The sequence below is a fragment of the Mobula hypostoma genome, chromosome 10 (assembly GCF_963921235.1).
Source record: "Mobula hypostoma chromosome 10, sMobHyp1.1, whole genome shotgun sequence".
In the NCBI taxonomy this organism is placed as follows: Eukaryota; Metazoa; Chordata; class Chondrichthyes; order Myliobatiformes; family Myliobatidae; genus Mobula; species Mobula hypostoma.
Window position 1 is genome coordinate 30,396,248 of NC_086106.1, and position 106,759 is coordinate 30,503,006.

At 47.1% G+C, this 106,759-nt stretch overlaps 2 protein-coding genes and 1 pseudogene across 3 annotated transcripts; 1 reads left to right on the forward strand and 2 right to left on the reverse strand.

Moving 5' to 3' along the window:
• Positions 1–13,772: 13,772 nt before the first annotated feature.
• Positions 13,773–31,197, reverse strand: LOC134352795 (zinc finger protein OZF-like). Of its 2 annotated transcripts, XM_063060266.1 has the most exons (3): positions 31,136–31,186; positions 19,962–20,208; positions 13,773–15,805 (listed from the first exon to the last, which is right to left on the reverse strand). In XM_063060266.1, exon 3 carries the CDS (start codon positions 15,377–15,379, stop codon positions 13,988–13,990), a length of 1,392 nt encoding a protein of 463 aa, XP_062916336.1. In that variant the 5' UTR covers positions 15,380–15,805; positions 19,962–20,208; positions 31,136–31,186; the 3' UTR covers positions 13,773–13,987. The 2 variants fall into 2 exon arrangements, with proteins under 2 accessions (XP_062916336.1, XP_062916338.1); XM_063060268.1 differs by lacking the exon at positions 19,962–20,208 and having other exon boundaries at positions 31,136–31,197.
• LOC134352810 (zinc finger protein 239-like) lies at positions 26,418–31,163 on the reverse strand (annotated as a pseudogene).
• Positions 31,198–51,757: 20,560 nt separating the features above from the next.
• LOC134352476 (zinc finger protein 850-like) lies at positions 51,758–86,218 on the forward strand. The gene is made up of 4 exons (XM_063059754.1): positions 51,758–52,369; positions 55,715–57,530; positions 84,110–84,259; positions 84,499–86,218. Exons 2-4 carry the CDS (start codon positions 56,487–56,489, stop codon positions 86,182–86,184), a joined length of 2,880 nt encoding a protein of 959 aa, XP_062915824.1. The 5' UTR covers positions 51,758–52,369; positions 55,715–56,486; the 3' UTR covers positions 86,185–86,218.
• Positions 86,219–106,759: the final 20,541 nt, after the last annotated feature.

Here is a 106,759-nt window from a genome sequence, read left to right on the forward strand (position 1 = left end):
TCATCAACACGGTTGCCCCCAGGGCTGCGTGCTGAGCCCATTGCTGTATTCTCTCTGCTCATACCTAACTGTACAGCCAAACACCCAAGTAATCACAGGGTCAAGTTCACTGAAGACATGGCGGTGGTGGGGCTCGTCACCAAGGCTGATGAGACGGCCTACAGACAAGACGTGGAAGAGCTCGATGCTCGGTGTCAGGAAAATAACTTCTTCCTCAATGTTCGCAGGACGAAGATTAGAATAGATTCAACTTTATTGTCATTGTGCCGAGTACAGATACAAAGCCAATGAAATGCAGTTAGCATCTGACCAGAAAAGCAAAGAATAGTGTTATTTACAAAAATAACTGCGAATAAGAAGTGCTACAGCAACAAATATAAAAGTACTGAGACAGTACAATATGGGTGCAATACTGCTTAGATTAGATTAGATTATGAGGACACGCAGTCCTCTTTTATTGTCATTCAGTAATGCACGCATTAAGAAATGATACAATGTTTTTCCAGAATGATATCACAGAAACACATGACAAACCAAGACTGAAAAACTGACAAAAACCACATAATTATAACATATAGTTACAACAGTGCAAAGCAATATCGTAATTTGATAAAAACAGATCATGGGCACGGTAAAAGTCTCAAAGTCTCTGGAAAGTCCCATCATCTCACGCAGACGGTGAACCTCCAGCGCCGCCAACTTGCCGACGCAGCATCCGGGAAGCATCGGATCACAGTCTGACTCTGAGTCCGTCCGAAAACTCCCAGCCTCCGACCAGCTCTCCGACACCGAACACCGAGCACCATCTCTGCCGGGCGCTTCGACCCCAGCCCCGGCAACAGGCAATAGGCAAAGCCAAGGATTTGGGGCCTCCCCTTCCGGAGATTCTCGATCGCACAGTAGCAGCGGCAGCGAAGCAGGCATTTCAGAAGTTTCTCCAAATGTTCCTCCGTGCTTCTTCGCGTCTGTCTCTATCAAATCAGGATTGTGCACGACATCCTACTTCACAGATATGATATCATGATACATGCTTAGCGCTGTGATGTGAGGTTCAGCAGGGTCACAGCCTCAGGGAAGAAGCTCTCCCTGTGCCTGCTGGTGCGGGAGATGGTTATCAGCTTCAGGAAAACTTGCACCACTCACAGCCCTCTACATCTGTGACACAGCAGTGGAAACTACGATCAGTTTCAAACTCCCTGGGAGTGCACACCTCACACAACCTCTCATGGTCCCAAAACACAAGGAAAGCTCACCAGCGCCTCTACTTTCTGAGAAGACTGAAGAGAGCTGGGCTATGCATACCTTTATTCATGTCATTCTACAGATGCGCACTGCAGAGCATCTGAAAAGTTGCATCACTGCACGGTGTGAGACCGCACTGCACCATACAGGACGGCTCTACAACGGGTGGTCAAAACTGCTCAAGGCATTACTGCCCCAAGCCTACCCTCCATCAGGGTCATATATACAGAAAAGTCCCAGTCCCAGTCACGTCATGAAGGATCCCCCCCCCCACCCCGCTCATGGACTGTTTCTCCCACTCCCATAAGAGAGGCTACTTGGCATCTACCCCAGGACCACCAGACTCAAAAGGTTACGTTCCCCAAGCAGTAAGGCTGATCAACACCTCCACCCACTAACCCTCCCCTCCACACCCCCAACCACTACTATTTTATCATTTCCTATCAGTCACCAGTCCCTAGCATGACAGCGACTATTCTTCATTAGGAGTTTGAAGAGATTTGGCATGTCAACAAATACACTCAAAAACTTCTATAGTTGTACGGTGGACAGCATTCTGACAGGCTACATCACTATCTGGTATGGAGGGGCTACTGCACAGGACCGAAAGAAGCTGCAGAGGGTTATAAATCTAGTGAGCTCCATCTTGAGCATTAGCCTACAAAGTACCTAGGACATCTTCAAAGAACGGTGTCTCAGAAAGGCAGCGTTCATTATTAAGGACCTCCAGCACCCAGGGCATGCCCTTTTCTCACTGTTACCATCAGGAAGGAGATACAGAAGCCTGAAGACACACACTCACTGATTCAGGAACAGCTTCTTCCCCTCTACCATCCGATTCCTAAATGGGCATTGAACCCATGAACACTACCTCACTTTTTAATATGTATTATTTCTATATTTTTCATGATTTTCAATTTATTCAATATACGTATACTGTAATTGATTTACTCATTTATTTACTATTATTATTTTCTTCTTCTTCTATATTATGTATTGCATTGAACTGCTGCTGCTAAATTAACAATTTTCACAACACATGCCGGTGATAATAAACCTGTTTCTGATTCTGATTATGGATATACAACCAATCTATGTATATAAATGAGCTACATATTTATATTTATTGTTTTTTTACTATTATTACTATGCTCTTTATCTTATTGTTTTAATGCTGCATCTGATCCCGATTAACAACTAATTTGTTGTCCTTTATGCATTTATCGAAAGGACAGATAAAGGGGGTGATGTGGCTTTGTTGGTAAGAAATGAAATCAAATCCTTAGAAAGAGGAGATATGGGATTGGAAGATGTTATCCTGTGGGGGCATGCCGTATTCTGATTGTCGAAAGTCACTCCGTTGTGATTGGTTAGTTTAGAGCTGCGTGGGGTCTAGTTTCAAATACAGTATAAAAGCATCGATTAGTCTTACGAGACCATGGATCTGCGCTTGGAAAGTCTTCACTCTCCAGGGCGCAGGCCTGGGCAAGGTTGTATGGAAGACCAGCAGTTGCCTATGCTGTAAGTCTCCCTTCTCCATGCCACCGATGTTGTCCAAGGGAAGGGCATTAGGACCCATACAGCTTGGCACCAGTGTCATTGCAGAGCAATGTGTGGTTAAGTGTCTTGCTCAAGGACACAACACGTTCCCTTGACTGGGGCTCGAACTCACAACCTTCAGGTCGCCAGTCCAATGCCTTAACCACTTGGCCATGTGCTCACACAGTTTCAAATAAACTGGGTATATAAAATTGAGGAGGAAGGGACATTCCCTCTTCTTCCTTTATTTAAGGCAACGATGCACAAGACATGAACTCTGAACTGAGTGTGTTTGTTGAATAGTCAGCTTTGTATTGTCTGTAACTTGGGAAACATGAATGCTTGGTTGAATTGTAAATAAATCATTAATAAACCTTTTCAAAGTCAGTGCATTTCCTGTCTCACTTGCCAGACCCGTGAACCTGATTCAACATTACAGATGTAGAATCCCTGAGGGTAGATTTAAGAGACTGCAAGGATGAAAATACCCTGATGGGAGTTACATACAGGTCTCTGAACAGTAGCCCAGATGTGGGCTACAAATTACAATGGGAGATAGAAAAGGCACATCAAAAGGCTAATGTTACAATAATCACTGGGGATTTCAATATGCAGATATATGTGGAAAAACAGGTTTGTCCTGGATCTCAAGAGAGATAATTTGAATAATGCCTAAAAGATGTCTTTTAGGAGTGTTACGAAATTGTAACGTTTTAGAAACGAACCAGCAGCAAGAGATTTCACACTGAGTCAGGTTTTAATGGTAAAACAACTATCTTCATTAGTATCTGCTCATAATATAGTAACTTAACGAGATAAATAAAAGTTAACAGTGTTATGTGTATATATGTGTAACTATCAAGCTTAGGGATAGTTACTTAAGTCTTAAGATGGCAAATTAGTAAGGTTCAGTAATCCACGGAACAAAATGATGAAGAGAGATTTTTGTAATCCACGCTGTAATGTAGCGAAAAGGTAAGTACGAAGTATTTCACAGGTTCCACGTCAGGTAAACAAAGTAATAGTCGCCGAAGATCTTGTCTGTAGAATCCGTCCACATACAAATTATCACCAAAGGTGACCTGTCACAGAAATATTGTCTTCGAGTGGTTACCACACAACATACCCAGACAAGGGTTAACACCATTGGTCCCACAGGATATCTCCAAAATCCACTCCTATGGATTATACGAAGTGACAGCTTCACATTCGTTGTGCCCAGCATTGTCGATTAACCCAATGTTTTGGGTAATGGGAAAGCTTTAGACTTCACCCATTCTGGAGCAACTCGCCCCGGCAGTTCGTAGTTCCAAGTCTTGCGAAGACTGCGAGATTAACTGTTTTCTCTCTCTCTCTCTCTCTCTCTCTCTCTCTCTCTCCGCCTGTGTTTTTAATCTGCACAGACCGCGACAGCCTGTGACTGACGTCATAGTCCCGCCTCCCTTAGGCGCTCTTAAAGAAACAATTTCAGTAAACGACCGCAGGCTCGTAACAAGAGCAGCTTGTAGTTGAGCCCACTGGGGGATCAGCTATTCTCGATTCACTGCTGGGTAATGAACTGGATATGATTACGGAGCTTGAGGTAAAGGAACCCTGAGAAGTCGGAGATCATATGATAGAATTCACCCTGCAGTTTCAAATGGAGAAGTTAAAGTCAGATCTATCAGTATTGCAGTGAAGTAAAGGGAATTATAGAGGCATGAGAGAGGAGCTGGTCAAATTTGAATGGAAGGGGATGCCAGCAGGGACGAAGATGGACCATCAATGGCTGGAGTCTCTGGGAGTAATTCAGAAGGCACAGGGGAGACACACGCCAAAAAAGAAGTATTCTAAAGGCAGGATGACACCACCATAGCTGACAAGGGAAGTCAAAGCTAACAGAAAAACTAAAGAGAGGTCACATAATAGATCAAAAATTAGTGGGATGTTGGAGGACTGGGAAACTTTAAAAAACAATAGAAGGCAACTAAAAAAGCCAAATGGAAGGAAAAGATGTCAAGGATACCAAATGTTTTTAAAGATACATAAAGAGTAAAAGAGGTGAAAGTGGATATTGGACTGTGGAAAATAATGCTGGAGGGGTACTAATGGCGGACTAGGAAATAGAGGATGAAATGAATAAGTATGTTGCATCACTCTTCATTGTCGAAGACATCAGCAATATGCCAAAGTCTGAAGAGTGCTGGGGGGCAGAAACCGAAAGTGCTGAAGGTAGATTAGTCACTTGGACCAGATGGAGAGCCATCCTGTATGTTGTAGGGGTTCGAAAGAGGTAGCTGAAGAGATTGTTGAGGCATTAGTAATTATCTTTCAAGAATCACGAGATTCTGCAATCCTGGAATATTGCAAGTGTCACTCCACTCTTCTAGAAGGAAGGGAGGCAGAAGAAAGGAAATAATAGGCCAGTTAGCCTGAGTTCAGTGGTTGGGAAGAAAGTTGAAGTCAATTGTTAAGGAAGTGTTTTAGGGGTAATTGGAGGGACGTGATAAAATAGGCCAAAGTAAGCATGGTTTCTTTAAGGAAAGATCTTGCCTGAAAAATCTGTTGAAATTCTTTAAAGCAACATCAAGCGGGGTAGACAAAGGTGAATCAGTGGATGTTGTTTACTTGGATTGTCCAAAGGTCTTTGACAAGGCACTGCACTGGAGGCTGCTTAACAAGTTAAGGGCCCATGGTATTTCGGGAAAGATACTAGCATAGATAGAGTACTGGCTGGTTCATAGGAGGCAAAGAATAAAGGGAGTCTTTTCTGATTGGCTGTTGGTAATTAGTTTTATTCTGCAGTGGTCAGTGTTGGGACCGTTTCTGTTTAGGTTGAATGTCAATAATTTGTATGATGGAATTGATAGCTTTGCAGCCAATATGAAGATAGGTGGGAGAACAGGTAGTGCCGAGGAAGCAGGGAGTCTGCAGAAGGATTTAGACAGATTGAGAGAATGGGCAAAGAAGTGGCAGAAGGAATAAAATCACAGACTATCTTTAAATGGCGGGAAAAGTCCCAGGTGCAAAGTCCTCATGCAGGATTCCCTAAAGAATAATTTGCAGGTTGAGTTGGTGGTGAGGAAGGCAAATGCAACGTTCATAATAATTTCAAGAGAACTGGAATATAAAAGCAAGCATGTAATTTTGAGTCTTTATAAGGCACTAGGGAGGAGTCATGGAGTATTGTGAGCAGGTGTAGGGCCCCCTTATTTAAGAAGGATGTGCTGAGATTGGATAGGCTTCAGAGAAGGTCCACAAGAATGGTTCCAGGAATGAAAAGCTTAGCATATGAGGAGTAATTGATGACCCTGCATCTTTACTATCTGGAATTCAGAAGAACGGGATGCGGGGAATCGAATGTTGGAAGGCCTCCACAGAGTGGAGTTGGAGAGGATGTTTTCTATGATGGGAGAGTCTAGGACCAGAGGACACAGCCTCCGAACAGACAGACATATATTTAGAATGGAGATGATAAGTGATTTCTTTCACCAGAGGGTGGTGAACCTGTGGAATTCATTGCCGTAGATGACTGCGGAGGCTTGGTCATTGGGTATATTTAAGGCGGAGGTTGGAAGGTTCTTGATTAGTCAGGGTATGAAAGGATACGGGGAAAAGGCAGGACACTGGGTCTGAGAACGAAATGGATCAGCCATGATGAAATGGTGGAGCAGACTCGATGGGCCAAATGGCCCAATTCTGCTCCTATGTCTTATGGTCTTACAAGAAATTATATTCAAGTATCTAATATATTTTAGATATGTTAGTTTAGTTCATCCAGCTGGGATGACCGTTCACCTGTTTTGACTGGGGGAAGGGATTCACTCACTTACCCCAGCTGCAATCACATCAGTGAGTTCACACTGGCGAGCGGCCCTCCTGCATTTGACAGCGGTCAGTGGACTGGGGGTGTAGGGGGTGAGAGGAGATGGGTGAAAGTGAATGAGGAGAGTGACTGGGAAATGGTCGGGGCGGAGGTGGTGAGGGGAGACAATATGGAATGTGGAGGTTGAGGGGTAGTGGTGAAGGGTGTTGGGTTGAGAGCAGGGGAAAGGTGAGGATAGAAGTTGAGAATGAAGGGTTGAAGGGAGAGAGTGGGGGTGGACGGTAATGGGAGGGTTGACAGAAGTGTGAGGGAGGGGAGATGGTGGTAGATCAGGAAGGGAGTCTCCTTTGCTTGGATCTTTGGAAACAGTTCTATTCCTATCTTTAATATCTCTTTTTTTCCCTTTTCAGGGTTCTTTTGAAGACCCTGACCTGGAGTTACACGCTGACTTCAGTTCTTCGTGGGAATGGGCCCCGCTCTCAGGGCCTCACGACCGGCGATTTTTTGATATGTCAGGGACGCGGACTAGAAGACCAGCGCACCTTCAGGGTGTCACATTTTTGTAGCTCTGGAGGTGGGCGGACTCGAGGTCAGTGCTGCATGCCAAAAACTGGTGTGTCGTGGGGGACAGAAGATCGAAAGCAGCAAGCTGGCTGCTGGCTATTTGCCCAGAGACCCGAGATCTTTGGGCACAGAGCTCGGAAAAAAGCAACACAACAGACTTTTAACACCATAAATCAGCGAGTTGTTTGTTTTGTCTCCCCTCTTGCTGTGAAAGGGAGACACCTCTTTTTCCCTTATTAGGGACAGAGAGAGAGAGAGAGAGAGAGCCTGTGGTATGTCAAATTACCGGGTGAACGAGTAATCTATGGGGTACTGCAAGTCTGTGTCTTTATTGATGCTTTGGTGCACGCTTGAGTGCTCGGTGAGGGGAGCCGATGCTTTTTTGCTGGTGGGGGAGAGGGGGACGTCGCTTTGCTCAGAGCTGGGGGGGGGCTTTGGGGTTCTTACATTTAACTATCATTCATTCTTTGGGGCACTCCTCTGTTTTCGTGGATGTTTGTGAAGAAAAAGAATTTCAGGATATATATTGTATACATTTCTCTGACTTTAAATGTACCTATTGAAACCTATTGAGTCAGTGATGGAGAGGAAAGGGTTGACAGGGTGGAAAGGGGAGACAGCTGAGGGGGGGGGAGTTGGAAGGGTTGTTATGGAAAGGCGGAGGAGAGGATGAGAGGGGAGGAATGGAGGAGGTGTAGTGGAGATGATGGAAGGACAAGGGAGTGGGTGAGGGGTGGGGAAGGTTGGAGGTTCAGTACGGGGAGGGTATGGAGAGCTGGTGTGGGCTATGTCGGTGGCAGCTGGGGAAGGGGAGGGGTGGATGAGCGGACAGCTGGTCAGTGATGGAAGTGGATGTAGAGGGGAATAGGGAGAGGGTAAGAATACGGGAAACGGTGGAGGATAGGAGGGTATTGATGGGAGCATAGGGTGGGTAGTTGTTGAGGGGAGGGACAGTGGAGGGGTGGGGTTAATGAAACAGTAGTAGGGGAGATGGCAAAGGTTGGGGAGAGTGGAAAGAAAATGATGGGGGGAAGGGAAATGTTGGGAGGGAAGTTAGTGAGGATTGAGGAGGGGGAGAAAGTAGAGGGGTGATAGAGGGTAAGTGCCTTGAAAGGGTGGTGGAAGGGACAGAGAGAGGGTTGGAGCGATGATGAAGGTAAAAGGAATAGCAGACTAGGAGGAGGAGTTGGGGGAAGTGGATAGTGGGGGGGGGGTGGGATGGAGAATGTGGGAGGGAACTGGACAGAGGGTGGGGGTGCATCTCCGTGCCACTGTTACTGAGCTGGACTCAACCAGCAGCTGACCCCTCAGTCTGGACCTGTACAGATGTAGAAAAGGTTCAGATGCTATTGTGGGAGGTGGTGTTGGGGAGACACCAGGCTGTGTGAGAGGGACGCACACAGTGAGTGATTGATATTGGGATGAAGAGAGGGGAATGCAGTGAGAGAGAGAGTAAGAGAGTGTGAGAGGGAGAGGGAGGAGAGGTTCGGAAACTCAGGTTAGACTCTGCGTGTGTGAGGTCTACATGCTCTGCCGGTGACCCCATGGATATCCTTGGGTGTTCCAGTTCCCTCCCACCTTCCTGACACGTGTGGGTCGGTGGGTTAATCATCCACTCTGAATTGAAGGGTACCGGGCTTCCTAATGTCGGTGTGAGAGACCCCGTCCTCTACAGCAGCCAGCTTTGGAGTGATGGGGGAAGGACTCAGGTAGAACTGACTGGAACACTTTCCACCACACCCCCGATCAATATTCTGGGTGGGAGGGGGCGGGACCTGTAAGACTGTAGAACCAGGCCATTCGGCTCCTCCCACGCTGGTTGCTGGTGCTCAGACGGACCTCTCCTGTCCCACTCAACTCCAACGTTCATCCCGGACCCCATGAACCCTCCCCCAGTCCCCGACCTGGGGCTGGACTTTGGGAAGCGGGTAGTTGAGAGGATGACAGTCGAGTGAAAGAAGACCAAAATACATCAGTCAGGCAGTATCTGTGGAGAGAGGGGTACGGGTGAGGGAGTAGACACGAGGTTTGAAGACAGAGCCCCGTCCATTCCCAGAGACACGCTTAACAGCGCAATTGTTACCCTTTAAACTCCACGCTGCAGAATTTGCTCACTATGCGAAGTGCGCAGGCGTCGAGAACTGGTGCTCCTGGAAAGCGCGCATGCGCTCACAGACAAAAGATCCCGGGGGAGCCGGGGCTTCGTCAGCTCCGGAGTCCGCGCCCCGACCCAGGGGCAACTACTGCGAGCTCTGTGGCCCCGTACACTCAACCGGTCCCGGTCCCTCACCATCCGCACCCGGGCTGCGGGGAATTTTCTGCTCAGAACGAAAGTGCCGCTGCTAATGTGCACGTTGCATCAGCTCCCCTCTGCCAAATGGCACCAAATCCAGTGAGTTTTCCTGTGGGGGTTCAGCAGCCAATCTGACCAACACAGCCAGCAGACACTGTCAGGTCAGATATCGGAAGCGCTGCCCCTCCGGCATTGTGAAAGACCCCTCCCATCCTTCCCACAACCTCTTCCGCCTTCTGCCGACAGGGAGACAACGCCGCAGCACAAGAACCACAATTGTCAGGCTGGGGAACGGCACTGTCAGACTTCTCAACACCTTGCTGGCATGTAACCCTGTCTGAAAGCCCTGCCGTCTCACCCACTCACAAACACACAGTCATGGTGCTATTGCTGTTGTTTCACACATTTATACGACTGCTTGTTTTACCATCATAGTGTCAGTAACATCACACTGTCTTACATGAACATGGGCTTCGCACTTGATATCAACCTGTCACTCATCAGGCCCTGTCAATCAGGGACACGTGATCTGTGCTGGGTGGTAACTACATGTGTGCGACTATACATACTGGCCGTACTGTGTTTAGCTGCATCTGTGTACGGCTGAATGACGATCAACTTGAACCTCAAGTCAAATTCAACACCCAGATGTAGAAATAAAACAGAAATACGAGAAAATCTGCAGATGCTGAAAATCCAAAGCAACACACACAAAATGCTGGAGGAACTCAGCAGGCCAGGCAGCATCTATGGAAAAGAGTAAACGGTCCATGTTTCGGGCTGAGACCCTTCTGGGGGGCGGGTGGGGGGGAGATGCCTGAATTAAAAGATGGGGGTGGGGGAATAAACTGGCTGGAAGGTGATTGGTGAAGCCAAGTGTGTGGGAAAGGTCAAGGGCTGGAGAAGATAGAATGAGGCAGCAGAGAAACGTGAACCATAGGAGGAAAAGGAGGAGGAAGTAATTCGCAGGTTTGATGAAGTGAAAGGTCTGAATGGGGAATTGGGCGGGGGGTATATTCACCGGAAGGAGAAATCAATATTCATACCATCAGGTTGCAGGGCACCCAGACAGAATATAAGCTGTTGCTCCTCCACCCTGAGGGTGGCCTCATCTTGGCACAAGAGGAGGCCATGGATTGACATGTTGGAATGGGAATTAAAATGTTTGGCCATGGGGAAGTCCTGCCTCTGGCAGGTGGTGTGGAGGTGCTCAACGAAGCAGTCCCCCAATTTACAACGGTCTCACCAGTGCAGAGGAGGCCACTTCAGGAGCACCGGACACAACAGACGACCCCAGCAGATTCACAGGTGAAGCATTGCCTCACCTGGAAGGCCTGTCTGTGGCCCTAACTGCAGGTGAGGGAGGATCGACAGTTGTCCCAGTTAGGCCACTTGCAGGGTTAAGTGCCTGGACAAGATTCATGGTGAGGGACAAATGATCGAGGGAATCAGAGAGAGAGAGTGATTCCTGTGGAAAGTGAAGTTGGTAGGGGGAAGTAAAGATATGTTTAGTGGTAGGATCCCTTTGGAGATGGCGGAAGTTGCAGAAGTTAATGTGTTGGATGCAGAGGGTTATTTCTCAACCCCATTCTTCTGCCTTCTTCCCATAACCTTTTACATGCTGAATTATCCCAGAACCTTTCAACCTCCATTTTGAATTCACGCAATGACCTGGCCTTCACAACCACCTATGGCAATGAATTCTACAGATTCACCACCCTCTTGCTAAAGAAATTCCTCCTCATCTCCATTCTAAATGGGCTTCTCTGTATTCTGAGGCTGTGCCCTGTGGTCCTAGACACCCCCACCATAGGAAACATCCTCTCCAAAACCATCCTATCTAGACCTTGCAACATTTGACAGGTTTCAGTGAGATCCCCTCCTTCCCTCCATTCTTCTAAATTCCAGTCAGTGAGGCCCAGAGCCATCAATCATTCCTCCTACAGTAAGCCCTTTATTCTCAGAATCATTCTCATGAACTTCCTCTGAACCCTCTCCAATTTCAGCACATCCTTTCTAAGGGCTAAAAATGCTCACAGTACTCCAAGTGAGGCCTCACCAGTGCCTTATAAAATCTCAACATTACATCCTTGCTTTTATGTTCTATTCCTCTCAAAATTAATGCCAACATTGCACTTGCATCCCTCAGCACAGACTCAACCTGAAAGTAACCTTCAGCAAATCCTACGAGGTCTCACTTTGCACCTCGGATTTTTGAACTTGCTCCCCGTTTAGAAAATAGTCTGCTCTTCTACTCCTTCTACCACAATGCATGACCACACACTTCCCAACACTGTATTCCATCTGCCACTTCTTTGCACCTTCTCCAAGTTCTTCTGAGACTCCCTGCTTTCTCAACACTACCTGCCCCTCCATCTACCTTGGTACTGTCAGCAAACATGGCCACAAAGCCATCATCTACATCACTGACATACAATGTAAAACGCAGTCCCGAAACAGACTCCTGTGGAACACCACTAGTCACCAGCAGCCAGGCAGAAAAGGCTCCCTTTATTCCCACTCTTAGCCTCCTGCCAATCAGCCACTGTTCAGGGGTTTCCTATAGCACCATTTGCTCTCATCTTGTCAAGTACTGTCATGAGCTGCACCTTGTCAAATGCCTTCTGAAAAGCCAAGTACACAACATCACCAATTATTCATCGTCTGTCCTGCTTGTTACTTCCTTATAGAACTTCAACAGGTTTGTTAGGCAAAGCTGCTCCTTACAGAAAGCATGCTGACTTTGGCCTGTTTTATCATGTGCTTCCAAGTACCCTGAAAACACATCCTTAAAAATCCACTCCAACATCTTCCCAACCAATAAGGTCAGATTACCGGCCTATAGTTTCCTTTCTTCTGCCTCCCTCCCTCCTTGAAGAGTGGAGTGACATTGGCAATTTTTCAGTCCCCTAGAACATTCCCAGAATCTAGTGATTCCTGAAAGATCATTACTGATGTCTCCACAGTCTCTTCAGCCACCTCTTTCAGAACTCTGGGGTGTAGTCCCTCTGGTCCAGGTGACTGACTTACCTTCAGATATTTCAGTTTCCCAAGCACCCAGTAATAGCAACTGCACTCTCTTCTGCCCCCTGACTCTCTCGAACCTCTGATATACTGCTGGTGTCTTAAACAGTGAAGAGTGATGCAAAATACTATCCAGTTCATCCACTATTCCCTTGTCCCTCGTTACTACCTCCAGCATCATTTCCAAGCTGTCCAATATCTACTCTCGCCTCTCTTACTCTCTCCCTACATTGATAGACACACACACGTGTCCGCTACCCTCTTGATATTGTTGGCTCAGTTACCTTCATATTTCATTATTTCCCCCCTTATGGCTTTTTACTTGCTGTCGCATTTGGTTTCCAAATCCTCTAACTTCCCACTGATTTTTACTCTATTATATGCCCTCTCCTTTGTTTTGAATATTGTATTTGCCTTCTCTTGTTAGCCACAGTTGCATCATCCTGCTTTTAAAATGCTACTTCTCCTCTGGACTTGATGAGGTGAGATAGTGGTGAGAAGACAGCTTGGCTCGGCGGGGGGGGGGGTGTTGGGGGCCAGGTCCTTGATGATGGATGCTGCCCCTTTTAGTGGCATGTAAATGTGCCCAGTGGTGGGAGGGCATTGCCTGCGAGGGACTGGGCCACGTCCACCACTCTCAGTAGAGTTTTTTGTTCTTTCTAAAGGATGCTCTCACATCGGACTTGGATATTGAAATCTCAGAGCCTTTGGGAGTAGGGTGACGTGGAACAAACACTGTCAGAGATGAGCTGGGGTGCGTCGACTCCCAATGGAAATTTAGTGTGCTGTAAATTCACTAAGTGCCCAAGACAGTTTAAAATTGCACTGACGATTTTGTCACAGATAAGACCACATGATATAGGAGCAGAATTAGGACATCTGGCCCATTGGGTCTGCTCCAACATTCAATCATGGATGATCCTTTTTTTTTTCTCCTCCTCAACCCGTTCCCGGCCTTCTCCCCGTAACCTTTGATGCCATGTCCAATCAAGAACCTATCAATCTCTGCCTTAAATATGCCCAATGACCTGGTCTCCACAGCTGCATGTGGCAACAAATTCCACAAATTCACCACCCTCTGGCTAAAGAAACCTCTCTGCATCCCTGCTTTGTAAGAACACCCCGTATCCTGAGGCTGTGCCCTCTTGTCCTAGACTCTCCCACCATGGGAAACATCCTTTCCACACCTTGTTTGTCTAGTCCTTTCAACATTCGAAAGGATTCAATGAGATTCCCCCCTCATCCTTCTGAATTCCAGCGGCACAGACCCAGAGCCATCAAACATTCCTCATATGATAATCTTTTTATTCCTGGAATCATCATTGTGAACCTCCTCTGGACCCTCTCCAGAATATTAAACTTCAGTCTCATTAAAGACTCGCAATAGCAGAACAACCCCCTCCCGGGGTGATCGGGGTTCAGTCCTTGGTGAAACTGCGGAATCGGACAACAAGAGGAATACACGGACTTGTAACCAGATCCAGCAACTGCGATGGTTATGAATACAACACAGAGATAATTTAAACGTTTTCATCACTCTGAGCTGACTGCTTTTCAGCAGGTGGAATGACTGAGTAAATCTCTTTGCTCACACTGGTGTGAACCCTCTCCTTGTTGTGCACTTGCTGATGCCTCAGAAGCTGGGTTGACTGAGTGAAAGCCTTCCCACACTGAGAGCAGATGAATGGTCTCTCCCCGGTGTGAACTCGCTGGTGTTTCTGCAGGTTGGATTGATGAATATATGCCTTCCCACATTCAGAACAGATGAATGGCCTCTCCCCGGTGTGAACACGCTGGTGTTTTTGCAGGTTGGACGAATGGATGAATCCCTTCCCACACTCAGAGCAGGTGAATGGCTTTTCCCCGGTGTGAACACACTGGTGTGCCAGTAGCTCGGATGATTTAATGTATCCCTTCCCACACACGGTGCAAGTGAACAGCCTCTCCCCAGTGTGAACTCGCTGATGTATCATCAAGTGAGATGACTGATTGAATCCCTTCCCACACACAGAGCAAATGAACGGTCTCTCCCCAGTGTGAACTCGCTGGTGTCTGATCAGGTGGGATGAATGAGTGAATCCCTTCCCACATTCAGAGCAGGTGAACGGCCTCTCCCCGGTGTGAACACGCTGGTGTGCCAGTAGTTCTGATGACTGAATGTATCCCTTCCCACACATGGTGCAAGTGAATGGCCTCTCCCCAGAGTGAACTCGCTGGTGTATCATCAGGTGGGATGACTGATTGAATCCCTTCCCACACACAGAGCAAATGAATGGTCTCTCGCCGGTGTGAATTCGTTGGTGTCTCATGACGTGGGATGAATGAGTGAATCCCTTCCCACACACAGAGCAGGTGAACGGCCTTTCCCCGGTGTGAACCCGCTGATGTGACTGCAAGTTGGATGACTCAGTAAATCCCTTCCCACACTCAGAGCAGGTGAATGGCCTCTCTACAGTGTGAACTCGCCTGTGTTTCCGTAGTTGGGATGAACGAATGAATCCCTTCCCACACACGGAACATGTGAAAGGCCTGTCCCCGGAGTGAATTTTCTGATGTGTCCTCAGGTTGGACAACTGAATGAATTCCTTCCCACAGTCGGAGCAGGTGAACGGTCTATCTGTGGCGTGAACTCGCTGATGTATCTTCAGGCTGGATGACTGAGTATATCCCCTCCCACACACAGAGCAAATGAATCGCCTCTCCCCAGTGTGAACTCGCTGGTGTGTCTGCAGGTGGGACGAGTGAGTAAATCCCTTCCCACACATGGAGCAGGTAAACGGCCTCTCACCAGAGTGAACCCGCTGGTGTGTCCGTAGGTGGGATGACCGAGTGAATCCTTTTCCACACTCGGAGCAGGTGAATGATTTCTCTCTGCTTTGAGCTCTCTGGCAATTCATCAGGTCAGACGACATAGTGAACCCCTCCCACACTTCAAGGTGTTGAGTGCCTGGTCTCTGGTGAAGATACTCTGGAGAGTTCTCAGAGCCCTGGATCCAACGTGTTTCAATGAGAAGTTAAAACAGACAACTTCATTTTAGACACAAAGCAGACGCACGTTTCCAACTGGGATGAGATATGCCTTCTTTTCCAAGGATCAACAATGAATATGTTGTTAATTTACAAGGATTGACTCCAGGTCGGTTCATCCAAATCTCACCATAGGTTGAACACGTGTTCAGATTCCCCTTGCTGTGACTGGTGTGCTGTCTTCTCAAACATATCCTCCTTCACGTTCAAAAACTGATTTCATTCAAGTGCTGGTGATCCGACTGACACAGCAGATCTGGCATGTTGTTGTGTCTGAGATACCCGCACACAAATCCCTTTTCTTTTGTTTCCTGTAAAAAGAAGTTTACAAAAGACATCATTGGGTGTAGGTTAGCATTTGAAATGAGATAATTGTACTCTCTATAGTCAGCTCATTGTTAGAGTGAGGCTCAAAACAAGGTGCACAGAAAATTCATCATCTTCTAACTGGGCACGTGTCAAACATCCAATTCTCTGACTATCTTTGGGGGTTTCTAAATATGTGGCAATTTTTTGATGCAAATACTTCCAGTCACTTTTTCCACAGAACAGATGTGTTCAAAGTCATTAAGTATTCAGACAGAATAGAAAAGTGGCAGAATATCCAAAAGCAGTGATAAAAGTGTTTTTTTTCTCCCTCTCTGCACAGCACTAACCAACTTTTTATTTCCCATCAGACCTAGTACCTTCTTTTAGACAACATTCCCAACTATTTACTAAATCTCTGGACATCAGCCGGTTGAAGACATGGACCCTGATGTCAATGTTCCATCGTGTTCCATTTGTCAGGATATCGCTTACTATACTGGTTTGAAAGGTTCATTTGAGGCTCTTAATGTGAGATTAACGTAGTATCCAAGACATCTACAAGGAAAGGTGGCACCTATTATTAAGGACCCCCATCACCCAGGATATGCCCTCTTCTCATTGTTGCCATCAGGAAGGTGGTACAAATGTCTGAAGACACACACTCAGCGATTCAGGAACAGCTTCTTCCCTTTTGCCATCCGATTTTGAAATGGACATTGAGCCCATGAACACTACCCCACTGTTTTATTATTGGTTTTTGCACTACGCTTTTTAAAAGTTAACTATTTACTATACACATATATACTTACTGCAATTTACTTTTTAAAAATTTTCTATATTATCATGTATTTCATTGCACTATAACCATATAACAATTACAGCATGGAAACAGGCCATCTCGGCCCTTCTAGTCCATGCTGAACTCTTACTCTCACCTAGTCCCACCGACCCGCCTCAGCCCATAACCCTCCATTCCTTTCCTGTCCATATACCTATCCAATTTAACTTTAAATGACAACATCGAACCTGCCTCAACCACTTCTGCTGGAAGCTCGTTCCACACAGCTACCACTCTCTGAGTAAAGAAGTTCCCCCTCATGTTACCCCTAAACTTTTGCCCTTTAACTCTCAGCTTATGTCCTTTTGTTTGAATCTCCCCCACTCTCAATGGAAAAAGCTTATCCACGTCAACTCTATCTATCCCCCTCATAATTTTAAATACCTCTATCAAGTCCCCCCTCAATCTTCTAAGCTCCAAAGAATAAAGACCCAACTTGTTCAACCTTTCTCTGTAACTTAGGAGATGAAACCCAGGTAACGTTCTAGTAAATCTTATCTGTACTCTCTCTATTTTGTTGACATCTTTCCTATAATTCGGTGACCAGAACAGTACACAATACTCCAAATTTAGCCTTACCAATGCCTTGTACAATTTCAACATTACATCCCAACTCCTATACTCAATGCTCTGATTTTATAAAGGCCAGCATACCTAAAGCTTTCTTCACCACCCTATCCACATGAGATTCCACCTTTGGGGAACTATGCACCATTATTCTTAGATCCCTCTGTTCTACAGCATTCTTCAATGCCCTACCATTTACCATGTATGTCCTACTTTGATTAGTCCTACCAAAATGTAGCACCTCACATTTATCAGCATTAAACTCCATCTGCCATCTTTCAGCCCACTCTTCTAACTGGCCCAAATCTCTCTGCAAGCTTTGAAAACCTACTTCATTATCCACAACTCCACCTATCTTAGTATCATCTGCAAACTTACTAATCCAATTTACCAACCCATCATCCAGATCATTAATACATATGACAAACAACATTGGACCCAGTACAGATCCCTGAGGCACACCACTAGTCACCGGCCTCCAATCTGACGAACAGTTATCCACCACTACTCTCTGGCATATCCCATCCAGCCACTGCTGAATCCATTTTATTACTTCAATATTAATACCTAACAATTGAACATTCCTAACTAACCTTCTGTGTGGAACCTTGTCAAAGGCCTTACTAAAGTCCATATAGACAATATCCACTGCTTTACCCTCGTCAACTTTCCTAGTAACCTCTTCAAAAAATTCATTAAGATTTGTCAAACATGAACTTCCACGCACAAATCCATGTTGACTGTTCCTAATCAGACCCTGTCTATCCAGATAATTATATATACCATATCTAAGAATACTTTCCATCAATTTACCCACCACTGACATCAAACTCACAGGCCGATGATTGCTAGGTTTACTCTTAGAACCCTTTTTAAACAATGGAACAACATGAGCGATACGTCAATCCTCCGGCACCATCTCCGTTTCTAAAGACATTTGAAATATTTCTGTCAGAGCCCCTGCTATTTCTACACTAACTTCCCTCAAGGTCCTATGGAATATCCTGTCAGGACCCGGAGACTTATCTACTTTTATATTCCTTAAAAGCCCCTGTACTTCCTCTTCTTTAATCATCATACTTTCCATAACTACCCTACTTGTTTCCCTTATCTTACACAATTCAATATCCTTCTCCTCAGTGAATACCGAAGAAAAGAAATTGTTCAAAATCTCCCCCATCTCTTTTGGCTCTGCACATAGCCATCCACTCTGATTCTCTAAGGGACCAAGTTTATCCCTCACTATCCTTTTGCTATTAATATAACTGTAGAAACCCTTGGGATTTATTTTCACTTTACTTGCAAAGCAACCTCATATCTTCTTTTAGCTTTTCTAATTTCTTTCTTAAGATTCTTTTTACATTCTTTATATTCCTCGAGCACCTCACTTACTCCAAGCTGCCCATATTTATTGTAGATCTCTCTCTTTTTCCGAACCAAGTTTCCAATATCCCTTGAAAACCATGGCTCTCTCAAACTTTTAACCTTTCCTTTCAACCTAACAGGAACATAAAGATTCTGTACCCTCAAAATTTCACCTTTAAATGACCTCCATTTCTCTATTACATCCTTCCCATAAAACAAATTGTCCCAATCCACTCCTTCTAAATCCTCTCACATCTCCTCAAAGTTAGCCTTTCTCCAATCAAAAATCTCAACCCTGGGTCCAGTCCTATCCTTCTCCATAATTATATTGAAACTAATGGCATTAAACACATAACTCTGTCACCTGACCTATCTCATTCCCTAACAGGAGATCCAACACTGCCCTGTCTCTAGTTGGTACCTCTATGTATTGCTGCAAAAAACTATCTTGCACGTATTTTACAAACTCCAAACCATCCAGCCCCTTTACAGAATGGGTTTCCCAGTCTATGTGTGGAAAATTAAAATCTCCCACAATCACAACCTTGTGCTTACTACAAATATCTGCTATCTCCTTACAAATTTGCTCCTCCAATTCTTGTTCCCCATTAGGTGGTCTATAATACACCCCTATGCGTTACTACACCTTTCCCATTCCTCAATTCCACCCAAATAGCCTCTCTAGACGAGCCCTCTAATCCATCCTGCCAAAGCACGCTGTAATATTTTCTCTGACAAGCAATGCAACACCTTCCCCTCTTGCCCCTCCAATTCTATCACACCTGAAGGAACGAAATCCAGGAATACTTAGTTGCCAATCACACCCCTCCTGCAACCATGTTTCACTAATAGTTACAACATCATATTTCCAGGTATCAATCCATGCTGCCGCTAAGTTAACAAATTTCACGACCTATGCCGGTGATATTAAACGCGATTCTGATGAACTCGGATGTATATGATTGAGCCCCAAATGCGTGGATTTAGATAGCTGAAGTTCAGCAGTATGTAAGATGTCCTCCCTCTCCCATTCCGCCCACCTGCGCACCCAAACATGACCTGCGATCGGGGCAGAGTCTTGCATGGCGGCTCCTTTACCCAGGACAGCCCAGAGCCCAGAAACCGCTCCGCCCGTCCCCGTCCCCGTCCCTGCGATACGCATGCGCTACAGAGATGGCGCCAGCACCTTCGCCCATCAGCAGAAACCACCCCCACCCCCCTCCGCCTCTCCCGGGGCCCCATTTCGTACTGTGAGGGGAAAATAACAGGGACTGTCCCAGTGTGAGGAGCCGCGGTGGGTCCGGAGTTCACAGTGATTGTCCCGGGGTGGGGCTGAGGGTTACGCGGACCCCGCTACTGATGAAAACCCGCTCGGAGCCCATTCCTACCTGCTGCCAATCCTTGGAAGCCTATTGTCCACTGGGCGCATGCGCGCTTCTGGGACTCCGCCCTGTGACTCTTTGCGCCTGCGCACTAGAATCACAGCCGGCGCTTTCTGCAGCGCGGAGATTTCTGGGTAAGGCTGGTGCCATTGGAAACATCTATCATCGACTCCCGCGGCCGCCCGCAAAAGACTTGAGCTGCTAACGTGCGGGACTATTTGGAAGCACTGTAGGTTCGGGTAATCAGGAGGATCTGGAAAAGGAACCAGAAACGGAGATTGGGGGAGAGTACGGATTGACGGAAGGAGGTTGGAATGAAGTCCGTAAAACGGAAAAAGACACATAATATTGGAGTGATTTCTACTGATGGAGAGGAAGAGGGGAGTTTTCTAAATAAAGGAAGACTCTAAGGTATTGTTTAAATTTGACCCGGTTCAACCCTCTTCCATCAATCTGACTAAGTTAACGAGAGAGTTGAAATCTGCTATAGGGGATTTAGATTATGCTCGTACTTCGGTAAGTTGGAAAGTGTTAAGCGTTTGTAACATTTAAAAAATGTGAGAAGGCATTACGTTTGAAGACCTTGCTTGTTAAAAAAAATTATGAAAATAGCGGTACTGGGTTCAGGTGTAGATTTCAATAGAGCAGGTTCAATCTCATTTATTGAGAAGTAAGGTTAAGGAGGTAGAGAGATTGAAAGTATTTAGAAATGGGAAAAGGTGGATAGTTTATCTGTATTGATTTATTTTGTTGAGGTGAAACTCCCTGATAATGTTACCTTGAGGTAATTATAGTGTACAAGCTTATATTCAATCTCCACTTAGTTATTCTAAATGCAAAGATGTGCAGTATGTCGTGGGAAACTAAGGTGTAGTAAGTGTGTGTGTGTGGGGGGGGGAGGGGGGCCGGTGGCATCAGTATGAAGTGTCAAGTTAAACTGATGTAATTGTGGAGGAGAAGAAAGTGCAGCTTACAGCGGATGTGGAGTGTTTAAGAAGGCAACTGCAGTTGAACAGGTTAAAGTACAGTTGAGTGTGTCTTATGCAGAGCCTTGCAAAAGTATTGTTGATAAAGTATTACCGTTTTGAGACCAGACTGTGAAGTCAGTGGATATATGTCAACATCAGAGTTCATTTAATTTACTTGTGGATAACATGAGGTTTGTGATGTTTGTAACAGATGTGGTGAATTGTACTGCTCAGGAATAAGGTCGTACTGAGAAAACTTAAATTATGAAAGTTGCAGAAAAGTTTTTTGGTTTAACTGGTGTTACGTGGGAAGCTTTGAATGACCCTCTGATGGGTAGGGTATCTGTATTTCAGTCTTCTTGTGAAGGTAAGTAATGGGATTTAGAATACTGCAGTGGAAGTCTGATTTCCAATGGACAAGATTAACTTCTGGAGCTGTAACTGGAGAGGTGACAGGAACTGCAAGTGAGGCAAGAAGTGAGTGGGAGATGGAGAATGGTGACAGAAGCAGGGAGGAGGATAACGCCTGGCAGGTAGTCAAAGGACATAGGAGAAAGCAGGAACATAGAGAAGGGAGCAAACTTGGTAATGGCAAGGAATGGTGTGATATTGGAAAGAAGAGGCAACAGAAATTTAAGATATTGATGGAGCTTGACTCTGCTCTCTTAATCCAATTCAGTTAATTTCTGATCTTAAAAAAAAGCGCTGGGGATAGAGTTGGTGCTCATCCACTTCGAGGTGGGAAGATGCTGGTGATATGTAATGATGTTACACGAAGGGATAGAGCCTTGGCTTTGAAATCCGTTGGTGGTAGGAGTGTAGTTATGTCACTGTTTATGGAAAGACAGTGGAGTGATATCGGAAGTTGCTCTTGTCTAGGTTTTCAATGGACCAGATAAGAGAATTTGAAAGTTGAAAACGTGATGGAAGCAAAAAGGTTTTAAAAAAAAGTTTCAGGATGGAGTAGGTAGAGATAGTCTCTCAGTTATGGTTAAGTTTGATGGTATTTCATTGCCAATTAGAGTGTCGTTAGGTTTTATGAATTATGGAGTCCAGGTGTATGTACTGCCTGAGACGTTTTAATTGTAGAAAGTTGGACCTGTAGCTGCTGTGTGCCATGGGAAGAAACGGTGCAGTAGGTGTGGTGGTGAACATGACTACGGAGACTGTGGTGAGCTGAAATGTTGTCATTGTGGATGGGAGGCTGGTGCTGCATATGGAGGCCGCGTAGTGGTTAAAGTTCAGCGGGTGAGCCTGCAGTCTGCTATGTCGTATGCTGAAGCCTTGCAGAGGGTCAAGGAAATTGATAAGGGTGAGAGGCTTGTAAGCTGAACCCCAGTCCAACAAGAAATTGTTTGTCTGGCTCACCCATTTATTACTCATAAATCTTTGAAGGGAGATAAGATAAGATTTGTGGTTTTTATGGCTGCAGATAAATTTCTTGGCATTGCAGGATTGTTGTTAGAGATAGTAAGTGAGGTGTTACAGGGTGGAGCTCTCAGTTAACAGTCTCTTGCCCATTGGTGCCCACTATTTTACAGTGGAATGCCAAGAGTCTGACTGTGAGTAAAAAAATTAGTGAGGTTGTGTCCATGGGTTAATTGTCCATTCAGAAATTGAATAGCAGAGGGGAAAAAGCTGTTCCTAAATCATTGAGTGTGTGCCTTCAGGCTTCTGTACCTCCTTTCTGATGGTACTGATGGTAACATTAAGAACTGGGTAGTTGGGGTCCTTAAGGATGTGTAAACGCAACTTTGCTGGATTAAATAATGACAGCACAAGAAGATCGTTACTTATCTTTTCACCCGTTTATTCCTTCAAGCTCAGCCGGCGAGTGAACTTAGACCCGACATCAGGGAGAGAAATGTTCTCATCTCCCCAGCGGTGCAGCAAGTTCACTGCCCAATGTCAGAATTGTCAGAAGTTATAAGGCCACCGATACAAAAGAACAATCAATTTGATAACCATTCCGGTCAAGTCAATGGATTATTGATACAGAGAACAATCAGTCTGATAACTATTCCGGCCAAGTCAATGGACTATTGATACAAATGAACAATGAATTTGATAGACACTCCAGCCACCTTAATTAAAGTAAGGAATGTCCTACCTGGTTTGCAGGAGCCACAACATAATTACAAAGATAAGTCAAATTTGTGTTTTAATTAAGAAAGCAATGTTCTGTCTAATTTCCATCAGGTACTGCTTTTTGTCAAAATCAAAAGGTGTGAAAAGCCCAGAGACATCTTATGTGGATCTGGACGAACCTTAACCCTTATCTTGCTCCAAAGAAAGCAGCTGTGAGACATTATTCAAACACACTGCAGTCACAGACATAGTCAGTACCGAATCCATTGTTTACAGGGATCTGAGAATCCCCTATTCCCTTAAACTTTATCAGATAGATGGCACTTTTCTGAGGCACCGCTCCTTAAAGATATCCTGGATACTACAGAGGCTAGTGCTCATGATGGAGCTGACTAATTCAATAACTCTCTGCAACTTACTTTGATCCTGTGCGGTAGCGCCACACCACCCCATACCAGACACTGATACAGCCTGTCTGAGTGCTCTCCACAGAATATCTGCAGAAATTTTCAAGTGTTTTAGGTGACAAATGAAATTTCCTCAAACTCCAAATGAACTATAGTTGCTGTCCTGCCTTTTATAATAGCTGCATCAATATATTAGGATGAGACTCGGTTAAAGACTCATTTGGATTTCGCTTTACAGGGAGATGATGTATTATGAGGGAATGGGATTCAGGTGCTGAGGGGTGTGTGACTACTTGTATCAAACATGGGATAGGGTGTAGGGCAGGCAGTGGGCAAGCCTTATGAGTTTGTGGTGGTAGAAATATGGGAGAAATGTGGGAAAATAGAGGTAATTATTTTATAATCCCTGTGATAAATTCATCTCTGTAGTGTTGGAAACTGTTGGGAGTCATAGGACTCAGACGCTGGTTTGGTGTGCTGATTTTACTGAACCCAGTACATTGTGGGGTAGCAGTACAACCAATGCTAGTGTTGGAGCATTTTTTGGATAGTAACTCCTTGGTGTAATTTCGCAAAGATCAATATCTGTTATTGATCTGATACTATTACTGGTATTGCAGAGTGGGATATTTATGACGTCCTGACGAAGGGTCTCAGCCTGAAACGTCGACTGCACCTCTTCCTACAGATGCTGCCTGGCCTGCTGCTTTCACCAGCAACTTTGATGTGTGTTGCTTGAATTTCCAGCATCTGCAGAATTCCTGTTGAGAACATTTACCTAGGGTGGATTTGACTCTTCAGGAGAGACTGTCAGAACGTGCCTGGAATGTATCTGAAGAGGGACTGATGACTCTATATATACATCATCAATATTATGGAGTGGTTCTAGTGTTCACAGATGGCTTTGATGACCCAGTGTCTCATAACACCAGTGCAACAGTCTATGTCCCAAAATTTCAGATGTCAATTAGAAAAACCTTACCTAATAAACTTTCAGTTTATGCTATTGAAATGGTGGCAATCCTTCTTGCATTGCCGTGGATAAGAGTACATACAGCCTAAATGGGTTATTATCTGTTCTGATTCCGTCTCCGTGTTGTGTAGTCTAAAGCTGGGTCTGTCCAATAGTTGTCCAGATGTTTTGTTGGAAGTTAGACAAACATTATTACATCTGCAGTATTTCGGAGTGTATCTGCTTTCAGTGGATCCCAGCTCACGTGGGGGTGGAAGGAAGTGAGTAGTCAGCAGGCTGGCTAAACAGTCTGTGACGGTCTGTGTTGTTGACGTTGATATTCCTCTAACTAACGGCAGGCAAAGTTTTAATTAAGGACCATGTTCTCTCGATATGGCAGAGACTGTGGGACACACAATTGCAGGGGAGATACTTGTATGGAATTCAGAAAAAAGGTTACAGTATTTCACTTTGGAGGTGAGGAGAGGAGGGCCAGTAGGGAGGAAGTTATAATTACTCAGCTTAGGCTTGGCCATACTGGTTTAAATGCCACTTGGTAAACATAGTTCAGGTGATTGTAGACAGTGTCATCTTCCAGACACAGTACAGTCTCACGAATTATTAGAATGTCGGCCATCTGAGTGGGAGAGAAGTAGACTCGGGAAAGCAATATTGTTACTTTGGATAATTTGGTAGGGTGCGGGCAAGAAGAACGAGAGAAGCATAAGCAAGTATTGAAATTCTTGAAGCTTGCTGGGTTGTTTAATACAGTTTATAGCAACCGATTTGGGTGTTTATATATTCCTTTATTTAGTTAGTACACTCGACAACAAAGATTTTGCTTCTGAATACTTGTGGGTGTATCATGGATTTTCATGATAGTTACCCACCCCAACTCTCTGCTTTCCACAGGGATCGTTAACTCCGAGATTCCCTTGTCCATTCGTCCCTCCCTGCTAATCTCCCTCCTGACACAAATGCCTGCAAGCGACAGAAATGCTGCACCTTCCCACTCACCTCCATTCAAGGCGCCAGACAGACCTTTCAGGAGAGGCAGGACTTCACCTGCAAATCTGTTGGGGTCATCTATTGTATCCAGAGGTCCCGATGCATCCCCCTCTACATTGGTGAGACCTGGTGTAATTGGGAGGACCACTTTGAAAGCGGAACTTCCTAGTAGCTAACCATTTTAATTCCTATTCCCATTTCCACATGTCGCTCCACTTTTGCCATGATGTGGCCACTCTCAGAGTGGAGGAGCAACACCTCATATTCCTTCCAGGTAGCCTCCAACCTGATGACATGAACATCCATTTCTCCTTCCGGTAATTTTGTTTCCCTTCTCCCTTCTATTCCCCACTCTGACCTTTCACCTTCTTCTTCAGCCCTTTACCTTTCTCACCTACCTGGCTTCACCTTTCACCTTCTGGCTAGTCCTCCATCCCCTCCCCCTATCTTTTTATTCTGGCACCTTCCCCCTTGCGTTCCAGTCCTGAAGAAAGATCTGGATCTGAAACTTCGACTGTTCATTCATTTCCTTAGAAGCTGCCTGACCTGCTGAGTTCCTCCAGCAATTTGTGTGTGTTACTCTGGATTTCAAGCATCTGCAGAATCTCTTGTGTTTGTAACAACTCAGTAGTGTGAGACACAGGGAAGCAGTGAAAATTACCCATAACGTTGGAAAGAGCAGGGAATACAGAGATTAACAGCCAGTGTCACTCTTCCTCGGCTCAGAGGTTTGAGGGACAAGGAATAGCTGTGACATAACTCCAGTGAGCTCATTGTCTATTTCAGTCTGCAGAAAGTCATGCAGCAAATTCAAGGGAAAACTCTTCACCTACAGTGGTGACCAGCTGGAGCCTGTCACCACAGGGAGGAGCATGAGTTGAACCTGAGGGATGGGTTTACTAGGATTGGTGTGGAATAGAAACACTGGCAGGGACCAGCTGGGCTGACTGGCCTCAGCACCATACATTGTGTTGCATAGACAGTGAGAACCTGTGACACAGGATTTTAAATACTGTAAAAATGTTTTAATGGTCAGAGATCAGCAACACTAAAGTCCAGTCTAGACAAAGACTAACGACAGTGGAAGGAACCCCAACAATGCCCAGAGACTAGGGTTCAGTCCTGAGTGTGATAAGCAGCTACAATAACTGCAGAATCTGGCACAACAATCGGTCATGAACTTACAGCTGGACTCAGCAGCTGTGATGATGAAACATACAGCATGCAGCTTATTTTTTTTCTGCAGTGTTAATTCATTGATTAAATTTCTTTGCACACACAGGACAGGAGTATACAGTCTGCTTAGTGTGAACACCCTGGTGTCTCATCAGTTGGGATGAGATCGTGAATCCTTTCCCAAACACAGAGCAGGTAAATGGACTCTCCCAAGTGTGAGTTTGCTGATATGTGAATTCTCTGGTGCATCAGTAGGTCGGTTGACTGAATGAATCCCTTCCCACACAGCAGGTGAATGGTCTTTAGACACTGTGAGCTCGCTGGTGCCTCAGAAGCTCACAGGACTGAAAGAATCCCTTCTCCCTCACATGGATCGGGTGAAAGGTTCTTCTTCATGTGAACTCCCTGGTGCCTCATCAGATGGGATGGATGAGTGAATCCCTTCCCACACTCGGAGCAGATGAACAGCCTCTCTCCAGTGTGAACTTGCTGGTGCCTCATCAGCTGGAAAGACTGAGTAAATTCCTTCCCACACTCGGAACAAGTGTATGTCCTCTCCAGGGTGTGAGCTTGCTGGTGTACTTGCAGGTCGGATGACTCAGTAAATCCCTTCCCACACTGAAAGCAGGTGAAAGGCGTCTCCCTGGTGTGAACCCGCTGGTGTGCCTGCAAGTGCGACGACTGAATGAATCACTTCCAACACACAGAGCAGGTAAAAGGTCTCTCCCCTGTGTGAACCCGCTGGTGTCTCATTAGCAGAGAAGATGTAATGAATCCCTTCCCACATGTGGAGCAGGTGAATGGCCTCTCCCCGGTGTGAACACGGTGGTGTATTCGAAGGTCAGAAGAATCAATGAATCCCTTCCCGCACTGGGAGCAGATGAATGGCCTCTCCGTGGTGTGAACTAGCTGGTGCCTTATGAGTTTCAATGACTGAGTGAATCCCTTTCCACACTCAGAGCAGGTGAATGATTTCTCCCTGCTTTGAAGCCTCTGGCATCTCATCAGATCAGATGACATAGTAGATCCCTCCCAAGCTTCAAGCAGTTGAGCGTCTGATGTATGGTGAGGACGTGCTGGAGTGTTCACAAGGCCAATGGTTTCAATGAGATGTTGAAACAGAAAACTTCGTTTTAGACAGAAAGCAGATGCACATTTCCAGCTGGGAAGAGATGCATCTTTTCCAAGGACCGACAACTGATGGATTGATATCTGCTCACTCCTTCAATAAATTGAAGACAATTTACAAGATTTATTTCCAGAATGTTCATCCAAATCTCACCCCTATACTAAACATGCATTCCGGTTCTTGCTGTGACTGCTGTGTTCTCTTCTCAAGCACCTCATCCTCCTCCACATTCAGAGATCAGAGGCATTCAAGTGCTGAGGAATTCATAGACACAGAACTGTGATGTGTTTGAGATTGCCGTACACAAATCCTTTTGCCTTTTCTACCCTGTAATAAGTTTATAAAAGACAGCAATGTGTGAAGGACAGCATGTCAGATGAAATCATTTCAGTCTTTAGAGTGAGCTCTGATCACACTATTACAGAGAAGTTCAACCCAAGTAAGAAGAACGTCATCTCATCTTTAACTGTGCATGGCTCAGGAATCCAGACTCGGCATTAACTCCTCTGTTTTTGTGTCGGTATCAGAATGGGTGATTTCCGCCCAGTATTCTGACTGTGGCTTGGCTCAGTTTGCCTCTCTCCATTAGGAGAGAAGATAGAACAGTATAGTACAGTACGGGCCCTTTGGCCCACAATATTGTGCCGACTGCTAAACCTTCTCCAAGATTAATCTAACCCTTCCATTCCCCAGAGCCCTCTATTTTCCTTTCACTTGCATGCCGAGCTAAGTTTATTAAATGTCTGTAATGTATCTGCCTCTACCCCCTCCCCGCCACCGCATTTATGTACTCATCACTCTGAGTAAATAAAACCTACTTCTGAAGCCCTCCCCCATACTTTATTCCAATCACCTTAAAATTATGCCCTCTCGTATTAGCCATTGCCACCCGAGGGGAAAATGTGCTGATTGTCCACTCGATCTAAGCTGCTTCTCATTTTACAGACCTGTGTCAAGCCATGCCTCATCCTCCTTTGCGCCAAGGAGAAAAGTTCCAACTCACTCAAACTTTTCTCATAAGACACAGTGTCTAATCTAAACAGCATCCCGGTGAATTTTCTCTACACTTTCTCTGAAGCTTCCACGTCTATTGCAGAATGAAGCAACCAAGACTGAATGTGCAGTAGATTTGTGGTGTGCTTGGTGTCACTTGTTATCCAGGACAGAGGTGTTTGATATCATTATTTATTCAGGAAGAATAGCAGAAAAAATGGCCTCAGTGCCATAGGATCCAGAACCAGACGACACTGAACGAAGAATATTTACTGAAGAACCAAATGTGAGTCAACGATTTTGTTCGGCGAGGGGGAAAGGACCCTGATGGGTGTTATACACAGGCCTCTGACCAGTAGCCAGGATGTGGGGTACAAATTACAATCACAGATAGAAAAGGCATGTAAAAAGGGACAAGGTTAGGGGGATCTTGATGTCTGGGCAGCCCAGAATCTCCATATTTATCGCCCAGGTCTGCGCCACGGACGGGCGCATCCATTGTCTACCTGGACAGATGGAGCCATGATGATGATGGTCATGGGGGATTTCAATATGCAGATAGATTGGGAAAATCAGGTTGGTGCTGGATCCCCAGAAAAAGAATTTGTAGAATGTCAATGAGATGGCCTTTTGGAGCTGCTTGTGGTTGAGCCCACGAGGGTAAACAAAATTCTGGTTTGTATTTTGTGTAATGCAGGGGTCCCCAACCTTTTACGCACCATGGACCGGTTTACTATTGACGATATTCTTGCGGACTGGCCAACCGGGGGGGGGGGGGACGGTGGGGTGGTTGTGGGGTGTTCAAGTTTAACAGTGTGTGACAGGGAACGAGGAAAGGTGCAGCTGACTCATACTGTTTCATATCGCCAAATCATATTGTTTCCTCGCGGCCCAGTAGCACATCTTTGCAGCCCGGTGGTTCGGGACCACTTGTGTAATGAACCAGATTTGATTATGGAGCTTAAGGTAAAGGAATCTTCAGGAGGCAGTGATCATAATATGATAGAATTCACCCTGCAGTTTCGGGGGAGAAGCTAAAGTCCGTATTACAGTGGAGTAAAGGGAACTACAGAGGCATCAGAGAGAAGTTGGCCAAAACTGATTGGAAGGAGACATTAGCAGTGATGACGGCAGAGCAGCAATGACTGAAGTTTCTGAGAACAATTTGGAAGCTGCAGGAAAGGTGAAGGCAGGATGAAGCAACCATGGCTGACAAGGGAAGTCAAAGCAAACATAAAAGCAAAGAGAGAGCATATAATGGACCAAAACTTAGTGGGAATTTAAAGGAATGAGAAGCTTCTTAAAAACCAACAGAAGACAAATAAAATGGTAATAAGGAGAAAAAAGTTGAAACATGAAGGCAAGCTAGCTAATTAATATAATAGAGGATACCAAAAATTATTTCAGATATACAGAGAGTAAAAGAGAAATGAGAGTGGATATCAACCACTGGACAGGTAGTAATGGGAGACAAAAAAATGGCTGATGAACTCAGTAAGTATTTTGCAGTCTTCACTATTAAAGACACCAGCAGAATACCAGAAATTGGAGAGTATCAGGGAGCAGAAGTTGCCATTACCAGGGAGAGGTGATTGGGAAGCTGAAAGGTCCAAAAGTTGGTAAGTCACCTGGACCAGATGGTGTACCCTCCAGGTGGCTGAAGAGATCGTGGAGATGTTAGTAATGATCTTAGGTGGGTCAGGGATGAAGTGAGAAGCTGGGAGGTTATAAGTGGAAAAGGTAAAGGCTGCAGGAGAATCTGATAGGAGTGGAGAGTGTACCATGAGAGAAAGGGGAGGAGGTGCACCAGAGAGAGGTGATAAGCAAGTAAGGGGAAGAGCACGAGGAAAGCAGAATGGGGAATGAAAGAAGAGAGAAAGGAGAGGGGGGGAAATTACCAGTAGAGAAATCAAATTTCATGCCATCAGGTTGCAGGCTACCCAGACAGAACATGCGATGTTACTCCTCCAACCTGAGAGTGGTCTTATCTTAGACTGACATGTCTGAAAGGAGATTGGTATTAAAATGGTTATTATGCTCCTATGTCTTATGTCTTCGCGATTAACTAGGAAATGTATTTTTGATCCCAGTTTCAAATCTTTGGAGTTAGACAGCTGGAGCTCTGCAGTGTATGGAAGATCCATCCATTCGCAATCCCACCACAGCGTTTCCAAAGATGTCCTATGGACCGGCGGGGAAAACGCTCCTGATGCCACTCATGGCGGCCTCTTTACCCACAATACCCCACGCAATTGAAACCAGTCTATCCGCCCAGCCGCGATACGCTCACGCCGCACCAATGGCGCCTCACTCGGAGAAATCTCCTGGGAGGGGGATGGGGGGAGACGTGTGGATCGCAGGGCAGAGCCATGGTGTTTATCGAACTTGCAGCAATCGTCCTTCAGACGAGGCGAGCAACCCGACCATAATTGGTCCCCCGGCCGGAACCCCGCTCCTACCTGCAGCTGACCTTCCCACAGCGTTTCATCCACTCAGCGAATGCGTGTTCTCCTGCGCAACCTACGGCTCTCGGCGCCTGCGCATTTGGATCGCGTAGCAAAGTTCAAAGTTTATTATCAAAGTACATATAATGTCACCATATACAGCCCTGAGATTCGTTTCGTATCACAGATGGCGGAAGCGCTGAAATGTTCGGGTGACAATAGTGCCATTGAAAGCGTCTGTAAGGACTGGCAGCGCTCTGCCAAAAGGTTCCAATCCAGCCATTCGTTGCCACATCCTTCTTGTCCCGATTCCCTCCACCTCACTGTTTCTGACCGTGCTCCACTGCACTTCAACCTGATGGCTCCCCGCTCTCGTCTCCGATTGTAAAGACAGTGTTGTATAGTAATGACCCAGCTGTGTGAGAGGCAGCAGTAAAAATGACCCAAGAAGTTGAATAAGGAATTAAGCAACCCAAGATGTTCTTTCAAGTCGTTTATTGTGATTTAACTATACCATGTCTACAATGTATATAATCATGTAATGTATATAGAAACGAGACAGGCTGTAAAGCACAGCAGTACGTATAACACATGCAACATACAATAATTTATGAAGTTAAGGATAAAATCTACAGAAGAATTATGCATGAATAATGAACTAAAGTGCATAAATTAAATACTGTAAGCTACGGAACAGATTAACCAGTGACACTTCAAATACGATGCGGCAGGGAGTCCAGAAGACTAATGGCATGAGGGAAGAAACTGTCTCCCATCCTGACCGTTCTCAATTTTATGCATCATCAGTGTCTCCTGCCTGATAGTAGAAAGTCAAAGAGGATGCTGGATGGATGGGTGGGATCTTAGGGCCAAAGGTTTCTACGCCCTAAGGTTCGAGGGATGGGAAACATCTGTGACATAATTCTAGTGACCTCATCACCTCCTTCAGCAAGTCAGGGTAAACTTCAAATTGAGGTGCCCATTTGGAACCTGTCACCATAGGGAGGAAAATGGGGTGAACAACAAGGGTGAATTTAATAGAAACCGATGTTGTATCGTGTGACCAGCTGGGCTGAATGGCTTCTGTACTGTAGAATGTGTTGCATAGACAGTGAAAACCCATGACACAGAATTTAAAATAGAAATGTTTTATTTGTCACAGATCTACAGTATTATAGTGCACTCTGGTTATAGACTAACAACAGTGGAACGAACCTCAACGATGTCCAGGGACCAGGACTCAGTTCTGAATGTGATGAGCAGCAGCAATAACAGCAGAGTCTGATGCCAACAGTCCCTCATGAACTTGCAACTCAACTTGTGACGCTTAAATATCCAGCATGCAGCATTTGAACTGTGAACTCTGGTGTTTCACTAGATTGGGTGACGAAGTAAATCTCTGCACTCACGGGGCAGGTATGTGGTGTCTCCTTAGTGTTCACACTGGTGTTTAAAAAGTGATGTCTCAGGAAGGCACCAGCCATCATTGAGGACTCTCACCATCCAGGACAATTCCTTTTTTCATTATTACCATCAGAAAAGAGGTGGAGAAGACACCCAATGCTTTAGGAACAGCTTCTCCCCTCCACCATAACATTTCTGAATACTCCCCCACTACTTTCCTTTCTTTTTGCACAACTTATTAATCTGCAGAACCCATGAATCTGATGAGGGCCAGATTCGAGGCATTCAAGTCTGGTGACCAAGAAAGTTACAAGAGGTCCAGGTACGATGTCTAGGAAGCCATCTCATGGGCAGTGGCAATTCAGGATTAAATTTGAATCAACAAAGGATGCTTGATAGTTCAGGCAGGGCTTGAATACCATCACCTCTTATAAAGTTAAATCGAGCAACAAAGCTGACAAAAGGGCTTCACTTCTAGATGAGCTCATTGTCTTCTGTGCTTGTTTTGACCGTCAAAACAATGAGGAGCTATCACGAACTCCTACAGCCCCCGACGATCCTGTGACTTCAGCCTCTGAGGCCAACATGAAAGCAGCCTTCATGAGGGACAACCAGAAAAGCATCCGGCCTGGACAAGGTACCTGGCCAAGTACTAAAGTCCTGTGCTGATTAACTGGCTGGAATGTTCACTGAGACCTTTAACCCCTTGTTTTGGCAGTCTGCTGTATCCAGCTGTTTCAGGCAGTCTTGAATTGTACTGGTGCCTATGAAGAACATGGTAACCTTCCTCAACGACTATCCTCCAGCAGCACTTACATCCACAGTAAAGTATTTTGAGAAGTTGGTGATGAAACGTATCAATGCTGGGTCCATTGTTATTTGTCATCTATATCAATGACCTGGATGATAATATGGTAAATTGGATCAGCAAATTTGCTGATGATACAAAGATTGGAGGTGTAGTAGACAGTGAGGAAGGTTTTCAGAGCCTGCAGAGGGACTTGGACCAGCTGGAAAAATGGGCTGAAAAATGGCAGATGGAGTTTAATACTGACAAGTGTGAGGTATTGCACGTTGGAAGGACAAACCAAGGGTAACAAAGAGAGGGTATTTAATACAGAAAAAAATAGTGGGAAGTTGGAGGATTGAGAAGCTTTTGAAAACCAACAGAGGGCAACTAAAATTACTAAAAAGGTCATTAAAAGGGTAAACATGGAAAATGAACGTAAACTAGCCAATATTATTAAAGAGGATACCAAAAGTTTCTTCAGATACATTGTGTAAAAGAAGCGAAAGTGAATATTGGACCACTGGAAAAAGATGCTGGAGAGGTAGTAATAGGGGTTAACAAAATAGCGGATGAACTGAATAAGTAATTTGTATCCATCTTCCTGGTGGAAGACACAAGTAGTATGGTGGAAGTTCCGGGTGTCAGTGGTTATGAAGTGTGCGAAGTAACAGTAACTGAAGAGAAAGTTCTTGGGAAACTGAAAGGTCTGAAGGTAGATAGTCACCTGAACCAGATGGTGCACACCCCAGGGTTCTGAAGGAGGTCGTTGAAGAGATTGTGGAGGCATTAGTAATGATCTTTCAAGAAACACTAGATTTTGGTATGGTTCTGGAAGACTGGAAAAATGCAAATGTCACTCCACTCTTCAAGAAGGGAGAGAGGCAGAAGAAAGAAAACTATAGGCCAGTTGGTCTAACCTCAGTAGTTGAGAAGATGTTGGAGACGATTATTAAGGATGAGGACTCAGGGTACTTGGAGGCACATGATAAAATAGGCTGTAGTCAGCATGGTTTCCTCGACAAATCTGTTGGAATTCTTTGAAAAAGTAACAAGCAGAAGAGACAAAGGAGAATTGCTTGATGGTGTGTACTTGGATTTTCAGAAGGCCTTTGACAAAGTGCCACACATGAGGCTGCTTAACAAGCTATGAGCCCATGGTATTACAGGAAAGATTCCAGCATGGATAAAGCAGTGGCAGGTTGGCAGGAGGCAAAGAGTGGGAATAAAGGGAGCCTTTTCTGGTTGGCTGCTGGTGACTAGTGGTGTTCAACAGGAGTCTGTATCGGGACCGATTATTTTTACATTATATGTCAATGATTTAGATGATGGAATTGATGGCGTTGTTGCGAAGTTTGCAGATGATATAGAGACAGGTGGAGGGGTAGTTTTGAGGAATTAGAGAGGCTACAGAAGGACAGACAGATTAAGAGAATGGCAAAGAAATGGCAGGTGGAATACAATGTCAGGAAGTGTATAATCATGCAGTTTTGCAGAAGAAATGAAAGGGTTGTCTGTTTTCTAAATGGAGAGAACATACAAAAAACTGAGGCCCAAAGGGACATGGAAGTCCTTCTGGAGTATTCCCGAAAGGTTAATTTGCAGGTTCGGGCGGTAGTGAGGAAGGCAAATGCAATGTTAGCATTTACCTCAAGAGGACTAGAATATAAAAGCAAGGATGTAATGTTGAGGCTTTATAAAGCACTGGTGAGGCCTCACTTGGACAGGCACATGGATAGGAGAGTGTTGGATCTGCAAATGAAATAGTCCAGAAGATTCCCTGTGGACAGGTGATTCTGTGGACGCAGGAAAGAAATGTGGATGGTAGTTTGCCTCCTAGGTGCCAGGGTCCGGGATGTTTCTGATCGCGTTCACAATATCTTGAAGTGGGAAGGAGAACAGCCAGAGGTCGTGGTACATATTGGTACCAACGACACAGGTAGGAAAATGGAGGAGGTCTTGAAAACAGTCTACAGGGAGTTAGGAAGGAAGTTGAGAAGCAGGACCTCAAAGGTAGTCATCTCGGGATTACTGCCTGTGCCACGTGACAGTGAGTATAGGAATAGAATGAGATGGAGGATAAATGTGTGGTTGAGGGATTAGAGCAGAGGGCAGGGCTTCAGATTTCTGGATTATTGGGACCTCTTCTGGGGCAGGTGTGACCTGTACAAAAAGGAATTAAAATGTGTGGCCACTGGGAGATCCTGCTTTCTCTGGCAGACAGAGCGTAGGGGTGATATACTGCGTCCGGTGCTCCTGATGTGGCCTTTTATATATTGGCGAGACCCGACACAGACTGGGAGACTGCTTTGCTGAACATCTACGCTCTGTCCGCCAGAGAAAGCAGGATCTCCCAGTGGCCACACATTTTAATTCCACATCCCATTCCCATTCTGACATGTCTATCCATGGCCTCCTCTGCTGTAAAGATGAAGCCACACTCAGGTTGGAGGAACAACACCTTATATTCTGTTTGGGTAGCCTCCAACCTGATGGCATGAACATCGACTTCTCTAACTTCTGCTAAGGCCCCACCTCCCCCTCGTACCCCATCTGTTACTTATTTTTATGCACACATTCTTTCTCTCACTCTCCTTTTTCTCCCTCTGTCCCTCTGAATATACCTCTTGCCCATCCTCTGGGTCCCCCCCCCCTTGTCTTTCTTCCCGGACCTCCTGTCCCATGATCCTCTCGTATCCCCTTTTGCCTATCACCTGTCCAGCTCTCGGCTCTATCCCTCCCCCTCCTGTCTTCTCCTATCATTTTGGATCTCCCCCTCCCCCTCCAACTTTCAAATCCCTTACTTTACAAGGATGTTGCCTGGATTGGGGAGCATGCCTTATGAGAATAGGTTGAGTGAACTCAGCCTTTTCTCCTTGGAGCAGCGAAGGATGAGAGGTGACCTGATAGAGGTGTACAAGCTGATAAGAGACATTGATTGTGTGGATAGTCAGAGACTTTTTCCCAGGGCTGAAAAGCTAACATGAGAGGGCAGTTTTAAGGTGCTTGGAAGTTGGTACAGAGGAGATGTCAGGGGTACATTTTTTATGCGGAGAGTGGTGAGTGCGTGGAATGGGCTGCTGGCGACAGTGGTGGAGGCGGATATGAGAGGGTCTTTTAAGAGACTCCTGGATAGGTACATGGAGCTTAGAAAAATAGAGGGCAATGGGTAAGCCTAGGTAATTTCTAAAGTAGGTACGTGTTCGGCACGGCTTTGTGGGCCAAGGGGCCTGTATTGTGCTGTAGGTTTTCTATGTTTCTGTGAGCGATGCCTCAGAAAAGGTTATCCATCATTAAGGACCCTCTCCAACCCAGGACGTGCCCTGTTCTCATTGCTACCATCAGGAAGGAGATACAGAAGCCTGACGGCACATACTCAGCGATTCAGGAACAGCTTCTTCTTCTCTGACATCTGATTTCTGAATGACACTGAACCATAGAAACATAGAAAATAGGTGCAGGAGTAGGCCATTCGGCCCTTCGAGCCTGCACCGCCATTTATTATGATCATGGCTGATCATCCAACTCAGAACCCCGCCCCAGCCTTCCCTCCATACCCCCTGACCCCCGTAGCCACAAGGGCCATATCTAACTCCCTCTTAAATATAGCCAATGAACTGGCCTCAACTGTTTGCTGTGGCAGAGAATTCCACAGATTCACCACTCTCTGTGTGAAGAAGTTTTTCCTAATCTCGGTCCTAAAAGGCTTCCCCTCTATCCTCAAACTGTGGCCCCTCGTTCTGGACTTCCCCAACATCGGGAACAATCTTCCTGCATCTAGCCTGTCCAATCCCTTTAAGATCTTATACCTTTCAATCAGATCCCCCCTCAATCTTCTAAATTCCAACGAGTACAAGCCCAGTTCATCCAGTCTTTCTTCATATGAAAGTCCTGCCATCCCAGGAATCAATCTGGTGAACCTTCTTTGTACTCCCTCTATGGCAAAGACACTCACTATTTTTATTTTTGCACTACTTATTTAACTAATATATTTAACTGTAAATCACACACCAAACAATCGATACTAGAACGTACAATCATCGCAGCGATATTTGATTCTGCGCTTCCCTCTCCCTGGATTACAAATATTAAATATAGTAAAAATTAGTAAATATTAAAATTTAAATTATAAATCATAAATAGAAAATGGAAATTACGGTAGTGCAAAAAAACCGAGAGGCAGGCCCGGATATTTGGAGGGTACGGCCCAGATCTGGGTCAGGATCCGTTCAGCAGTCTTATCACAGTTGGAAAGAAGCTGTTCCCAAATCTGGCCGTACGAGTCTTCAAACTCCTGAACCTTCTCCTGGAGGGAAGAGGGACAAAAAGTGTGTTGGCTGGGTGATAATATTTTTCTGTTATTATGTATTTCCTTGTCTTGCTGCCGCAAAGACAGGTTTTGCATCATATGATATTAAACCTGATTCTGAAATCTCATCCCAGCTAGAAACCTGCATCTGCTTTCTGTCTGAAATGAAACCCAATTAAGCAGGGCTCTCAGAACACACCAGCGTATCTGTACCAGAGTTCAGACAAGCAACTATTTTACGTGTGGGCAGGACTCACTACATCCGTGGTCTAACCTGATGAATGGCCAGAGAGTTGTTAGCGGAGAGATGTCAGTCACTGGCTCTCATTTTGGAAGGGATTCACTAAACTATCGCAGCTGCAGATACACCAGCGAGTTGACACCGGGGAGAGGCCTTGGAGCTGCTCCGTGTGCTGGAAGGCGTTCATTCAGTCAGCTGAGGTACTGAAACACCAGGGAGTTCACACAGGGAAGTAACCCTGTGAACCTGTTCTGAGTGCGGGAAGGGTTTCAGTCAACCCACCTTGTGAGGCACCGGCTAGTTTCCATTAAGGACAGGCCACACTTCTGTCCCGTGCGGGCAAAGAGACTTACTCAATTATCCTACCGGCTGAAACACCAGGAACTTCACATCAGGGGCGAAGTTCAAATCAGCCGCTGAATCTTCCCGCCAGGGTGGCTGAAACCAGTTGCAAGTTCACGAGAACATGGAGCATATTCTTTCTGAGAGCTTGTTGTGTTAAAATTAGCCGCTGTGTACGTTGACGGACTTGCGGTACGCGGCAGAAAGATGCCGGCGCTGACAGACTCTGTCAATTCACTTTTAATCTTTCAGACTCAGGACCGTGCACGCTGCTGAACTCGCCTCCGGTGACCTGTCGCTCAGGTGCGCATGCGCGTGAGTCGCCGCAGCCCCCCAAATTGCGCATGCGCTGATTCGCAGTTTGAGCCCAAAAAAAGTTGCGCGGGAGGAGTTTCATTCGGACGGGAGTCTGTATCCCAACTGAGGGACAATTGATAATCAGCTTCCCACCTTCCCAGCTCTTTACTTCATCCTCCCCCTTTCAGGTTTCACCTATCACCTTGTGTCTCTCTCCCCTCCTCCCACCTCTTAAGTTTACTCCTTATCTTTCTTCCCAGTCCTGCCGAAGAGTCTCGGACCGAAATGTCGACTGTTTGCTCTTTTCCATAGATGCTGCCTGGCCTGTCTGTCACTTGGACTTCCAGCATCTGCAGATCTTCTCTTGTTTTGGATAACCAGCGTTCTTCCTTTCTCCCTCGCCGGCTGCAATCCGCACCCGGGCCCTGGGAAGTTTCGGCTGATGATTCTGGTGCCATATCCTATGGCGTATGCGGGGCGCTGGGTCCGGGGCGGAAAGGCTGCTTCTGGCTTACGGGCATTTTGGGGTATAAAGGCAACCATGGGAGACTTTCCCCGTCAGTTCGCAGGGGTCGTTTGGAAACACGGGCAGGAGGAGCACATCCTGGAAATCCAGAGCAACACACACAAAATACTGGAAGAACTCAGCAGGTCAGGCAGCACGACAGTGAATAAACAGTTGACTTTTCCGGTCGAGACCCTTCATCAGGACTGGGAAGGGACGGGAAAGATGCCAAAATAAGAAGGTGGCGGGGGTGGGGGGATGTGGAGTGGAAGGTGTACAAGCTAGAGGGTGATAAAATTTCCTAATATTGATTGGCAACTGATTAGTTCCAATGGTTTAGACGGGGCAGAGTTGTTAAGTGTGTCCAGGACGGATTCCTGTCACAGTATGTGGACAGGCCGACTAGGGGGAATGCCATACTAGACCTAGTATTAGGGAACGAACCAGGTCAGGTCACAGATCTCTCAGTGGGTGAGCATCTGGGAGACAGTGACCACCGCTCCCTGGCCTTTAGCATTTCATGGAAAAGGACAGAATCAGGGAGGACAGGAAAATTTTTAATTGGGGAAGGGCAAATTATGAGGCTATAAGGCTAGAACTTGCGGGTGTGAATTGGGATGATGTTTTTGCAGGGAAATGTACTATGGACATGTGGTCGATGTTTAGAGATCTCTTGCAGGATGTTAGGGATAAATTTGTCCCGGTGAGGAAGATAAAGAATGGTAGGGTGAAGGAACCATGGGTGACAAGTGAGGTGGAAAATCTAGTCAGGAGGAAGAAGGCAGCATACATGGTCTAGGAAGCAAGGAGCAGATGGATCTATTGAGGAATATAGGGAAGCAAGAAAGGAGCTTAAGAAGGGGCTGAGAAGAGCAAGAAGGGGGCATGAGAAGGCCTTGGCGAGTAGGGTAAAGGAAAACCCCAAGGCATTCTTCAATTATGTGAAGAACAAAAGGATGACAGAAGTGAAGGTAGGACTGATTAGAGATAAAGGTGGGAAGATGTGCCTGGAGGCAGTGGAAGTGAGTAAGGTCCTCAATGAATACTTCTCTTCGGGATTCACCAATGAGAGGGAACTTGATGACGGTGAGGACAATATGAATGAGGTTGATGTTCTGGAGCATGTTGATATTAAGGGAGAGGAGGTGTTGGAGTTGTTAAAATACATTAGGACAGATAAGTTCCCAGGGCCTGACGGAATGTTCCGCAGGCTGCTCCACGAGGCGAGGGAAGAGATTGCTGAGCCCCTGGCTAGGATCTTTATGTCCTTCTTGTCTACGGGAATAGTACTGGAGGATTGGAGAGAGGTGAATGTTGTCCCCTTGTTCAAAAAAGGTAGTAGGGATAGTCTGGGTAATTATAGACCAGTGAGCCTTACATCTGTGGTGGGAAAGCTGTTGGAAAAGATTCTTAGGAATAGGATCTATGGGCATTTAGAGAATCATGGTCTGATCAGGGACAGTCAGCATGGCTTTATGAAGGGCAGATCGTGTCTAACAATCCTGATAGAGTTCTTTGAGGAGGTGACCAGGCATATAGATGAGGGTAGTGCAGTGGATGTGATCTACATGGATTTTAGTAAGGCACTTGACAAGGTTCCACATGGTAGGCTTATTCAGAAAGTCAGAAGGCATGGGATCTAGGGAAGTTTGGCCAGGTGGATTCAGAATTGGCTTGCCTGCAGAAGGCAGAGGGTCACGGTGGAGGGAGTACATTCGGATTGGAGGGTTGTGAATAGTAGTGTCCCACAAGGATCGGTTCTGGGACCTCTACTTTTCCTGATTTTTATTAACGACCCGGATGTGGGGGTAGAAGGGTGGGTTGGCAAGTTTGCAGACGACACAAAGGTTGGTGGTGTTGTGGATAGTGTAGAGGATTGTTGAAGACTGCAGAGAGACATTGATAGGATGCAGAAGTGGGCTGAGAAGTGGCAGATGGAGTTCAACCCGGAGAAGTGTGAGGTGGTACACTTTGGAAGGACAAACTCCAAGGCAGAGTACAAAGTAAATGGCAGGATACTTGGTAGTGTGGAGGAGCAGAGGGATAGGGGGGTATATGTCCACAGATCCCTGAAAGTTGCCTCACAGGTAGATAGGGTAGTTAAGAAAGCTTATGGGGTGTTAGCTTTCATAAGTCAAGGGATAGAGTTTAAGAGTCGTGATGTAATGATGCAGCTCTATAAAACTCTGGTTAGGCCACATTTGGAGTAATGTGTCCAGTTCTGGTCACCTCACTATAGGAAGGAATTGGAAGCATTGGAAAGGGTACAGAGGAGATTTACCAGGATACTGCCTGGTTTAGAAAGTATGGATTATGATCAGAGATTAAGGGAGCTAGGGCTTTACTCTTTGGAGAGAAGGAGGATGAGAGGAGACATGATAGAGGTGTACAAGATATTAAGAGGAATAGATAGAGTGGGCAGCCAGCACCACTTCCCCAGGGCACCACTGCTCAATACAAGAGGACATGGCTTTAAGGTAAGGGGTGGGAAGTTCAAGGGGAATACTAGAGGAAGGTTTTTTATTCAGAGAGTGGTTGGTGCGTGGAATGCACTGCCTGAGTCAGTGGAGGATGCAGATACACTAGTGAAATTTAAGAGAGTACTAGATAGGTATATGGAGGAATTTAAGGTGGGGGCTTATATGGGAGGCAGGGTTTAGGGGTGGGCACAACATTGTGGGCCGAAGGACTTGTACTGTACTATTCTATGTTCTATAGCTGAAGCCAGGTGGCTGGGGGAGGGACAATGAAGTGAGAAGCTGGGTAGTGACAGGTGGAATCGGTAAAGGGATGGAATCTGGTCGGAGGCAGAGTGGACCACGGAAGGAAGAGGGGAGGTGATGTACGGGAGAGAAGTGGTAAGAGGAGGCCAGAGCGGGGAATTGAAGAAGAGGGATGGGTGAGGGGGCTGTTACCGGAAGTTGTAAATGTTCATGCCATCGTGGTTACCCACACGGTATATGTGTTGCTCTCCAACCGGAGAGAGGCCTCACCATGGAAGTAGATGAGACAATGGACTGGCATGTTGGACTGGAACGGGGATGGGAATTAGAATGCTTGGGAACTGGGAAATCCTTTTTGTGGATGGAGCAAAAATGCTGAACAAAACAGTCCCCCAAAATATGTTGTTTTTCAACAACAGAGCATAGCAATTCCAGAAAATGAAGACCATATTAACAGACAGAAAGATGAGCACATACACTAAAAACAGAATACTGCAGTGCTATGTTTATTCTATCCTGACTTATGGAAGTGAATGCTGGACCATTTCTCCAGCAATGAAAAAGAGACTAGAAGCAGCTGAATTATGGTTCTATAGGAGAATGTTAAAAATATCATGGACCACATACACATCAAATGAAGAAGTTCTCAGAAGAGCCCAAGCAGTTCGATCACTCATACCAACAATAAGAGAAAGACAACTCAGATTCCTAGGACACATCATGCAGAAAGATGAACTAGAAAAACTCATACTCTCTGGAAAGATTGAGGGGAGCAAACCTAGAGGAAGATCTCGGCTTATGTACATCAAAGCATAGCCAGGTGGCTACACATCGAGGAAATGGAAGTCATCCAAAAAACGAAGGATAGATCTATATGGAAAACCACGGTCACCAAAGTCTGCGTCGGATGTGGTACCTAGACAGACAGACATAGCAATACATAATTTTAGAAAGCTATGAATTACAATAAAATATATATTTAAAATTAAATTAAATATGTATTGTAGAAAGAAATAGGAGGTAGTGTATATATTGTTCATTGTCTATTCTGGAATCTGATGGTGGAGGGGAAGAAGGTGTTCCTAAAATGTTGAGTGTGTATCTTCAGGCTTCTGTATCTCATCCTTGATGGTAGCAATGAGAAGGGGGCATGTCCTGGGTGATGGGGTCCTTAATGATGGATACCACCTTTTTGAGACATCACCTTCTGAAGATGTCCTCGCTGCTGGGGAGGCAAGTGCCCAGGATGGAGGTGACTGAGTTTGCAACTTTCTGCAGCTTTTTCCAATCTTGTGCCATTGCCCCTCCATACCAGACGGTGATGCAACCAGTTAACTTTTAGAGATAAAATACGGGCTATAGAATTCAATATTAAGTCCAGGAGGCTGCAACATGCTCAGAGGGAAGGTGGGGTGCTGCCCCTCATGCTCATTGTAAAAGTAGAGGAGGTCAGGTCAGAGTGGGATGGAGAATTAGTGACAGGGAACTCAAGGTCACTCTTGTGGATTAAACGCAGGTTCCCCACAAAGCAGTGACCCAGTCTGTGTTTGGTTCCTCCAGTGTTGAGGAGGTACACGAGGCCACCGGATGCCATAGATGGATCGGAAGAAGCTGCTTCCCTGAGAGGGTTCACACACAAGAGAAAATCACAAGAGCAGCACACACAAATTACTGGAGGAACTCAGAAGGCCAGGAAAAAAGTACAGTGGATGTTTTGGGCAGGACTGGGAGGTTGTTATTCTCCCTGGATGGTGGGGAGGATTGAAGTTTAAGTACCTGCCTCTTACACTCCGTGGTTGAGCTCGGAAGTTTTGTAAGGTGCGGAATGCTGGGCATATGGACGAAAGGGAAGACCAGGTGAGGTTTGGCAGGTGTGGGGGTCGGGTGTCTGGTGGTGGGACCTTGTTGGAGCTGGCAGGTATTGTGAATGATGACCTGATGACTGCAGAGGCCATTGAAGTGGGGTGTAAGCCCCGGAGAGCTATCCTTGCTCAGTGCAGGAGGGGAGCATCAGTGGGTCAGTGCAGAGGTGGGTGCACGGTGCGATGCAATCAGGGTTCTGTGTCAGAGGGGATTCACAGATCAGGAAGCATTTCAGAATGCCACCCATTTCACCTGGTCTCACCCTATCACCGTCACCCCCTTTTCCCTACTAATCCCTCGGCATTCGCAGTTTCCCACGGACACGTTCCTCTGCTCCCCGAACCTGAGGAGATCACTGTCTCATGCCACGTCCTTCAGCAGCGCAGCGTGGAAGTGGGCGGTGCAGCAGCCAGCGAGACACCTTATGCAAGGCTGGGCTTCCATCCACACGGGAAGCATTTTCCAAACCGCGGACCGTGGTGACGGCAAACAACCCAGCCCCCACGCGCCACCCTAAAAATACTCAAAGCTCGGGGTGGGGTCCGTCCGGGGCAGGGAATGCCGCCTGATAACGGAGCGATCGTAGGGCACTGACCACAGTCCTGGTGCACTCACCCTTTCATCTGCTGATCCTGACAAGATTATAATCATTCCCAACTTCCAATGCAACTTTTGAACATGACTAAGCACCCTCTCCATCCGGCACATTGTCTCTTCTTGTTCCGACCATCGGGAAGGAGGTGCAGGATGGTGTCCCTGATAACCCCTACTCAACAATTCACACACTTTCTACTCCACCATTAGATATTTGAACAGTTGGTGAACGTTACTTCATAGCCCAGTTTTTGCTCTATTTATTTCATCGTAATTTTATATCATTGTCCTGTACAGCTGCCTCAAAGCAGCAAATCTCAGGACATATAAGCAAGTGATAGTAAATCTAATTCTGATTCTGATGACAAGCACGAGAAAATCGCTGGAAATCCAAACGACACACACAAAATGCTGACGGAACTCAGCAGGCCAGACAGCATCTATGGGAAAGGCTACGGTCAATGTTTCAGACCAATGCCCTTCACCAGGACTGGAGGAAAAAGTTAAGTCAGAGTAAGAAGGTTGGGGGGGGGGGGAGGAAGAAACACAAGAGGATAGGTGAAACCGGGAGGGGGAAAGAGGGTGAAGTAAAGAGCTGGGAAGTTGGTTAGTGAAAGAGAGAGACAGGGCTGGAGAAGGGGGAATCTGATAAAGGACAGAAGGCCATGGAAGAAAGAAAAGGGAGCGGAGCACCAGAGGGAGGTGATGGGCAGGTAAGGAAATGAGGTGAGAGAGAGAAATGGGAAAGGAATGGTCAAGTGTTGGGAGCATTACTGGAAGTTCGAGAAATCAATGTTTATGCCATCAGGTTGGAGGCTACCCAGATGGAATATAAGGTGTTGCTCCTCCAACCTGAGTGTGGCCTCATCGCAAGTGTAGAGGAGGCTATTGACTGACATGTTTGAATGGGAATGGGTGGCCACTGGGAGATCCCGGTTTTTCTGGCGGACGGAGTGAGGTGCTCGGTGAAGTGGTCTCCCAATCTAGCTCGGGTCTCACTGATATACAGGAGGCCACACCGGGAGAACCGGATACAATAGATGACCCCAAGAGACTCACAGGTGAAGTGTCGCCTCACCTGGAAGGACTGATTGGGGCCCTGAGTTGTAGTGAGGGAGAAGGTGTAGAGGCAGGTGTAGCACTTGTTCTGCTTGCAAGGATTAGTACTAGGAGGGAGATCAGTGGGAAGGGACGAATAGACAAGGGGATCACAAGGGAGTGATTCTTGTGGGGGGGGGGCGGGGGAGAGGAAGATGTGCTCGATGGATCCCGTTGCAGATGGTGGAAGTTGCAGAGAATCATGTGCTGGATGCGTAGGCTGGTGGCATTGAAGCTGAGAACAAGAGGAACCCTATCCCTGGTGAGGTGGCGGGAGGAAAGGTGAGGGCAGACGTGCACGAAATGGAAGAGAGCAGCGTTGATGATGGAGGAAGGGAAGCCCCTTTCTTAGAAGAAGGAGGACATCTCCTTAGTTCTGGAATGAAAAGCCTCACCCTGAGAGCAGATTCAGCGGAGACGGAGGAATTGAGAGAAAGGGATGGTGGGGTTTTACAAATAACAGGGTGGGAAAAGGTACAGTTCAGTAACCGTGTGATGGAAGATTCTGGTGAGCTTGATTATTTTCTGTTTGGTGAATTGTAAGGGTGACAATTGAGTTAAAGTCAGAACCCGATATTAGCATTTTGGTAGACCGAGGGCAAAGCTAATTCACAAAGAATTCAAATGTCACTTAGTGCTGCATAGAGAGAAACAAAGTCATTGCATCAGGAAGATCTGGTTTTGCATTCTGCCACTGAGATCAAGTTTCTCTTCCATTCTCTTTGGGTTTATAATAACGTACTGGGTAACAAGTTACCAGTAACATTTACACTACAAAGGTCCCACACAGTGTCAGACCCCAACGAGAAAGCCTAACGACCTACCATTGAGTAGCAATGACATTGGCAATGCTGGGTTTACCAATGTCAATATAATTAGAAGCCCAAGAAGCAGCCATATAAATACTGCCTGTTCTTAGTAGGTCTATGGGACATGACCAGAACGTAATGGAGAGAGACAAACTGAGCCAAGTCACAGATTGATGGAGGATGGAAATGGCCCATTCCGATACAGACAAGAAGACAGAGAATTGGATGTTGTGCCTGGATGCCTGAGCTGTGCCCAGTTAGAAGATCAGGTGCTGTTCCTACATGTGTTCAGTCTCACTGTAACAGTGTGGTATCAGATGTTACCACGGAGACTAAAATGATCTTAGCAGGAATGATGTCCTTCAGCCCTTGATACCATCTCTTCTATAGGTTTTAAGGGTAGAAAAGGCAAAGGATTTGCATATGAGAATCTCAAACAGAACAAGACATTAGTTCTGTTGTGTTGATCAGTTCATCAGCACTTGAATGCCACCGATCCTAGAGGACAGATGCTTGAGAAGACAGCACACCAGTCGTAGCGTGTCTTCAGTGTAGGGATGTGAATTGGAGGAAATGTACCTGGCCCTGATGGTGTACCGATCCTAGTCCTGAAGACCTGTGCTAATCTACTGGCTGGAGTGTTTATTAGCATCCTTAACCTCTTGCTTCAGCAGTCTGAGGTGACGCACCAGCTTCAAGCAGGTTTCAATCATACCGATGTCCATGAGGAATGTAGTCAGCTCCCTCAATAACTATCATACAGTAGAATTTCCATCCACTGTGATGAAATACTTTGAGATGTTGGCCATGAAACATATCAACTTCTGCATGAGGAGTGACTTGCATCCACTACAAGTTGCTTACCATCAAAACAGATCAACAGCAGATGCCAATTCATTGGCTCTCACCCAGACTGGAAAACATAGATATTGAAAATACATACATCAGGATGTTCTTCATTGTCTACAGTTCAACATTCAACATGAACTTCCCTCTGAAACTATTCAATAAGCTCCAAGACCCAGGCCTCAATGCCTCCTTGTGAATGGGAACCTTGGTTTCATCACTTGCAGACCCCAGTCAGTTCGGATTGGCAATGATATCTACTCCAGAATCTCACAGGTGCACCACAAGCCAGTGTGCTTAGTTCCCTGCTCTACTCACCTTACTCTTATGACTGTGAGGCAAAGTACAGCTCCAATGCTGTCTTTAAGTTTGTTGACAACACGACTCTTGCTGGTTGAATCAAAGGTGGTGACAAGTCGGCATGTAGAAGGGAGATCACATGGGTGAGAAGCCATTGATAGGTTCCAAATGTAGAAAGGGATTCATTCGGCCACCTGAGCTACCAGCAAAGTCACACAGGGGAGTAGCCGTACACCTGTTCTGAGAATGGGAAGGTTTTCATTCAGTCACCCCACTTTGTGAGGCTCCAGTGAGTGGACACACCAAAGAGAGGCCACACTTTTATCCTGTGTGAGCACAGAGATTTACATAGTCATCCCATCTGCTGAAACACCAGGAACTTCACAGCAGGGAGGAAGTTCAAATAAGGGAACTGGGAAAGCTGTTAGGAGCCATGCAAAATCCTTGGCAAGTAGGATTAAAGAGAATCCCAAATCATTCTGTACATACATCAAGAGCAAGAGAATAACTTGGAAATAACTGGTCGAGGAAAAAGGGAGGAACATTTGCTTGGATGCAGAGGGTGTGGCTGAGATCCTTAGGAAGAGGCCATGGAAGACAAGGAGATCAGTACCAAGCATATTAATATGCTAGGGCATTTCGAGGTAATGGCAGACGTTTCATTGCCTCTCTTAAAGAGCATTAAGACAGATAGGATATACCCCAGGTTATTAAGAGAGGCAAGAAATCAGATTGCTGGGGCCTTGACCGATATCTTCTCTAGCCACAGGCAAACTCACAGAGGACTGATGAGTAGCTAATTATGTTCCATTATTCTAAAAAGGAACTGGGGATAATTCTGGAAACTTAGACCAGTAAGACTCACGTCAGTGGGAGGGAAGTTATTAGAGAGAATTCTAAGGGATAGGATTTATGAGCATTTGGTAAACTATTGCCTAATTAGGGAGAGAGAGCCAGCATGAGTTTGTGTAGGGCAATTGGTGTCTTACTAACTTGATTGAATGCTTTGACAAGGTGACAAGGGTGATTGGTGAAGGGAGAGCTGCGGACGTTGTCCACATTGATTTTAGTAAGGTGTTTGACGAGGTCCCTTATGGGAGGCTCATCCAGAAGATTGAGATGCATGGGATCCACAGTGAATTGGTTGTTTGGATCTGGAACCATCTTGCCCATAGAAGACACAGGGTGGTGGTCAAAGGGACTTATTCTAGCTGGAATTCTGTGGTTAGTGGTGTTCCACAGAGATCTGTACTGGGACCTCTGCTGTTTGTGATGTATATAAATGACTTGGATGAAAATGTAGGTGTGTGGTTTAGTAAATTTGCGGATTATACAAAAATTGGTAGTGTTGTGTATAGCATATAAGTCTGGCAAAGAATACAGTCGGATGTTAATCAGTTGTAGATGTGGGGGAAGAAATGGCAGATAGAGTTTAACCTTGCAAAATGTGAAGTTTTGTACCTTGTTAGGTCAAGTGTAAAGAGACAGTACAATGTTAAAGGAAAGACCCTTAGCAGTGTTGATGACAGGGATCTTGTGAGTCCAAGTTCATAACTCACCAAAAGTGGCTACACAAGTTGATAAGGTGCTTAAGAAGGCATATAGCAGGCTTTTCTTTAGTAGTCAAGGCTTTGAGTTCAAATGTCAGGAAAGTATGTTGCAGCTTTATAAACACCTAGTTAGGCCGCATCTCGAGTAATCCATACAGTCCAGTTGCCCCATTAGAGGAAGGATGTTGAGGCCTTGGAGAGAATGCAGAAGAGGTTTATCAGCATGCTGCCTGGATTAGAAGGCATGTGCTATAATGAGAGGTTGGACAAATTTGGTGGTGGATGCTGTGAGGAGATCTGATAAAGGTTTACAAGATTATGAGAGTTGTGGATAGACAGCAACTTTTTCCCGAGGTTGAAAAGTCTAATGCCAGAGGGTGATAATTGAAGGTGAGAGGGAATAGGTTCAAAGAAGATGTGAGGGTCAATTATTTTACACAGAGAGTGGTGGGTGCTTGGAATGCACTGCCTGGGGTGACAGGCAGCGACAATAGGGACCATTGAGAGATGTTTCAATAGGTACATTTAATGGCAGAGAGATGTATATAATATACATCCTGAAATTCTTTTTCTTCACAAACATTCACGAAAACAGAGGAGTGCCCCAAAGGATGAATGACAATTAAATTTTAGAACCCCAAAACTCCCCCCTCCTACACACAAGCAGCAACAAAGCAACGACCCTCCCACCAGCAAAAAAGTATTAGCATTCTCCATCGAGCGCTCAAGCATCAATAAAACCACAGACCTGCAGTACCCCAAAAACTACTCATTCACCCAGTAATTTGACACACCACAGGCTCTCTCTCTCTCCCTAATAAGGGAAAAAGAGGTGTCCCCGTTTCACAGTGAGAGGGGAGACATAACAAATAACTCGCTGATTTACGACGTTAAAAGTCTGTTGTGTTGATTTTTCTGAGCTCTGCGCCCAGAAAGTCAGTCCATGAATGTGAGGGGAATAGCAGGATAAATTTAATTACTAATTTAATTGGCATGGCACAATAGTGTGGGTCAATGGGTGTTTTCCTATGGTGTACTGTTCAAAGTTCTATCCCACCTGCTGATTAAATTAGATTAGTGCTTAATATTGTAGATCTGTGACAAATAAATCAGTTCTGTCTTAAATGCCATGTCTCAGGTCGTCACTGTCTCTGCAGTACACTCAATGTACAGTAGACTATCTCACTGGTCTCTGCCCATATTTGTGTTCCACGACAGTCTTCTTTAAATCCAGCCCTCTGTTCACGTCTCGCTCTAGATGTGGTGGTGTGTTCCAATTGGTCTCCACTCAGTGGGTGCAGAGGTTTGCCTTCAATTTCCTCTCTGAATTTCTGCAGACTAAGACAAGTTCACTGGGGTTGTGTCCCAAATATGCCTCGTTCCTCAGGGCTTTGGGCCAAGGAAGAATGTCATTGTTGTTAATCTCCTTCTTCTCTGTTCTTTGCAAAGTTATAGAATCAGAATCAGATTTATTATCCCCGGCATGTGTCGTGAAATTTGTTAACTTAGCAGCAGCAGTTCAATACAATACATAACATAGAAGAAAAATAGTAATACATAAGTAAATCAATTACAGTATACGTATATGGAATACATTAAAAATCACGCAAAAACAGAAATAAGATATATTTAAAAAGGGAGGTAGTGTTCAAGTGTCCGATATCCATTTAGGAATTGGACGGCAGAGGAGAAGAAGCTGTTTCTGAATCGCTGACTGTGTGCCTTCAGGCTTCTGTACCTCCTACCTGATGGTAACAGTGAGAAAAGGGCATGCTCTGGGTGCTGGAGGTCCTTGATAATGGATGCTGCCTTTCTGAGACACTGCTCCTTGACTATGTCCTGGGTACTTTGTAGGCTAGTACCCAAGATGGAGCCAACTAAATTTACAACCCTCTGCAGCTTCTTTCGGTCCTGTGCAGTAGCCCTCCCATACCAGACAGTGATGCAGCCTATCATAACACTCTCCACGGTACATCTATAGAAGTTTTTGAGTGTTTTTTGTTGACATACCAAATATCTTCAAACTCTTAATGAAGTATAGTTGCTGTCTTGCCTTCTTTATAACTGCATCGATATGTTTGGACTAGGTTAGGTCCTCGGAGATCTTGACACCCAGGAAATTGCTCACTGTCTCCACTTCTGATCCCTGTATGAGGATTGGTATGTGTTCCTTCGTCTTACCCTTCCTGAAGTCCACAATCAGCTCTATTGTCTTACTGACTTGAGTGCCACACAGTCATGGGTATATAGAGAGTAGAGCAGAGGTCATTTTCACATTTTAATGGGGTGTGCCTCACACAGCTGGGTTGTTGCAATGCACCACTGTCCTCCAAAATCTGTGACCAGAATGGAGAACCATTTGCTAAATGACCAAGGGACCAGGGTCAGAAATCAAAGAAAGGCCAGCACACGGCCAGATTTTAGGGATCCAGAAAGGTGATAGGGGAAGATCTATGGGGAGAAGGAGGATGTGAAAATGAATAAAAGAGCAGAAACATTTGGAAGCTGATTGGCTGAAAATATTTGTATTATTTCTGTTTTTTTCTTTCTGTGTGTTGGAGTTTAACCTGATATAGAGAATATCTGTTTTTATTGGAGTACATTGTAAGAATTTGCAGTGTTAACACAGGTGCTGAGTTTTCCACATTGACTCGATTTGAGGCGTGTAGCAGAGGGGAGTTGTTCTTGCAGAGATCTTCAATGGCACCCTTTTTACCCAGCTATCTCCGCGATTCAGGATTCTCCCTGGGTGAGCCGCCAATCATGTGCGCAGGCGCCTAAAGCCCCGGGCAGGCGTGAAAATCGCGCATGCGCTCAGTGAACAAAAGGCTCCAGAGGATCGATAGCAGGTAGGACTGGGGCTTGTGATGGGGGTTTCATCAGCACCGGGGTCCGCACCCCGACTGAGGGGCAATTGCTCTGAGCTCTCGATGCACCGTGGCCCTGCATCCCGGGACAGTCCCGGTTCTCTTTCTCTCGCTCTGATCCACGATCCACGATCCACGCCCGGGCCCAGGGACTTTGCTGCTGCTTAGCGAAGGTGCTGGCGCCATGTCTGCGGCGTTTGCCGGATAAATGGGTTCCTTCCTCGTAGAAGTTTATGGATCTGGAGATACCGCGGGTCGCACTTCTAGCCGCTTTCTCCGCCGTCAGACAGGGTTTATTTTGGAAGCGCAGGCGGGGGGAATGGATCTGTCTGACACTGCCGAGCTCCAGCGATCTAACGCAATGATTTGGAAGTGGAACCCGGATGGAAAATACTGTTACGAGTTCATCTCAGGATTGAAGGCGCTTCAGACCTTTGTCAGACAAAATACTGTTCCGAGTTCATCTCGGATTAAAAACGTTTCAGACCCCTGTCAGACAATGACCCGTGAACACTGCGATCCGCCTCATGTTCAGTGTTGGTAGATCAGGTGTTTAGTTGAGACCGAGGCCTTAAAGAAGGTGCTGGGTCTCCCCTCCAGTCAATTAAAATGTCAATAGTGGGAGGGAGGGAGAACAAAATCCTCATATCAGCAGGAAGAGGTACAGTCGACGTTTCAGGCCGAGACCCTTCGTCAGGACTAACTGAAGGAAGAGTGAGTAAGAGATTTGAAAGTGGGAGGGGGAGGGATGGAGCCAAGAGCTGGACAGGTGATTGGCAAAAGGGATATGAGAGGATCGTGGGACAGGAGGCCCAGGGAGAAGGAAAAGGGGTCGGGGGGGAAAAACCCAGAGGATGGGCAAGGGGTATATTCAGAGGGACAGAGGGAGAAAAAGGAGAGTGAGGGAAAGAAGGTGTGTATAAAAATAAATAACAGATGGGGTACGAGGGGGAGGTGGGGCATTAGCGGAAGTTAGAGAAGTCAATGTTCATGCCATCAGGTTGGAGGCTACCCAGACGGAATATAAGGTGTTGTTCCTCCAACCTGATTGTGGCTTCATCTTTACAGTAGAGGAGGCCGTGGATAGACATGTCAGAATGGGAGTGGGATGTGGAATTAAAATGTATGGCCACTGGGAGATCCTGCTTTCTCTGGCAGACAGAGCGTAGGGGTGATATACTGTGTCCGGTGCGCCCGATGTGGCCTTTTACATATTGGCGAGACCCGACGCAGACTGGGAGACCGCTTTGCTGAACACCTACGCTCATTACCACCTGGGGGTAGTGGAGTGGTCTATATAATTAATACCCGGGGGGGTGGAGTGCCCAGAGTAATGATCACCCGGGGGGTGGAGTAGTCAGAGTAATTATCACATGGGGGCGGAGTGGTCAGAGTAATTATTACCCAGAGAAATGGTCAGAGTAATTATCACCTGGAGGGGGTGGTCAGAGTAATTATCAACTGGTGGGGGAATAATCAGAGTAATTATCACCTGGGGTGAGTGGTCAGAGTAATTATCACCCGGGGGGTGGGGTAGTGGTCAGAGTAATTATCACACAGGGGTGGAGTGTTTGGAGTAATTATCACCTGGAGGGTGGAGTGGTCAGAGTAATTATCACCTGAGGGTGGAGTGGTCAGAGTAGTTATCACCAGGGGGAGTGGTCATTGTAATCATTACCTGGGGGGGGTGGGTTGGTCAGAGTAATTATCACTTGGGGGGGTGGAGTGGTCAGAGTAATTGTCACCTGGAGCTGGAGTGCTCAGAGTAATTATCACCTGGGGGAAGTGGTAGGAGCAATTATCACCTGGGGGTTGGAGTGGTCAGAGTAATTATCACCCTGGGGGGTGGAGTGGTCAGAGTAATTATCAACTGGGGGAGCAGTCAGAGTAATTATCACCTGAGGGTGTTGTCAGAGTAATTATCACCTGGGGGAGCAGTCAGAGTAATTATCACCTGGGGAGTGGTCAGATTATTTATCACCTGGGGGGAGTGGTCAGAGTAATTATCACCTGGGGGAGTGGTCAGAGTAATTATTACCCAGGGGGTGGAATGCTCAGGATAATTATTGCCCAGGGGGTGGAGTGCGCAGAGTAATTATCACTCGGAGGAGTGGTCAGAGTAATTATCACTGGGGGGTGTAGTGGTCAGAGCAATTATCACCCAGGGAGTGGAGTAGTCAGTAATTATGACCTCGGGATGGAGTGGTCAGAGTAATTATCACGGGAGGAGTGGTCAGAGTAATTATCACCTGTGGGAGTGGTCAGAGTATTTATCACCCGGGGGGGAGTGGTCAGAGTAATTATCACCTGTGGGAGTGGTCAGAGTATTTATCACCCGGGGGGGAGTGGTCAGAGTAATTATCACCCGGGGGTGGAGTGGTCAGAGTAATTATCACCCAGGGAGTGGAGTGGTCAGAGTAATTATTACCTGGGGGAGTGGTCAGAGTAATTATCACCCGGGGGTGGAGTGGTCAGAGTAATTATCACCCAGGGGTGGAGTGGTCAGAGTAATTATTGCCCTGGGGGTGGAGTGGTCAGAGTAATTATCATCTAGGGGGTGGAGTGGTCAGTAATTATCACCGGGGGGAGTGGTCAGAGTAATTATCAGCTGGGGTGTGGGGGAGGGTCAGAGTAATTATCACCTAGGGGGTGGAGTGGTCAGTAATTATCACCTGGGGGAGTGGTCAGAGTAATTATCACCTGAGTGGAGTGGTCAGAGTAATTATTACCTGGGGTTGAGTGGTCAGGGTAATTATTGCCCAGGGGGTGGAGTGTGCAAAGTAATTATCACTCGGGGGTGTAGTGTTCAGAGTAATTATCACCCAGGGAGTGGAGTGGTCAGTAATTATGACCACGGGGTGAGTGGTCAGAGTAATTATCACCTGGGGAGTGGAATGGTCAGAATAATTATCACCTGGGGTGAGTGGTGAGAGTAATTATCACCTGGGGGAGTGGAGTGGTCAGAATAATTATCACCCGGGGGTGGGGAGGTGGTCAGAGTAATTATCACCTGGAGATGGAGTGGTCAGAGTAATTATCACCTAAGGGGAGTGGTCAGAGTAATTATCACCTGGGGAGTGGTCAAAGAAATTATCACCTTGGGGGAGTGGTCAGAGTAATTATCACCTGGGGGTGGAGTGGTCAGAGTAATTATCACCTGGGGGTGTGTGGTCAGAGTAATTATCATCTGGGGGTTGGAGAGGTCAGAGTAATTATCACCTGGAGGGTGGAGTTGTCAGAGTAATTATCACCTGGGGGATGGAGTGGTCAGGGTAATTATTACCTAGGGGATGAAGTGGTTAGAGTAATTATCACCCTGGGGGATGGAGTTGTCAGAGTAATTATCACCCTGGGGGGAGTGGTCAGAGTAATTATCACCCTGAGGGAGTGGTCAGAGTAATTATCACCCTGGGGGGAGTGGTCAGAGTAATTATTACCTGGAGGTGGAGTGGTCAGAGTAATTATCACCTGGGGGGTGGAGTGGTCAGAGTAATTATCACCCTGGGTGGAGTGGTCAGAGTAATTATCACCTGGGGGTGGAGTGGTCAGAGTAATTATTACCTGGGGGATGGAGTGGTCAGAGTAATTATCACCTAAGGGAGTGGTCAGAGTAATTATTACCTGGGAGTGGAGTGGTCAGAGTAATTATCACCTGGGGGAGTGGTCAGAGTAATTATTACCTGGGGGATGGAGTGGTCAGAGTAATTATCACCTGGGGGATGGAGTGGTCAGAGTAATTATCACCTGGGGGAGTGGTCAGAGTAATTATTACCTGGGGGATGGAGTGGTCAGAGTAATTATCACCTGGGGGAGTGGTCAGAGTAATTATCACCTGGGGGATGGAGTGGTCAGAGTAATTATCACCTGGAGAAGTGGTCAGAGAAATTATTACCTGGAGGATGGAGTGGTCAGAGTAATTACAACGTCTCCAGGAGGAGTAAGGTGTTGTGTTGGTCCTCACTGTTGCAGTCCGATGTCAGAGTGCGCACAGAGAGTGAAAATATCTCATTTCAATTCCTGTCCTTCACCCATTGATAACTTTTGTAAATATTTTCACAGGGTAGAAAAGGCAAAGAATTTGTGTACGGCAATCTCAAACACAACAACCCATCTGTTCGGCTGTGTTTGTCAGTTCAGCAGCACTTGAATAGCATCAGTGTTTCATGTGGAGAAGACAGAACACCACAGCAGTCACAGTGAGGAGAGCAGTCACTGTAAGGATGGGATTTGAATCTTTGAAAATTGTCTTCAAGATATTGAAGGAGTGACCAGATATTCCCTTTGTAGCACCGATATATCAGTTGTCGATCCTTGGAGATGAAAATGTATCTCATCCCAGCTGGACCTGTGTTTTGTGTCTGAAAGGAAACATTCTGTTTTAACTCAGTGAAATTCACTGGAACTGGGGTACTGAGAACACACCAGCGTTTGTTCACCAGAGATCAGTTCTTCAACTGCAATGATTTTACACGGGGTTCACTATGACTAACATCTGACTTGGTGAAGTGTCAGACAATTGATAGCAGGGAGATATCATTCACCTGCTCTCAGTGTGGGACAGAATTCTCTCACTCAGCCCAAGCAGGAGATACATCAGTGAGTTCACACTGGGGAGAGGCCGTTCAGTTGCTCTGTGTGGGAGGGGATATACTCAGCCTTCCAGCCTGAAGATACTTGAGCAAGTTAACACCACAGTGAGACAGCTCACCTGTTCTGACTGCAGGAAGTGATTGATTTTGTCATCCAAACCGAAGACGCATCATAAAATTCACACAGCGAGAGGCTGTCCACTTGCTCTGTGTGTGGATACGGATTCACTAATCAATGCCTCATGATGAGACACCAGCCAGTTCACTTTGTGGAGAGGCCGTTCACCTGCTTGGTCTGCGGGAAGGCATTCGCTCAGTCATCCCAGCTGCAGGCCCACCAGCGGGTTCACAGTGGCGAGAGGCCGTTTATCTGCTCTTTCTGTGGGAAGGGATTCACAAACTCATCAGATCTGCTGATACACCAACGAATTCACACCGGAGAGAGGCCGTACGCCTGCTCTGAATGTGGGAAGACGTTCACTCAGTCGTCTCACCTGCAGGTACACAAGCGAATTCACAGTGGGGAGAGACCGTTCATCTGCTCCACCTGTGGGAAGGGCTTCACAAACTCATCCCACGTGATGAGACACCAGCGAGTTCACTCCGGGGAGAGATCGGTTCTCTGCTCTGTTTGTGGGAAGGGATTCGCACGCTCACGTGATCTGCTGACACACCAGCAACTTCACACTGGTGAGAGGCTGTTTATCTGCTCTGAATGTGGGAAGGGATTCACTCACTCATCCCATGTGATTATACACCAGCGAGTTCACACTGGGGAGAGACCGTTCATATGTTCTGAATGTGGGAAGGAATTTACTAAATCGTCCCACTTGATGAGACACCAGCGTGTTCACACTGGGGAGAGGCCCTACACCTGCTCAGACTGTGGGAAGGGATTCAGTAACTCATCCCATCTGATCAGACATCAACGAGTTCACACTGGGGAGAGGCCGTTCACCTGCTCAGACTGTGGGAAGGCGTTCAGTCACTCATCTCACCTGCAGACACACCAGCGAGTTCACACTGGGGAGAGACCGTTTATCTGCTCTGAATGTGGGAAGGGATTCACTCACTCATCGCACGTGATGAGACACCAGCGAATTCACACCGGGGAGAGACCATTCACCTGCTCTGAGTGCGGGAAAGGATTCACGCATTCATCCCATGTGAGGAGACACCAGCGAGTTCACACCGGGGAGAGGCCGTTCACCTGCTCGGTCTGCGGGAAGGGATTCACTCAGTCATCCCACCTACAGACACACCAGCGAGTTCACACTGGGAAAAGTGTTTAAATTGGCTGCATGCTGGATATTTAACCATCACAGTTTCTGAACCCAGAGGCAAGTTCAAAAGCAACACACACACAATGCTGGAGGAATTCAGCAGGCATCTACAGAAAAGAGTAAATCATCAACGTTTCGGGCCGAGACCCTTCATCAGGACTGTTCAAAAGTGACTTTTGGTGTCGAATGATTGTTGCTGCTCATCACAGCCGGTCTGCACCCTGGTGACTGGGCCTGGGAGAAGTCTCTTACTCTGATGCTCACCCTTAATGGGACTGGAGTTTAATATTCTGGACCTGTGACAAAGAAATGAATTCTATTTTAAACACTGTCTCAGGTACTCAGTTAATCTACAGCAGTGTACAGTATGGAGTCAACTCAGACCAACTGGTCCCTGCCCATGTTTCTGTTCCCCGACAATCCTTTTATATCCATCCCTGTTGTTCACCTCTCACTCTCCCTGGGGTGATGGGCGTCAAATCGTCAAACTCTGTCGGCAAAGAAGTTTCCCTTGAATTTCCTGGATGTCCTTCTGCAGACCGAAGAAGACGAGCTCCCTGCATGCAGTTATCTCTGACATGTTCTTTACCCCTCAAATCTCTGGGTTGTTACAATACACCACCGTTGTCTAAAGCCGGAAATCAGAGTGGAGATGTTTCAAAACCAGAAACGGGTCAGCACAGGGCAGGGTTTGGGTCCCTGGACAACAACGTATCAATTATCAACATCTCATCCCAGCTGGACACATCCTCCTGCTTTGCCTCTGAAATGGAGTTTCCTGTCTGAAGAGAGCTCCAGCATATCTTCACGGGAGACCAGGCGCTCTACTGCTTCTGGTATGGGAGGGATTTACTACACTGTCTGACTTGATGAGACACCAGAGCTCATCCTTTTAGGATGAGCTGTGCACCCCACACCCACTAACATCATTTACAGACTTGCAGGCATTGCTCCCCCAGAGATCTGAAGGCACACTACAACAAAACTTGAAAAAGGTAAACAGAACTCAGATCCACGGCACCCGCTACATCATCATGTGCTAGGTCCCAACCGCCTAAAATCGAGGAAAAGTGGAGGAACTAGTGCACGAACATCCCCCCCAAACATACAGGATTGACCTCTGGGAGCAAACAGAAGCCAGAACCCCACCAAACAATACAGCGCAAGACCCCACAGAAATGTTACCAGACGGGGCACTGCCTGACAGACGGAAGTGGTGCGCTCTCAACAGAGCGAGAGCGTGAGTTTGTAGGGCGGGAGACAATATGGTGAAGTGGGGTTTAAAGACCAGCAAATCCTGTGAGTGTGGCGAAAGGGTGCAGAACATTGAACACGTTCTGCGCAACTGCCCACTCTCACCTGATTCAGCTGACACTGACCTGCTCAACATCAACCAAACAACACTAGAGTGGCTGGCTGTCTGGTGCGACAGGCTATGATGAGACACCAGAGCTCATCACAGGGAGAAATCTTTCACCTGCTGTGTGGGAAGGGAGTCGAGCAGTCGTCCGCCCTGCAGGTACACCAGCAAGTTCACACTGTGGAGAGGCCAATCACCTGCTTCATGTGTGAGAGGGGATAGACTCAGTTGTCCAGCCTGAAGATATATTGGAAAATTCACATCAGGTAGGGGCCGTTCGCCTGCTGTGTACGTGGGAAGCATTTTGCTCAGTTATCCCACCTTGTGAGGCGTTAGACAGTTCACACTGAGAGGCCGCACTCCTGTCCTGTGTGAGGAAAGAGGTTTACCTGGTCATCCTACCTACTGAAACACCGGCAAGTTCTCACAGAGGAGGAAGTTTAAATAAGTCTGTTGAATTTTTAACCATTACGTTTGGAGAACCAATTTGGAAGTTCCAGAGTGAGTGTTGTCAGATTCTGCAGTTATTGCTGCTGTTCATCACTCCTGGGACTGAACCCTGGTCACCGGATACAGGACGGGTTTGCTCTGATGACATTAGCCTTTAATTGGACTGGGGTTTAATATTGTGGATCTGTGATAAATAAATCAGCTATGTATTCGATTTTGTGTTTCAGGTCGTTACTGACTGCAGCACACTCAACGTACAGAAAAGAGGCCATTCTCCCCCTCTGGTCCCTGCTGGCATTCCTGTCCCATCACCCTGTACTGATGTTCTTTTGTCTCTCTCTGTTCACTCAGCTCCCCCTTCAATCCATCCCTGCCGCTCCCCTCAGTCTGTCCCTGTAGTGACGGGTTCCGAACGGTCACCGCTCTGGGTGAAGTGACCTCACCGATCACCTGGTCTCCGACAACTTGCGCTCGCTCTTTCTTCAAACTGTATTTACTTGTGCACCAGGACAACAGTCCAGTCCCCATCACAGAACTGTTCCGAAACTTCAGCTCAGAGTTGTCACTTTTATATGGATCTTGACCAATTGAAATCCGGTGCAGCTTCTAATCCCTTACTTGCATACATAGGATCCCAATCATGATACATTCTTACAGGTGTTAATAACCCACACTAGGACATGATATTTATTCCTTTATTTGCATTTAATCTCATCAAAACGGGCAATTAAACCTTAGTTTTACTGTTGGTCCAACGTATGTGCTTCACACTCCTTCAGTGTCTGCCTGCTTGTGTCCCTGGTGTCCGTGCTGTAGAAAACAGCTACTGTATTCTGCCAAGCACCTTGCTCTGTACAACTGCAGACTGTCTTGCTGCAGCTGACCCGGGTGTGTCCCTCGATTTCCCCCCATGATATCCACCGTCCCTTCGTCATCACGGCCGGAGGTGGGGCGGGGGGAGTGTGTGGGGAATTTAATTCTTTTATTTCCATCTCTTTTCAACATTATGGTCCATTTTGTCACAGAATCTGGTTTGTTATTGCTGACGTAAAGATGTGTTGTGAAATTCATTGTCCTGTAGCAGTACAACGCAAAAACTAAAAATTACCGTGTCACAAAAATAAATAACGCATGGAAACGAGGAACAGCGAGATAGGATCATGGGCCGATCATAAATCTGAGGGCGCAGGGGAAGAGTGTTTCTAAACACTGGTCATGGGTCTTCAGGCTCCTGTACTTCCTCCCTGGGGCGGTAACGAGAACAGGACGTGTCCTGGGTGGTGACGATCCGATGGAGGCTGTCTGCTGAGGTACTGCTTCCTGTTTGGGTTACTGCAGTACAGGATTGGCGTCTTCAGCCCCGAGATGGGAACCATGAGGGGTCAGTACAGGGTTGGGGAGGGGATGGTGGGTTTGTACAGAGAGTCTGTAGTGAGGACGAGGGAATGAAAACCAGGAAAGCGTGACGATGAATGAAACAGCATCAAGATCTGAATGATACCCAGTGAAGCCTGTCCCATCCAAGGCCCTGGGTGATATTGCACCTCATCAGTTGTTTCCCCCACCCACACTCTCCACCCCGTATCCAGATTACCTCTTCCCATTTCCCTATCCATCTGTGTAGCACCCTTGCCCCACCTCCGCGTCCTTCCCATCATCCCCGTTTCTGGATCATCTCTCCCCCAACCTCCATCTGTGGATCACACCTTTCTCCCCTCCCACCACCGGCACAGGTCGTGAAATTTGTTACTTTGTGGGAGAAGTACATTTCAATACATGATGTATATATAGAATAAATGAATTACAGTAAGTATATTTATGTGAATTAAGTCAAAGTCAAAGTCTGTCCCGAGCCTTGTGGCCAATCAGGCCAGTGCTTCTGCCAGTTTCTGCAGCGTGAAGCGACTGAAAGTACAAGACTCCCCCCCCAGAAAGGATGCCAGTCTATCGCGAGGTAGACCCCCATCATTTGCCGGTACCCATTTTCAGCTGGGTGGACTGGAGCAGTGTGTGGTAAAGTGCCTTGCTCAAATACACAACATGCTGCCTTGGCCGAGACTGGAACCCACGACCTTCAGATCGCTAGTCCAGTGCCTTAACCACTTGGCCACGCGCCACATGTAAATTAAATAGTTAAATTAAAAATAGTGCAAAAACAGAAAAAATAGTGAGGTAGTGTTCTTGGGTTCAATGTCCATTTAGAAATTGGAAGGCAGAGGGGAAGAAGCTGTTCCTGAATTGATGAGTGTGTGCCTTCAGGCTTCCATGTCTCCTTCCTGACGGTAACAATGGGAAGAGGACTTGCCCAGTTTCTGGTCGTCCTCTCCTCCTTTCCCTTCACACCCGCCTCCCTGTTCCTGAGTAGGCCCCTAACTCACCCCTACATCTCTCTGGGTCGCTCCTTGCTGCAGATCAGCTAGTTGCACCCTTTCCAGTCACCCTGCCTGCCCTCCCTCTGAGACCCTCACACACACACACACACACACTCACTCTCTGGCCAGCACATCCTTTCTTGGATATGACTCACAGAACTGCTACAATACTTCAAATGCAGGCTGGCCGATGCCTCAGCATTACCTCCTTGCTCTTACATTCTCGTCCCTGGGCAATGAACGCCAACACTGTGTTTGGCTTTTCAGACTGTCCCGTGCCAACCTGCAGGTTAACCTTTAGGGAACCCTGCACCAGGTCCCCAAAGTCACTTTGCCCCTCTGATTTCACAATTTACTCCCTGTCTAGAAAATGATCTACACTTTCATTCCTTAAAACAAAGTGCATGAACATACAATTCCCTCGACTATATTCCAACTGCCGCCTCTTTGCCCATTCTTCCAATCTGTCCAAGTCCTGCAGACCACTAGCTTTCTACCCCTCCACCAATCTTTGTATCAGAAGTGTTACGTACCCCATAATGGGTTAAAGAACCAGCAGAAATGGAAAAACACCTGGAGTCTGGTATTTTAGAAACGCAAACAACAGGAATTCTGCAGATGCTGGAAATTCAAGCAACACACAACTGACGAAGGGTCTCGGCCTGAAACGTCGACTATACCTCTTCCTAGAGATGCTGCCTGGCCTGCTGCGTTCACCAGCAACTTTGATGTGTGTTGCTGGAGTCTGGTATTGCTATTGCTATTTTCTACAGCTCATTTATTAGTAACTATGCAATACAGTACTATAAATTCAGATATATCAACCAGGTTAACAATGATTTTATATGTATGTGTGGAAATATATAAAAGCCAAGCTTCTTTGAGCTTAGGAGGTAATTGGATACAGTCTTACGATAATAGGTAGAGTTCAGTTCGTATTATTGAGTTGAGTCATGTTGGAGAGAGAGAGATGTTCTTCAGGTAAACTGATGCTGTCAATCCTCCGTTGTCTTCCGAAATCCTTTAGAAGTCACCGAATGTGACCACAACAAGGAGACTGTCTTCTGTGGTTAAGTTATCAACCCAGGCGAGGGTTGGACACACTGATAACTTCCCACCGGTCACCCCTTGTCCACACTGCGAGGGCCACTGATCAATCCTCCACAAACCCACTTTTCTGTGGGCACCACAAACCTCATCCAGTGTCCAAAACCATGTGTCCGTCCAACAACCAGCTGACCTTGTATTTATCTCAGCATGCTGAACACCAGCTGTCCATCACATAACCCCGCCCTCGGTCACCATGACAACCACGAGCTGCTCGTTCTCTCTCCTCCCTTTCCATGACAACCCAGAAGCTGACAGCAGTAGTCAGTGTCCTTGTAAAAGTGTAAACACGAGTTGAAAGGCAGACTCTGCCCCTCTCTCTCTCTCTCTCTCTCTCTGCAGAAATCCAAAAGTTAGTCTCAGTTCTCTCGTGCCTTAAAGTGACAGACCACAGCAAAAAGGAGCCCTAGGGGTACATAACATAAGCAAATTCGGCCACCAACCCATAAATTCTGTTATCCAATTACACCTATGTGACCAATTAACCCACTAACTCGTGCATCTTTGGAATGTGGATGAAATCCAGAACACACAGAGGAAAGCCACCTAGTCACTGGGCGAATGTACTGAACCTGGTGCTGTAATAGTGTTACACTATCTGCTGTAATACTGTTACACTATTCGCCGAGCTAACATAGAAACATAGAAAATAGGTGCAGGAGTAGGCCATTCGGCCCTTCGAGCCTGCACCACCATTTATTATGATCATGGCTGATCATCCAACTCAGAACCCCGCCCCAGCCTTCCCTCCATACCCCCTGACCCCCGTAGCCACAAGGGCCATATCTAACTCCCTCTTAAATATAGCCAATGAACTGGCCTCAACTGTTTCCCGTGGCAGAGAATTCCACAGATTCACCACTCTCTGTGTGAAGAAGTTTTTCCTAATCTCAGTCCTAAAAGGCTTCCCCTCTATCCTCAAACTATGACCCCTCGTTCTGGACTTCCCCAACATCGGGAACGATCTTCCTGCATCTAGCCTGTCCAATCCTTTTAGGATCTTATACGTTTCAATCAGGTCCCCCCTCAATCTTCTAAATTCCAACGAGTACAAGCCCAGTTCATCCAGTCTTTCTTCATATGAAAGTCCTGCCATCCCAGGAATCAATCTGGTGAACCTTCTTTGTACTCCCTCTATGGCAAGGATGTCTTTCCTCAGATTAGGGGACCAAAACTGCACACAATACTCCAGGTGTGGTCTCACCAAGGCCTTGTACAACTGCAGTAGTACCTCCCTGCTCCTGTACTCGAATCCTCTTGCTATAAATGCCAGCATACCATTCGCCTTTTTCACCGCCTGCTGTACCTGCATGCCCACTCTCAATGACTGGTGTATAATGACACCCAGGTCTTGTTGCACCTCCCCTTTTCCTAATCGGCCACCATTCAGATAATAATCTGTTTTCCTATTTTTGCCACCAAAGTAGATAACTTCACATTTATCCACATTAAATATAATAGTAATAGTGTTACACTATCAGCTGTAATAGTGTTAAACTATCTGCTGTAAGAGTGTTACACTATCCGCTAAGCTACCCCGCTACCCCAAGTAAAGAATATCCACTGACTCTCCTTTGCAGCTTCGCAAGCATCTTCTCCTTAACAATCGTGTCTATACTCATCTCAGCTCCCTGACACTACCGGATTTCTGGCAGGTTGTTGGCGTCTTCCACACTGAAGAATGACACTAAATACTTACTCAATTTGACCACCATGTCTTTGTTCCCCTTTACTACCTCTCCAGCATAATTGTCCAGTGGTCTGGTGCCTACTCCTGCCTTCTTTTTACTCTATACTTCTGATAAAAACTTCGGGTATACTCTTTTTAAATTGTTGGCCAGCTTATCTTTACAGTTCATCTTGTCTCCTTTTTTAATTGCCTTCTGTTGGTTTTTAAAATTTTCTCGATCCTCTAGCTTCCCACTATTTTTTTGCTAAATTGTATGTCCTCTTCTTTGCTTTTATGTTTTCTTTAACTTCCCCTGTTTCATCCTCCTTTTAGAATGTTGCTTCTTTGTGATGAATCAGTCCCATGTCTTCCCAATTCCTCCCAGAAACTACAGCCATTACAACGCTACCATCATCCCTGCTAATGTCCCCTTCCAATCAACTGTGGTCACTTTCTTTTTCATGCTCCTGTCACTCCCTTTACTCAACTCTAGCCTTGATGCATCAGATTTTAGCTTCTCCCTATCAGTTTGCAGGGAGACTTAGATCCCCACCATTAATCCCTAAGAATTCCTCCTCAACACCCTCCTGAATCAACAACCCAACCCCCCACCAGACTATTTCCTTCTGTAACACGCTGTAAGGTTTCACTGCTATTGTAGTGGTTTCTCTGTAGCAGCAATGTTTGGGTTATGACTAGAGATAACGGGGCTTTGGAATGTATGCTATCCAATGGGAGAAATGTTCTTTCTCGTGAGTCTGGAAGATTTTTGCAGTCTTTTGTCAGCGAGAGAAGAAGGAAGACGCGTGTGGAGAGAGCTGGTAGACCACTGGATGGAGTGGACTGGGAGCGAGGGTCCGAAGTTTGGTGACACTCGGAGAAGGTCGATAGTTGATGCATAGCGGTAGCAGTGAGCTGCAACGTGAACTTTTGACTTTTTCCATAAAATGGGCCATTTTACTTTTTTAAAACGTAAACACGAGGAAATCTGCAGATGCTGGAATTTCAAGCAACACACATAAAAGTTGCTGGTGAATGCAGCAGGCCAGGCAGCATCTCTAGGAAGAGGTACAGTAGATGTTTAGGGCCGAGACCCTTCGTCCTAGAGATGCTGCCTGGCCTGCTGTGTTCACCAGCAACTTTTATGTGTGCTCTTTTTAGTTTTTATTTTCGTTACTAACCCTCTATCCAGATAAAGATTTATAAAGTTCAATCAGTTAATTGCATATGGTGTAGTGTCTGATATTTTGCGGTGCGGATTTATAACCGGGCAACACATCACACAGCATCCACACGAACGAGATTTCTCAGTCTGACGGGGCCAGAAGTTGTCTTCCCCTAGAAGAACACATGCTGGCCGAGCCTAAGGGTTACACTTCCAACCATCACTTCACAGAACAGCTAGGGGAGAGCCTCACCCTGTGTCTGACCCTGTCCCTGGGGGTGTGTGGCGGGACGATGTGGGGGGAGCCTCACCCTGGGTCTGACCCTGTCCCTGGGGGTGTCTGATGGGACGGTGTGGAGGGAGTCTCACCCTGTGTCTGACCCTGTCCCCGGGAGTGTGGGACAGGACGGTGGGGAGGGAGCCTCACCCTGTGTCTGACCCTGTCCCTGGGGGTGTGTGACGGGATGGTGTGGAGGGAGCCTCACCCTGTGCCTGACCCTGTCCCTGGGGGTGTGTGACGGGATGGTGGGGGTGTGTGATGGGACAGTGGGGAGTGTGTGACGGGACGGTGTGGAGTGTGTGATGGACGGTGTGGGTGTGGGACAGGATGGTGTGGGGTGTGTGGTGGGACGTTGGGGAGGGTATGACGGGACGGTGTGGAGTGTGTAACGGGATGGTGTGGAGTGTGGGACAGGATGGTGTGGAGTGTGTGACGGGACGGTGGGGAGTTTGTGGGACAGGACGGTGTGGAGGGAGCCTCACCCTGTGTCTGACCCTGTCCCTGGGGGTGTGTGATGGGACGGTGGGGGTGTGTGGGACAGGACGGTGTGGAGGGAGCCTCACCCTGTGTCTGACCCTGTCCCTGGGGGTGTGTGATGGGATGGTATGGAGTGTGGGACAGGACGGTGTGGGGTGTGTGATGGGACGGTGGGGGTGTGTGGTGGGACGGTGTGGAGTGTGTGACAGGACGGTAGCAGTGTGTGACGGGATGGTGGGAGTGTGGGACAGGATGGTGTTGAATGTGTGACGGGACAGTGGGAAGTTTGTGACGGGACGGTGGGGATGTGTGATGGGACAGTGGGGAGGGTATGACGGGACGGTGGGGATGTGTGACGGGACGGTGTGGAGGAGTGGATCAGGATTAAATGTTTCCCATCTGTTTGCAGGTGAAGCCGCTCCTGAAACCTCCAGTTCCGGAAGGCCCACCGGAGGTTTCTCCCAAAGTTGAAGGTGTGTGGCTGGGTGTGTGATGCTGCCCCTGTTGTTTGCAAAGGTTTGTCCAGTGCTGTGGTTTCCGATGGAGCATCAGCTCCTCCTTCCCTCTCTCCCTGGGAATGAGTGGCTGAGTCAGTTCCTTCATCACCAGAACACACTGGGACGCTGAGACCCAGAGAGCGGTCAGGAGCGGGGAGCGGGCTGGGCTGCGGGAAGGTGAGGGTGGGTACAGCTCCTTTGGGAAGGACTGGGGCAGCCCTTTACGTCATGAAACACTGTGTCGTGGCTGGCAGGGTGTGGATGGGTGCTGGGGAGTCACTTTGTGTTTCAGGTGTGCTGGCTACACTGGTTATGTGATTATACATGTGTGTACTCTCATGTCCACGTGTCCAGTACACATGCGTACAGATATGCATACTCCAGATCTGACACAAACACGCGTGACTGGTGCACAAACTCCACACACACACACACACACACACATTAATGTACACATATTCCCATCACAAACAAGAGAAAATCTGCAGTTGTTGGAAATCCAAGCAACACACACAAAATACTGGAAGAACTCAGCGGGTCAAGCAGCCTCTATGGAAAAGAGTACAGTCTTTGGCAGGACTGGAGACGAAAAGCTGAGGAGTAGATTTAAAAGGTGGGGCGGGAAGGGAGAAGCACAAGGTGATAGGTGAAACCTGAAGGGATGGGTGAATTAAACAGCTGGGAAGTTTATTGGTGAAAGAGACAGAGGCCGTGGAAGAAGGAGAAGGTGGGAGGAGTGATGAGCAGGCAAGGAGATAGGGTGAAAGAGGGAAAAGTGGGTGGGAATTGGTGAAGCGAGGGTGTGGGTCATTATCCGAAGTTTGAGAAATCAATGTTCATGCCATCAGGTTTGAGGCTACCCAAACGGAATATAAGGTGTTGTTCCTCCAATCTAAGTGTGTCCTCATCCCAACAGTGGAACAGGCCATGGATAGGCATATCGGAATGGGAATAGAAGTGGAATTAAAATGGGTAGCGACTGGGAGATTCCGCTTTTTCTGGTGGACGGAGCATAGGTGCTCAGCGAAGTGGTCTCCCAGTCTAGGTCGGGTTTCACTGATATTCCCAACAGGCACACAGTGAGACACTCAACAACATATACTAAACATGCACGCACAACGTCCCACACATGGCACGCACACCCAAACATATCACACAAATGTATACACACACAAACCCCACATATGGACACTCATACACACACAAACATACACCGTTTGTAGATGTCGCTGGAGCCGCACACGGAATCGCTCACGTGTCTGTCCTCTGAGCTGGTTCCCGTCTCATCGTGTCGCCGGAACTGATCACATTTCGTGAGGTTGAACCCATCTTGACGTCTGAAGTGGAGGTTTGTATCACAACTGGCCACTCTCGTTCGAAAGGGATTTGAGGGATTGTGTTGGGATAATGAGGTGTTTCAGAGGGCTGGGATTCAGTGAGGATTCTCTACCTGTAAACACCAGAGATTCTGCAGATGCTGACAATCTCGAGCAACCCACAAAATGCTGGAGGAGCTCAGCAGGTCAGGCAGAATCTATGGAAATGAATAAACAGTCGATGTTCCCGATTGCAACACTGAAGAAGGGTCTTGGCCAACATTCCCTCTAATACTTTTACAGCTGCAGGAAACCCACCATTGCTCTGAGCAGGACATTTTTACACAGTTTGAAATCTGCCCGGCACTTCAGATGTGTTTTTTTGTAATATGCATACGATGAATATTTAGAATGGAAATGGAAAAATCACTAACCTTATTTAGTATAATGAAATACAGTACAACAATGAAAATCTTTCACGTTTGGTAAACTTTTCCTTGCCTGACTTTATTCTATTTGTGTGGCAACAAAGGCTATGTGCGTGGGGTTATTTCAGTTAGTGCACGGCCATGCCTCTGCTCAGTTTACAGTGAACAGTGGTCTTGGCCCAAAACCTTTCTGTTATTACACTCGACAGATGCTGCCTGATGTGCTGAGTTCTCACCACATATTTTTTGTGTGTTGCTTTGATAATCAAGCTGAGATTAAAAAGGAATTCTGAAAGTTACATTCCTGTTAAATGGAGATCGAGGGAACTGTGATTAAATCATTATTCGGAGTACTCTGATGGTATTGAGTCGGAATTTGAAATGTTTATTGATAGAGAATGGGAATTTGAGGAATAGTGTTACAATTATTTGAGATTTTAGAAAATTGAACTGTGCTCTCATCTCCCCCCCCCCCCACACACACACACATACACACAGCCCTTCTACCCTCACAGAGGGCACCAGAGATATCCCTTCATCTACAGTTGGACATAATTTCTCCTGATCTCCATCATCATAACAACCTGTTGCTCTGAACACACAATCACCTTCATTCGGGAGAACTCAATCAGAAGAATACAATCCCCCCCCCCCCACCCCACCCCAACTCACACACACATCCACCCTGTCGAGCTTCAGGGGATTTCTCAATGAGATCTTCGCTCAGCTTTCTGAGTTCCAGGGACTAAAGGCCTGGTCTACTTAATGTCTTCTCATGGGACAATTCAACCTCCCCCACCCATTTCCCAGGAACCAACCTGGTGAACCTTTGCTGCATTCCCACTGTCACACGTCTCCCCTTCGGAAGACCAGCCCTGTATACAACATTCCAGGGTCAGTCACTCCAGGACCCCCTGTAGTTGCAGGAAGACGTTTTTTACAATATTCAACTTTCAAAGTAACTGTATTATCAAAGTACATATATATCGCCATAGACAACCCTAAGATTCATTTTCTTATGGTCAATCACAGTGTCAAGACTTGAGGGTCAATCCCACATTTGGCCACTAGAAGCCCTCAGTGGGCTTCTGATTTCTAAACATTCACATCTTGCTACGTTACCTGTGTGGTATTGACCACACCTGTGCCTAGTGATTCTGAGTATTTAGACTGTGTGAATTGTGTTGTTCTTTGCTCAGACTTTGAGCCAACGTTCTATCTGTAATCCACTGTGTATTCCTTTTCAGTGTTTTTTTTTGCCCTTGCCTTGTTATTTTTGTATTTTGGACGCCTTATTTTAAGTCTTTGGATTCAGTCTATTGTGTTTTTTGGAATCACATATCTGCTCCTTTTTGATTCCCAATTTTGTTATTTTGAACCACTGCCTGGCTTTCTGATTTGGATCTGTACTGGAAAGGCCAATATCCGGTAAAGTCCCTGTCTGAATATTCATTCCAGCCTCCTGTGTGATCTCTGCACCTGGGTTCATTTCTCACTCAGCCCCTTCAGTACAGTGGTAGAGTTCTGGACTGGCACGCCGGAGACCCGGGTTCAAGCCCAGACAGACCTGACACACAGGAAATATAAGAAACACAATAGAATCAATGAAAGACCCAACAGGGTGGATGAACAACCAGTGTAGAAATGCAAAAAGAAAGGAAGAAAACAATAACAAATTTCATAATAAATAAGTAATAAGCATCAAGAACATGCGATGAAGAGTGACCACATAGGTTGTGGGAACAACCTGGGAACAGTTCAGATATGGGGCAAATTATCTTGTCTGGTTCAAGGGCCTATTGGTTAAGGGGTAATAGCTGTTCCTGAACCTGGTGGCGTGGGCCCTGAGGCTCCTGTACCTTCATCCTGATGGCAGCAGCGAGAAGTGAGCATGGCCTGGGTGGTGGGGGTCCTTGAGGATGGATGCAGTTTTCCTGCAACAGGGATCCACATAGATGTGCTCGATGTGGGGAGGTCTTTACCCCTGATGGATTGGGCCTTATCTACTAATTTCCACTGTTCTCTCCACCTCTGGTCACCCAATGAGGACCGGCTCAGGGTCCTCTGGTTTCCTCCACCTGAAGTCAATAATCAGCTCTTTAGTCTTGCTGATATCGAGGGAGAGGGTGGTGTTGTGACACCACTCAGCCATATATTCAATCACCCTTCCATACTGATTCGACACCACCTTTGATTCAGCCATTGACAGTGGCGTCATCAGCAAAGTTGCATATGGTATTAGAGCTGTGCTTAGGCTCACAGTCATAAGTATAAAGCAAATACAGCAGGGGGTTAAGTACACAGACCTGTGGTGCACCTGTGTTGATGGAGATTGTGGAGGAGATATTGTTGCCAATCCAAACTGATTGGGATCTGTAAGTGAGAAGTTGGGGATCCACATTGTGATATTGAGGCCCAAGTTTTGGAGCTTATGTACTAGTTTTGAGGGATGATGATATTGAATGTAGAGGCATAGTCAATGAAGGACATCCTGATGTTTGCATCTACACTGTCCAGATGGTCCAGGTCGAGTGAAGAGTCAGTGAAATGGAGCACACTGTTGACCTGTTGTGACTGTCGGCAAACTCAAATGGATACAAGTCACTCCTCAGGAGCTGATATGTTTCATCACCAACTTCTCAAAGTACTTTGTCACAGTGGATGTAAGTGCTAGCGGACAATTGTCATTACGGCAGGTTACTATGTCCTTCTTTGGCACCGATATAACTGAAAGCTGCTTGAAGCAGGTGGGTACTTCAGACTGGAGAAGCAAGAGGTTACAGATACCAGTGTACACTCCAGCCAATTGACCAGCAGAAGGCTTTAGTACTCGGCCAGGTACCCCATCTGGGCTGGATGCTTTCTATGAGTTTACCCTCCAGAAGGAAGTTCTTACGTTGGCCTTAGAGACTGAAATTACCAGTTTTCAGAGCTGTGGGAGTTTGTGAAGGTGCCTCCATGTTTTAACAGCTAAAGCTAACATAAAATGCAGTGAACTCATCTAGGAGTAAAACCTTGCTGTTAAATATCTCATTACTTCTACACAGAACAGAGTGCAGATGCCAAGAGTGATTGTAGAGTTCGAGAACTCTTCACAGAAATAGAAGGGGTCCTTGTGGCAATATAGAACCAGGCGTTTAACAATAAAAAAACATCAAAAATATATGATAAAAGACCAACATATTTAAGAAATGTCGAGAAGCCAGAAACAATCCAACACATTACAGGATCCTACAGCAGTTTAACTCAATCTGATTACTTACACAGGCACAATCAAGTGGCAAACATTATTCACCAAAATCTAGCTTTAAAAGCAAGCCTGGTCCAGTTTTAGAGCCGGAGTCTTCCAAATTATATTACACTGATCCATTATTACAGATAGGACAATCCATTATATCCCTCCAGATATAATAATACAGGACAAGCAAGCAAGAACAACTTACTTAATAGATATCCAAACACATATAACATACAGAAATCAATAAGTGAAAAACATCAGAAATATGCTAAATTAAAAGAGGAAATTGAAAGACTATGGAACATGAACAGGGTATTCATTGCCCCAATAGTAATATCTACAACTGGTACCATCCCAAAGGCACTGCACAATTAGACTTAAACAGCAATATCTATGTAAATCTCCAGAAAGCCACGAGACACCACTAGAATAGTTCAAATATTACTATCAATTGAGATATGAGTGTAACACTTACAACACGCAGTAGGTCGGGTAGCATCTGTGGAAAAGAACAGTCAACGTTCAACACCTCATATACCATCTGGGTAGTCTCCAGCCCCTCGGTATGAACATAGAATTCTCCAACTTCTGGTAATTCCCTCCCCCTCCCTTCCCCCATCCCAGTTTCACTCTGCCCCCTCCCCCAGCTGCCTATAACCTCCCTCATGGTTCCGCCTCCTTCTACTACACATTGTGCTTTCCCCTATTCCTCCTTCACCTTTCCTGCCTATCCCCTCCCTGCTTCCCCTCCTCTACCTCTTTATCTGTCCCCTTACTGGTTTTTCACCTGGAACCTACCAGCCTTCTCCTTCCCACCCTCCCCTCACCTTCTTTATAGGGCCTCTGCCCCCTCCCTCTTCAGTCCTGATGAAGGGTTCCGGCCCGAAACGTTGACTGATCGTTTCCACGGATGCTGCCCGACCTGCAGAGTTCCTCCAGACTGTTGTGAGTGTTGCTTTGACCCCAGCATCTGCAGAGTATTTTGTGTTTGAGAAATGAGTGTACTTGGCTGAGCCTGTACCTCAGATTTTACCTCCTTGAGCTGAGAAAGAGTAAAAATGCAATAATCATGAGTAGTTAAGAGAAGGAAGACACACATGAAATGTTCATTAGAAGTAAACACATTCATGATGAGCAAGACTCACAACACGCTGGAGGAACTCAGCAGGTCGGGCAGCATCCGTGGAAACGATCAGTCAACGTTTCGGGCCGGAACCCTTCGTCAGGACTGAAGAGGGAGGGGGCAGAGGCCCTATAAAGAAGGTGGGGGGGAGGGTGGGAAGGAGAAGGCTGGTAGGTTCCAGGTGAAAAACCAGTAAGGGGAAAGATAAAGGGGTGGGGGAAAGGAGGCAGGGAGGGGATAGGCAGGAAAGGTGAAGGAGGAATAGGGGAAAACACAATGGGTAGTAGAAGGAGGCGGAACCATGAGGGAGGTTATAGGCAGCTGGGGGAGGGGGCAGAGTGAAAGTGGGATGGGGGAAGGGAGGGGGGAATTATCGGAAGTTGGAGAATTCTATGTTCATACCAAGGGGCTGGAGACTGAGTGTATGTTATCGAGTAACGGAACATTAGACAGACATCACCATCAGTTAAAAGCACAATATCCCCCATGCAAGAAAATGCACAATGAATTCCATCAATCAACCATGCCATTGAATTTGTGAGAAGGGACTTGTCAAGTGAGATATAACGCAGCTCAGGGAAAGTCGTTAGGATCCGGCGTAGTCGCCAACCCTTTTGTCCATATCTAGTTCGGGTACCTGGAATGTACAACCGCGTGACAGCCAGGAAAATTCACCATCTTAGCAAATTAGATGAAAAGGTACAAACTGTCATTTCTTGGACTGAATGAGACAAGATGAACTCCATCTGGAGAGAGTAAGTATCATTTACTCAGGCCATCAGAGCCATGATGCGTCATATACAGAGGGTGTAGCCCTCGTGATGACGCCAGAAGCACGTTGAGCCATGATCACACGGGAAGCCATCAGGTCCAGAGTCGTCGGTGCCAGCTTTAAAACCAAGCGTGAGAAGAGAACAGCTCGAGCTCTCCAATGTTAAGCACCAACAAACAACGCTAATGAAGAAGACAAAGACGAGTTCGACAACATGCTCAATTGAGTCATTCTCAGAGGGAAGGGAAAAACCTGAACATTGTCAATGGAGGTTTTAATGCCAAAATTGACAGGGATAATGCAGGATATGGACAGGTGATGGGGAAACACGGTCTCGGAGAAGTTAACGAAAACGGGGGACGATTTGTTGAAACTTCCGCTAACCAAGCTAGTTATTGGAGCAAGATTATTCCCGTATAGGCAAATACACAAGGCAACATGGATGTCACTAAACAAGGTAACAAAGAACCAGATCAATCGCAGAATCATCTCAAAGCAGTCTCGTAGATCACTTCATGATGCAAGAGGTGCAGATGCAGGATCAGGACACATTCTTCTGATCGCCAAGGTACAGGTGAAGCTACACACCGCCCAATCAGAGACCGAAGTACAATGTGGGCTACCTTAAAGTCAGAGAAACATCTCGGAGATTTGCCCTCACACTTTCCGGCAGGTCCCCGGCACTTGAGGACCTTGAAGCAATTGAAGCTGAACTCGGAGGGAAAAAGCTGAGGCAGGGAATATGACAGAACACGCAAGGAAGTAAGGAGAAACATCACGAGGGACAGGAGCGAGTACATCAGCACCCTTGTGTCCCAAGTGTAAAGCTCTGCAAATGGGAATATGAAAGAACTATACAATACTACCAAGAAACCAGCTGGCAAATTCAACCAGATCAACACCATCAGAATTGGATGTCAACTGTGCCAAGCCATCAAAGAAGGAAATGGTACAGGCAACCTAGAGGCTGAACTCAGGAAAAGCAGCTGGCCCAGACAGTGCACTGCCCTGGTCTCCCTTCAGCCATGAACCCTGTGCTGTATGGTGATAGTCTTCCATTATGGAAGCCACCAGGGACATGGAGTCTAGAGGAGGCAGAAGAAGATACCACGATGCACGAGCCAAGAATTGAAAACAGCACTGATACTGATACAGATTTTGAACCCTTTATGTTGTGTGAGCCTCATCTGATAACCTAATCTGAGCCAAATGACCTGGTCAGAGACTTGTGTTTGTCAAAGGCAAAAGCAGAATTACTGGGTTCAAGGCTGTCAGGATGGAATCTGCTGTCACCAGGAATAAAAATTTCCGTGAAGGATCCTTCATTTTAGATAAGTGTCTCCCAGAATAACCAGGGAGGCATTTTAGTTGGTCCACAAATCAAACAGGTCTTCACGGACAGGCATCTTGAAGAACTTGTAATGGGACCAGAGAAAATCGCATGGAAGACATTCAAGGACGTTGTTGAAATTTTTCTTGGCAACTACAGAGCACCAAACTACAATCAGCTGCTTGACAACGTGCTTCAAAGCACACAAAGCCATGAAATGCAAAATTTTACTAAAGATTCATTTTCTGTATTCCCATTTAGACTTCTTCCCTGCAAACTTTGGCACTGTCAGTGACGATCATGGTGAAAGGTTTCACCAAGACATTGCGGCCACGGGGACACGGTATCAGGGCGAATGGAATCCATCAATGCTGGTTGATTATTGTTAGAAACTTAAGCAAGAAATCTCAGGCACTGAGTTCAAGTCATCAACAAGACATCTTTAGCTAGTTGAACTATTGTAAAACATCAGCACCTTTATGCAATTAAATGCATTATAGTCAATAAAAGTTATTTTTCTGTTTCCCCAAATTCCTACGTGATATGAGTAATCAAAAATTACGTATGTGTTTAGTTGTACGTCGTCTATCATAACCACAGAACATTCTTGAGGAAGCAACATTTTGGGGAAAAAATGTTGTCCATTGTCATTACCCCTTAACCATCAGGCACTTGAACCAGAGGGGATAACTTCACTCAACTTCACTCACCCCAACTCTGAACTGTTCACGCAACCTATAGACTCACTTTCAAGGACTCTTCATCTCGTGTTCTCGATACTATTTCTTTCTTATTTATTATTGTTACTTTGCTTGTTTTTGTTGTTGCTTTGTACTTCCTGTGAATGCTCACAAGAATCTCAGGGTTGTATATGGTGTCAATATCGGTACTTTGATAATAAAATTTCTTTGACTTTGATGAGCGAAGATACTGGTCTCATTTCTGCATCCGCGACAGACAGGTATCTGATTCGTGGGGTTTCGTGGGCGGGGGTGGGGGAGGGTATAGAGGCAGCCATGCCTGACACTGCCGGAGTAGGAAAGGAAAATGATTTGTGAATGGGAATCTCAAACAGGACAGCATGTCAATTCTGCTGCGTTGGTCAGTTCGGGAGCACTCGAATGCTGCTGAGACTTGAATGGCGGGGTGGAGATGATTGAAAAGGCGCTCACCGGTCGGAGCAAGGAGAACTCAGTGCAGGGATGAGATTTAAACGAACTGACCCGGAGATAAAATTTAAACATTGTCTTAATTTCATTGAAGGGGTTAGCAGATTACCGTTGTAGTAACAACATATCAGTTGTCGATCTCTTCCCAGCCGCAAACGTGCATCTGGGCCCTACGTCGTTCATCTGCTCTGCTGATGTTAGTCTTAAACTAGACAGGTGTTTACTATTGTAGATCTGTCATAAATAAAGCAGTTCTATTTTAAATCCCGTTCTCAAGTGATCCTTGTCGCTGCCACACGGCCAGTGTACAGTAGAGGGGCCACTCAGCCCAGATGGTCTCAGTCCGTGATTTTGCTCTGCATCAGTCCTTCTAAATCCATCCCTGCTGTTCAGCTCTCGCTCGCCCTGTGACGGCAGGTTTCAAATGGTCACCACGCTGTGGACGAAGAGGTTGACCTTGAATTTCCTCTGTGACTTTCTGCCGACTGCAGATGAAGACGAACTCACTGTCTCAAAAATTCCTCATTCCTCGGGGCTCTGGGCGAAGGAAGAAAGTCATGAGTTGTTAAACTCCTGCTTCCCTCGCTCTTCTCAAAGTTTCACTGATTTCAAAAGGCTCTGTCTCACACAGCTGTGTTGTTGCAACACGCCACTGCCCTCTGAAGTTTGAGAGCAGAATGGACAGCCATTACGTAGGGTCAGAAACCAAGGAGAGACCAGCACCAGGCAGGATTTTGGTGCTCCATTAAGTGGTGGGGTGAACAGTCTTCTGGGGTGGGGGGAGGGTGGAGAGGAGGGAATCAGACCAGCAGGACAAGGCTAAAAGATTAGCAACGTTTGGAAACAGATTGACTGAAAATAATGTTGTTTATTCCTGCAACAGGCTGACCAAGCAGCACCTAGAGAGCGAAATAAGCAATCGACATTCCAGGCCGAGACCCTTCTCCAGGTCTGACGAAAGGTCTTCTGGGCCTGAAGCTCCGACAGTTCGTTCCTCTGAACAGATACTGCGTGACCTGCTGCATTCCTCCGGCAGTTTGTATGTGCTGCTCTAATATTTCCTGCATCTGCAGAATCCCTTCACAAACAAGCGAAAATTTGCAAATGCTGGAAATCCGAGCAACACACACAAAATACTGGAGGAACTCAGCAGGCCAGGCAGCATCTAGGGAAAAAGTACAGTCGATGTTTTGAGCCAAAACCCTTCAGCAGGACTGGGTTTTGAATGGTTTTGGCCCAAAACGTCGACTTTGCTCTTTCCCTTGATGCCGCCTGGCCTGCTGAGTTCCTCCAGCATTCTGTGTGTGTTGCAGAATTTCTTATAATTTTGTTTAATATCTGCATATGTAAGTGTGTTGGACTTTTGACACAAGGAACACCGGTTGATATTAAGTATATTGCTTGCTGTGTTATAGTAGCTGCTGAGTTCTCCATATAAAAATATTGACCGGTTTTGAGGGATGTGGCGGAGGGAAAACCTGTCCTTGCAGAAACGTTAAATGGCACCTTGCTTACCCAGAAATCTCCACAGTTCAAAACTCGCCGTCGGTGACCGACCGATCAAGTACGCATGCGCCACGTGTCAAATAGTTCCTGTAGAGTCACGCATGCGCCCAGTGGACCAAAGGGCTTTGGCGGATTGGGAGCAGGTAGGAAGAGGTTGCGGTTGGGGTTCCATCAGCATTGGACACCGCGCCCCGAGTGAGGGACAAGTGCTGCGAGCTCCGGACACATCGTGGCCGTGCACCCCAGGACAGGCTCCTTTCCCACTTTCTCAGTTCTACGATCCGCACCCGGGCCCGGGGAAATTTCCTACTGATCAGTGAGGGTGCTGGCGCCATTCGTGTAGCACATGCGGATCGCTGGGACCCCGACGGATAGACGGCTGTCTGGTTCGTGGGGTTTTCGGGGTATGGAGGAGCAGCCATGGATAACTCTGCCAAGGCTTTACCCGCCGGTCTGCGGGTTCTGCTTGGCATGGGAGTGGATGGATCTCTGAAACTCTGCCGAGCTTCACCAATCTATATCCAAGGATTTGGAACTCGGAACAAAACTAGTTCCGAGTTTAATCTCGGATGTAGAGCATGCATGACACTTTCTTGGTAGATAAATTCATGGTGAATGGGGCTTACAGAGAGTACTGGTCAAAGGGACTTATTGGAGCTGGAAGTCTGTAATTAGTGGTGTTCCTCAGGGATCTGTGCCGGGACGTCTGCTGTTTGTGATGTATATGAATGACCTGGATGGAAATGTAGATGGGTAGGTTAGTAAATTTGTAGATGATACCAAGATTGGTGGAGCTGTGGAGAGCATGGAAGATTGACAAAGAAATCAGTGGGATATAGATCAGTTGCAGATACAGGCAGAGAAATGGCAGATGGAGTTTAACCTGGCTAAATGTTAAGAGACATTTTGACGTGTAGGTCAAAAGTAAAGAGACAGTAGAGTGTTAAGGGCATGTCCCTTGACAGTGTTCCTAGCTCCTTGAAAGTGGCTACAGAGGTTGCTGGGATGGTTATTATAATAATAACTTATTTATAGAGCAGCTTTCCTACAGATGATCTCATTCAAAGTGCCTTCCAATGGGATAAAGTACAAATATGAAAATAAAAGACAAAAAGATGTCAGTTAAAATCAAGTTTCAATAAATGAATAGGCTTTGAGTCGGTGTTTACAAGTGTGAACTGAATCTGAATCACTTATAGCTTTCGCTGTTGATATCCACCATATAGAAGCGTAGTTCAAAAAAGGTGACCTGGTAATTATCTTTTGAGGAAGATTGCTTAAATTTAAAGGACCAGCAGAACCTGAGAGCTCAGCATGGTTATAAAACAAAAAAGATTCTGTGATGTAGTCTGGTTTCAGACCATTGCAATCTTTAAAACAAGTAAGAGAACTTTAAAATATTTTCCAAGAGGTACTTTTGCAATAGTTCTGAAGTGTGGAAATGCTGCTCTGGTCACTTTCTTTCAGTGGGATTTAAAATTCAAACCTGAATCATGGATAACACCCAGGCTTGTTACTTCTGATTTTACAAGGGGAGACAAGTTTATCCAGAATTTTATCTCTTTTGGCTTTGGGACTGACCAAAAGTAGTTTTAAGAAATGATTGCTCATCCATGGGTTTACTACAGCCAGACCAGACGTCAGGGAGATTAGGTATTATCATCATCGAGTCAACTGAGTCATCTGCATAACTGGAAGTCAAGTTTATGCTCTCCAGTGATGTGTCCTGTGGGGAACATATATAAGGAGAAGGGCAGTGGACCAAGTCAGCCTCCCTGAGCAACACAAGAAGAAACATCGCATCTCTCAGAAAACTGGTCTCCAAGACAGAGATTTCTCATGTGTCTCTGAGATAAGACATAGGACCAGAATTAGGCCATTCAGCCCATCAAGTCTGCTCCGCCATTCCACCATGGCTGATCGCGGATCCCACTCAACCCCATACACCTGCTTCCTCGCCATATCCTTTGATGCCCTGACTGATTAGGAAGCTATCAACTTCCCCCTTAAATATATGCACAGACTTGGCCTCCACCGCAGTCTGTGGCAGAACATTCCACAGATTCGCTACTCTCTGGCTAAAAAAATCCTCCTTATCTCTGCTTCTAAAGGGTCACCCCTCAATTTTCTGGATAACCCCACCACAGGAAACATCCTGTCCACATCCACCTGATCTCGGCCTTTCAACATTCAGTAGGTTTCAATGAGATCTCCATGCATTCTGCTAAATTCCAGTGAGTACAGGCCCAAAGCTGGCAAATGCGCCTCATTAGTTAACCCCTTAATTCCCTGAATCATCCTCATTAACCTCCTCTGGACTCTCTCCAATGACAACACATCCTTTCTGAGATATGGGGCCCAAAACTGTTGACAATACTCCAAGTTCAGCCTGACTACTGTCTTATAAAGGCTCAGCATTATCTCCTTGCTTTTATATTTTATTCCCCTTGAAATAAATTCCAACATTTCATTTGCCTTCTTTATCACAGACCCGTAAATTAAACTTTTGGGAGTTTTGCCCGAGGACTCCCAAGTCCGTCTGTACCGCTGATGTTTGAATTTTCTCCCTATTTAGATAATAGTCTGCACTATTGTTCCTTTTACCAAAATGCATTATCATACATTTCCCAACACTGCATTCCATCTGCTACTTTTTTTGCCCATTCTTCCAATTTGCCTAAGTCCTGCTGCAATCGCATTGCTTCCTCAGCACTACCTACCCCTCCACCTATCTTCATATCATCCACAAACTTTGCCACAAAGCCATCAATTCCACTATCTAAATCACTGACAAACAATGGGAAAAGTAGCGGTCTCAATACTGACCCTTGAGGAACACTACTAGTCACTGGCAGGCAACGAGAAATCGCCCCCTTTATTCCCACTCGCTGCCTACTGCCCGCCAGAATTTCGGCTATCCATGCCAGTGTCATTCCTGTAATGCCATGGGATTTTATCTTGTTAAGCAGACTCATGTGTGGCACCTTATCAAATGCCTTCTGAAAATTCAAGTAAATGACATCCACTGCCTCTCCTTTGTCCACCCTGCTTGGCACTTCCTTGAAGAGCTTTAACAGATTTGTCAGGCAAGGTTTTCCTTTCCAGAAACTATGCTGACTTTGACATATTTTACCATCAATGTCCAAGTATCCCGAAACCTCATCCTTAATAATAGACTCCAATACTTTCCCAGATACTGAGGTTAGGTTAACTGGTCTATAATTTCCTTTCTTTTGTCTTCTTCCTTTTTTAAAGGGTGGAGTGACATTTGAAATCTTCCATTCCTCCAGGACCAAGCCAGAATCAAGTTATTCTTGAAAGATCATGACCAATGCATCTGTTATCTCCTCAGCAACCTCTCTTTGGACTCTGGGATGTAGTCCATCTGGTCCAGGTGACTTATCCACCTTAAGACCTTTCAGTTTGCCTAGCACTTTTTCTTTTGTAATAGTAATGACACTCACTCCTGCTCCCTGACACAGATGGACCTCTGGCACACTGCTAGTGTCCTACACAGTGAAGACTGATGCAAAGTACCCATTGTTCATCTGCCATTTCTTTGTCCCCCATTACTACCACACCAGCATCATTTTCCAGTGGTCCGTTATCATCTCTCACCGACCTTTTATTCTTTGTATAATTGAAAAACGTTTGGTATCCTGCTTTATATTATTAGCTAGATTGCCCTCATATTTCATCTTTTCCCTTCTTATAGCTTTTCTCGTTGCCTTTCATTGGATTTTATAACCTCGCAATCTTCTAACTTCCCACTCACCTTTGCTACATTATATGCCCTCTCCTTGGCTTTACTTCAGTCCTTAACTTCCTTTGTCAGCTATGGTTACCACCCCTGTGAATTGAGAACTTCTTCCTCTGTGAGACATATCTATCCTGCACCTTGTGAACTATTCCCCAGAAACTTCAGCTACCTCTGTTCTGCTATCATCCCCTCCAGTATCCCCCTCCAATCCACTTGGGCAAGCTCCTCTCTCATGCCTCTGTAATTCCCTTTATTCCATTGTGATACTGATACATGTGAGTTATGCTTCTCCCTCTCAAATTGTAGTTTGAATTCATGATTAGATAATAAGATCTGTTATTACATCACATCCAATCTAAGATAGCCTTTTCCTGAGTGGGCTCAAGCACAAGCTGCTTTTAAAAAACCATCTCATAGGCATTCAGCAAACTCCCTCTCTTGCAATCCGACACCAACCTGATTTTCCCAAACCCCTTTCATATTGAAGTCCCCCATTACATTTGTGTCATTACCCTTATTACATGCCCTTTCCAGCTCCCTTTGCAATCTCAACCCCACATCTTGGCTACTATTTGGAGGCCTATACATAATGTTTTTTCTTACCCTTGCAATTTCTTAACTCCACCCACAAAGATTCAACATTCTCTGACCCTTATGTCACCTCTTTCTAAAGATGTAATTCCATATCTTACCAACAGAGCCACACCACCGCCTCTGTCTCCCTGCCTGTCCTTTCGATACAAAGTATATCCTTTGACGTTACGCTCCCAACGATGACCTTCTTTCAGCCAGGATTCAGTGATGCCCACAACGTCATACTGACCAATCTCTAATTACGCCTCGAGTTCATCCACCTTATTCCGAATGCTGTGTGCATTTAAATACATAACCTCCAGTCCTGCATTCTTCGCCCTTTTGAATTTTGCTTCGATGGTACAATTTAACTCTTTGCTCTGTTTACATTTGTACCCAATTATTGGCTTGTCCTTCCTTACATTCATGTCACGCCCATCATCTACTTGTAATCCTGCTGGCTCATCCTCAGCTCTATCATACTGGTTCCCATTCCCCTACCATATTAGTTTAAACCACTCCCAACCACTCTAGTAAACCTGCCCACAAGACTATAGGTCCCCCTTGGATTCAAGTGCAACCCATCCCTTTTGTACAGGTCACACCTGCCCCAGAAGACGTCCCAATTATCCAGAAATCTGAATCCATGCCCACTGTTCCAATACCGATGCATGAGCAGAACTAGTTAGATCCAGTTCTCAAGGTGATCCAGGGGAATGTTGTGGTCAATTGTGTCGAGGGCAGCATTTACATCAGGAGAATTAGAACTGAGCCCCTGTCAGTATCAGTGCTGAGCCTAAAGCCACTGACAACCTTGGTGAGGGTTGGCTTCGTGCTGTGATTTGCTCTAAAGCCTGACTGAAACTTTTCTAGGATATTGAAAATTTCTCACATTTGTGGCAGATGCTTGACTGAAGACATCAGAGGTTGGGACAGGTTTCGACACCTGGGTAATATCTGAGTCTCTGTAATAATCTTGGGAAATGGGCTCTTCTTGCAGAGTATACCAGCATTAAAGGAAGCTAGAAAACATTACGACGGACGTCTAGTCCAGTTTCCGTCCATTCTCTCTCAGCTACTCTTCAGTTCACAGACAAAATTGTTTAACTGTGGCAAAGTTTTAGTAAGTTATCTCTTTTTAACCCTAGTGGGGCCACTGTGTTTAATATATTTTTCAAATTATTGTTGAAAGAAGCAACCATTTCATTTACTGTGTAGGTAGAAGGGATTAGTTGGTCATTTGGTTGCCAATTGGTTCAGTACATCATTGTGGGCTGAATGGCCTGTTCTTTTTTTATCTTCTACAACGTGTTTAGTTGAGACTGAGGTCTGAAAAAATGTACTGGGTCTACCTTCCAGTCAACGTAAATGTTAATTAGTTCTGCAAGAATAAAACAAAATTCTTGCATCAACTTTGGTCCTTGAGAACATGACCTCTGTTTTACGCCCTCCAGCCTGGACCCTTCTACCCGTGAAATATTTTGTCCCATTCTCTCTGAGAACATGATATCAGCCACCTTTGTCCGAGGTACCGAGAAACTTGTAGTATTCACAGCACAAAGTGTCACACATTACCGATCTCTATCGAGAAAGTCTCGTCACTTTCCCTTCATATCCATTGCCATTGGTCATTTCACCACGGTCAATCACCCGGAAGGGGAGGCGGGGGTCAGAATAATTAGAAAGTTTCCAGAAAACTTCATGTGATATCACATACTTTTTGTAGCTCTGTGGGACATGCCCAGAACCCGAAATAATACTGACTGGGAGAGGCAAACAGAGCCAAGTCACAGATTGATGATGGGCAGAAATGTCCATCGTGACACAGACAGGGAGTCTGATGTTTGGTCTGGATGCGTGAACAGGGCCTTGTTACAAAATGCATTGAGCTTTGCTGTAACAGTGGTCAGAGCTCACCGCAGAGACTAAAACGATCTCACCTCAGGAGCTGCCTTTCACCCACTGATGTACTTTATAAATCTCTTTACAGGAGAGAAACGGCAAAAGGCTTGGTGTACGGGAATCTCAAGCACAGCAGCAGGTCGATGACGTTGAATATTTGATTGTGGAGGAGGAGATGTTTGAGAAGACAGCACAACAGTCACAGCAAGGAGAATCCGAACACGTGTTCAGTGTCGGGGTGAGATTTGGATGAACTGACCTGGAGACACACTGTGTAAATTGTCTACAAGTTGCTGAGGGGGGCGACCAGGTATTTTCTTTGTATCTCATCCCAGCTCTGAAATGAAGTTTCCTGAAATCGGCTGGAACGCACCAGCGTTTGTTCACCAGAGATCAGTTCTTCAACTGCAATGATTTTACACGGGGTTCACCACGACTAACATCTGATTTGATGAATTGCCAGAGAATTGATAGCAGGGAGATAGCATTCACCTGCTCTGTGTGGGAGGGGATTTACTCAGTTATCCGGCCCAAAGGCACATCAGCCAGTTCACACCACAGTTAGACCGTTCACCTGCGGTTCTGACTGTGGGATGTGATTCATTCTGCCGTCCAAGCTTAAGCTTAGTCAGAAAGTACGCACCGCTGGGAGGCCGTTCACCTTGCTCCGTGTGTGCGAGGAGATTCACTCAGTCATCCCTCGTGATGAGACACCAGCGGGTTCACTCTGGGGAGAGACGATTCACCTGCTCAGACTGCGGGAAGGCATTCTCTCAGTCATTTCAGCTGCGGACCCACCAGCGAGTTCACACCGGGGAGAGGCCGTTCTCCTGCTCCGAATGTGGGAAGGCGTTCACTCAGTTGTCCCAGCTGCAGACCCACCAGCGATTTCATAGAGGGGAGCGAAAATTTATCTGCTCCGTCTGTGCGAAGGGATTCATTCGGTCGGCCGACCTGCTGCGACACCAGCGGGTTCACTCTGGGGAGAGGCCGTTCACCTGCTCAGACTGCGGGAAGGGATTCACCCAGTCGTGTCATCTGCAGACACACCAGCGAATTCACAGAGGGGAGAGACCGTTTGTGTGCTCGGTATGTGGGAAGAGATACCCTCAATCATCTCATCTGCTGGTACACCAGCGAGTTCACACCGGCGAGAGGCCATACTCCTGCTCCGAATGCGGGAAGACATTTACTCAGGCTTCCCACCTACAGACGCACGAGCGCGTTCACACCAGGGAGAGACCGTTCTCCTGTTCCGTGTGCGGGAAGAGTTTTAGTAGCTCCTCCAGCCTGATGACACACCAGCGGGTTCACTCCGGGGAGAAGCCGTTCACCTGCTCCGAGTGTGGGAGCAGATTTACTCGCTTATCTGAGCTGCAGGCCCACCAGCGAGTTCACAGCGGGGACAGACCGTTCATCTGCTCTGTCTGTGGGAAGGGCTTCATTCAATCGTCTGAGCTCCTGCGACACCAGCGTGTTCACACCGGGGAGAGGCCGTTCACCTGCTTGGAATGTGGGAAGGGATTCACACGGTCGTCCAACCTTGTGACGCACCAGCGAGCCCACACGGGGGAGAGGCCCTTCGTCTGCTCCGTGTGTCGGAAGGGATTCACCAGTTCATCCCACCTGATGAGGCACCAGCGAGTTCACTCCGAGGACAGGCCGTTCACCTGCTCAGACTGTGGGAAGAGATTTACCGCGTCATCTTACCTCCAGGCACACCAGCGGGTTCACACCGGGGAGAGGCCATTCACCTGCTCGGATTGTGGGAAAGGATTCACTCGGTCCTCTTACCTTGTGACACACCAGCGAATTCACTCTGGAGAGAAGCCTTTCATCTACTCAGACTGTGGAAAGAGAATTACTGTGTCATCTCACACCCAGGCACACCAGCGAGTTCACACCGGGGAGAGACCATTCACCTGCTCTGAGTGTGGGAAGGGATTCACTCGGTCGTCCAACCTGGAGATACACCAGCGAGTTCACACTGGGGAGAGACCGTTCACCTGCTCTGTGTGTGGGAAGAGATTCACTCGGTCATCTCACCTACTGAGACACCAGTCAGTTCACACTGGGGAGAGACCGTTCATCTGTTCCGAGTGTGGGAAGAGATTCACTCAGTTATCCCACCTACAGACACATCGGCGAGTTCACACTGGGTAGAAGCCGTTCACCTGATGACATTGGCCTTTAAATGGACCAGGATTTAATATTATGGATCTGTCATAAATAAATCAGGTCTATTTTAAAACTTCTGTTTCAGGTTCTTACTGACTGTGCAGCACACTAAATGTACAGTAAAGAGGCCATTCTGCCCCTCTGGTCCCTGCTGGCGTTCCTGTCCCACCACCCTGTACTGATGTTCTTTTGTCTCTCTCTGTTCACTCAGCTCCCCCTTCAATCCATCCCTGCCGCTCCCCTCAGTCTGTCCCTGTAGTGACGGGTTCCGAACGGTCACCGCTCTGGGTGAAGTGACCTCACCGATCACCTAGTCTCTGACAACTTGCGCCCGCTCTTCCTTCAAACTTTATTTACTTGGGCACCAGGACAACAGTCCAGTCCCCGTCACAGAACTGTTCCGAAACTTCAGCTCAGAGTTGTCACTTTTATATGGATATTGACCAACTGAAATCCAGTGCAGGTTCTAGTCCCTTATTTGCAGAACACAGAATCCCAATCACGATACAGGTGTTAATAACCAGTAACACACACAAAATGCCGGAGGAACTCTGCAAGTCAGGCAGTATCTGTGGAAGGGAATAAATAGTCGACATCTCAGCTGAGACCATTCATCTCCCGGCTTGGTTGGTCTCCCCATTCCAACCCCTTTCCCATCTCAGGGTCGACCCCTCCCTACCAGCCTCCGGGTCGCCTCTCTCACGAGTCTTTGGGTCACTTCTCTTCCTGGGTCACTCACTTCTCTCACCCCCGTGTCTCAGGGCTGCTGCCCATTCTCCCCAATGTTTCTGCAACCCTCCCCACTTCTCTAGGTTGACCCATTCAGCGTTCAATCTGGGACTCCCCTTACACTCTCCACCCCCTCAATTTCCTGGTCACGCCCTTCCCTCAACCCCCCCACCACTTCCCCCTTCTAAATCCCCACTTACCCCTGTCTCTGGGTAACCAATACCCCTGCCCCCTCTGGGTCACTCCGCTTCCCACCTCAACCCCTGCTTCTAGGTTGCCCACTCCACTCCTGGGTTTCTGCTCCACCGCTTTTTGCGTCACAATCCCCCCTCTCTATGTTCCCCTCCACCCCTTTCCCCTCTCTGTTGCTCCATTACCCCTCACCACTTCTGAGTGCCACTTCCCCTTCACCCCCCACCCAGCTTGGGACACTGCTTCCTCACCCCTCCCACTCTAGGTCCCCCTCGTCCCCAGACTACCACCCCCTGCACCGTCTCTGTGTCACCCTCCTCCCGTCACACCTGATGTCCTTGGTCACCCCATGCATCTGCCTCTGGATCGTTGTACCCTGCCCTCCCCTCATATCCCACCCCCCTTTCCTCTCCCATTTGTCTTTGGGTTACCCCTTCCCATCTCTGAATCCTCCCCCTTCTCCAATCCCTCACATCTCCTGGTCTCCCCTCCCCCCATCCGCGTGTCATCCCCTTTCCAAGTCTCTGAATCTCCCCCTTCCCTGTTTCATCTCTGTCAGCCTCTCATTCTCTGAGGAGCACCTTCCCCCCCCAATTCACTCTTCTCCCCTCCATACCCTGTCTCTGTGCCCCCCTCCCTCATCTCTGGGCTGCCCACTTTGCCCCATTCCCTTTGTTTCAGCGTTGCTTCCTGCTCTGTGTCCATCTCCATATCTGGCAGACCCACTTTCCCCCCTACCCCCTTCATCCTTTCTCAGATGCCAACCACACAACCTCACTCCTGCCTCTGGGACCTCCCCTATCCCTTCTCCCCGTATCAGAAACGTCCCTCCCAGCTTCTCTGGAAGGCACCCACCCAACATTCTCCCCCTCCCCCTCCACGTCCATCTGTCTTGGACTTCTGGATGCCCCTTTCTCCTCTCCCCACCCCACCCTTCTCTCAAAACACCCGCTCCCTCTGTCTCCAGGATGCCCCCTACACCCCGTATTTGGGACGACCCCTCCCTGCCGACTCTGGGACACCATCTTCCTCCTCCTCTCCCCCAGTCACTGGACACCCCTAGTCTTCCTATCTCTGGGATGCCCCCTTGCCCCATCCTGTCTCCAGGACGCACCCTTCCCCTGGCTTAGCGATATTCTCTTCATCCCAACTCTCCCCCCTCGTACCTGGTATCTCCTCCCCCATATAGGACACCACCTTCCCGCCCCCATCCAGCTCTCTCCACCCCATCTCTGAAATGTCCCATTCCCCACCCTCCACAACTGTCTCTTAGGATGCTCCATTCCCCTCTTTTCCTGCCCTCGTCATGTGATAGCACTTCCTCCTTCCCATCCCCGGGACAGCCCCTTCCTTCTCTCCCTCCAGCCCCTCCGCTTCACTGGACTTCCCATACTCACTCCCACACTCTCCCATTTCTGGGACGCCTCCTAGGGATGTCTCTCGCCCATTCATTGGCAGCCCCTTCCGCCTGGCACATTCCCGCCTCAGTGACGTTTCCTTCCTCCCCTACCCCCGTCTCTGACACACTACCCCCACTCCCACCTCCGGGTGTCTGATACAACCCCTTTCCCGCGTGACTCTGGGAAAACCGTTCAACCCCATCTCCGGGACACCCCTTCTCCCCTCCCACACTCGTCCCATACCCTATACTCATTCAAACCCAACATCCTCCCTCCTCCTCACCAACCCACCCCGTCCCACTCCTCAAACCCCCGGCCCGGGGCACTTCCTTTCCAACCACACTAACCATTCCCCCACCCCGTCTGCGTCACCCCTACAAGTAAAACACAGGTCATAGGGGAAGAATGAGACTGTTCGAATCTGCCCCGCTATTCGATCATGGCTGATCTGTTGCCTCTCTCAAGCCCATTCTCCTGGCTTCTTCGAGTAATCTTTGGCGCCCTTACTAAACAAGAACCCATTCACTTCCGCTTTAAATACAGCCGAGCGTGGAAATGAATTCCACAGACTCGCCAGCTTCCAGCTGAAGAAATTCGGCCTCATCTCTGTTCGAAGATACATCCTTGCATTCGGCTCCAAGATTCACTGGGGTCACATCCACTCCATCGAGATATTTCAATATTCGATAGGTTTCAATGAGACCCCCTCCCCCTAATATCCAGCGAGCACGACCCCAGAGCATCGTAGCAAACGCTCCTCATACGTTAACCCTTTCATTTACTGATTTTTTTTTTGTAAATCTTCTCTGGAGCCGCTACGACGTTAGCTCCTCGCTACGACGTTAGCTCCTCGCTACGTCTGTCTCTGTTTTCTTCTCATGCCCCCTGTACTTTTACTCCACTGTAATATCGACACTTCCGATTTTAGTTTCTCCCGCTCAGGCTGCAGGGTGTATTTTAATAATTTTAATAGGCATCCGTGCGCCTTGGAAGGTTTCCAGGGCGCAGGCCTGGGCAAGGTTGAATGGAGGACCGGCAGTTGCCCATGCTGCAAGTCTCCCCTCTCCACGACACCGATGTTGTCCAAGGGAAGGGCACTAGGACCCATACAGCTTGGCACCGGTGTCGTCACAGAGCAATGTGTGGTTAAGTGCCTTGCTCAAGGACACAACACGCTGCCTCGGCCGAGGCTCGCATTCAGATCGCTAGACCGACGCCTTAACCACCTGGCCACGCGCCGACAAGGGTGTATTTAGAAACCCTTCATTAACCCCCGAGAATTTCTCCTCAAGTCCCCCCCAAGTCACTTCTTATTGTCATTTTGACCATAACTGCTGGTACAGTACACAGTAAAACCGAGACAACGTTTTCCAGGACCATGGTGCTACATGAACAATACAAAAACTACACTGAACTATGTAAAACAACACAAAAACTACACTAGACTGCAGACCTACCCAGGACTGCATAAAGTGCACAAGACAGTGCAGGCATTACAATAAATAACAAACAAGACAATAGGCACAGTAGAGGGCAGAAGGTTGGTGTCAAGCCAGGCTCTGGGTATTAAGGGGTCTGATGGCTTGTGGGGAAGAAACGGTTACATAGTCTGGTCGTGAGAGCCCGAATGCTTCAGCGCCTTTTTCCAGATGGCAGGAGGGAGAAGAGTTTGTATGAGGGGTGCGTGGGGTCTTTCATAATGCTGTTTGCTTTGCGGATGCAGCGTGTGGTGTAAACGTCTGTAATGGCAGGAAGAGAGACCCCGATGATCTTCTCAGCTGACCTCACTATCCACTGCAGGGTCTTGTGATCCGAGATGGTGCAATTTCCAAACCAGGCAGTGATGCAGCTGCTCAGGATGCTCTCAATACATCCTCTGTAGAATGTGGTGAGGATGGGGGGTGGGAGATGGACTTTTCTCAGCCTTCGCAGAAAGTGGAGACGCTGCTCTACTTCACCGAGACACAATCACGTAGACACAAACACACACGACTGATCCACACACACACCGCACAAACGCATGTTAACATGTGTATTCACAACAGACCCACACAGTGGCACACCTGCATGAAATATACACGTACCTAAAAACATGCACACACATTTCACGCATGACATGCACAGCCAAACATACACACATATGCACACACGCCCCCAACCCACATCATAGCGACACACACATGCAAGCGTACACCACATACCCCACTCACACAAGTACGTTCTGTTACCTGCCACGCACGATCACGTCGCCGTACACGCAGAGACACACATAGGCTCTCACGCACAGGGAAGTTGCTGCAGCCCCACACGCAATCCCTCGTGTTTCTGTTCTCAGAGCCGGTTCCCGTGCATATCGTGTCTCCGGAACCACCCACATTTCGTGGGGTCGGACCCTCCCTGACGCCTGCGGTGGAGGTTTGTATCAGAACCCGACCAGCTCTCGGTCGATAGGGATTCGAGGCCTCGAAGTGGGATGACGTGGTGATTCAGAGGACCGGGAGTCCGTGAAAATTCCATAACTGTAAACACAAGAGACTTTACAGATGCTCGAAATTTTAAGAACGCACACAAAATGCTGGGGTAGCTCTAGCAAGTCAGGCAGAATCTATGGAGAGTAAACGGTCGATGTTTCTGGCCAAGACCCTTTACCTTAAATGTCGTCTGTCAATTCCCCGCTCCACACGCTGCCTGCCCCGCTGAGTTCCTCCAGCCTTTTGCCTGTTGTTCCCATTTCCATGAAACAGCTGCCCCTAAGTTCATTCTGACACACCTTCTCCGATATCGTGGCCTCTAAATTGATGAGCTTGTCAAATACCTTTAGAAAATCTAATTACGCCACAGACACACTTTCACCTCCATCAGCCCGTCCTGTCGCAGTTTTCGTCCTTCAGTTCCTTTAATCTTCACAACCGGGTAACTGAGCACAGCCTGCTCCACATCTGCTGCCCTCCCAGAGGGCGGCGGAGATTCACCTCCCTTCAAAAACAAATTATTTCTCCCCGTCTCCGTCCTCAACGTCCGACCTCTCCCTCTGACACAGTGAACGCCGCCATACCTCTCACTCGGGCGGGAGGAGGTGAAACAAGCCATCTACCCCTCCCCACATCCACCCTGTCGATCTTCGGAAGGATTCGCAATGAAATCTTCTCTGAGTCGCCTGAACTCCAAAGCCCGCAGGCCCGTTTTCTCACAGAACAATCCACCACCTCGTCTCCCGTCCGGCGAACTGACGCTGCTCCCCGCATTCCCTGGGTCGGGGGAGCAGCCCAGTGCACAGCATTCCAGGGGGGCGGTCTCACCCGGACCCTGTGCAGTTGGAATGTGGAAGAGGAGCCGTGTGCCAGCATCTGAGTGTGCAGAGCCGTGTACAGGAGCTTTGGCGTGTGCCCGAATTGAGTGTTCGCAAGTGATTGCGCATCTGCGACTTCCACGCACGCGCCCATATTAGATTAGATTATGAGGACACGCAGTCCTCTTTTATTGTCATTTAGTAATGCATGCATTAAGAAATGATACAATTTTCCTTCGGTGTGATATCACAGAAACACAGGACAGACCAAGACTGAAAAACTAACAAAAACCACATAATTATAACATATAGTTACAACAGTGCAACAATACCATAACCTGATGAAGAACAGGCCATGGGCACAGTAAAAAAGTTCAAAGTCGCTCGAAAGTCCCACATCTCACGCGGACGGGAGAAGGAAGAAAACTCCCTCTGCCGTGCCCGACCACAGTCCGACTCTGAGTCGTCCGAAAACTTCGAGCCTCCGACCAGCCCTCTGACACCGAGTACCGAGCACCATCTCTGCCCAACGCTTCGACCCCGGTCTCGTTCGCCAGCAGCAGGTAAAGCCGGGGATTTTGGGGCCTTCCCCTCCGGAGATTCTCGATCGCACAGTAGCAGCGGCAGCGAAGCGGGCATTTCAGAAGTTTCTCCAGATGTTCCTCTGTGCTCTCACGGCTGTCTCCATCAAATCAGAATTGTGCACGGCACGTCACTGTGTACCTGACTTTGGCGGAGTAAGCACGTGGGTGCGTGTATTACGTGTGTGCATGAGAGTGAGCTTGTGAATGTGTAATGTGTGTGACATTGTGACACACGGCTACAGCTACAGAACCCGAGCTCTCACTAACACAGGCAACTGTACAGTCCATTGTGTGGGAGAGGTGTTAATCCTGAGCGTCTCTAGTGAATCTACTGCTTCAGGTACACAATGTGGCAAACTCCTCTGTTTATGTTAATGCAGTTCCAGTGTATCCCGACCAGTGCCTTAGTCTTCACACGAGGGCTTCCGGGTTTGAAAGTGACACTCAGGTTGGAGGAACAACACCTTATATTCCGTCTGGGAAGCCTCCAACCTGATGGCATGAACATTGACTTCTCTAACTTCCGCTAATGCCCCACCTCCCCCTCGTACCCCATCCGTTATTTATTTATATACACACATTCTTTCTCTCTCTCTCTCTCTCCCTTTTCTCCCTCTGTCCCTTTCACTATACCCCTTGCCCATCCTCTGGGCTTCCCCCTCCCCCTTTTCCTTCTCCCTAGGCCTGTCCCATGATCCTCTTATATCCCTTTTGCCAATCACCTGCCCAGCTCTTGGCTCCATCCCTCCCCCTCCTGTCTTCTCCTATCATTTCGGATCTCCCCCTCCCCCTTTCAAATCTCTTACTAGCTCTTCCTTCAGTTAGTCCTGACGAAGGGTCTCGGCCCGAAACGTCGACTGTACCTCTTCCTAGAGATGCTGCCTGGCCTGCTGCGTTCATCAGCAACTTTCATGTGTGTTGTTTGAAATTCCAGCATCTGCAGGTTTCCTCGTGTTTGCCTATTTAAAGAAACAAACTGTTTCCATGCTACTGCCGTTTGCACTCTGTTCCGTGTAGACACAGGAGGCCCCATCCTACGCTCACCACACTTTCTCTGGTATCTTCTTTCTTCAGTCCGATTTTCCATCTCACATTTTTACACAGCGGCAGATTAACCCACTCAACATGGTCAACATACAAACACACACTCACACACACAGCAGTGGAGGTCGGATTCCGGCCTACGGCGCTGAAGTTGTGGGACAGCGGCTCGAATGACTGTGTCACCATACACACAAGAGAGAATTTGTGGAATGCCTACAAGATGGCTTTTTGGAGCAGCTTTTGGTTGAGCCCACGAGATTAGGTAGGTTGCGCAATAAACCGGATTTGATTAAAGGAACCCTTAGGAGGCAGTGATCGTCATTTAATAGACGTCATCCTGCAGTTTGAGAGGGAGTAGCTAATGTCAGATGTATCAGTACTACAGTGGAGTAAAGAGAATTACAGAGGGATGAGAGATGAGCTAGCCAAAGTTCATTGCAAGGGGACACAAGCAGGAATGACGGCAGAGCAGCAATAGCTGGAGCTTCCGAGAGAAATTCGGAAGGCGCAGGATAGATGTATGCCAAACAAAAAGAATTATTCTAAAGGAACAATGACGCAATGATGGCTGACAATGGAAGTCAAAAACTACGTAAAAGCAAGAGAGAGGGCATATAATAGAACAAAAATTAGTAGGAAGTTAGAGGATTGGGAAGCCTTTAAAACTATCCGAAGGGAACTAAAAAAAAGCCACAAGAGGGAAAAGATGAAATATGAACTTAAGCTCGTCAATAATACCAATATAAGAACACAAGAGATATGAGAAGGAGTTAGCCACCTGGCCTGTCAAGTCTGCTCCACCATTCAATAAGATCGTGGTTGATCTGATCATGGATTCATCTCCACCCACCTGCCTTTCCCCACAACTCTTAATTCCCCTACTATGCAAAAATCTATCTTGCCTTATCTTAAATATATTTACTGAGGTAGCTTCCACTGCCTCATTGGGCAGAGAATTCCACAGATTCACCATTCTCTGGGAAAAGCAGTTCCTCCTCATCTCCGTCCTAAGTCTACTCCTCTGAATCTTGAGGCTGTGTCCCCTAGCTCTAGTCTCACCTTTCAGTGGAAACAACTTTCCTGCCACTATCTTATTTATCCCTTTCATAATTTTATACGTTTCTATAAGATCTCTTCTCATTCTTCTGAACTCCCGTCCCAGTCCCAGGCGACTCAATCTCTCCTCATAGTCTAACCCCCTCATCTCTGGAATCAACCTGGTGAACCTCCTCTGCACTGCCTCCAAAGCCAGTATATCCTTTTTCAAGTAAGTGTTTAATTGGAGTAAGGGGAGTTATGAGGCTATCAGGCAGGAACTTCGAAGCTTAAATTGGGAACAGATGTTCTCAGGGAAAGGTACAGAAGAAATGTGGCAAGTATTCAGGGGATACTTATGTGGAGTTCTACATAGGTATGTTCCAATGAGACAGGGAAGTAGGGTACAGGAACCGTGCTGTACAAAGACTGTGGTAAATTTAGCCAAGAAGAAAAGAAAAGCTTACGAAAGGTTCAGAGAGCTAGGTAATGTTAGAGATCTAGATTATTGTAAGACTAACAGGAAGGAGCTTAAGAAGCAAATTAGGAGAGCCAGAAGGGACCATGAGAAGAGCTTGGTGGGCAGGATTAAGGAAGACCCCAAGGCATTCTACAAGTATGTGAAGAGCAAGAGGATAAGATGTGAAATAATCGGACCTATCAAGTGTGACAGTGGGAAAGTGTGTATGGAACCAGAAGAAATAGCAGAGGTACTTAATGAATACTTTACTTCAGTAATCACTATGGAAAAGGATCTCAGTGATTGTAGTGATGACTTGCAGCGGACTGAAAAGCTTGAGCATGTAGATATTAAGAAAGAGGATGTGCTAGAGCTTTTGGAAAGCATCAAGTTGGATAAGTCACTGGGACCGGAGGTAATGTACCCTAGGTTACTGTGGGAGGAGAGGGAGGAGATTGCTGAGCCTCTGGTGATGATCTTTGCATCATCAATGGGGACAGGAGAGGTCCTAGAGGATTGGAGGGTTCTGGATGTTGTTCCCTGATTCACGAAAGGGAGTTGAGATAGCCCAGGAAATTATAGACCAGTGAATCTTACTTCAGTGGTTGGTAAGTTGATGGAGAAGATCCTGAGAGGCAGGATTTATGAACATTTGGAGAGGTATAATTATGATTAGGAATAGTCAGCATGGCTTTGTCAAGGGCAGGTCATGCATTATGAGCCTGATTGAATTTTTGAGGATGTGACTAAACACATTGATGAAGGAAGAGCAGTAGATGTAGTGCATATGGATTTCAGCAAGGCATTTGATAAGATACCCCATGCAAGGCTTATTGAGAAAGTAAGGAGGCATGGGATCCAAGGGGATATTGCTTTATGGATCCAGAACTGGCTTGCCCACAGAAAGCAAGGAGTGGTTGTAATTGGGTCATATTCTGCATGGAGGTCAGTGACCAGTGGTGTGCCTTAGGGATCTGTTCTGGGATCCTTACTCCTCGTGATTTTTATAAATGACCTGGATGAAGAAGTGGTGGGATGGGTTAGTAAGTTTGCTGATGAAACAAAGGTTGCGTGTGTTGTGGATAGTGTGGAGGGCTGTCAGAGGTTACAGCGGTACATTGATAGAATGCAAAACTAGGCTGAGAAGTGGCAGATGGAGTTCAACCCAAATAAGAGTGAAGTGGTTCATTTTGGTAGGTCAAATATGATAGCAGAATATAGTATTAATGGTAAGACTTGGCAGTGTGGAGGATCAGAAGGATCTTGGGATAGGATGCTCAAAGCAGCTGTGCAGGTTGACTCTGTGGTTAAGAAGGCATACGGTATATTGGCCTTCATCAATCATGGGATTGAGTTTAGGAGCCGAGAGGTAATATTGCACCTATATAGAACTCTGGTCAGACCCCACTTGGAGTACTGTGCTCAGTTCTGGCTGCCTCACTACAGGAAGGATGTGGAAACCATAGAAAGAGTGCAGAGGAGATTTGCAATAATGTTGCCTGGATTGGGGAGCATGCCTTATGAAAACAGGTTGAGTGAACTCGGCCTTTTCTCCTTGGAGCGGCAGAGGATGAGAGGTGACCTGATAGAGGTGTATAAGGTGATGAGAGGCATTGATCGTGTGGATAGTCAGAGGCTTTTTCCCAGGGCTGAAATGGTTGCCACAAGAGGACACAGGTTTAAGGTGCTGGGGAGTAGGTACAGAGGAAATGTCAGGGGTAAGTTTTTCACTCAGAGAGTGGTGAGTGTGTGGACTGGGCCGCCGGTGACTGTGGTGGAGGTGGATACGATAGGGTTTTTTCAAGAGACTTTTGGATAGGTACATGGAGCTTAGAAAAATAGAGGGATATGGATAACCCTAGTAATTTCTAAGGTAGGAACATGTTCGGCACAACTTTGTGGGCCGAAGGGCCTGTATTGTGCTGTAGATTTTCTATGTTTCTATGTTTCTAGAGACTAGAACAGCAGGCAGTACTCCAGGTGCGCCCTTACCAGTACCCTGTAAAGTTGCAACATAACCTCCCTGCTCTTCAATTCAATCCCTCTAGCAATGAAAACCAGCATTCCATTTGCCTTCTTGATAGTATGCTGCAACTGCAAATGAATCTTTTGTGATTCATGCAAGCACTCCCAAGTTCCTCTGCCCCAACATACCTGCCTTTTGCCTACATCCTTTTTGGAACAGTGGCATAACATCCTCCGTCTTTCAATCCGCTGGGACCTGCCCAGAGTCCAGAGAGTTGTCGCAACTTATCACCAAAGCCTCTACTATAATTTTTACCATTTCTTTCAGTACCCTGGGATGCATTCCACCAGGACCAGGGAACTTATACAAGTTTGCTCAGTACTACATCTTTAGTGATAGTTATTATATCGAGGCCCTCACCTCTCCTCAGCATGTTAGATGTGTCCTCCACCGTGAAGACTGATACAAAATTCAAAGTCATTTCCTCATTACCCAATATCAATTCCTGCTTCTCATCCTCCAAGCCACCTTTTCCGCTTTATATAATTATAAGACTTTTACTATCCATTTTTATATTTTGTGCAAGTTTATTTTCATAATCTACCTTCCCTTTATTTATTGATCACTTAGTTGTTCTTTGTTGCTTTTTAAAGTTTTTCCAATCTTCCAGTTTCCCACTACTGTTGGTGACTTTGCTTTTGGTTTGATGCCTTCCTTTATCTCCTTAGTTATCCAAGGCTGGCTCTCCCCACCCTTACGGTCCTTGCTTTTAACTGGAATATACTTTTGAGGACCATGAAAAATCTCTTTGAAAATCCTTCACTGTTTCTTAACTGTCCCACCATATAACCTGTGTTCCCAGTCTACACTAGCCAAATCCTCCCTCATCCCATTGTTTAGGCATTATACACTTGTTTTAGATCGAACTATTGCACCCACTGTTTGTATGGGAAACTCAGTCATACTGTGATCACTCTTTCCAAGAGGATCCCTCACTACAAGATCACTAATTTTACATGTCTCATTGCACAGGACCAGATTTAAGATAACATGTTCCCTTGTAGGTTCAGTACCAAGAAAGTCATCACAGATGCACTGTATGAAGTCCTCCTCAACACCTTGTCGACCAACTTGATTCACCCAATCTATGTGCACGTTAAAGTCCCCCATAATAACTGCCATCCCATTCTTACATGCCTCAGATATTTCTTGGTTTATTGCCTGTGCCAATGTAATGTTACTACAGACAACTCCTACCAGTGATTTTTCCCTTTACTCTTCCTAATCTCTACCCAGATGGATTCAACATTCTGCCCCTTTGATCTTATATCATCTTTCACTATCGCCCTAATCTTATCTTTAATTTAGAACACTGCCCCACCTCCCTTACCTTCCTGCCTATCCTTCTGTATTACCTGATATCCTTGGATATTTAATTCCCAGTCCTCTCCACCCTGCAACGACGTTTCTGTAATGGCTACTAAATGGATACCCCTTTATACTGATTTGTGCCACGAGGTCACTGACCTGAACTTGTACTAATTTGTGCCACAAATTCACTAATCAAAGAGGATACCAGAAGATTTTTTAGATATATGAAAAGTAAGAGAGAGGCGAGAGTAGATATCGGAGCACTGAAGAGGTAGTAATGGGAGACAAGGAAATGGCAGACTTAACCGAATAAATATTTTGCAGCTGTCTTCACTGTGGAACACAATGGCAGTATGGCAGAAGATCGAGAGTGTCAGGGGACAGAAGTGAGTGTAATTGCTGTCACTAGGGAGAAGATGCTTGAGAAGCAAAGAATGGGCAAGGGAGTGGCAGATGAGGTTCAGAGTGTGGGGTAATCCATTCCCCGTGAGAGTCAGTGTGTGTGGAGTAGGGTACCACATCCCCCAGTAAGGGTCAGTGTTCGGTAGGGTAACCCCATTCCCCAATGAGGGAACCCCCCCGATCCCTAGTGAGGGTCAATGTGTGTGGATTGGGGTACCCCATCCCCAGTAAGGGTCAGTGTTCAGTGGGGTAACCCCATTCCCCAATGAGGGAACCCCCCGATCCCTAGTGAGGGTCAATGTGTGTGGGGTGGGGTAACCCATTCCCCAGTAAGGTTCAGTGTTCCTTGGGGTAACCCATCCCCCAATGAGGATCAGTGTGGAGTGGGGTATCACTGTCCCCCAGTGAGGTTCAATGTGTGTGGAGTGGGGTATCCCTGTTCCCCCAGTCAGGGTCGGTATCGAGTGAGATAACCTCGTCCTCCTGTGAGGGTCAGTGTGTGTGGAGTGGGATACCCCGCCCCCTGGTGCGGGTCAGTATGTCAGAGAAGTCTGCTCTGTAACCCTAAAAGGTGAACACAGTATTGGGAAATGTATGGTCATGCCCTTTGACAGAAGAAACAAACGTATACTATTTTCTAAACGGGAAGAATATTTAAAACTCTGAGGTTTAAATCCGACTTGGGAGTCCTCGTGCAGGATTCTTTAAAGGTTTACTTACCAGCTGAGTCGGTGGCAAGGAAGGCAAGTGCAAAGTTAGCATTCATTTCAGAGGACTAGAACATACAAGCAAGCATGTAATGCTGAGGCTTTATAAGGCACGAGTGAGGCCTTACTTGGAGTATCGTGAGCAGGTTTGGGCTCCGTTGGCTCTTTTGGGCGTGAAAGGTTACGGGGAGAAAGCAGGGGAATTGTGGTTGGGTGGGAAGTAGATCAGGCATGATGACATGACAGAGCAGACTCGATTGGCCTAATTCTGTTCCTCTTTCTTATGGTCTTATCTTAGAAAGATAAGCTGACATCGGCAAGGGTTCACAGGAGATTCACGAGAGTGTTTTTGGGAATGCAAGGGTGATCGAATGTGGAGCGTTTTGTGGTTCTGGACCTGTACTCGCTGGAATTTAGAAGAATGAGAAGGGATCTCATTTCAACCTATGGAATATTGGAAGGCATACATAGAGTGGATGTGGAGAGGATGTTTCCTATGGTCGGGGAGTCAGGACCAGAGGGCACAGACTTAAAATAGAGTGACATCTATTTAGAAAGGATGCTTAGAATTAACCTCAATACTAATCCTAGTTTTGTCCTCTTAATCTCTCCCTACATTCTTGACAACTCCCCAACTTCACAAAATACTCTGCAGATGTTGGGGTCAAAGCAACACACACGACACGCTGGAGGAACTCAGCAGGTCGGGCAGCATCCGTGGAAACGATCAGTCAATGTTTCGGGCCGGAGCCCTTCGTCAGGACTGAAGAGGGAAGAGGCAGGAGACTAGTCAGAGGGTATATGAGGTGTTGCTCCTCCAACCTGAGTTTAGCCTCATCATGGCAGTAGAGGAGGCCATGTATGGACATATCTGAATGGGAACATGAAGCAGAGTTGAAGTGGGTGGCAACCAGGAGATCCTGTCCGTTGTGGCGGACAGAGCGGAGGTGCTCGACGAAGCGGTCCCCCAATCTGCGTCGGGTTTCACTGATGTAGAGGAGGCCGCACCGGGAGCACCGGATGCAATAGATGACCCCAACAGACTCACAAGTGAAGTGTTGCCTCACCTGGAAGGGCTGTTTGGAACCCTGAATAGTGGTGAGAGAGGAGGTGTAGGGACAGGTGTAGCACTTACGCTTACAGGGATAAGTGCCGGGTGGGAGATCCATGGGGAGGGACGTGTGGACCAGGGAGTCGCCGAGGGAATGATCACTGCGGAAAGCAGAGAGGGGTGGAGAGGGAAAGATGTGCTTAGTTTTGGGGTTCTGTTGAAGGTGGCGGAAGTTGAGGCCTTCTTGATGGGGAATGGAGGTGTATAAGGATTGGACATCCATAGTCAAAATGAAGCGGTTGGGACCGGGGAACTGGAAGTTATTGAAGAGGTGGAGGGCATGGGATGTATCCCGGATGTAGGTGGGGAGGGACTGAACGATGGGTGACAAAATGGAGTCCAGGTAGGCAGATACAAGTTCGGTGGGGCAGGAGCAGGCACAAACTACGGGCCTACCAGGGCAGTCAGGCTTGTGGTTCTTGGGGAGGAGGTAAAACCGAGCGGTACGGGGAATTATGAGTTTAACGGCTGAGGATGGAAGGTCTCTGGAGTTGATAAGGGCGGTGATGGTGTGGGAGACAATGGTTTGATGTTTTTTGGTGGGGTCCTGTTCCAGGGGTAAGTAAGAGGAGGTGTCAGAGAGCTGTCGTTTGGACTCAGTGAGGAAGAGGTCCGTCTACCTGACTACTACAGCACCACCTTTGTCAGCAGGTTTGATGGTGAGGTTGGGATTAGTGCGGAGAGAGTGGAGGGCAGTGCGTTCAGAGGGAGTGAGGTTGGAACAGGAGAGAGGAGTGGTGAAGTTGAGACGGTTGATGTCTCGGCGACAGTTGGAGATGAAGAGATCGAGTGCAGTTAGAAGGCCCGGGCGGGGTGTCCAGGAGGAGGAGGAGGGTTGAAGACGGGAGAAGGGGTCCTCAGTAGGAGGAGGGGAATCGTTGTCAAAGAAGTAGGCTCAGAGACGTAGGCGACGGAAGAAGAGTTCAGCGTCATGGCGGGCACGGAACTCACTGAGGTGTGGACGGATGGGGACAAAAGTGAGGCCCTTGCTAAGGACAGAACGTTCTGCCTCAGAGAGGGGAAGGTCAGAGGGGATGGTGAAGACACGGCAAGGGCTGAGGCTGGGGTCGGAGGATGGTGAAGAGTGGGAGGTATCAGGAGGGAGAGGGGGGTTGGGATATTCAGGGAGAGTGGGGTTAGGGGAGGATGAGGGATCAGAGGAATGGAGGGGTGATGAGGGGTAGAGGGAAGGTTGGGAGTCGCGGGGAGGATAGAGGGTACTGGGGGAATGAGACGGGCAGTAGGACCCAGCAGCAGTAAGAGCGGTCGCGGTCTGGAGAGGGTCGGGACCTCAGTCCGAGCTGGATCCGGAGCTGGGGGTGGCGGAACCTGTAGCCTGCAGGGCCCCAGAACTGGAGTCGGAGGCGAGTGAGTCTATGGCCCGCCGGGGGCTGGTGCCCATATCCGGGAGGCCGTGGTTCCAGTCCGGGTCAGGGTCAGAGGCGGATGCGTCTCCGGCCTGCCGAAGGCCTGAGAAGTCGAGGTCCGAGGGGTCGGGGTGCGGGCTGGAGCCGGTCGTTGTCGTCGTGGGCTCCAGGCGAGTGAGCTTGTGGTCCTTGGACGCGAGGAAGGAGAAGAAATGGCGGTTGGAGGCGTGAATCCGGTGGAGAATGGTGTAGGAGAGGTCCATGGCAGACGGTGGAGAGCGAGGCTCGGAGTGGTGGCAGAGAGAGGGACAGGGCCCGTAGGTATCTCCGCATGGCAGCGAGCGTAGTGCGGAGAATCCGGCGGGAGCAGCGGTCAATGAAACGGAGGTACCTGGGATCCTCGCTGGGCCCGAACTGGGAGGCCTGGAACCAGAGCTGGAATCCCTGACCCCAGCCTCAGCCCTTGCCGTGTCTTTACCATTCCCTCTGACCTTCTCCTCTCTGAGGCAGAACGTTCTGTCCTTAGCAAGGGCCTCACTTTTGTCCCCATCCGTCCACACCTCAGTGAGTTCCGTGCCCGCCATGACGCTGAACTCTTCTTCCGTCGCCTACGTCTCTGAGCCTACTTCTTTGACAACGATTCCCCTCCTCCTACTGAGGACCCCTTCTCCCGTCTTCAACCCTCCTCCTCCTCCTGGACACCCCGCCCGGGCCTTCTAACTGCACTCGATCTCTTCATCTCCAACTGTCGCCGAGACATCAACCGTCTCAACTTCACCACTCCTCTCTCCTGTTCCAACCTCACTCCCTCTGAACGCACTGCCCTCCACTCTCTCCGCACTAATCCCAACCTCACCATCAAACCTGCTGACAAAGGTGGTGCTGTAGTAGTCTGGTAGACGGACCTCTATCTCACTGAGGCCAAACGACTGCTCTCTGACACCTCCTCTTACTTACCCCTGAAACAGGACCCCACCAAAAAACATCAAACCATTGTCTCCCACACCATCACCGCCCTTATCAACTCCAGAGACCTTCCATCCTCAGCCAGAAACTCATTATTCCCACACCCCGCACCGCTCGGTTTTACCTCCTCCCAAAGATACACAAGCCTGACTGTCCCAGTAGACCCGTAGTTTGTGCCTGCTCCTGCCCCACCGAACTTGTATCTGCCTACCTGGACTCCATTTTGTCACCCATAGTTCAGTCCCTCCCCACCTACATCCGGGATACATCCCATGCCCTCCACCTCTTCAATAACTTCCAGTTCCCCGGTCCCAACCGCTACATTTTTACTATGGATGTCCAATCCTTATACACCTCCATTCCCCATCAAGAAGGCCTCAAAGCCCTCCGCTACTTTCTGGACAACAGACCTCACCAGTTCCCCACCACCACTACCCTCCTCTGGTTGGCGGAACTGGTACTCACACTTAATAACTTCTCTTTTGGCTCTTCCCACTTTCTTCAGACTAAAGGTGTAGCTATGGGAACTCGCATGGGACCTAGCTACGCCTGCCTCTTCGTTGGTTATGTGGAACAGTCTGTGCTCCAGACCTATTCTGGTACTGCTCCCCAACTTTTCCTTCGGTACATTGACGACTACATTGGTGCTGCTTCCTGCACCCATGCTGAGCTCGTCAATTGTATCGACTTTACTTCAAACTTCCACCCAGCCCTCAAATACACTTGATCTATCTTGGACACTTTGCTCCCCTTTTTCCATCTCTCTGTCTCCATCTCTGGAGACAGACTGTCCACTGACATCTTCTACAAGCCCACTGGCTCTCATAACTACCTCAACTATACCTCTTCCCACCCCGCCACATGCAAAAATGCCATTCCCTATTCCCAGTTCCTCTGTCTCCGCCGCATCTGCTCCCAGGATGAGGCTTTCCGTTCCAGGATATCTCAAATGTCCTCTTTCTTTAAGGATCGTGGTTTCCCTTCTGCCGTCATCAATGATGCCCTCACCCGCATCTCCTCCATTTCCTACATTTCGGCCCTCACCCCATCCTCCTGCCACCACAACAGGGACAGGGTTCCCCTTGTCCTCACTTACCACCCCACCAGTCTCCGGATCCAGCACATTATCCTCCGCAACTTCCACCACCTTCAACAGGACCCCACCACTAAGCACATCTTTCCCTCTCCACCCCTCTCCGCTTTCCGCAGGGATCGGTCCGTCCGCGACTCCCGAGTCAACACGTCCCTCTCCCCAGATCTCCCACCCGGCACTTATCCCTGTAAGTGTAAGTGCTACCCCTGTCCCTACACCTCCTCTCTTGCCACCATTCAGGGCCCCAAATAGTCCTTCCAAGTGAGGCAACACTTCACTTGTGAGTCTGTTGGGATCATCTATTGCATCTGGTGCTCCCGGTGCGGCCTCCTCTACATCAGTGAAACCCGACGTAGATTGGGGGACCGCTTTGTCGAGCACCTCCACTCCATCCGCCACAACAGACAGGATCTCCCAGTAGCCACCCACTTCAACTCTGCTTCCCACTCCCATTCAGATTTGTCCATACATGGCCTCCTCTACTGCCATGATGAGGCTAAACTCGGGTTGGAGGAGCAACACCTCATCTACCGTCTAGGTAGTCTCCAGCCCCTTGGTATGAACATAGAACTCTCTAATTTCTGGTAATTCCCTCCCCCTCCCTTCCCCTATCCCAGTTTCACTCTGCCCCTCCCCCAGCTGCCTATCACCTCCCTCATGGTTCCACCTCCTTCTACTACCCATTGTGTTTTCCCCTATTCCTTCTTCACCTTTCCTGCCTATCACCTCCCTGCCTCCCCTCCCCCACCCCTTTATCTTTCCCCTTACTGGTTTTTCACCTGGAACCTACCAGCCTTCTCCTTCCCACCCTTCCCTCACCTTCTTTATAGGGCCTCTGCCCCTTCCCCCTACAGTCCCGACGAAGGGTTCCGGCCCGAAACGTTGACTGATCTTTTCCACGGATGCTGCCCGACCTGCTGAGTTCCTCCAGTGTGTTGTGAGTGATCCTCTTAATCTCTCCCTACATTCTTGTCATCTCCCCAACTTCAATCACTCATACCCTCACAAGGGACAATTTTTAGCAGCCAGTTGACCTCCCAACCAGTACGTCTTTGGAACACAGGAGAAGACTGGAGGCTCCTGGAAGAAACGAGAAGAGAAACCTCCACACAGACGGTACCCAAGATGTGGACTGATTTCGTGCTCCTGACCTTGAAAAGCGATTCACCCTGCCACTCTTTTGCCAGCAATCTGCTGAAAGGGCAGCAGAAATTCTGGGGAACGCTGTTCACCCACAGAGATGAGTAACGTGGAACTTGCCTGCACAGGGAGGGATAGAGGTGAGGAAACACAGAGCGAGTAGAGGTGCTGACCCATGTGCAAACGTCCTGGTTCAATACTAACCCCAAGGTTTGTCCGTGTGAAGTCTGCGTTCTGCACGTGACTGCACAGGGCTCCTCCAACAGCCCAAAACCTCCGGTCTGTAATTTTAAATCTCCTCTGCAACTTACTCATGACACCCAGGTAATGAGTAGAATCTTGGGGCGAAGAAGCGTGTGGTTAATGTAATGGGCAGCGCCTGGAGACTCGTCCCCATCTCACTTTGCTAATCCGTGTCTCCAGACTCTGTCGGCAGAGCAAAGGCAAAGTGTTTATCGGAACAGTAGTTATGGTCACATTTCTACCGACAGTCACTTCGGCCCCATAACATGAACTATTCCGTCCATCCCCAGGCCCGGGAGTGCACCTTGGACTGGGCTGACAGGCAAAGCACCAAACATCAAAAAGTCACACTCAAATCCCACCTTCTCATTCTGCTTTCTTTCCAGTCCTGATGGAGGGGTTTGGCTCGAAACGTCCACCGTTCATTCCCCTCCATAGCTGCTGCCTGACCTGCTGAGTTCCTCCAGGATTTTGTGTGTACTGCTATATCCATACCATCCTCCTCTGCTGTCCAGGACATCAATCAGACATGTTCAAACACTCCACATCATTGGTGTGCTAACTCGCGCTGGATTCAGACACACAATATCTAAACACCCAGCTGCGTTCTTAAGCACGTCCCCACCATTTCCACCACCTCTTCCGATATTCCAGATTTTAGGAAAACGGATCTGGGATAGAGAAAAAAAAGTGGCTCATAGGCGAAAGAGCAGAAGGGATCTTACTGGATGGTAGAGCAGATGAAGGAGTCGGACGTCCCATCCCCGTTTGTTCCCTGTGGTGTGAATCTCTATGCTTTTCTATTTTTGGCCTCCATCAGACACACTTGCCTCGCTCTGGGATCCCCGGCTTCTGCTTTCTATCTCAGCCTCTTACTCCCTTCCTCACCAAGTTCTCTCAAAGCACTGCTGAAGTTTTCATCAATTATCCTGATATCCCCATCTGTGGCTAGGTTTTGAATCTTGTCATCCTTTTTTTAAATGGTTTTAAAGACATCACCATGATAAGTACATTATTATATTCTCCATAAGAAATTGGACAACAAATTTAGATTGAGTAAACAACTCATTTCCATACCATACAGCTCTGACTCGCTCTTTTGTGATAGTAATAATGAGAATGTGTCCCAAATCCCATATACACGTTCAATAACCCAGCAAGTTCAAATGCTCTACAGATGATTACAGCTGTATCATCACTCCTGGGAACTGTGAAAGGTTCTGAAATGGGTTATTCTGGGGGTGAATTCCTGTCATTTCCCAGACAGGCAATTGGAATTTCAGATGCTGATGTTCTGTGCTTTTCCCAGATGGCATTCATGGTCTTGATTCAACAAAACTTTCACCAACACAGAGTTCTGACTAAACTAATAACTTTCATAAAGCTCATCATCTTCAGACTGATTCATTTTCAGGACCTTTTGAGTGGAGCAGTGAGCAAATGTGGATTTGGTTGTCCTGC

Coding starts and splice junctions, on each gene's coding strand:
- LOC134352476 (XM_063059754.1), top strand. CDS start 56,487: ATGATGAGACACCAGCCAGTTCACTTTGTGGAGAGGCCGTTCACCTGC. Junction 57,531..84,109: donor GAGTTCACACTGGGAAAAGT/GTTTAAATTGGC, acceptor ATCTCTTTACAG/GAGAGAAACGGCAAAAGGCT. Junction 84,260..84,498: donor AACACGTGTTCAGTGTCGGG/GTGAGATTTGGA, acceptor AATTGATAGCAG/GGAGATAGCATTCACCTGCT.
- LOC134352795 (XM_063060268.1), bottom strand. CDS start 15,379: ATGTCGTCTGACCTGATGAATTGCCAGAGAGCTCAAAGCAGAGAGAAA.